Source organism: Zingiber officinale, chromosome 6B (genome assembly GCF_018446385.1).
Source record: "Zingiber officinale cultivar Zhangliang chromosome 6B, Zo_v1.1, whole genome shotgun sequence".
NCBI classification, from domain to species: Eukaryota; Viridiplantae; Streptophyta; class Magnoliopsida; order Zingiberales; family Zingiberaceae; genus Zingiber; species Zingiber officinale.
Genome location: NC_055996.1, coordinates 134432215 through 134573088, shown reverse-complemented (window position 1 = coordinate 134573088; position 140874 = coordinate 134432215). Strand labels below are relative to the sequence as shown.

The window sequence follows — 140874 nt, the reverse complement described above, 5'->3', positions numbered from 1 at the left end:
TTCAGACGTCTTCCCCGCCTCCGCCGCTGGTCGGTAAGGAGAGAGATGCATCCGCCGCCGCCGCTACCGCTGCTTCGAGCCCCACCACGCCGCTCTCCTTCCAAGAAAGCGGCGGCAGCGAGGAGGTCGAAGCCCGCCCGGATCCGGGGGCGGAACGCAGAAAGCGGAGCCGAGAAGTGAGCTTGCCGCTTTCGTTCCAAAATAGCGGCGGCGAGGAGGGCCTCCCGCTCATCGAGCCAGGGCCAGAGCACGGCAAGCGGCGCTGGAAGGCAAGCTTACCGCTTATCCCTTACTTCCTTCTTCCCCTTTTCTCTCTCTCTCTTTTTTTCGCATCGTTTATTTTGTTCAAGAAAATAACACTGTAAATGCATTGATTCTTCTACGAAACTGATCCAGTTGATTGCGAGAGAGGATCGCAAATCCTTCTCCAACACCTCATCATCGATTTTTTCCTACCAATCGCACCAGGTATGCTTCAAAATCAACTCCATCTATATATTTTTTTCCCCCTTTTTGTTCTTTATTATTTCTTCATTATAAAATAGATTGATCAATTCTTCTTCCAGTTTTCTTTTTTAATAAATTAAAGCTGTGTTTCCCTCAGGCCACGAAGCAGCGAGAAGTGGTATCAATTGGCGGCGGAGTAGCGGACCCAATGGCAGTCAACCACCACCCATGGACGGCCGCCTTCTCGGCGTGGGTGCAGCCCACCGGCAGCGACGGCCACCGGCAGCGGCTGTCTTCGCGCGCCGCCGTCGGCCTCCCGGATCTAAACGTGAGCCCAACCGAGGAAGAAGAGCAACTGCAGCAGCAGCAGGAGCAGGATCGGGTGTTGGGGTGGGAACAGCGACAGCAGCAGCTGATGGCGTACAGAGTCGCCACGTCACTGGCGAGGAGACGGCGAGTCCAGATTCAAAGGGAGAAGAGGTCTTCTCCCCTTTACAATTCCAAGTAGAGACGCGACGGCCAAAATGCCATTTCCTCCCCTTATTTTTCCCTTTTTTTTTCCTCTCCTAAAAGAAAATTAATTAGATGGATTTCATGATTTCGAGTTAAGACGCTTTTAATTTTTCGAAGTTCATGTTAAATTATATCAAAATATTCCGGTCGAACCGGATTTGATGCACAGTGAAATTGTTTTAATTTCTGTTTTCTTTGCGGCAAAAATTAAAATAGTGTTTCAAATAATATAAATAGTTAAAATGATTCTTTTTTTTCCTATCATATGTTTATTGTAATGGATTATTTCACCTTAGTTAAAATTATTATACAGTGTTCTATTAACAATTATAGTATTATAACAACTATAAAATTGCTATTATATGTTATAATAACTAATTGTAACGGTTACAACAGTAATATTTGTCAAACAAATAATATAATATAATATCTTTTTAATTTTTTAATGAGTTTCTTAATTTGGAAGCTCTTTTAATTTTCGCTCTTTTTTTTTCTTTTAAACATTATTAACATTACATAGGAGGTTTAGCTGGTGCCCATGTATGTTTAAATTGAGTTGAACTATATAAAATTAAAAAAATAAAAAAAGAAGATAAAACTTCCTTTTAACTTAACAAATTAAAGTTAACCGTCCATAGCTGTTTTAAGGCCTATAGAAGAGGCAACATAACACAAACAAAGAATTCAACGTCATAACTCAAACTAAAATGTGCAAGAAATCAGACTACACCAGAAGGAAGCCTTAGCACCAGTTGCCCACCAACAAGACTGCAAGAGAAACAAGGCAAAATTAGAATTCTTTGGCATAAACCAACCCACAAACTTAAAAGAAAAACAAAGCTACTCACCTCTTCACGTAGTAATAACAGAAATCAGCAAGGATGAAAGTCTGAACAATTTCAGCAAGAAGCACCGTTGATGGCCACAGGCCGTACCCCAAAGCCGTCAACAATCTTCCGCGAGTATCGACAACCTAGAAAACAATGCGCTGGCCTTGAGAATATTTACTGTTAAAAAGAATAGAGTTGATAAAGTACAATAAATGAAAAGACACATTTAGCTGAAGCAAACATTATCTTTACTTAGGTGCAGGAACTTAACTGTTGAGATCATTTACTCAATTCAATCATTCACTTATTCTACGTTAAACTTACTGTTAAAAAGAATAGAGTTGATAAAGTACAATAAATGAAAAGAAACATTTAGCTGAAGCAAACATTATCTTTACTTAGGTGCAGGAATTCAACTGTTGAGATCATTTACTCGATCCAATCATTCACTTATTCTACGTTAAAATTACAAAAAGTGGAAACTAATCACCTTCAGCACACTAGAACAACAAACACTTGCAGAAAAAAATATTATGGGCAACCTAAGTAATACCAATCCAAGAACGAATCAATATAATGGATAAACAAAACTTCCAGGTTCTATTCTAAACCATGCTAATCATAAACATAAGAAAGTCAAGGCATACAAATGAATCTGAAGGCAATATGAACAGATTTCTATGAAACGACAAGTATCATACTAAACCAGACCTGAAGGACCCAATGAGCACAACTCAGAAATCTCGCAACCCCGAGAGCAAAAACGTAGTGAGCCGTGAATGGTTCCACAATCTGAAAAGCACATTTGAAGATATATATTTCAGATTTTATTTCTGAACATGCAAACATCAGTCAATTCAGGTTCTACCTTTGTGTTCTGCATCAGCCGTAGCTGGGGCAGCACTGAAACAGCTTCCAAGTAAACACAGAAGGCCCAACAAATCCGATTGAAAATATTATGTGATGTTGAGGGATGGACTGCAAGGGCCAACAAAGCACAAGGCACAACCTACAATTATAGAAATAAAGGCGATGTTTGTCAGATCTTGTAAAAAGAAATGCAAGCTACTTGTAACCAAAAGAGACAAGTTTCAAGATCTATGTTAAGTTTGCCGGTGATAGTGTGATATGTGCAGCTTTACCTTAGGCAATAATGCTCAGTCATTTCACGACCAACATTCTAATAGAAATTATTTAAATCAATATAGTAATTAGTAGATCTATACTAAACCCAAACTAATCCCCACAATTAAGTGAACTAACTCAAAATAAAGGATGCAGTTCAATAAATTTAATCTGGATGTTGACTAAGAATGCTAACAAAGAAATTTTGTAGATATAGCATGATCCATGAAGCAAACATATGACAGAGATAAGAGGGGCTAAATGGTTGACTAGAATTGCACATATGACAGAGATAAGAGGGGCTAAATAGTTGATAAAGAATTGCACATAACCCCAAAGATTGGGCTGCATTAATTGTTTTCAAAAACTTGAGGAGAGGCTCATCGAAAAATATAAAGTACAAGTTAGATCTCAGAATTAACCCTCCAAAAAACACTATTTTTCCTTTAACATTAAGGCATCTAATACACCTTTTTCAGTAATTTATTTGGACATTAGTTACTGTATAACTTATCAATCCCCCTTAGTATCACAGCCAAAGATATCATAAAACAATGAGATAGAGACCAAGAAAGTCATTCACAACATTTCCTCCTCTCCTAGCTTTATCCCGCTCTCCTTATATTTAGTATGATAAGCCATCAAACCAATTAACTGTAAAGATGAATCAGTCCAAGATAATATTTAAAGAAATCTTGAAAACTCAATCAAATTAAATTGTTGATTTGATGGTGTTTGCTGGATTTCTTCAAAAATTATATTGGACCGATTCATTCTTACATTAACATAAACATAGGACAAGAAGACAACACAGTTCTATCCTTTGGATGAGTAATAATTGAATTATAGTCTTTACCAATCTCCTTATGAGCGAAATGATATTTTCTCTAACTGAAGAGAAAAAGGGTATATGAAGTAGAATAAAGCTAACTTGTGTGTAGATAATGTTTCATTGCAGTAGGACTTTCATAATCTAGACGAGATGTCTCACCACATAAGATATAGCAAAGTTATCCTTATCCTCCATGTAACTTGTCCTCAATTTAAACCTGATCATGTAAATGACCCAAAGAGTAGTAACGAGCGTCGCAGTATCTAGCACTGTGTGTATATCATATTCCATCACGAAGCTGCAGTAAAGTCTCGCAGCTAAGAATAAGGCTGTTAAATCCTGAGATTTCACTGAAAGTCCTGCAAATTGAGAAAGTACGAAATGAATATAAAACCTGTAAATGTATATATATATAAGAAAAGGAAAACTGAATAAAAAACAAAAGACAGTTGCACGATTTTCGTTCCTTGAACAAACCTAAAAGAGGAATTTCTTCGAGGAAAAAAATAATAACAATAAAGTCACAATGAGAGCAAAATTTTTGTTCTAGTCAATCCGCAGCATGGGCAATAAATCAAGAAGACAGTTGCACAATTTTCGCAATCCACTTCAGTAGCATGAAGGCAAAATTTCTTGAATCCGGACTCCGGAGGAGATCAAAACAAAGAAAGTCAGAATAGAGAAAACGAAACAAAATAAAAGGAAAGAAAGGGCACCGGCGCAGGTCCTCTCTTTGATGAGCTTGTAAATAAGAACGGAGATTCCTAGAGCGTGAACGGCCTCGGCGGCGACGAACAGGTTGTCGTGGTCGTGGACGATGAAGCGAAGGAAGACGAGGGCCGCCATGCCCGCCACTACAGAGAGGAACGCCTTCACCTTCGGCGGCTGCCGCTTCACCCATGTCGTCACCGCGTGGATCGGCCGCCTCGCCCCCCTCATTGCGCCGCCCTCCCTTGCGCCGATCCGGTCTCCTCGGGCTCGAACCCAAAAAGAGGGCAATAAAAAGGAAAGAGAAGGGAAAATTTACTCGTTACCCATCTTTGTCGTGAGTGAAACCAATAAGCGGGTCCCGCAATCGGTCTCAGGTACAAAATCGGGTAACTCCCGAGGCCGTCCATTTAGGAGTCCACGTCTATGGACGAACTTTGGTGGAAGACGTTGACATCAACCCATCTTCGGATCGGATTTTCAATCGTTCCAACAGCGTTGACAAATTGTTGCTATAGAGTTGACTCCCCAGTTTCAGAGTAAATTTTAGTAAAAGTAGATTTGAAAAGTTTTCGGATATTTGCTAGTCCTACTAGTGAAATCTTGAATCGATCCAGACGAACTTCTTAGTCGAGCCGACAGACTACAACCCACCATAACAATTATAAAAAATCTTAAATTTTGCTCAAGTGAATGTATATGGACACAAGGAGCACCAATTGAAATATACGACTAAGTCACACTGATGGTAGCTCAGTTGTCGATCTCATGCACAGTTCGGTTTAGTATCGCAACAATACAGTATCTAAACACAAAGTCTATCGGCGAGGAGAAGTCGAAAAATATCGAAGAACCATCGAGCTTTAGGATCTATTTCAATGTGGTAACAACATCAATGGCTCCTTCGCTCGACTTGTTTCGGGAAGAACTCTTTTTTCCACAGGATTGTCTCTGAAGTATCTCTGCAAAACCAAACACTTATAGATCACTTTCGAATTGTGCAAAAGAAACTGCCTTTGTTATTGCAGAACGTTTTCCCTGGAATAATAGTTCTTATAAGTTTAACAAGGATCAACAAAACACCGGTAAAGATAGTATTACCGATAAGATCAGCATCCTCATTTTGGCCCTAGATTTAATGATAAGATGATCTAAAGAACCTCCAACTGTGATAAGAAAGTGATTACTCACTCATTGCTTAGTGTTTATTCATAAATGTTCTTATAACTCTCATCAAGCTGAAGTAGGATTTAAACAAGAGAAACCAAAATTCAGAGATTCCCTATCCAAGAATTTCATAAGATATATGTGGGTTCAAACCTAAAAGCAGGAAATGAGATACAAATCGAAGAAAGCACACCAGTGAAAAGGCGACTTAGGTTTCGATGCTGCGAGGATTTGATTGTCTAAATTCCAGGACTTCTTAGAGCCATGAACTTGCATTGTTCAGTCATGGCCAGCAACTGGGCCTCCTTCTTGTCTAACAGAGCTCTGAGTCTTGCATTCTCTTCGATGAGCTTTTGAACTTCAGCCTCTTTCTGAACCTTCTCGTTCTCTAAGCGAGCACTCTCTGCAATCAGCCTGTGCACCAAATAAAAGGAAAACATTTCCAAGTTTCAATTTTCAGACATTAATTTCTGGAGAACAACTAGCCCAAGTCTTATAAACAGAAGTTACTTAACATGAATGGTTGAGTTCTATGGGGAAACAGGAGAACATTTGTTCGGTAAGAAAATATTTTCAGCTGTGACAATCAGCAAGATGAAAGTATTACACAAATCTCAACTAGTCCAGAAATTATCATGAAAAGAGTAAGTATATTAAAAGAAGATCGTATCATAGAGAAAGCTAGTCATCAGTATCATGTAGTTGTCTTGCACCACAAATTAAATAGATATCATTTTAACAAAATCAAGGAAGGAATGTTTTACACATTGAGGCATACCGAACAAAGATATCCTTATTTTGAACTTTTGTGTTGCCATCATGAATTAAGTTTGAATAAAATACAGCTTATCTACTTATGCTCTGGGAGTAGATAGCCATATAGGAACAATAAAAGTTGTGAAGACTAGTTCGATAGTGATCGTGAATTTAAGAAGTAATTGCTATTTCCAGACAGTCTTATGGCAAGGCATAAGAAAAATTTGTTAAGAAAGCAAGAGAAGTGAGTAAAATTCTAAATTTGCTTTATCTAAAATACTAAACAAAAAGTATTTCCTATCTAAATTTAGTTGCACAACTTAAAAAAAATTGAATCATGCAGTAGGGTAAAAATATATATATATATAATGTTGTGCCTGTCAAAAAGCTCATCGAAAGATAGAAATGGCTGCTCTGTTGAAAGGAGGAATTCTCTGACACTAATGAGACTTCTAACAAATGATCTCAATGTCTCAAAATTCTGCTTCACGCGGTGAAGCTCCTGCTTATTATCTTCAGCTTGCTGACGCTGTCGTGATGTTTCTTCAACCATATCCTCAACCTTCTGCCGCATTTCACTCAGAATACCATTTGCACCGAGTGCAAACTTTTCCATCTCTTCAACCCTTGCTGACATGATCTCGATTTGGAGGGTTTTCTTTATGTTCTCCTCTAAACCCAACTTCACTTGTTCTTTCTGATTAGCAGCATCGGTTTCTGCCACGATAACTCTCTTAACAAGGAATTCCATAACATCAGTTATAGTACGTACTGAATTCAGCAATTCATTATTGTTTGATCCATCAGTGGCATCAAAAGATGATAACTTGGGAGTATCTACCAGTTGTATTTCCCCACCTGGATCCTTAGAAGAACAAATATCATCATCCTTAGACCAGTCAGATGAAGGCACACCGTGCTTGTCAACAAAACCTATCCCCTCCCGGTATATGATCCCACATGACGTATGAGCTAGTTGAGGAATTGCCATGATTCTAGCTTTAGATTTCAGGTAAGTAAACAAAGTTGCGGTAGTTTTAACTCGGCGTAGAAGGAGTTCTAACTCCTCCTTGGAGTTACTACGAGAGCATTCAGCAATAGCCGTCACCTCCACTAGTTTTGCTTCCTCCTTCAACATGGTTCTTGTTTGATCGACTTGACACTTCAGCACCAAAGGATCATCTTCATGCATTTCATTCTCCATGATCTCCTGTTATTTTCTGAAGGCAAGAAGAAAAACTTTTTTTAGCCCGATAGCAAAAAATAAGCAGGAAGGTTGATTTCAATTTTATGAATCTATTCCTGTGAATCAATTTTTTCCAGAACCTAAATAGCAAGTACAGGCAAAACAAGTTATCAGCCAAACAAATGGGTTTGTGAATTGTAGCTGAAATTAACAAAACCCTACCATCAATCTTGTAGATATGATATATTTTCAAACTTGTTCAGTGCAGATCTTTTAGTCCTTGTAGGAAAATCAAGCAATATATGCACCTTAGAAGAATAAGCTCCCTTGTTGTGAAGTAAACACCAAAGGTCTTTAAGGTAATGCAGCCCACAATCAGAAGGCTGAAGATTAAACAGGAAGAACAGGAATTTCGACTGCATTTCAATCTCACAACGTTATCATGCAACTAACCCTAATTTTGAATCACGAATAAAGCTGAAGATTTTCGAAATTTCCAGTAGTAAATTCCTATACATATGCCCCAGCCGCTACCGATCCTACGAAGGTAATTGAATCCGAACCCTAGTTATGCGAACGCTTCGACGAACATACGCAGCGATTTCGCAGGAAAGGGAACGAATTGTGGATCAAAAGCCTACCTTTCCGATAGAAGGGGGAGGCGATTCGAATGCTTCCTCTCTTTTTCCCCTCCGCTTCCGACTTCGCCTACGCTTCTGATTGTATTCTCCACTGTTCCTTCAAATCCGCAGGCTCAGCATATATAAACAGAAAAATGGACAACTTAATTTTGAGAAAAAAAAAACTTTTTCTCTTTAAATGGCAGGAAAATAAATTCTATTTTAAGAAATTAACGAGGACAAATTTCATCTACAGTGCAGTCAACTGTTCGGTCACTCAGATACCTAGTTCTATTTTTATAAACTGATCTATTCATATGAATATGAATTTATGTTCATCTGAATTTAATTCTCATTTTCTCCTCTAACTATTTTTTTCATTGAGTTCCTCGTATCTCGGACCATCGCATACATCCTTTTCGTCTTTGGTATATTTTTCCGTAGCACTTTGTCTTTTAGATTCATCGAGCTCGATAACTCCTTTCTCATGTCATCTTTCTCGCTAGGTCTTCCCCTCGACTTAAGGATCAAATATAAAATTTTACAATGCATGCGATTAATGATTTTCTAACATATTCAATATTATCAAGATAGAATATAACTGATAAGTTAGTATGTCCTCATTATACGAGTGAATCTGATGTATTTTTATTATCTTATAGTGAAAATATATCATGATTTAATAATCAACAAGAATTCTTACCCATTTATCACCCATTCAAAAAAATAAGAAAGATTTTAAAAGGAATAAAATTGTTAGAAAACTTCTTCCAGTATATAAAAAAAGTTAATGATAATATTTACAATTATGAATTTCTACCATTATTGTATGATTTTGATTAGAATATATTATATTGGATTACTCTATTTTATTTTTTATTTTTATTAGAATGACAAACTTGTATTAGGTTTGGACATGTGTTTGGATTTACTATTATATATTTATTATCCATTTTAGTTCATATAGATTATTGTCTTGTTTGTAATGTGTTATCCATTTATTATGAGTTGTGAATTTTATTATTATGTATTATGAATTTAGGCTATGTTTGGTAGGGTATAATCTGTCTTGTAATGTAATCAGGATTACATTACAAGGTTGATTATTTTGTTTGATTTAATTTTAAACTTGTAATGTAATGTAATTTGGATTACAAAAGGTAGTGAAATTTTGTAATCTGGATTACAAAGCAAATACTATGTAATTGGATTACATTACGAGGTTACCGTTTAACTAAAATTTAAATGCCGAATATACCTCTAGTCCACCGTTGCCGGCGAACGGTAGTGGATGGCGGTCACCATCGTCATCCACTGCCGGCAACCACCGCCGCCCGCCATCCACTGTCGTCCTCCGGTGACCACCGCCGGCCGTCGGCCGCCGACCGCCGACCACCACTGCCGGCGACCACCGTCGGGCGCCGGCGACCACCGTCGGGCGCCGGCGACCACCGTCGACGCCACCATCGCCACCGCCGACGACCACTGTCAGCTACCGCCACCGCACGCCACCGACGTTCGTCGCCGGCGACCACCGTCGGCCGCCGCCAGCGATCATCGCCGTCGACGATTGTCGGTGGCGGCTGCCGGCGGAGGAGGCGATGACCATTGGTTGCCGCAAGCTCCGGCACAGGTGCGGTGCCCATCGGTAGAGGTCGCACGATATTTTTGTCATTTTATAATAATACGAATTACATTTTTTATAAAAAATAATGAACACCAAACAAAAAGATATAATCATCCTTGTAATCAAATATTACATACATTACATTACCAAACGTAATAATATAATCAAGATTACATTACATTATATTACATTACAAATTTGATTACATTACAAGTAAGATTACATTACATCAAATCAAACGTAATTTTATTGTGAAAATAATCACTTGTGACGATTGGAATGAATTAGATTTATATATAAATAGGGAAAATAAGAAAAATATAAAGGCCATGAGTCACTATAGCAAAGTTTAGCGATGGAAAATAAATTTTTATAGCTAATAATGATGATAATTCAATAATCAATAGCTAATTGTTGAACATATACTCTTTTTGATACTATAGTATTAGCAATTAGCAACGAATATTTATATATCCATCGTTACTTTAGTGACAGAAATTAAAACTATCCATCTTTGATACATGAAGGAACCTTCACTCCTTTTGGTTAATAGCAATGCATATTTTAATTTCCGTTTGATAAAATGATGATGAATATATAAATATCCGTCTTAGCGATGTATTAATATTTATACAATGATATGAATTTCGTCGTCATATACCTCTAGCAATGGAATAAGGACGGAATATATATTTTGTTGTGTATACCCATCTGAACCTAGAAATATACATATCTAAATACTGGATTATTTAATGGGATCTAAATTTTTTTCCCGTATCCTTCTCCAGATCGGATATCAAATTCCCCGTGCGTCTTCTTCTACTTGTCAAAAACAATTACGCTCGCATTTCACATTTTTAGTAAAAAAATATATATTTTTTTCTTTTTTTTTGTTGGAGGAAAATTATCGGCGTCGTTGCCAGTCGCCAGCATTCAACGGCGTAACAATTGATACTGCCTCAATTTCCGGTGGTTGAATTTTCTCATTATTGTGCATTAATGGCAGTTAAAATGCAAATAGTGAAGATCAAGATAATTCATCGCGAACTGTCCGATTCGTACGCAATCTCGCGGAAAAAGGCATCTCGTCCGTCCATAGATTTAATCACTTCTACTGCATCAATCTCAACAACATTTCTTTGCGGCGAAGGCGACGACCGACGAGATTGCGACTGAGACGAAGGCGATCGCGAAACGAGATGATGTCGCTGGTTGATTCTACAGCACCAACCGTGGTGGATAAATATCGATCCATTCGACCCCAATCTGCTCGCGAGCCTTCAACCGGCGTCTGGTTCCCTCGTCGCCGGATCAAAGGTGCCATCTTTTCTGCCGCTCCATGCTTCATTTTGACTTGATCGATCACGCATTTCCCTTCGATTTAGCTTTCAAAATCCCTAATTTCCCTTCGATTTTATTGGGGGGCGGAGTTTCAAACCGTCTAGTTCTTTAAAAGTCTGAAATTTCTTCCTCGATTGACAAATTGCAATATCTTTAGGTCAACTTTTGCCTCTGTGATTATTAGGCCTTTTCTGGAGTGACCATGATAGGTTCATTCATCAGTAGAGTTTTGATGTAAGCTTCCCTGAACTCATTGCTCTAATCCGACGATGTTTAATCTGGAGAAACTGAAATATGATGATGATAAACAATATCTATACATTTTGCAGACTTGCTCTTGGCCATGTTTATCCAGCTTACAAGTGTTACAAGACTGTGGAGTTGAACAAGCCAGAGATCGAGCAGTTGCGTTTCTGGTGCCAGTATTGGTCAGTCAATCTCTTCTGTATCACCAGACTAAGATTCCTTTGATGTTTGATGAGTTGAATATGTTTGGCTGTTTTCCAGGATTTTAGTTGCATTTTTATCAGTATTGGGAGCCTTTGCGGATGTATTCTTCTCATGGTGGGCTAGTAATTTTGTTCTTGTTTAGGTACTTTCTTCTGCCATTTTCAATAATATTGTTCTGTGTTTTCTTCTGAAGGCTTCCACTCTACTATGAAGCAAAACTGGGAATCTACCTGTTTCTGTGGTATCCCCAAACAAACGTATAATGTTCTTTCCTGCAACTTAATCTAGTCGATTCTCAGATTAATCTTTTTTGTCACTCAAACAATAGAGTAACGATATTGATGCTTTTAAATTAGTATAATACATAACAAGATCTTATATTGCGGAGTTACCTTGCTTAACATGAGTGCTTAATTTAAGTTATGAATCTAAATTGTTCCAGGGTGCAACAATTGTCTATGAGAAGTATGTCGGGCCTTATATTGCGGAGCATGAACATGAAATTGATCTTACCTTGTTAGAGTTCAGAGCAAGGGCTTCAGATAGTGCACTGATAGCTCAGCAGTTGCTTGCGAGTTTCTTGAAGGCGAGCCTTTCTGGGATGGTGAAGTATGCTCTTTTAATGATGCCGGCACAAAAATTGGATGCTTTCCAGGTATGGTTCGTTGCAAAAGAGAGAAAAATAGTTTTCTTATTTCAATAAAGATAAATTTTATCTTTGATAATAGGATGCCTTTGTAAAACAATATGCATTAACCAATTTGGTTAATCAAATTATTTAATAGGGTTTCACCTTTGATACTTGTTGTTTATGATTGATCGATGCAATAGCATCTGAAGACAAGGATCTCATGCTAGTGTTTCATTCACCTTCTAGGCCTGTGACTCTACATTTCCATTCTTTATTGGCTAGTGTTGTTAAATTTCTTTATCTATCCCTGATATAGTGAATTCCATAAAGCTTGGAGTTTGGCTTTCACAATCCTAGTTTGCTAAATTGAGTAAAGCCACAACTTTTTTTCCACTTCTTATCCATTTGATTGGAATAGATGACTTTTTAGTTCTTAATGATGATTAATGTGCTGTACCCTTCAACTTTCATCCTGATTGCTTTAATCTTAGTGTCCACATATGCTCGGTCCACAATGTACTTTTGTTCTTCTTAAGTGAAGCGACTGGCTAACAAATCTCATTCGCATTCCTGAAATATTTGTCCTAGTAAAAGATCAAAGACTGAGTTTGCGTCTAATTTTACCAGTTACCATGTTCAGAACTGAAAAAAAGGCTGGAATTGTGAACATACACTGAGTTCTATGTTGCAGTTTTAAATCAATTATTGTAACAAATTGCTTTGTAGCACGAATTTTTTTTTTATGATTATTTTGAAGAACTAAATTGATCGATATGAACTACAGAGATACAGTCACTAACAGAACTTTCCAATATATATTGCAGTTTCAGCAACTACAGCAACCTGGGCAGCCACAGGAACCTTTGACACCTTCTGTAATGCTGCCTGCTCATCAACCTGCAGCATCGCAGCCACCTCAAAGTGAAGCGAGAGCTCTGTTTGATCCTATGGAGAACAGCGAGCCACAAGAACAACCAATAAAGGAAGGCATATCTCTCCATCCTTCTCCAGCTCAGTCGCAAGAAAGAGTTCCTGAAACACAGTTTGCAAACTGCTCGAGTACCCACACCAACTGAAGAACCAATTGAGGTTGAGACCTCCAGCTCCGAAGCAGTACAAAACTCAGACCAGCAGTTAGAGGTGGCGCTGACCGAAGAGGCAGCAACACATACAGCACGGGACAGCTTGAGAAAAAGAGTTGTCATTGCTACAATCAGCCCTGCCGATCCATAGCTTCTCGGTGAAAGGTTGCAAGATGATTGCTTCATAGACAATAAGATTACCAATTTAGATGGACGTTAATGGAAATTGTTTAAGACATACTAATAAAGACAATATAGACATAGTTATTCGACATTCATTTAAGATCTAACGATAGTAATAGTATAATTTTAATTATAGTAAAAGATGATTACGTTCATCCCATGTGTCCCTTGCAACTTGTCCCTAGGTTATGTGAAGAAAAATAAATTACGAGATCAATTTATAGTTGATCGTTAAGTGGCTAGAGGTTGAAGAATAGCACAATTTCAAGTACTTATGGGAGGAGTATTTACAATCTATGTTAACGATAATATGGATCTAGTTTGTTGAGATCCAGCCTCGGGGTTATGGTGCAGCGGCAGGGTATCCAGATTGTCACCCAGATACCCGCGGTTCGAGTTCCAGTTATGATGAATTTGTAAGAATTTTCCTCCAAATGGGGCACACAATTAAAGGATGCTGGGCTCTTGGGTTGTCTGCTGCGAGCACTTCTCGATTTACCCTGATGATCAATGAATTTTATGGGACTGGATCGATCACCCAAACTCGACGTACTTCTCAATTTACATTTTTTGATAACAATTCAAAAAAATTAATGAATCAGATAATACTGGGACAATCGGTCCTACTCTACAAAAGTTATTTGAGATCCATTTAGAGTTTAATAATTCACATCTTTCGCACTACACGTATGGACATTTCTCGTTGGTGAATAACATTCACTCAAATTAGAGTCGAGCCTGCATAAGTCAGGTCGATTGGGTTCAAATTCCGTCAATGCAACTTCATTGGTCATAAGATCAGTGTTCTATCCAAACAAACAAATCTAAGCTTGATCATTAAAATTTTATTCTTTGAAATATATATATATATATATATATATATATATATATATATATATATATATATCATAAGTCCATAAGAACTTTTAAAAAATAAAAATTTTGTAGTGTATTGATCCTATCTGAAAGCACGAAATTGGAAAGTCGAAGAGGTGATAGTTTTGTTGATGGGATGAAAACTTCGCTCCTTTTTGTAAAATAAAAACCAAAATCAAGGAAAGGGTCCCTGTCGTTGGCCATCTGACGCTTAAGTTAGAAACAGAGGAAGAAAAAAATGAAAAATGGTAAAAACCGAGACTTATTTTTCTTGCCCCCTTTATCATACCTGTCATTCCCTTTTATACCTTTTTTAGTGACCTTCCATCTTCCGCTGTTTAATGATATTGATTATATACAGAAGACATCTTTATCTTGACTTCTGTGTATTTAATGACAGATGAAGCGTTCTCCTTTGCTTTCTCTTCCACAAGACTTTTAGTCTTCTCTTTTGTTACTTTGCGTGACTGATGTCAGTGCCATATCCGACCGGACGGGTGGTCCACTCGGACTGATTTCATGCCGATTGGGCAACATCATTCTGATCGGCTGATGTAGTCACTCCTGCTTGGATCAACCTTGCTTGAACCCTGGTGTTGATCACTTTGACTTTGATCTACACCATGACTATTGACCTGTGCCACGTAAGCTCTTACCTCTGCATCACAAGTCTCCCCTTCAAGTCTAGTCGAAGAGGCTGTAAGTCCGACTGATTGGACAGTTGGTGCCTTAATGCCTGATTGGACTATGCGCGGTTCATTAACTGCTAAGAGACCCCTGAACCAACGCCACTCGACTTTACTTTGCCTTGGCCGATCGAGAAGATGGTGTGCGGATCAAGAAGATGGTCAGCAATACTTTTCAAAATTTTTGACCTTCATGGTATCCCTTCAGGCGGGCATGATTTTGGCGGACATCATTCAAATTTCTCGAAATCCATGTAAATCCTCGAAGATTATGGCTGAGCACGTGGCCATGCTTTTTTAATTAAAGACTTTAAATGCGACCTTTTGATTGAAGGGCATGTGCCCTATATTGCCACCGCATGCCTGATGTGACGGGCGGACATCCGCCAGACATGACATGTACCATTTTCAAATTCAGCGGCTAGATTTATTTCTAGGTTTGTGTACCCTGGATCGGACAGTTGTCGTCGATCGACCGCAAGCTTTATAAGCCTCGCGTGTGTCGTCGCCGTCTACTTCGCTCTTTTGTCTTCAGATTTTGCTACTGCGTGCTCTTCTCCTACGAATTTGTCGTTGTGCTCTCTTCTCTGGCGATCTTTCCCCTTTCTCGTAAGCCTTCCTTCTCATTTGGCTCATTTGGTTATTTCTTAGCATCCTCTTTCTCTTTTTTGATTGAACTTGTTGTGTTCTTGTCGATCTTTGATGTCTAATGTCAAGTTCCTCTCAACTTCCTGTCCCTGTTCCTGGCCTCTGGTACACCTCCGTCGAATCTAGATTCGATGGGGGTGACATAGAGAGCCTAAACTCTGCATATGAAATTCTTCCGACCTATGAAATTATCCTTCCTTCTTCGTCTGATCGGCCCCATGAGCTACCTCCGGGCTATGTATGTTTCTTTAGGGACCAATTTATCGCCGGTCTACGATTCTTGTCCACCCATTCTTCTCTGCAGTTTGCAAATACTTTTGTATTTCTCTCCATAAGCTAGTGCCCAACTCTTTTAGGCTGTTGTGCCGCATTGTATTCTTTATTCGTCTGCACGACATTCCTCTATCCGCCCGGCTCTTCCACTACTTCTATTATCCAAAACTATCCGAGCCGGGGACTATCCTATGCCAAGCCAGAGTGGACTTGGTCTTTTTCGATAAGATGTCGTCCTCCAATAAACATTGGAAGGAATACTAATTTTTTTTTTTGTCAAATTCCCTGATCGGTCCGATTTCCTACCGGCTGGAAGCTAGAGGTTGTAAATCCACTATCGCTCGGCAGGTACAAGGGTCGATCAAACTACCTTCAGGCGATTTCCAGTTTGGTTGGTCAGAAATATAATATCCATAAGCTACTGCTGGAGGGCATCCTCTATGTATTTGGCTTGAGTCCGATCGCACAAGGCTTCCGTTCAGCCTAGGTATGCTCCTTCTTAGTCTAACTTTTGAATCGAACTTATTTCTCTTTTTCTTTTGCAGCTTGCAGCTCAAGTCATGTTGCACACACGCCTGACTGGAAAATCCAAACTCGCGTACGTAGAGATCAATGTTGCGACCATGGCTGAGTTGGAGAGCCGCGGCTTGTAGTCGGTCGACTCTCATGAGGATCTGCTCAGAGAGAGCATAGGAGCCCCAACCCAAGGGAGCGACGGAGTAGCTAGCCATACAGTTGGTGGTGAAGCGAATGTCGCAGTGAATCCCCCGTCGAGCACCTTTCGGTAATTCCAGTCATCGAGGCCTCAGAATCGGCTTCTTCCGGGGAGTCGTTGATAAGCTGAAAGAGGCGTCGCGCGGAGATTGCCGCCCGATCTAGTACCTCTGCGACACAAACTCCAACCAACACCAGTCCACGTCTCTCATCCGAGTGGGGTGAGACCTCCACCCTTGCTTCCGAGCAAGTGAAGGTTGTCCCACATACTTCGCTTTCATCCGATCGGACGTCGTCTTTGTTCGGTCCACAAGGGACAATCTATGTGCCACCTACCACTTTCATACCACCTCCACCGTCGAAGACTCGGAAGTCCAGCGTCCGACCGACATCCACATCTAGGTCGGCTGGCTGAGAAACCTCAACCCCGTCTGCCCCGAGTGACCAGCGCCACATAATGGCGGTCATTCATCTACCCACGGATGAGTGGTGCGACTCTAACAGTGCTAAATCCCGAGCTCCGGAGCACCAAATAATCATCCAGGGACCGCTAGCACAGATATGGGCTGATGCCCGAGCCTGTACGATGGTCATGCCTCTAGAGACCGCTCGACCGTTGATGGCGACAAGAGTTTAAGGTCGCCGCTCAACAGTCAGTGAAGACAAGGGTTTAAGGTCGTCGCTCAACCGCAGATGAAGATTAGGGTTTAAGGTCATCGCTAGACCATTGATGACGACAAGGTTTTAAGGTCGTCGTTTGACCGCTGATGAAGACATGGGTTTAAGGTCTCCACTCGACCGTTGATGAAGACATGAGTTTAAGGTCGTCTCTCGACCACTGATGAAGACATGAGTTTAAGGTCGTCTCTCAACCACTGATGAAGACATGAGTTTAAGGTCGCTGCTCGACCGTCGGTGAAGACATTTTTTGCTAATCAAGGATCAAGACCCTAACATCAAGCAGTGTTATGAGCATGAGTGTAGTAGTGGTTGACAGGAGAGGGTGACTTGACAAAAGTGGGTGCACGCCAGATCCTGTACGATTAGGTGAAGTCAACCGTTGACCCCTCACCTATGTTGAAAAATAAACTTAATTATAGATAGAATAGAATAAATGAGGTGACAATGGATAGAGATATAATGGATGAAGTGGCAATTATGATTGGAACAAGAGTTTCATGGAGATAAAATAATAATAAAAAAAGTCATGATTATCTGATATTGATGCTTATCCAATAAGCCTATAAATATGTACTTTTTTCATGAATGAAGTAAGTTGAGTTTTTTGTTTTATTCTCCTCCTCTTCCACGTAGAGATTTTCCTCCTCTTCCACATTTTTCTTCTATAATCCTTTTATTTCTTCTCCCATAATTCCTTTTTCCAACAAAATGATATCAGAGCCATGTCGATGCTTCTTATCCCTCGTATTGCTGATTTGAAGTATGGTAATTGGAATATCCAAATGAGTGTCTTACTAGAGAGCGACAACTTGTGAGATATTATTGAAATAGGCTATAAAGCGCCTCAAAAAGGAGTCGACCAAATGGAAGTAATGGATGAACAAAAGAGAAAAGATAAGAAAACTCTTTTCTTTATCTATAAAACTCTTGATAAAGCTGTTTTTGAGAAAGTAGTCGAAGCTACAATTTCCAAAAAGTCATGGGAGATCCTACAAGTAGCATACAAAGGTGATGAAAGAGCAAAAGGTATTCACCTTCAAATCCTGAGAGGGGAATTTGAATTGTTGGAGATGAAAGAGTCCGAAAGTGTATCAGACTACTTTACAAGGATATTAGTTATTGTCAACCAATTGAAAAGAAATGACGATGACATTGAGGATAGTCGCGTTGTAGAGAAAATTCTAAACTCGTTGGAGCCAAGGTATGACTATGTAGTTGCGACCATAGAAGAATCAAAAGATATGAAAGAAATGAAGGTGCAAGAACTATTAACCTCTCTACAAGCTCATGAAGCAAGAATGCAAAGAAGACGGACAGAGCCTATAGAACAGTCTCTACTAATCAAGCTCATGATTATTGACCAGAAAGAATAGTCAAAAACCAAAGGTTTGCAAGAAAACGACGGTGGCCCTGGTGACTTCTGTGGACGTGGTTGAGGTAGAGGTCGTGGCAGGGGCTCTGCTCGAGACCGAGATAGAAGTAAAGACAACAATTAAGGTAGAGACCAAAGGTATGACAAAAGAAATGTAAGATGTTATACTTGCAACAAATTTGGACATTATGCAACGGAATGCCGCTCTAACAATGTGCAAGGGAATGCTAATTACACATCAAAAGAAGGCAATGACAATGATGTAGTTTTGCTAGCAAGAAAGGATGGAGATTCCACAACCAAGAATTTGTGGTATTTAGACTCCGGAAAAGCAATCATATGTGCAGGGGTAAAGATATGTTTGTCGAGTTGGATGAAACGGTGAATGGACATGTCTCATTTGGAGACGTGTCCAAAATCCAAGTAAGAGGCGTTGGTAAGATTCTCATCAAACTTAAAGATGGAGCTCACACATACATCACCAATGTTTATTATATACCCGACATGAAAACAAATATTATTAGTCTTGGACAATTGCTTGAGAAAGGTTTTAATATGCAACTAAAAGATGGTAGTCTTCGTTTGAGAAAGCAAAGCAAACTTATTGCTCATATTCCTATGTCTAAAAATAGGATGTTTTCTCTTGATATTAAGTATGTTACTACAAAATATTTAAGTGCATACATAAAGAATAGTACATGGCTGACATATGAGATACAGGCATGTGAACTTCAGAGATCTAAAGCTTCTCTCAAGCAAAGGAATGGTGAATGGTCTTCCTCATATTAATGCTCAAGATGATATTTGTGAAGGGTGTGTTCTTGGCAAACACCCTAGAACAAGTTTTCCGAATAAATCTCACAACTGAGCTAAGAAGCCTCTTGAACTCATTCATACAAACATATGTGGGTCAATCACTCCGAACTCCTTTGGAGGTCGTCAATATTTTCTAACCTTTATTGATGATTTCAACAGAAAAACTTTAATGAATAAAGGCGATGCTTTTGATAAGTTCAAGGAATTCAAAGGATTGGTAAAAAATCAATCAGGTTATACTATCAAGGCAATATGGTCAGATCGTGGTGGTGAATTCATCTCAAAAGAATTTTAAAAATTTTATAAAAATCATGGCATATGGAGGCCTTTAACCGCACCTTACTCTCCTCAACAAAATGGAGTTGCTGAAAGGAAGAATCGAACTATTCTTGACATGGGGTTTGAAGTATGCTAAAAACGAAAAAAGTGCCTAAAGAATTTTGGGTCGAAGACGTAAACTGTGCGGTGTATTTGCTAAATATATCTCCTATAAGGAATCTAGAAGGAATTACACCTCAAGAAGCATGGACCGGATACAAGCCATGCGTATCTCATTTGAAGATTTTCGAGTGTATGACCTATGCACACATTTGGATCAAAGAAGAACGAAGCTTGATGACAAAAGCTTACCTTACATTTTCATTGGCTACGATGCAAGATCGAAGGCTTACAGACTCTATAATCAGTGAACAGAGTTATTATCATAAGTAGAAATGTTGAATTTCAAGAAGATGATGCTTGGAATTGGAGTACTAATATGGTGATGATTCAAGAAGAAGAACAAGTGAAGGAGAACGAACCAACTCTACCACCGTCGCCTTTTTCTTCATCATCCTTGGAGAAGAAAATCCTCCACCACAAAAGACAAGGAGTCTTCAAGAATTATATGAGGTGACAACTCCACTTAATCTCATTTATCTTTATGTTAATGAAGAGATTGTATCTTTTGAAGAAGCTATTAAAGATAGCAAATGAAAGAAAGCCATGGATGAAGAGATGAAGGCAATTGAGAAGAATGAAACTTGACATCTTACTACTTTGCCCGATGGCCACAAACCCATTGGTGTGAAGTGGGTTTATAAAGTAAAGAAAAATGATCAAGGAGAAATAGAAAAGTACAAAACGCGACTTGTAGCAAAATGCTACAAACAAAAGGTCGGCATTGACTACGTAGAAGTGTTTGCTCCCATTGCCCGAATGGAGACTATAAGGTTGATAATCTCTTTAGCTGCTCAACTAAAGTGGCAAATATTTCAGCTTGATGTCAAATCGATATTTCTTAATGGCTACTTAAAAGAAGAAGTTTATGTTGAACAACCAGCTGGATACATCAAGAAGGGGCAAGAAAGAAAGATGTTGAAGTTGAAGAAAGCTCTCTATGGGTTGAAGCAAGCACCGAGAACATGGAATTCAAGAATTGATACACACTTCAAAGAAAATGACTTTATGCAATGTCATTATGAGCATGCTCTTTATGTAAGAGCAAATAATGATAACATCTTATTGGTATCATTATATGTAGATGATCTAATCTTGACAGGAAGTTCACCTCAAATGATAAAATCTTTTAAGGAAGCTATGACAAAAACATTTGATATGACTGATATGGGACTTATGCCATACTTTCTCGGCTTGGAGGTGAAATAAGGAGTTGATGGCATATTTATGACTCAAGAACAATATGCAAAGGAGGTCTTCAAGAGATTTAGAATGGATGATTGTAATCCAATTAACACACCGGTGAACTACGGAACAAAGCTATCCAAGAGTGACGAAGGAAAGACGATTAATCCCACACATTTCAAAAGCTTGGTGGGAAGCTTGCGGTACCTAACTTGCACTCAACTGGATATATTATATGAAGTCGGTCTTGTGAGCAAGTTCATGGTGGAGCCTAAAGAGACTCGTTATGTCCGAAGTACTCTAAATCACGGATTATTTTATTCTCACTCTAATAATTATTAACTTGTTGGATATTCAGATAGTAATTGGGGTAGAGACTGTGATGACCGGAGAAGCACTTCCGGCTTTGCATTGTTTGTTGGAGATACGTCATTTTCTTGGATGCCAAATAAATAACCTATTGTTACTCTTTTCACTTGTGAAGCAGAGTACATTGTGGCATCCTCATGTGTTAGTCATGTTATATGGCTAAGAAATTTGCTAAAGGAGATAGAATTTGAACAAAATGAAGCAACTCAAATTTGCATTGATAATAAATCGACAATTGTATTGGGGAAGAATCCTGTATATCATCAAAGAAGTAAGCATATTGATGTTCACTTTCATTCTATTCACAAATATGTGAAGACCAAAGATGTGGAGCTAGTCTATGTGAAGACTAAAGATCAAGTTGCTGACATCTTTACCAAGCCACTGAAGTTTGAAGATTTCATCAAAATGTGGAATCTACTTGGAGTCACAAAGTTAAGTTTAAGAGGGGATGTTGAAAAGTAAACTTAATTATAGATAGAATAGAATAAATGAGGTGGCAGTGGATAGAGATAGAATAAATGAGGTGACAATCATGATAGGAACAAAAGTTTCGTGGAGATAAAATAATAATAATAATAAAAGTCATGATTATATGAGATTGATGCTTATTTAATAAGCCTATAAATTTGTACTTTTTTCATGAATAAAGTAAATTGAGTTTTTTATTTTATTCTCCTCCTTTTCCACGTGGAGATTCTCCTCCTCTTCCACATTTTTCTTCTATAATCCTTTTATTCCTTCTCCCATAATTCCTTTTCCCAACAACCTATGCATGTCAAGGATGTCAGATGTTGTCTCGGACAAAACGTGACATCATCCTTACCTTTGCCTGCACATGAGGTTGACTTCTGCCCATGCTAGAGGCTGACAACCAAAGCATGAGGTTATCCATGTGGAGTTTGATTTCAGCACTATATAAGGAGGAGGAAGCTCGCCGAGAAGGAGGATGACCAATTCGACAACTGATCACTGTGAGTAGCTTAAAGTCAACGCAATGGTTGACTGAATGAACTAATGTGATGATTCTTTATTGTTTTGCTCTAGCTCAAACCCTTGTTCAACAAAAAAAATATGTTTTCTTCTAGCTCAAGTCCTTCTCCCGAAGAAGACACTCTTTCTGTCAATCCCGTGTTGACTTAACCATCAGAGGGGTCAGGTTGACATGTGTTGCTTCGTAGATCCGAGACATGCTCAAAATCTTTATCGGATTCTCACATGCAGGAGTGTGATGGATCAAAAACTTTGCCAGATTCTTACAAATAGAAGGCCTGCTCCGATGCACGGGATCTAACGCTCTGTCAGATTTAGATCAAAACAGAGAACTACGGTTGTGCAACCAGGGGGAGCAGTGGCGACCTATATCACTTTTGGCGCCACTCAGGTGAAGACCAGCTTGGGTGAAGACCAGTTCGAGTGAATACCTCCTCAGGTGAAAATCAGATTCGGTGAAGAACATGCTTGGATATAAAAGAACAGGAGTTATCGGCCTACATGTTTTGGAATAGATCGTCGGAGTGGATTTGAAGCTTTACCAGATTCAAACCCGAAACAATTGGTGCAGCCAAACCGGTAATGAGGTGGAGGATTCAATCCACATCAAATAGCTTGAGAAAAAGAGTTCTCATTGCTATAATTAGCCCTGCCGAGTTTAGTTTAAACTGTTCACTAGTCTTATCGATCCATATGCTCTTGGTGAAATGTTGCAAGATGATTGCTTTACGGATAATAATAAGATTACCAATTTAGATGGTTGCTAATGGAAATTGTTTAAGACTTGTACTAATAATGATAATATAGACATAGCTATTTGATGTCCATTTAAAGTCTACCGATAGCAATGGTACAATTTCAAGTACTTATGAGAGGACTATTTATGATCTATGCTAACAATGATAACATGGTTTCCCATTACTTCAGAATCAGATTTCCAGTATTACATGATATATATCCGAGCAGTCTTAAGGGTCGAATGCCCTACCATACTAAGTACTTTACTTTTATATATACATCCGGTCGGCTGAATATCTGGCCGGGATATCTTTGGAGGATCACATTATCAGAGAATCGCAACAACCTATCATAGAATAACAACTGCTTGTTAGAGAATATTCTTTTGTTGTTACATGAGTATTCAATGAAATCTTCCTCGAAGATGACTCTACACTTTCTATCAGCTGACCCATTGCGACTGCATATTCTTCAACTGCTGCATTAATGGCGTAAGTTGTAAAAAGGGTGCACACGGATAACAGAGGATTTCTCGGACTGTGACTATACACCTCCTACGCTATACATATTCCCTTACTCGGCTGCTTCTAACATCCGATATTCTCTGTCATCTCATGATTACGGAGGTTATAAAAGTGATGTATAAAGGGGAGTCCTCTTCGATAGTGAGATACGCTTGGAACCTATTTTTACTATGCTCACTCTCAGCTACCCAACTATTGCTCTACTTTTTGCTCGGACACTTAACTGACTTGAGTGTCGGAGAGTTTTCGCTAGGGACCCCTTCCTTGGTTTTTGGCACTGACGTTTGTTTGATCTCTTGAGTGTGTACAGGGAGGATTTCGCTCTAGTTCGTGGTCTTTTCACTGATTAAAAGTCTTCTCTCAGTGAACATTATAGTAACCTATCCAGCATGCTATCTCTCTAGTTTTTAGACAGGATCACTCTTGTGAAAGGTTGCAAGATGATTGCTTTATGAATAATAAGATTACCAATTTAGACGACGTTTAGATTATCAATTTAGACGGTTGTTAATGGAAATTATTTAAGACTTGTACTAATAATGATAATATAGACATAGTTATTTGACATCCATTTAAGATCTAATGATAGCAATGGTACAATTTCAAGTACTTATGGGAGAACTATTTACAATTTATGTTAACAATGACAATATGGATCTAATTTGTTAAGATTCATCCCAGTTGTTTTAGATTTATATATTAATAATAATAACAAATATGATGAAATCTTATCTTACACATCCATCCATGAGCATAATGTGAGCACCTAGTATTATTATTTTTTAATTATTTTTTTTAAAGTTTAGAATTTAGGTCAAAAGGAAGTGAAAGTAATAATAATAATAATATTATTATTATTATTATGTGCTCACGGGATGTTCACGGATAGATATGTAAAGTAATAAAACTTAATAAATATGAACATGATTATTCGGGATCCATCCTAGGCACTTCTTCGAGATGCATTTAAGATCTATTCTACTAACGACAATATCAACGATAGCAATAGTACAAATGTAAATACCACTTAATAGACAAGCATTTACACTTTTAGTTAACAATTCATAACAATATGGGCATAGTTATTCGAGATCCTCCGTTAATTTAGGGTTAGTAATTCGCATTTTCGCACTAAATGTATGGGCATTTCTCGTTGATGGATAAATTTAGGAGAATATCACTCAAATTAGACTCTACTAAACTCGAGCCTGCATAAGTCAGGTCGATTGGGCTCAAATTCCATCATTACAACTTCATTGTTCACAAGATGACTGTTCTATTCATTAAATTTTGTTTATTGATAAATTTTGTTTATTGAGACGTTATCTTTTATCACGAGTCTATATTTAGTGTATCTTAATAAACGAACTTAAAAAAAATGGAAAAATTTATACTGTATCTTGATCAAAAGGCAAGTATTAGCTTTTCTTTTTTTTAAAAAAAAAAATCTATTTACCATTTAACAAATTTGGCGCGTGGCTGAGTCTTTATAAGCGCGCGCCTTAATTCAATCAAAAACCATTACCATTTCTCCCAGCAATCCTTCTCTTTGTTGCAATTTCCATGGATTTCCGTTCGGATCAAACGGTTCCACCAAATCGCGATCAGCCTCCGCAGGATCTTCTGTATTATTTAGTTTGATCATTTATTTAGCTGTTTAATTCGTTGTTACGTTCTAAGATCAGCGTGCATCCGCGCAGGGTGGAGGATCAGGAAACTTTGACGGCGGAGGAGATGAACGGCGCCGGCGGAGGTGAGTCCAAAGATTCATGGTTGTTAATGCATAAAATCGATCCATTGACCGTGATGCGAGTGCGCGTGAACTTTGTGGTTGCAGAGAGCGTGACGCCGCCGCCGGAGATTATGGAGGTCCCTCTGGCGCCGCCTCCGGAGCAGCATGATACTGATCGATTTCCGGAGTTGCCGGACCCAGAAGAGTTCGAGAATATAATGCGGACCTCCAGTCATTGTCACCGCGAACTCAAGAAGCTTCGGCGAACTCAAGTGCGCTGTTAGTTTTAGTTGCAGTTCTCGAATGCTGTTTCATCATTGTTTTATTTGCAGGAGGAAGCGTTGTGGCGGCGGTTGGCGGCGGAGGGGCAGGGAGACACGACGAGCACTATCGATTGCGTGGCGGAGGTTGTGCTGCTGTGTAGGATCCGGGAGATGCAGCGCGATCTCGAGAACAGGATGCGGGAGATCGGGTGGATCCTGCAGGGCATCATGCTCGTCGAGGCCGAGATCGAGGCGTCGACGTACGAGGCCGCGGTGGCGCTGTGCCGGACCTTGGTGGAGCAGAAGCATCTGATTGATTTGGCCGTAGAGCAGGAGGCGGAGGGGGAAGGCGCCGCAGCCGCCGGCGAGGGACCCATGGCGTGCTTGAGATGCGGGAAGGCGGCGGCGACGGTGGCGGTGATGCCCTGCAACCACCTCTGTTTGTGCGTGGACTGCGGCGGCGACGGCAGCGTCCAGGTGTGCCCCGAGTGCAACGGAGTCAGCGCCGGAACCGTCCGCGTCGGTCTCTGAATTAATCTTCAAGATTTCCGGGGAAATTACTTAGATTTCCTTTTAAACGGACTGGAATTTCTGTATGAGTTAGATCGTGGGAATTGATGGTTATGGATCTTAATTAATTATATATGTTGTATTTTGAATTTGATCGTTCTGATTCTATAATAAACATGCTCTTCATAATTCCATAAGCATCAAATGTGTCAAATGGTTGATTTCTATTGCTCAAATCTTCGCGTCTCACTGTCTAACACAAGTCTATGCCTCAGAAATAGAGAAGGTAATAACAAATAAGTGAGATAGTGTATAGTCATATACCTCACTTACAAATCTTTTCTATACAAATTAAAGGTTATCACAATAAAATGTTTTTCATAATTTACCTATTTATATTTAGTTACGGACTATTTTTACTCCTATACCTCACATTTTTTCTCAAAAAATATGTCTTTCATCCGTGTCACACTTGCTCGATCACTCGATTTCTAGGGTGCTCCGATAATTGCGTCATGGTTCGACGTCGATCTGCAATCAGGCTCGGGAGTGGGCTACGCCTAGATGCCAACTCCGACCGTAACAATCAATAATTGGATGGAAAAACTTCACTGTATGTTATCCACTTCTCTTTTTGATTGAAATCTCAAAAGACTTTAGATTTTCTGTCTTTCTGAGTTTTTGGCTTCAAAGATGGCAAATATGATTCGAGACGTGGTCTTTGTAATTTAAATCTCATGCCATTTCCCTTATAAATGTCTTTAATTCGTTTTTATAGAACAGCTGTGTAAGGTATAATAATTTTTTTAGTAATAATTACTCAATATTTTTGTTGTCGCACGAATAATTTTTCCTAACATATGGATTGGATATTTTGATTTGGTCTTTGTGACTAATTAATGTTTTGTTTGAGTTTTTATTGCTTGATTATAATATAGTCTATGTGACTTACACGGTCTTTGTAACTAATTTAATCTTTATGGATTGACTAAGACGAATGGGAGATGTAGGAGTTACGAAGATGAAAGGGTGCCTCTTCCCTTTTATCTTCTAACCCTTTCGCCTTCCTCCATTACTGGAGGTAGTGGAAGAGTACTCATCTTCCGCGTCCAAGACAATTGATGCATAAGGGGGATGCAAGCATCAGGAAAAGGTTGATGCGTTGTGTACGTGGAGGAGATTAAAGCACAACAAAAGTGCTGTCGGAATTCTACTGAGACTGTATGTCTTACTAAGAAGAAGAACATCGAGGCGTAAGAGGGTTTTGGTTCGTGGAATCTTGAAGAACTTTCTGATTCGTTTGTGATCATTCTTCCGACGACAAGTTATTCTTCAATATCTTCCCCGATCTTCTTCTCCGAGCATCATTGTGAGTTTTTCATTTTGTATAAAAAGTGAAGATCAAGATCTACTATGAAAGATCACTGTGAGTTTTACAAATTTCATATTTTTGTATTTCATGTCTTTAGAATCAACAAATTTTTTTTTTCCCAAAAGCATGTGTTCCCCAAGATTTGATTCCTACTTGTAGCAAATATGTTACCTACGAGCCAATTGGGCACCTCGTGAGAACCAAAGTAGGTGCGTTAACTTTTGTAGTAAAAGATGATTAAGTTGATTCTAGTCGTCCCTCATAGTTCGTCCTAAAATTATGTGAAGAGATATAAATTACAGGTTAGCTTATAATCGACCATTAAATAGTTAGGGGTGGAAAAACAACAACAAAAAAGTGATGTATCAGGTAACATTGAATCTGGGGCGACTGGCCCAAAAATAGGTGTGTTAATAAGAAAATAATGAACTAGGTAACACTGGACCTAGGGCGACTTGTCCGATCCTACGGAAGTTTTCTAGCGGACGCTAGGGTAAATCAGGAAATCCTCATGGTGGACAGCCCAAAAGCCTAACATACTATGGTTACGCGTTCCATCCAGAGAAAAAATCTTTATAAATTATAGTTGAGAATCGAATCATAAATATCTAGATGTCAACTTGACGTCCTCCCCTATATCTTAGTCTAGAGGAACATGTGAGTTAATTCTGCAAAAGGTGAAATCCATCATCTTATCGCCTCCTCACGACTATCCTACACTATTAGGAGGGAGTAAATTAGAAAATCAAAGATAGTCATCACATGAAAGGATAATTTCTTAATTTTTGCCGAGATTTAGCCTTTTTTCAATTCTACAAATCTAATATGTGATAATCAACTCGGCTATACCAAGGGTAGGACAGGTGTGTTAACTTTTTTAAACTCAGTTAGCCTAATTGATTAGTCCTGGGGTGATCGGCCCGGCCCCACGGAATTTTTCCACTGGCCACTAGGATAAATCGGGGAAGCGCTCGTGGTAGACGCCCAAGAAACCTAGCATCCTTTGATTGCGCACCCCATTTGGAGGAAAGTTTCTTGCCAATTCGCTATAGCTAGTGATTGAACCGCGAGTACCTAGGTGACAACCTGGATGCCCTGCCATTGACTAGCCCTGGGTGACCAGTTCGACCCTACGCAATTTTTCCACCAGCTACCATGGTAAATCAGAAAGAGTGCGCGACGGGCAACCCAAGAGCCCATTATCATTTGGTTGCGCACCCCATTTAAAGGAAAAAATTTCTACAAAATAGGCGACAATCTAGATGTCCTACCACACTACTATAACCTCGGGAACGGGACAAGTGCATTAATAAAAAAAATGATAAATTCAGTTAGTCTCATTGATTAATCCTAAAATGATCAACTCAACCTCATAAAATATTTTTACTAATCATTAGATAAATAAAAAAATGCTCACGATGGACTACCAAGAAGTCAAGCATATTTTGGTTATACATCCCGTTTAAAAGAATTTTTTTTTATAAATTTATTATAACTTAGGGATGAACGTGTGAATAATTGAATGATAATCTGAATACTCTTCGGTTGTGGTAGCTGGGCCGGGCGCCAGGATACGTGCGTTAACGTCACTAGATGAAGGAGTCCTCGTATATCTAATTGCGTGGACGACAAAATCAGCATCTCGCCAACTTCAGAGGAATCAACTTCTTCCTTATTCCTGTCTTATTCCTGAGTACGTAATTAAATGTAAATTTAATTAAATACAATTATCAGTAACATGTCTTACGCAATTAAATAATGCTGCTCGCCGATCAATCGGAGGCAATGGCCTTCCTCTTCTACGCCTTCGCCGCCCTCGCCTTCCTCCTCGCCGCCCTCGTCCACGCTGCCTTTGCCCGCCGACGCAATGGTGGTCCTCCTCTGCCTCCCGGCCCACGCGGCCTCCCACTCCTTGGCAGCCTCCCCCTCCTCCAGTCAGACCTCCACGCGCACTTCAGCCGTCTCGCCCGCACCCATGGCCCCATCTTCAGCCTCCGCCTCGGCGCCAAGCTCGGCGTCGTAATCTCCTCGCCCGCCCTCGCCCGCGAAATCCTCCGCGACCACGACGCCGCCTTCGCTAACCGCGACGTCCCCGCCTCCTCCCGCGTCGCCTACGGCGGCGACGCCAACATCGTGTGGAACCCCAACGGCCCCAAGTGGCGGATGCTGCGCCGCGTGACCGTCCGCGAGATGCTCTGCCCCGCGGGGCTCGACGTCGTCTACGCGCTGCGGCGCCGGGAGATGCGCGCGGCGGCGGCAAACATCAGGGCGCAGGCGGGGACCCCGGTGGACGTCGGCGCGGAGATGTTCCTGGCGACGTGGAACACGGTGACGGGAACGCTGTGGGGCGCCACGCTGGAGGGTGCCGAAGTGAAGAGGAGGAGCACGGTGGGGAAGGAGTTCCGGGAGGTGGTGGCGGAGATCACCGAGCTACTCGGGCGGCCCGACGTGTCGGACTTCTTCCCGGCGGTGGCGTGGATGGATCTCCAGGGGATCCAGCGCCGTATGGGCGTGTTCCTGCGCCGATTCGACCGCATCTTCGAAGATATCATCGAGATGAGGAGAAAGAAGGAAGGCGGCGGCGTAGGCGAAGGAAAAGACTTCTTGGAGTTCATGCTGAGGCTGGAGAAGGAAGGCGGCGACGGGAAAACGCCCTTCACCATGACTAACGTCAAAGCTCTGCTCTTGGTAAGTGTCACTGTTCTGCTCCATTCATGAAGTGCTCCATGAATCAAGGGACCTCGCAGAATTTGATTTCGAGTTCTTTCGATTTTGTGAAATCGTGTAATTTGGCAGGACATGGTGGTAGGCGGAACAGAGACCACATCCAACACGGTAGAATGGGCAATGGCCGAGATGCTACATAAGCCCGAGATCCTCCGGCGAGCCCAAGCGGAGGTGGACATGGTGGTGGGTCCCGACGCAGTCGTCGAAGAGTCCCACATCGGTCGTCTCCCTTACCTCGCCGCCGTCATCAAAGAGACGCTCCGCCTGCACCCGGCCCTGCCTCTGATGGTCCCCCACTGCCCGAGCGCCACTTGCGTCGTCGGCGGCTACTCCGTCCCCGCCGGCGCGAGAGTGTTCGTCAACGTGTGGGCCATCCACCGGGACCCGGAGGTATGGGAGGACCCGCTGGAGTTCCGGCCGGAGAGGTTCGCAGACGGCGGCGACGCTGGGAAGCGGGGCTGGGATTTCAGCGGCAACGACTTCAGGTACCTCCCGTTCGGGTCGGGGCGGAGGATATGCGCGGGGGTGGCGATGGCGGAGCTTATGGTGTCGTACATGGTGGCGACGCTGGTGCACTCGTTCGAGTGGCGGGCGCCGGAGGGAATAGGAAAGGAGGCGGCGGACATGGAGGAGAAGTTTGGGATCGTGATGAAGAAGGCGCGGCCGCTGGTGCTGGTACCGACGCCCAGGCTTGCAAGAGATGATCTATACTTGTAAGCATTGTACTAATGAAAATTGGATCCAATAAATAAAAGAAAAGCATTAGGAGGATGTGTTTGATTCAAGTCATAGTGTATAAATTTGGTTATATGATTATTTAATAATCACATAATTAAGATTATAGGGAATAAAATATAATCTTAGTGTTTTGATTCAATCTAATTAATGATATAACCTAATTTTATATTTACTATATTACCATTAATAATATTAGCATTGAAAAAAAATATTTAAATTATTCTATTAAATTAGGAATTGATTAATCAATTAATTTAAATTTTTAAAAAATAAAAATCACATTATAATATGATTTGAGGCGTGATAAATGGAAACACCGCCACGATTGGTGTCACAAAGGCAGCGTCCTCCTCCTCCGTGACTAGCTCCGATAGGAACCTGACGCTAGATCTGAATCTATCGTTGCTGGTGATGTCGAGGGTTGTGGGTGGAAGGTGGAACATGCCGAAGAAAAAGGACAAAGGGGAACGAAGGAGGAAAGGGAGAGTTAATCTGCAGAAGGAGGAAAGAGAGAGTTAATCTGAAGAAGGTGCTCAGCTCGTTGGCGTTGACAACAAAAAACCAAGGTTGTTGACTCCATCGAAAGGTGGCGTGTTTAATCTGCAGAAGAAAGGAACGAAGGAGGAAAGGGAGAGTTAAGAGGAAGCGAAGGTCGTGAGTGCCAGGCGAGGAGAGGAAAGGACAAGTTGCTGGTCTGGGTGGGTAATTTTGGAAAAAATAATATGATAACCCCAGGATCGTAGAAAACCTTAGGCTTTCAAGGTTTTCTGATTCCTGGTTGTATTCCCAAATTGTTGACGTGGCGGAAATCACTCATTACCTAAACCAAACAAGATTTTTGTTGATAACCTACCAAGGTTATCAGTGATAACCTACCAAGGTTATCAGTGATAACCTTGAACCAAACACACCCTAATTGCAGGATACGTGAAGCAAACCTAAAATTGCAGGATTATGATAGCAAAAAGAATTCAGGATTATGAAGCCTGAACTTGTCCGAGAGCGCGAAGTTGGATAGCCGGAGAGGTGACATTTCCGTTGACGAGATGAAAACATTATTCTTTGTAAAATAAAATCAGAATAAGAGAAGGGGTCCTGACTTTGGTCCTCCAGCAACAAAAAGGAGAGGAAAATAGTAAATACTCAAGATAAGTTTTTTCATTCCTTTTATCATACCAGACATCCCTTTTTTATATCTTTTCGGACGAGCTTCCATATTATCCTATTTAATGTTATTTGATCCTGTCCGGAGTTATTGAGGGTGCCTTTTATATATCTAAGTATTCTTTTGACATATGTTAGATGTGATTATTTTGCACAAGACTGGTATCTTGCGCACATACCAACTGCAAATATTATATCTGGCCGACTTGCAGTTAGGTAGAGTAGGCTTCCTATTATACTTCTATAATACTTTGGGTCTACTGATTTTCCTTCTGGGTCAGAGTCAATGTTGATGTTAGTGGCCATTGGGGTATTTATAATTTTTGAGTTTTCCATGCCAAATTTTTTAATTAATTTTTTAGCATATTTAGTTTGGTAAATATAGATTCCATCTTTCGTTTGTTTAATTTGTAAACCTAAGAAGAAATTTTGTTCTCCAACCATACTCATTTCAAACTCATTTTCCATTAATTTAACAAATTCTTTTAGAAATTTAGAGTTAGTTGATCCGAAAATTATATCATCAACATAGATTTGGGCTATAAAGATGTCTTTTTCTATAGTTTTTACAAATATGGTTGGATCTATGTGACCTTGATTAAAGCCTTTGGATGTTAAGTAATTGGATAACCGTTCATACCATGCTCTAGGAGCTTGTTTAAGTCCATATAAGGCCTTTTTCAGTTTAAATACATAATTAGGGTAGTCTAGATCCTCAAATCCTGGGGGTTGGTTTACATAAACCTCTTCCTTAATGAACCCATTTAGGAACGCGAATTTTACATCCATTTGGTATAACTTAAACCCTTTATGTGCTGCATAGGCTAGCAACATCCTAATGGATTCGAGCCTAGCTACTGGTGCATAGGTTTCGTCATAGTCTAAACCCTCAACCTGACTGAATCCTTTGGCTACTAGTCTGGCCTTATTTCTAACTATTTCACCATGATCATCCAATTTGTTCCTAAATACCCATTTGGTGTCAATTATGGACTTATCTATGGGTTTAGGTACAAGTTCCCAGACTTGGTTTCTTTCGAATTGTGCTAGCTCTTCTTGCATAGCAATGATCCAGTCTGGGTCGGGTAGGGCCTCTTCTATAGTCTTAGGCTCAATCTTTGAAATAAGGGCAATCTGACTTAGGTTCCTATATGAGGATCTGGTTCTGACTCCTAGGTTTGGATCACCCAAAATTTGGTCAGGTGGGTGAGAGGTACTTACTCTAGTTGGTCTTATATTTGGGTCAGAAATCGGTTCCTCTGGTTTATTAGTGTTGGGATGAATTTCATCGTCTTCAATAATTCTTGGATTGATGTCAACATTTTCATTTAAGTTAGGTAGATTATTTTCTTCATCAAATATTATATTAGTTGCTTCTTCAACTTTTAGGGTATTTTGGTTATAGACTCTATAGGCCCTACTGGTTGTGGAGTACCCTAAAAAGATTCTTTGGTTTGATTTGGGTGTAAATTTTCCTAAGTAATCTTTAGTATTTAAAATATGAACTTTACACCCAAAAACTTTTAAATAGTTTAGATTTGGAATTTTATTATAATGCATTTCATAAGGAGTTTTATTGTGAAGTTTGTTAATAAGAATTCTATTTTAAATATAATTTGTTGTATTTATGGCTTCAGCCCAAAATTGATGATTTAAGTTATATTCATTTAGCATGGTTCTAGCAGCTTCTTGTAGGGTTCGATTTTTACGTTCCACTAGACCGTTTTGTTGGGGGGTTCTAGGACATGAAAATTCATGTTGGTATCCATTTATTTTACAGAATTGGTAAACCTATCATTTTCAAATCCCCCCCCCCCCATGATCACTTCTTATTCTTTTAATTTTAGTATCTTTTTCATTTTCTATTAACTTGCAAAAATTACTAAATTCTTCAAAGGTTTCATCTTTTGTTTTTAGAAATTTTACCCAGGAGAACCTAGAGTAGTCATCAATTATAACTAGACAATACTGATTCTTGCTTAGTGACTTAGCTCCATGTGAATCAAATAGGTCAAGGTGAAGGAGCTCAAGTAAGGAGTTAGTTCTTTCTAGATTAGTTGATTTGTGGGTTGACTTGGTTTGTTTTCCTTGTTGACAAGTATTACAGATTGAGTTTTCAATAAATTTTAATTTGGGCAAACCTTTAACTAGACCATTTTGACTCATTTTTGAAATGAGTCTAGTGTGAGTGTGACCCAATCTTCTGTGCCACAACTCAGTTTTCTCTTCTTGTGTTAGAAAACACTTTATTGAGGAAGTGGGTAGATTAATTGAGTACATGTTATTTTTCCTATGCCCTTTAAGTGTGATTTTCGGGTTTTCAATATTTTTAACTAAACAACTAGATTTGTCAAAGGTAACTAAATATCCACTATCACATCATTGGCTTATACTTGAAGATTAAAATTAAAGTTTTCAACTAATAGAACTTTTCGAATAATAAAATCGGAACTAAGTTCGATGTTACCTCTTCCGATTACCTTAAGTTTGTCGTCGTTACCGAATGCAACAGACCCTAAATTCTTTAATTTGAGCTTTGTGAACTTTAGTTTATCTCCAGTCATGTGTCTGGAGCATCCACTATCTAACATCCATTGATCCAATTCTTTATGTTCAGAGGGATCGGGCCCTTCGGAAATGGATACGGATCCATGGCTTCACTTGGACTCGGCCTCCGACTCGATCTCGCTCTCGGATTCGTCGATCTGGTCCCGGGCCATCAGCGCAAGTAAACTCATTTGATCGAGTTCGTCGTCGTCGTCTTCTGAGGAAGATTCGTCCCATGTCGCTTTTAAGGCCTTCTTCTTTCTTTGCTTCTTCGCATCCTTTTGATTAGGGAAATTGACCTTGATGTGCCCCTTCTGGTTGCACCCATAGCAGATCACTTCGAACTTTACCTTAGAACTTGGTTGGGTCTCCTTGGATTGGACTGCCTTTTTTAGGTCCTTCTTGTTGAAGCCTTTCTTCTTCTTGTAGAGTCTCTTCACAAGATTCATGAGCTCGGTTGTTAGTTCTTCATCTTCATCATCTGAGTCGGGTTCTTCTTCTGACTCTGGTTCAGTTCTTCATCGTGATCTCGGTTCGCGCATTCGACTGGTACCTGCAACCAAAGCAACCCCCTTCTCGGTTGGCTGTGCATTAGTCTGCTCATGTAATTCAAACTCACAGAATAATTCATCTAACTTTATTGAAGATAAATCCTTGGAGACTTTGTAGGCATCTACCATTGATGCCCACAATGTGCTCCTCGGAAATGAGTTTAGTGCGTACCTTATGACGTCTTGATTCTCTATCTTTTGCCCGATTCCGTGGAGAGAATTGAGGATGTCTTGAATTCTTGCATGCACTGAACTTGCCGTCTCACCTTCCTGTATTTTCAGATTATATAATTTATTAAGTAAAAGATCTCTTTTACTTACCTTGGTATCGGAGGTCCCTTCGTGAATCTCGATCAGCTTCTCCCATAGCTCCTTGGCACTTGAGAATGGACCTACGCGGTTTAGTTCCTCCTTTGTTAGTCCGTACTGGAGGGTACACGTTGCTCTGACATTTGCCTCCACCTTCTTGATTAATGCAGGTTCCCAATCCTCATAGGGTGTAGGATTTCCATCTTTATCCGTTGGCATATCCAAACCAGTCTTGACGATCATCCACGTCTCGAACTGGATCTTCAGGAAGTTCTCCATTCTGCCCTTCCAATAACCAAAGTCCTCTCCGGTGAAGAGCGGGGGACGAACAGTGCTATAACTCTCTTGTTGGGCCATTTTAGATCAACTAAGAAAAAAAAATAAACAACAAAAAATTCCAGGACTTGGTCCTGGATTAGTAGTGCGGGAAGTATTTAAAAGAAAACGGACTCGAGTGGTGTTGCACCATCTTCAAGCAAAAACCGATTCGAGAAAAGAATTAGAATATAACTATAAAGCTAAATTCTAATTGACTCCGAAAACTCTAAAAATACCACGAAAAAATTATTTTGAATGGTGGTTACACCGATTTAAAACGGCCCCGCTCTGATACCAATTGTTGGATCGAGAAGCGCTAGAGGAGGGGTGAATAGCGCTCGTGGCTATTTCGTTCGATTCGTAAAACTATCGGAGTTAAAACACGCAGCGGAATAGATAAGAAACAAACACAAAGACACAGGGGAATTTACTTCGTTCGGAGCCTAGATCGACTCCTACTCGAAGGCCCACGATCCTTGATCGCTTACCGTGGCCAACAACTAATAGCTCGAATAGAATTACAAGTGAAGTACAATAATCAATAAGAAATAATTAAATTATACCGACAACAATATGAATAACTGAAGATTCGGAGCTCCGGGTCGTCGGGGGGTCGTCGTAGCACTTCGGGATCGTGTCGTTAGCAGCTAGTTGCAGAAGGATTGCTTGGAGTGAGTTATCCTGAGCTGCTGGTCGAAACCCTCTTATAAAGGGTGTTCAAGGCGCCTCCATGCTGCCGAGTCGCACGCGTGGATCAGCACAGACCTGATCGAACTCTATCTGGTTCAAGGCGCCTTCAGCCTCTCCAAGGCACCTTCAGCCTTCGGTCCAAGGCGCCTTGAGCTTCATTCAAGGCGCCTCCAGTCTACTGCGCTTGCTTTTCCTGGCTCGCACCCGAGGCACCTCCAAGCTCCATGGAGGCGCCTCAGACACTGTTCATCCGATGTTAACTTGTGCTCCTTTGGTCCTGCATAAGTGTTAGTCCCAAACACATACCCTGCAAAACAAAGTTAGCACAAAACAACAGTAAATATGATAACAGAATATAATGACAGTCTCCGGACTATCCGGGTCTGACTTCGGATTTCCAACCGGAAACCCTAGGTCGACCCGACGCCTACTGTTCCCTCTACGGGGAACACGTCCTCACCTACTCCACTCAGGAGATTTACCTAATGTCATTGTGATCCTCCAGATTGACTGGACTTTTGCTCGATGCTCGATGCTTCCGGACTTTCTACTGGACTTCCGCTTCCCGGCTGGTCCAGTCTTTCACCTGGTTCGCGACACCAGGACTTTCCACCTAGGGTTACCCCCTAGGACTTTTGCCTGAAGCACTCAACCCACCAAGACTTTCCGCATAGGGTTACCACCCCCTATGACCTAGGGTTACCACCCCCTAGGGTTTTCACCTGTCTAACCACAGTTACGACTTTTCTGAAACACTTAGTCAAGCACGTTAGATCACAACACACCTAAACTTTGAATCCTTTGCCATTATCAAAACTCAGGTTCGATCGTCGGATGCTTCCCGCACCAACACAGGGGAACTAGAGTGATATTCTGAGTAGCGACCAACACAATATTGCCCTACAAGCCGAGATGGACGATATCAACTCAGAAGCGTCAATCAACGGAACTAAAGCGACGCTATTGGTAAGAAAGTTAAATAAATTTAGATCGCAGTCGAAAAAGCATCAACGCAACAAAAGGACGGACCGTTGCTACAATTGCAATGAAGAAGGGCACATCAAGGATGACTGCACGAAGATGAAGAAAAAGAACAACGAAAAGGAAAAGTACAAAAGACCGACGTCCTCTAAACGCAAGAGTCTGAAGGCTACATGGGATGAATCATCATCCTCGGAATTAAAAGTCGAAGACTTCTTAGTATTAGTACTGATGGTCAACCATCTTTTTGAAGAATCCAGCTCGGAGATGAGCATAGATGAAGCGGGAGGATCATCAGAAGAAGAAAGCTGCTATGAAGGGGAGCATCAGAAATAGAGGTAAGTAAGATACGTAATCTAACTCCCAAGCAGTCTTTTCAATTTATTAAAGTACTCACTAAAGATTTAGTTAAATTAGAAAAGGAAAATAGTGAGTTAAAGTTAAAATTAGCAAAAGCATGTCCTCTAGAAATGTACGATAATTTAAAATTAGAAAATGAAAAATTAAAAATTGAAATTGAAAAATTGAAAAATGATCATACATGCTTAAATAAATTTCCAAAATCAAAACTTAGAACCTATGGAAAATTGAATTGGTATATTAGAAAACATCAAGGACAACTTAGAAAAGTTCCTAAAAGTTATGTACCCCCTAAGTTTTTGATTAATCCGGTAGGAAGGAACCTATACTGGGTTCCAAAATCCTTTCTAGATTAATTTTTTTCTAAGTTAGCGCTTTCAGCAAGAAAAATTAAACAATTAATTTCTTTATAAGGTTTTGTCTAAGAAAATGGTTGTTGCTCCAATAACCAAGAAGGTCTAGTGCCTCGTCACTGCTTGAAAGTCGAAATATTGAAAGAAAATGTTTAATTAACTTACTGATAAAGCATTGAAAGTAAATTCTGCTTTAAAATATTTTTAAATTTTTTCCCCTCTAAATTTTGCCTAAGTTAGAATTTTTTTTCGTTTACTTAGAAAATTTTCTTGGTTAAATTATTTTTCTAATTCTCAAAAATATTTTGTCTAAAAATGGCCTAAGTTAGAAATTTTACTTAGAACATTTTTTGCAAAAACTTAATTCACTTCTCGAAAATACTTATGTTTGCAAAAATTTCAAAAAAAACTCTTGATTTTTTTCCTTAACTTAGAAATTATTTTGAAAATGGTTTCTTTTAAAACTTGAGTATTTACTTAAGAAAATTATTTTTAAACTTGAAAATTTTTGCTTGATAATTATTATCCCATTTTTTTGATGTGATTAAAGGGGGAGAGAGGTACAGTTTAGGTGGAGTTAATTTTTTTTAACACAACACAAATTTTTTTTACTTAGTGTTGCAAATTTGTTATTGCAATCTTTATGCTTAAAATGTTACTACTTGTCTGCTATGTTTACCCTAACTTGAACTTGGGTTGATGCACATCAAAAAGGGGAAGATTGCTAGACCCCGTGGGAGTTTTGATGTGATCAACCAAGTTAGGTTAGATCCTGCTTGTTATTTGATCCCTGTGTCTAAGTGTGCAGGAGCTTAGGAGTGCAGGAAGTCGAGCGGAAGACGCAGCTAGCGAGAAGGACGACACGGGAAGGGAGTCGACAGGCTCAGTACGTCCGAAGGACGAAAAAGCTGCGGAAGAGTACATCGGTGGATGAGAAGAACGTGCGCGACGTTCAAGGGATGAGAAGTCGGGACGGAAGCATGCTCGAGGAGAATGTTAGAAGTTGGGTTCGGGTGAGTCCTATTTCGGATGGCCGAAATCACCCAAGCGAGCGGAGCCGGAGCAGAAGACTCGGACAGAGGCGAGCTGAACCGAAGCAGAGGTCCCAGACGAAAAAGTCAATTGAAGTTGACTTTATGGGTCTGGGTGCCCGAACCCAAATTTAATCCAGATCATGGTCAAACCGCGATACGTGCGTAGGGGATAAATTTTTATCCCCCCAGGGCGCCCGGAACCCTTCGGGGCTCCCCGACCAAGGTTATAAATATAGCCTTAGTCCAGAAGCTTCAATCATCTCTTAAATCAAATCTGTATTCAACTTCTAAGCAACTGTCTGTGTAAAAGGCTTCTCCGCCTTCAGAGAAGGAGACTTTCTTAATGCACTTTTTCAACCGTCTTGGATTAACAACCTTCTTGGTTGTAACCAAGTCAACTCGCTGAGTCTTCTTGCTTTTCTTTATTTTATTTTCTTCTTATTGTTGTTGTTATTATTTAGAGTTGAAAAAATTGAGGAGGGTATCTTTAATTTTTATGTAATTCACCCCTCCCCTCTTGCCTGCCCCGCTGCGCCAACACCTTCAAGAACAAGTTCACCGGAAACGGCGAGCACGAGTCGTTCTTGCTTTAGATTTCATTTCATGCTTTAGGTTTCGTTCTATGTTTTACTTCATGTTGTCTTTCATGTTGAGTAATGTTTTATGTGAATGTTAAGTGCTTGTATTAATTTAACCTCCTATGTTTCAATTTGCACACATTATGACTTCATTGACTCATGCCCATCAAGTGTTTGATTAAATGTCTCTTCCATTATATAGGTTGTAGTTGATACAATTTCTTTAGTTTAATTCCATGTAATGTTGGCTAGTTTAGTGATTTATGTTCCCATGATGTTTGTTCTTTATTTGAATGCAATTAGTTTAAGTTTTGTTACATGCTCTAGTTTTTGTTTCACTAGATGTTTACTTGATGTGTTTTTACTTTCCATGCTCTAGGTTAGATTGGATCAAAAATCCAGACTACGAACAAGTGAGTTTCCTACTTTCCCTTGCAAATTGTCGACATGCATATATAGTTTGTCATTGGATGATTATCTCATTTGTAATAATTCTTTTAAGAATTCAGTCTGCTCAAATTCTTGTTATCTTGAATCTGTTAGTTCTTTTATTTTTCTATAAGTTGTGTAAGCATACTGAATTGGTTTATATTTTAAATCTTATTTTTTCTCCTATTTCATATTTCATTTTTGTTCATATATTCTTTTCTTTTCCCACGGAATGGATTTGCATCATTGCTGGAGTTAGTTTTGGGTGACAGAATTTTGACTTAGTCTATATCTCAACATTGTGAATCTATAAACAACTACATAGAATAGATACTAGTTATCCCAGTTAGACCTTGTCATGTGGACTACAGAAAAAATCTTACATGTCATCTGTAAGGTATTTACTTTCCCTATATTTACTTTTATGTTTAGTTGATAGTTTTATTCTAGTTAACTCTGTTCTGATGCATCAATTTCTTAACTTTTTTGAAAATTTACTAGTTATCCCAGTCAGTTTACTCTGTTGAGATTTTGGAAATTTTACATGCAGTGTTTTTTCAGATATTTTGAATGGTGAATGGAGGTATTCAGAAACTCCAGCTAAACAGCTCGGATATAGATGATTATAGGAGCAGCAACTACATGCTATGTGGCACTGCATCCAAACCTCAAGGGTGTGACTGGAAAGTACTTCGACGAAGAACTATTAAGAAGACTTTGGGATTTAAACGAGAAGATGATTAAAGTCAATGAGTAAAGAACATTCAAGTCAAGAGGATAAGTAGCATCTATCAAGATTCTTTATGTTCATGCAATAAGATGTAATCAATAGGAGTAGGTTGAGTGTCTACTAATTAAAATTCTTTGTATGCAAGTAATTATGTTTGTTATAAAAGTGTAAGGATGATAATTTCTATATTGATCTTAGTTGTTTATTTAATAATATGTTGTTGATTGAAATATATTTATTTTCATTTATCTTTTATTTGCCTTTGGTATTAAAAGACAATAGTTTAAACTTCTTATCTTTTACTAAAAAAACAATGCTTTTTTATGCATTATGAAACTGTTGTCTTTGCTAAAAAAGATAACGCTTTTTATGCGTTGTATTTAACAAAGACAACGCTTTTTATGTATTGTCTTTAACAAAGACAACATTTTTTATACGTTGTCTTTGTAAAAAATGATAACGCTTTTAAAGCGTTGAAAATGCGTTATCTTTGCTACAAATGACAACGCTTTTAAAGCGTTGTCTTTGAACAGACTTTTAACAACAGTGCTTTTAACAACATTTTTTTAGCCACATAGACAACGCTTTTAAAGCGTTGTCTATTAGCTTTTTTCTTATAGTGTGGTCGCAGAAGAGAGGGAGAGGGAAGGTTGTTGACGTCGTGTGCAGCGTCACGACAGCATGTCGGCGTCGCAAGGAGAAAGAAGAGGAAGGTTGTGGTCGACGTCGTGAGGAGGAGAAGGAAAAGGACGGTTGTGGCCGGCGTCGCGAGGAGGAGAAGGAAGGTTGTGGCTAGCGGCGAGGAGGAGAAGGAAGAGGAACGAGGTGGTTGTTGTCGGCGGCCATCGCTCGAGGGTGGCGACAAGAGAGGAAGCTGCCCTCCGCCTGTTCCTGTTGGCAGCAGCAGCCTCCCCGTTGTTCCTCTACAATGCTCCCCTCAAAAGCCCTAGTTAGCAATTGACCAAAATGCCCTCCCTCCTCCTCCTAATTTCTTCTTTGCCCTTAACCTATATCCACATCATTATTGATTACCGATAGAGAAGTGTTTTATTTGGTTTTCTCCTTTCTCCTATCATTAACGCCCTTCTCCGAGCCGGACGGGGTGCCCTGCTCGGTTCAGGCTCCCGACCCGCTTATCTTGTTTTCCTATCGACCAGGTTAACTGTACTCGCTTACTCAGATGACCAATTAAACAAGGGAACCTCCAATCGACCGATGAACCGCATCCCCTTTGGATGCAGCTGAGCCTCGCTTAAGCCCTGGTGTTGACCGCCTTGACTTTGACCTTGAGCGGCGTTGCTCCTATTTTCTTCCTCCCGAGTTGGGGATTGTCTTCGTTCGGCCTGCTCTCGAATAGGACTTGGATTGCTTTGTTGTTGAGACAGATTGCGACGTGGTTCAACCTCTTTCCTTTCACCTTCCCTTCGCCCAGCTGGTCGACACCTATATCTCCTATCAGGCGATGGTGTTTGACGATACTGCCTTCTCGGGGTCGGTCTACTAGCCATGTAACAGTCCCAAGTATTATGAGTCGCCAACTGATGGAAGGAGTAAAACATCGGTGCCTATATTTTGCCCCTAGAGGTTTTTGGGCGTCCGGACTCGATGTGCTGCACGACATGCGTTCGAGGCTCGTGTTGTGATCAAGTTCCTCTCGATCGGGGCCATTTAGGAGGCTGATGGATGCTCGGTTGACGCCACTCGGACGTCGCCACTGGTTCGGCGGGTACTTCTTTTGTCCTGGCCGCCTGGACTTCTTCTACATTGATGTATTCATTGACCCTTTTCTGTAGATGGCCAAAGTCCTTTGGCGACTTCCGAATGAGTGACCAAAAGAATTCTCCTTCAGCAAACCCCCGAGTGAAATCATTTACCAATACGTCCAAGGAGACTGCCAGGATGTCCATCACCACTTGATTGAAGCGTTAGATATATGCTCTTAAGGCCTCTCGCGGTCCTTGCTTCAGTGAGAATAGATTCACGCTAGTCTTCCGGTGGTGACGACTGCTAGCAAAATGATGTAGGAAGGTCGCTCGGAAGTCTTTGAAGTTATGTATCGAGCCGTTCGGCAAACGCTTGAACCAGCGTTGCACTGATCGAGACAACGTGGTAAGGAAAACTTGGCATTTTACCCCGCCCCTGTATTGGTGTAGCGTGGCCGCGTTGTCAAATTTAGCCAAGTGGTTATTGAGGTCTGTCGTCCCATTATACTCTCCGATCGTCAATGGAGTGTAGTGCTTCGACAGAGGGTCATTTAGAATCCCTTCTGAAAATTATTGATTGACCTGTTTGGGTGAGTCATCCTCCCTGGGCTTCCTTTTTCCTATGTTTCGAACGGGTGCCTCATCAGAGGATGATCCCCGATCTCTGTCATCGCGGGCCCTCTCTTCTGCCGGGGTCCAGAACGACGGTCGACGCAGGGGGACTGGTGCGTGGGGTTCTTCCCCATAGGTGTCGATCAACCTCTTTCCATTCGGGTCCCGATTTGAAAGATGTTCCGTTCGGTCTTCTCGTTCAGCCCAGCAACCTTCCGCGGAAGCTGTAGGCTCCTGTACTCTTCGTTCGGCCATAGCCTGTTGTTGTTGTTGTTCCAATTTCTTTGCCACTTGAGCCTGTATTAATGCATTGAGATCCTCTCGTGTCAACGTCACTGTGGTGAGTTATCCATTGTCTTCCATCTTCTTACTCGAATGTAGGCTACATTCCCACAGATGACACCAAAATGATCCTGTTCAAGAGCGCGAAGCTGGATAGCTGGAGAGCTGGCAGTTTCGCTGACTGGATGAAGACCTCGTTCTCTGCAAAACAAACCAAAACCAAGAAAGGGGTCTGGCGTTGGTCCTCCGATGCTCAAGTCAGAAATAGAAATAAAAGAGGAAAATAGTAAGTACTCAGGATAAAGTTTTTTCATTCCTTTCATCATACCTAGCATCCTCTTTTTATACCTTTTCAAGCGACCTTCTATATTCTCCTATTTAATGTTATTGATTACCGACAGAGGATATTTTTGTCTTGTCTTCTTCCCATCTAATGATAGATAGAGTGTTTTATTTGATTTTCTTCTTTCTTTATTAATTATCCGTTGTTTCCTCTCCTATTATTTTATAGATTCATTGTATATATAATGCTAACGCCCTTCTACGATCTGGAAGGGTACCCCGCTCGCTCGGGCTCTCGACCCTCTTATCTTGTTTTCCTACTAACGGGGTTAACTGTACTCACTTACTCAGATGGCTGATCGGACAAGGGAACCTTCGATCGGTCGATGAACCACTTCCCCTCCGAATGCAGTTAAACCTCGCATAAGCCCTAGTGTTGACCACCATAACTTTAACCTACACCGTAGCAATTGACCGTAGCAATTGACGCGTGCTAGATAGGCTCTTATCGCCACATCAAAGGCTATACCAAGATATGGACGATCTTTCTATTTCTAGAATAAGGTTTCAATTCACAACAATCATTACTGATACTTCATTCAACAATCATTTGCTACTCTTTCTCTGATGTATCGACGTTTTCTTTTTCAATCGATAACCTTCAACAAAAAGACAAAAAGAAATTGTATGCTCACAAATCATGAATGATACAGTGTGTTGATTGAAGTTGAGTATTAACTAGTTCGACTGAGTACTCTAGTTAATAGGACATATGATAAGAACTATTAACTAGCTCAACCGAGTACTTTAGTGGATTGGACATATGATCCGATGAGATATACTGGACGCTTGGTCCACCTGAGCGAAGGCCAAGTCGTCGATTGCATTTACCAAAGCCAACCTAGTGGCATTTGCGAGCGATGGTCGCTTGGACTATATTAAGCGCTCAGATTGGCTTGCTACGTGAGCCTATTAAGGGCCCCACGGCTCAACGATCTCATATTTCTTTTTATCATTTTATGCCATGAAGGACAGAGAATGTTTTATATGCAAACTGTACATTCGAAGCTTCCATCCTGTCAATCGCGGAGATTACGGGTCTATTTTGAAAAAGGTGTTAGAACCTTTTTATGGTATGTCCTTTTTAGAAATACTTTGATATCCGTATATAGAGACAACATAACACTATAACAAGAGGTCTCCATTTATAGATACAGAGATACAATGCTATATAATTTTACACACTCATCGCTGCTATTCTTTTTACTATTCATTTCCTAAAATTGATCACTGACTTAATTATGAAAGGACCAACACCAAATTTTTTTTTTCTAGTCTGATTACTAACGCTCTTCTTATACATAAACACTTAGTAATCACTTAGATATAATGATCAATCTTTATTTAGTCCATACCAAAATCATGATCAACCTTTTATTTAGAGCAATGATATGTAAAAAAAAAAAAAAAAATTAAATATATTTAAAGATAGACACATAAATTTATGCTACGTAATTTTATTTGTTTATGGATCCTATTATTTTATATATATTTTTTAAATATGTATTTGAGATTCTTAATAATTATCAACATATAGTATAATATTTTATGTATTCACAAATCTGATTGGGCAGCCTTAACGTCAGTAGATGAAGGAATTCTTGTGTGAACGACAAATTCAGCATCTTGAGTAACTCGCCAACTTCAAAGATACCAACTTCTTCCTTATTCCCGAGGACGCCGTTAAATAACGCTGCTCGCCAATCAATCCGAGGCAATGGCCTTCCTCTTCTACGCCTTCGCCTTCCTCCTCGCCGCCCTCACCCACGCTGCTTTTGCCCGGCGACGCCGATGCAATGGTCCTCCTCTGCCCCCCGGCCCACGCGGCCTCCCACTCCTTGGTAGCCTCCCCTTCCTCCAGTCTGACCTCCACGCGCACTTCGGCCGTCTCGCTCGCACCCACGGCCCCATCTTCAGCCTCCGCCTAGGCGCCAAGCTCGGCGTCGTAGTCTCCTCACCCGCCCTCGCCAGGGAGGTCCTCCGCGACCACGACGCCGCCTTCGCCAACCGCGACGTCCCCGCCTCCGCCCGCATCATCTCCTACGGCGGCGACGCCAACATCGTGTGGAACCCCAACGGTCCCAAGTGGCGGATGCTGCGCCGCGTGAGCGTCCGCGAGATGCTTTGCACCGCGGGGCTCGACGCCGTCTACGCGCTGCGGCGCCGGGAGATGCGCGCGGCGGCGGCAAACATCAGGGCGCAGGCGGGGACCGCGGTGGACGTCGGCGCGGAGATGTTCCTGGCGACGTTGAACACGGTGACGGGGACGCTGTGGGGCGCCACGCTGGAGGGCGCCGATGAGAAGATGAGGAGCGCGGTGGGGAAGGAGTTCCGGGAGGTGGTGGCGGAGATCACCGAGCTACTCGGGCAGCCCGACGTGTCGGACTTCTTCCCGGCGGTGGCGTGGATGGATCTGCAGGGGATCCAGCGCCGTATGGGCGTGTTCCTGCGCCGATTCGACCGCATCTTCGAAGATATCATCGAGATGAGAAGAAAGAAGGAAGGCGGCGGTGTAGGCGAAGGAAAAGACTTCTTGGAGTTCATGCTGAGGCTGGAGAAGGAAGGCTGCGACGGGAATACGCCCTTCACCATGACTAACGTCAAAGCTCTGCTCATGGTAACAAAAAAGATTACTTCTAGTTTACAGCGACCACTGAATTTGATTTCGAGTTTCTTTCGTTTCTGTGAAATCTTATAATTTGGCAGGACATGGTGGTAGGCGGAACAGAGACCACATCCAACACGGTAGAATGGGCCATGGCAGAGATGCTGCATAAGCCCGAGATCCTCCGGCGAGCCCAAGCGGAGGTGGACGCGGTGGTGGGCCGCGACGCCGTAGTCGAAGAGTCCCACATCGGTCATCTCCCCTACCTCGCCGCCGTCATCAAAGAGACGCTCCGCCTGCACCCGGCCCTGCCTCTGATGGTCCCCCACTGCCCGAGCGCCACTTGCGTCGTCGGCGGCTACTCCGTCCCCGCCGGCGCGAGAGTGTTCGTCAATGTGTGGGCCATCCACCGGGACCCGGAGGTATGGGAGGACCCGCTGGAGTTCCGGCCGGAGAGGTTCGAGAACGGAGGCGAGGCGGGGAAGCGGGGCTGGGACTTCAGCGGCAACGACTTCAGGTACCTCCCGTTCGGGTCGGGGCGGAGGATATGCGCGGGGGTGGCGATGGCGGAGAGGATGGCGTCGTACATGGTGGCGACGCTGGTGCACTCGTTCGAGTGGCAGACGCCGGAGGGAATAGGAAAGGAGGCGGCGGCGACGGACATGGAGGAGAAGTTTGGGATCGTGATGAAGAAGGCGCGGCCGCTGGTGCTGGTACCGACGCCGAGGCTTGCAAGAGATGATCTATACTCGTAAGCATTGTAGTAATGGAAATTGGATCCAATAGATAAAAGAAAAGAAATTGGATAGCAAAAAGAATTCAGGATTATGATGGCTATACCAAGATATGGAGAACAATCATTACTGATACTTCAACAAATTCATGATTGCAGAATTATATGTGCTATGTCACAATTGCAATTGCAGTTGCAATTTGCTACTCTTTCTCTAATGTATCGACGTTTTTTTCCTTCCAATTGATAGCATCAGCCAAAAAGACAAAGAAATTTGTACGCTCACAAATCATGAATGTGGAACAAGTTAACTATGGTAGATAAGCAAAAAAAACTCACCTTTAGGGTTCCGTCATCACTCCCAGGATTGCTGCATGCCGCCATCATCGGCGATCCACTTCCAGAAATGCTTCCTGACAAAAACCCCCTTCTCGGCTGCCTCGACACCCTCCCCATTCTCTTCCGTCGAGAACTCCCCCACCTCCGGCAGTCCTTCCACATCGGCATCGACGGTATGCAAGATGTAGCGCCCCGGGAGGCCCGGATACGAGGCGGAAGCCCTGTCTTCCATCCTCATCCGATACGAGCCGGGAATAATCCTCACTGCGTCTTTCCCCAATTCCTCGCGGACCGCACGGACGGCAGCCTCCTCGACTGCCTCCCCAGGCATCATCTTCTCGGAAAGGGGCCGGTATCGGTGGCGCACCGTGCCGTCGGAGAGGATTTGGTGCGATTCGACAAGGACTTCGCCGCGAGAATTACGGATCCTGACGATGGCCACGTTGACGACTCGGAGGATGGTAGAGGTTCCTTCTTTCTCGCCGCTCGGGTCACCCTCGGAATCGGGAAGGAGGAGGAGCGAAGTCTCTCCGCGGTTGACCTCGATCCATAGATTGACGAGGGATTTAGATCCAGGAACCGCGCCCCAGGAGCCGACAGGGTCGAAGGGGAGATGAGGGCGGATCCAATCGGAGAGAGATTCGGGAGAGGAGAAGGTAAGCGACGGCGGAGGCGAGACGGTGGATCTCATCGCCACCGTTAGAGACACTTCGCGTCGGGAGCAGAGGGGAGTAAGCGGGCGTGCGCGGGCTTTGGACAGGTGGAGAACCGAGAGCGCGGCGGCTGCGGCAGCGAAGAAGAGGAGGTTAGGAGGAGAAGGGAAGGGGCAGGCGGAGAGGAAGGCGGCGATGAGACCCGCGGTGACGCGAGAAGGAACGGAGCGCATCAGGCGTCGACGGCGATCGTCGGTACTCAGATTGTGATCCTCATCCCCATCGAGTCAAATCGACGAAACAAACTGGCGGAGCGAAGAAGTGATGACGTGGATTTCTACCGTACACCGGATTGAACAGAATTTCTAGGGCTAGAAATAAAAAAAAACCAAGACCGCCCAGTACCGGCCCAGATCGGCCCGCCCCGGCCTAAAATAAGTCACTATAGAAAAACATAAATACCAAGAAATATAATTAACTAATTCATCTCATAAAATAGAAAAATATATTTTAAAAAATGATAAATTATTGGGGTGCCAATCCACCTGTCGTAAGAATGCGACAAGAGATTAACAAACGCGATACGATAGATCTTGTGTCTGACAAAATTTTAAAAAATAATAATTAAAAGAATTTAGCAAAGTTTTCTTAATATTTTGGCTTTTTAAAATCAATTGGGAAAAAAGACAAAATAGTTTTATGTTCTCTCTAGCGCTTGATCGATGGAATGTCTCGATCCTTCGCATCTTCGATTGAAATGTTTCAGTTGTAAAGTTAGAGGATAATGTTAATATAAAATAATATTTTTTATTTAAAGTAATTTCAGTCCAAAATATAATTATAATAATAATAATAATAATAATAATAATAATAATTTTTAATTTGATTAAAATAATTATAATTAATATTTAAGTAGCGTTTAATAGATGGCAAATATCTGCTTAAAATTATTTGAATCATTTTTAATCAAACATATTTTATATTGTAATAGTTTTAACTAAAATTGGGCTCCTAAAATTGATATAATAATTTAGAAATAAAATTATTTTAGGATAAAAGAATTTTTAAATACATTTTTAATATAAAAAAAAAAAAAAAGGAGAGACTATTTTATAATAAAAATATTTTACACGAGGTAAAAGATGACTCGTTAACTTTGATCAACCATCGTGAATGGAAAAAAAAAATGTATTAGAGCACATGCAATGTAGTTGTTATGGGATATTATAACACTCTTTTACTATTCAAAGCATTATTTTTCAAATCACTCTTTTACTCATCAATGTATATATATTTTTTCATTTCAATTCACTATATTTTTCAATTATACTATCTAATATTCTCTCCATTTATTTTTTTAAGCTCCTAGAATCTTATTTTCTATCCAAAATAGATAAAAATAATAGGACATTTTTTATAAATTTTTTAAATTCTACAAACAACTCGTAAAAATATTCATCTTCTCAAAATCTACAAATTTTATCAAATTATTAATACTCATATTAAAATTATATGATAATTTTAAATAAATTTTATTTTTCTAACTTTATAATTTTAGCTGCTCAGTTATAATTTTGTTTTTATAACTTTATAATTTCGTTTTCTTATAAACATCTATTTTATTTACTAAATATATTTATTTAATATGATATAATTTTAAGATGCTTGAATGGAATATGAAATTCATAAATAATAAATATTAATATTAAAAGAAATATAAATGAAAAGGATATATTATTATAAAGTGATGTGAGTACTATGCTTTTTTTTACAAGGTGATGGGTGCTATAACTACAATGCATTGTGGATTGTAGATGCTCTATTGATAGCGTTCAGCGCTCAGATCATCTCCAACCATAAAACCTATTTTGGTACACTTTCAACATCAATTTGGTGTCATTTGAGCACCAAAAATTTTTCCAACTCCAATCAATGCACATAAATTTCTACACTAAAAGGAATATTCTTTAGAATATTCTATTTTCCTATCTTATAATTTATTATTCAACATACATATTAATTTGTTAAAGATCCTTTAAATGGTTCCGATAAATTTTATGATTATTTCGGTAGTTTATTAGGAGGTGATTTTCCATAATATTAAATATTGATTTGTTTAGTATTACAATGTTATTATAGTTATTTAAATGTATGTTTACTTTAGTGTTTGTGACATCTTTAAATTGTATGATGGACTATATGTTATGTATTTTAAAATTTTAAATGTTTAATTATGCGTTTGTTATGAAATTATCAATATTATAAATTTTAATATATTTATAATCTTAGTAATATAACAAATATTTTAAATATTAATTATTTAAGTTAATAACTAATATAAATTTATAATATATAAAATTTACATAATAAATTAAATAAAATAAAATAATATTAATTTATAATATTTAAGAATATTTTAAATATAAATTTAATATTATAATATATTATATTTTAAAAATCCGCACTTGTATCATTTTAGTGTAAGTGAAGAGTGCAGCATCAAGATGATATTGGACTGTATCATTTTGGTACAAATTTTAAGATCTTCATTGAGAAGATTTGATGTCCCTTTTACATCAAAACCACCAGTTGGAAATGGTCTCAGTGTTTCGTCCGCGTCAGTTGGTTTATGCGCTTCTTTTCCCCATCTCTTCTTCTTATACTTTCGTGGGTCGCCGAGTGGCCAACTTGGCATCGATCGGGATCCTCCTTCATGGCGGAACTCAACGGCGAACTCACTGCTCCCCTCATCGACTCCGAGGTCGCCATCGACGTCGACGGTGTGCTTGACCGGGGGACCGATGCGGCGCCGGATGAGAACCCCTACGCGTTCCTGGGCGCCCCGGACCTCGTGCTTCCGCCGAAGAGCCCCATCGACCCTTTCCGCAATCACACGCCGAGATCACTGGGGCGTACGAGTGGCGCAAGACGGTCCTATGCGTGCCGGTAGCCGCGGCGCGCTTCGTCCTCTTCGGCATCGCCATCGCGGTGGGCTACTTGGCGACTTTGGTGGCGTTGTACGGACGGAAGGATCAGCAGAGCCCCATGCCGCGGTGGCGTTGCCGCGCCATGTGGCTGACGAGGCTTTGTGCCCATTTAATCCTCTTCTCCTTCGGGTAAACTAGGGATCTGTATTCCTGTATTCAGCGAGTTATTTGAAAGTTTGTCTTAGGTGCGATCTGGAAGTTAACATTTTTAGTCTAGTTCAGTGCAAAAAGGCTTTTGGCGATTCTTGGTTAACATTAATCTTAATACTAGTCAATAAATGCTAATCGTAACAAAAATAATCATTGTGTATTTTCATTGAAATGAAAAATGCGATGAAAAAAATACAGGTTACTTTGATATATCTGATTGGACTATGGAAATGACTAGTCTTATAGTTCTTTGAGATAAATCCCGGCTCCTTGTTTAATCAAGGAGGAACACTCCCTATCTTGGTCTACTACAGGCAGGGTTGTGACTGAATGAAGTTTATATTTGGATATAAGTCTTGAATACATTTTTTTCTTCATATCTGGGCTTGCTTTTTGTTTTTAAATCCATTGGTTGGGTACATCTTTGGATCTTATCTGCTTCCTACAATACCTTGTGTTTTCTAACAAAGAAAAGAGAATATCTTGTGGCGAAAGGCAAGAGAAGTTTACTGGATTGAACTTCAAGAGGTGGCAGTAGAAGATGCTCTTCTACTTGACCACACTCAATGCACGAAGAGAACGACTAAAGAGCTGTGGGAGTCCTTGGACAAAAAGTATAAGAAAGAGGATGCGCGGGCCGATTCCTGTATTGCAAGATGGTTAGACTCCAAAATAATGATCAGCTAAGTCCAGGAGCTTCAGGTGATCTTGCATGAGATCCATTCAGAAGGTATGGTTCTGAGTGAAACATTCCAGGTGGCTCTTATAGAAGCTGTTTTCCGGCTGGACGACCTCTGTGTCGTGATCTTGAACTAAACCTGGTGGGTTCAAATCCGCAGCAATGGTGGATCGATACCGGTGCCCCAGACATGTGTGCTGCAACAGGGAGCTATTCCACAACTTCTAAAAAGTCAATGGAGACAATAATATTTTTGAGCAAGTATGACTTTTACATTGTTTTTGAGTTGAACATAGTCAAAAATGGAATGTTTTTAGGAAAGGGTTATGTAACTGATGGGTTATTTAAGTTCAGTGATGGCGGTTACGCCTAAGGTTAATAAAATTACAAACTCTTCCACTTATATGCTTGAGTCTTCATGTTTGTGGCATGGAAGACTAGAACATGTTAACTACGATGTGTTGTGTAGATTAATCAACATGCGAAGTATGCCTACATTCCTCCTTGACCCGAAACACAAGTGTGAAATTTGTGTTGAAGTGAAAATGACAAGGTCATCCTTTCAACATGTTGAAAAAAGAAACGAACCACTTGGTTTAATCCACACTGACGTGTGCGACCTAAAAGGTACGCCAACACATGGTGGTAATAAGTACTTCATCACTTTTGTTGATGATAACACAAAGTATTATTTTGTGTATCTTCTCAAAAGTAAAGATGGGGTTATAGAGAAATTCACTCTCTATAAGAATGAGGTTGAAAACCAACTTAACAAAAATATTAAGGTAGTTCGAAGTGACCGAAGCGGTGAATATATATCACCGTTCGCTGAGTTGTGTGTTAAACATAAGATCAGGCACGAAACAACAACTCCTTATACTCAGCAAAATGGTGTTGTTGAGCGGAAGAACCACACTTTAAAGAAAATGATGAATGCTCTTCTATTAAGTTCTGAACCCAGAGTTTATGTAGGGGGAAGCTATGTTAACAGCTAATTACCTTTTAAATAAGGTGCCCCAAAAGAACATAGATAAGAGCCCTTATGAGTTGTGAAATAGAAGACAACCGTCTTACAAATATTTATGAATGTGGGGTGTCTTGCCAAAGTTTTGGTGCCTGATCCGTAAAGGATTATGACAGGACCAAAAACTGTTGATTGCATTATTTATTGGATATGCATAGAGTAGTAGTGTGTATCAGTTATTAGTGTATGAGTTATAAATACTGGATATACACAAGAACTCGATAATAGAATCGAGAAATGTTTCATTCTTCGAGCAGACACTTCCATATAAGACCCAAAAGGAAAGTAGTGTTGGTTCCTTTTGGTGCGACCGATAAGAGGTGAATTGCCTTGAAAATAAAATAAAATCTTTCTCAATCTTTTGAAACTAAGTTAGAGAAATACTTATATGTAAAAGAATTAATAAACTAATTGATGAAAGAAATAGGCAAGTTTACTTGGTTTGCAATCAGAAGATTGTTAATCCAAGATTATGAAAAGCTCACTAGAATTCTCCTTCGAGCGGAGTAATCTCTTACAGCGTTGACAGATCACAGAGTAGTAGAACAGAAAAGCAAATGAATTCATGTACAAGTGATGATCTGAACTACTAAGATCAGGTCTCTATTTATAGCCTGTTTGTCGAATCTGACCGTTTACTGACGTGGCAACTCTAGGTGTCTGGAAGGGCTCTGGGCGCCTAGGCATGGATAAAACTTATCCACGTTGCAACGGTTCGCAACGGCTCGATCTGGATAAATCTTATCAGGCCCGGGCGCCCGGACGGGTTGACATGTCACCACTCAACAGAGTGTCGCTGGGCTGGCCCAGGGGTTCGGGCGCTTGGACTTGGCCCAAGCGCTTGAATAGTCAACATGGTGTTGACTGTCCGGTTTCTTTTCAGTTTCGACTCTGTTCTGACTCTTCGTTTGGGTGATTTCGACCATCTGGAATAGGGCTCACCCGAACTTATTTTCCGGCCTTCTCCTCGAGCAACCTTCCACTCCAGCTTCTCGTCTCTCGGAAATGCCGCGCATTTCCTTCTCGTCTACTAGTGTACTCTTTCGCAACATCTCGTCCCTTGGACGCACCGAGCCTGTCGACTCTCTCCCATGCTATCTTTCTTTGCGTCTTTCGCTCGACTTCTTGTGCTCTTAAGTTCTTGCACACTTAGATACAAGGCATCAAACACACATGACCTTGTTGGTTAGTTCTAGGAAAACGTACCGGTTCCACTGTACAAAATTTTTTTTATACACGTATCAAACCTTTCCTTAAATAATCTATAGTGTTCTTTAGAAGTTAAATTAGGAATCGCAAACGGAACTTAACATCATTGATTCCAAATTTAACTTATCTGTTCTTAATGGTTTAGATTTGAATCGCAAGCGGAACTTAACACTATTGATTCAAATCCACCTATGTTATTAATTTCCAAAATTGGCTTCCAGGACTGCATGGCGAGACACATGGCCTTCTTGGATATGGGAGCAACCACCACCGCCTAGACAAAGCCTTTTAAGGAAAGCTAATATTTAATTTCCTTAAATAACTCTAGGTTTAACCAAAAAGAACAATCGAATCACAAATTCGAAAAATAAAACAAAAGAAACACAAATTCGAAACAAATCCGAAAACTCTAGAATCATATGCCTCTTGTGTTTGGTATTTCCAAAAATAACTATACAAAGAAAACTAGTATGATGTGGAAAACAATTACTAGTTATACTATACCTTTCTTTGTAAGCAAATAACCTCTTGATCTTCTACCGTATTCCTCTTCTTATCGCGGACGTTGTGTGGGCAACGATCTACCGTGATGAGAATCCACCTAAGCCACCTTCTTCTCCAAGCAAGATTCGGCCACCACAATAGCTCCATGAAAGGATGAGGTTCGGCCACCACCAAGCTCCAAGGGATGCTTCCTTTCTCTCCTTCTTCTCCAAGCTAGAATCCGGCCACCTTCAAGCTCCATGAGATGATGAGGTTCGGCCAATGAAGAAGAAAGAAAAGGAAGAAGAGAAAACTTCTATGGCCGGCCACACCAAGGAAAAGAGGGAGAGAAAAAGAATAGAGTCGTTAGCTATGAAGGCACCTCTACCCCCTTTTTTATATTCCTTGGTCTTGACAAATAAGGAAATTTTAATAAAAACTTCCTTAATTCTATTGCCATGAAAAAGAAAATTTATTTTAATTAAAAATCAATTCCCTTTTCATTATTACAATGGCCGACCACAACCAAATCTCCAAGCAAATAAAATTTTAAACACAAATTAAAATTTCCTTATTTGCTTCCGGAAATTTTATAAAAAATTTCTCCAATAATTTTTCCCTTCATGGTGGTTTGTAAAAAGGAAATTTTATAAATTAAAATCTTTCTTTTAAACATGTGGATAAAAAGAAAGTTATCTCTAAAAATTAAAATCTCTTTTAATCTACAAATAAGGAAAGATATCAAATCTTTTCTTAATCTTTTGTAGAAGCTTTATAAAAGAAATATTTAATTTTTAAACTCTCTTTTAAATCATGAACATGGTTAAGAAAGAAAAGTTTTCTTAAAATTAAAATCTAACTTTTAATCTACAAAATAAGAAAGATTTCAAATCTTTTCTTAATCTTTTGTAGAAAACTATAAAAGGAAAGATTTAAATTTCAAGCTCTCTTTTAAAACCATGATATCCACATAAGAAATAATTTTAATAAAAATCTCTTTTTAATATGATGTGGCCGACCACCTAAGCTTGGGCTCCAGGCTATTGGCCGGCCACCTTAAGGCTCAACCTTTAGGCTTGGCCGGCCCTAAGCTTGAGCTTCAAGCTTGGCTTGGCCGACCCCTATAGGTTGGGTAAGAAGTAGGTATGTGGTGGGTATAAATCTCTATATACAAGAGGCTACGATAGGGACCGAGAGGAGGAATTGATTTTGGTCTCCTGATGAAATTAAGCTTCCCATGTTCGCCCCGAACACACAACTTAATTTCATCAATAATAATTCATTCTACTAAAGAACTATTATTGAACTACCGCACTAATCCCAAATTATATTTTGGGCTCCTTCTTATTATGAGTGTGTTAGTCTCCCTGTGTTTAAGATGTCAAATGACCACTAATTAAATGAGTTACTGACAACTCACTTAATTAATATTTTAGTCCAAGAGTAGTATCACTCAACCTTATCGTCATGTCGGACTAAGTCCACCTGCAGGGTTTAACATGACAATCCTTATGAGCTCCTCTTGGGGACATTATTTACCTAGATCACTAGGACACAGTTTCCTTCTATAATTAACAACACACACTATAAGTGATATCATTTCCCAACTTATCGGGCTTATTGATTTATCGAACTAAATCTCACCCATTGATAAATTAAAGAAATAAATATCAAATATATGTGATTGTTATTATATTGGGATTAAGAGCACACACTTCCATAATAACTGAGGTCTTTGTTCCTTTATAAAGTCAGTATAAAAAGAAACGACCTCTAATGGTCCTACTCAATACACTCTAAGTGTACTAGTGTAATTATATAGTTAAGATAAACTAATACCTAATTACACTACAACCTTCCAATGGTTTGTTCCTTTCCATCTTGGTCGTGAGCTACTACTGTTTATAATTTATAAAGAACCGATAACACGATCTTCTGTGTGTGACACCACACACTATGTTATCTACAATATAAATTAATTGAACATCTACATTTGGTATATATAAATGTAGACACTTGACCAATTTGATTCTTATAAATATTTATACAAAAGTTAGGTTTTTAGTATACACTCCAACAGACCTAACTTAATTCGGTTGATCACAACAAAACTATCTCGGGTACCTACAGGTTAGCTCCTCAAAATGGGCATATAAAACATAAGGTGAAGAAGATGATGATAAACCAGTTGAGGTTGAGCTCAGACGAAGTAAAAGAGCTCGGGTGGAAAAATCCTATGGAATGGATTTTATCACTTTCATGTTGGAAAGTGAGCCTCACAGTTACTCAAAATCTGTAAGCTCTTCTGATGGACCTCACTGGAAAGAGGTAATTGCGTCTAAGATAAACTCTATCTTGCAAAATACACCTAGGAACTTGTGGATCTTCCACAGGGAAGCAAACCACTAGGTTGCAAGTGAATTTTCAAGAAGAAAATGAAATCAGATGACATGATTGATAAGTATAAGGCCAGATTGGTAATCAAAGGATACCGACAATGAGAATGCCTTGATTACTTTGATATGTATTCTCCGGTGTCGAGAATAACTTCCATTAGAGTATTATTGGCTATAATCGCTCTATGGAATCTCGAAATACATCAGATGTAAAAACAACCTTTCTAAATGGGGATTTAGAAGAGGAAATCTATATGAATCAACTGAAGGATTTTTTGTACCACGACAGAAAAACAAGGTTTGTAGATTGGTGAAGTCATTGTACGACTTGAAACAAGCACCAAAGCAATGACATGGGAAATTTGATAATGTCATGAACGAATATGAATTCAAGATCAATGAATGTGATAAATGTGTCTACATAAAAGTCATAGAGAATAACTATGTCATCTTGTGTCTTTATGTAAATGACATACTTATCATAGGGAGTAGTGATAAGATAATTAAATCCATTAAAGACATGTTGAACTCAAGATTTAACATAAAAGACATAAGCCTAGCTAATGTGATTCTAGGAATCAAAATTTTTAGAACAAGGACTTGTTCTTAGTCATTCCCATTATGTGGACAAGATTCTTGAGAAATTCATTGAGGGTGATACTGAGTTGGCACAAACGCCGATATATATGAGTCAACATCTATCGAAAAATCGAGGAGCAAGTATCTTTTAGATCGAGTACTCTCGAGTGATTGGAAGTTTGAAGTACCTGATGAATTGTACGTGACCAGACTTAGCCTACACTGTAAGTAAATTGCGTAGATATACGAGTAATCCCGGTGTTGAGCACTAGGGTATACTCGTGAATATGGACTACATTATACGAGATATCCTGTTGTGATCGAAGGATACAGGGATGCGAGTTGGATATATGACATAAAAGATTTTAAGTCTACGAGTAGATATGTATTCACTCTTGAGGTGCAGCCATTTCTTGAAAATCTTCTAAGCAAACTGTAGTAACCAAATCTACGATGGAATATGATTTTGTAGCTTTTGACAAATGGGTGAAGAGGCTGAATAGCTCTACGATAATTCTTAGAAGATGTTCCAAGATAGCCAAAACCGGTGCTAGCAATTTGCATATATTATGATAATCAATCATAGAGGCATCTGTATAATGGTAAGTCTAGACATATACATGATAGATATAATACCGTTAGACAACTACTCTCGGAAGTTATCATCATTGACCATGTGAAGTCAAAGGATAACCTGACAGATTCCTTGGGTTAAACAGAGAATTAGTTGTAAGCTCATCGGAGGGATGGACTTGATGCCGATGGGAAATGTTGGTGCAAAGGAAATCCAACCTATGCAGACTGGAGATCCCAAAAACTAGGTTCAAAGGGACAACCTAATTGTAACGACAAAGTTGCTCATTGTGGGGGGAATGACCCAATGGACCAGTGAAGGATGGAGGTTGAGCACACGACTTTTAATGATCCAGTAGAATAATGTGGAGTACTCTTAAAAGATCACCTATGTGAGAAAAAAGTGGGGCCGCTTCGAAGAGAATTGGAGGCACAATGTGTTCATGGCCAAGAATGAACACACACATGACAACTGAGTTATATCAGAGAGAGTCTTAGGTGAGATTTGTTAATGCTTACACAATGACATAACAATTCAAGGACATCATGTCTACTGTCAGCAAACAGATCTTCACAAGGAATAGTTCAAAGGGTAAAACTTACTTGTCTTATACTGGACTCAACTATTGAATGATATCACATATCATGTCTCCATTCATGTGGAGGATTATTGGATATATGTGAATGAAAAACAGATGGAAAGGAAAGAAGCTCCATTGTGAATGAGACTTTAGCCTCACATTGAGAGTTTCAAGGTATATTGGTTGGTTTATATTAGTTTACATACATGTATGATGTGAACAAATGCACGGGGAGAAACTCTCTCTCATGCATGGGTACGCGAGGGGTGCAAATCCATAGTTCAGATTTCACTGTACCAAGTTGACTCGTGTGTGAGCATGACCTACGTATGTCGAATGTCGGACCGGTTGAGATAAAATTTGCCCAAGCGAATGAACCAACGCTTTGCCATCTGAATATCTTTTTGCTCAAGAGTATAACAGAAGTATTAATATAAAAGTAATGGTGGTTCTGTAACGTCTCAATATTACTGCAACATTAACCTTATTAATAGTGATTTCCTAACCTTTTAGTATTAATGGCGATATTAAACCCATTAATGATGATTTCGTAACATCTCAATATTATTGACGACATTAAACCCATTAATGAGGACATTAAACCCAACATTAAATGATTGGTCATTTATTGCCGGCAAGGTGAGAGCTCTTGTATAACGAGGCTGGATCTTGAGCAAAGGTAAGAGGAGCGGAAGATCAGCGAAAGTGAAAGCGAAAGCGAGTGCAATAGCAAAAGAATTCCTCCATCTTCGTTCCCCAATTCTTTCTTCTTAGTCATGCATCCGTTCAGCTGAACTACTTGTAATAGCATTCCAGTGCATTCTCAGTTCGCCACGAACATCAGTGCTTGGCTATGTGCGTAGTTCTACCTTTGTATCCGGGAAACAGACGACCCGAGAGAATCTCGAAGCACAGCCAGAGGTGGGGTGAATATGTTTCAAGGAAACTGTTGAGCGTAGGCCTCGACATCTTCCTCGGTGAATTCTTTTTCCGATTCGGCTGCGCACCGCATCGACTCTACGACTCGGACCACTGCAAGCTTGGCAGAACTAGCTCTGCTGACAGCCTGAGACTATCCGCTCAGGTCATCGCAACAGATAAGTTAGAATTGATTTTATGTAATTTCAATTAAGTAATCTTTCTCCAAAATCTCCAGCAGATTGTCTAACATAAGTGTTGGAGTATATGATGGAAAACAATTTTTAGCGAGAAGGTTTTGAATGCAGAGGAGCAGCAAAGATACATATTAGAACACATGATATTCCTAAGTAACTATAATAATCTATGATCATTCATTCCTATACTTGACTATTTTCAAAGTCAGATTTTTTTTCTTTTTGTGTCTCCTGATTTTCAGTTAAAAACATGTGATATTTTAATGGTAAATGTGGATTCTTTGATCTTCTAGGGCCAATTTGTTTTGCCTTAAAATGCATGAAGGTTATCAGGAACATGGTTAAGTGATTTTTGGATGTTTATTTATGTGAAATATTCTCAACTATCTACCTCAGGTATTTGCAAACAATAACTCAATTCTTCCCTTATAGGAGATCAACCAAACTGTTCACTAATGTAACGCCAAGCATACTTTATTTCATATAATATAACGGCCACACACAAACTAAGTGGAGTTTTAGTAAAAGTTTGAAAAAATAGCCATGAGCTCAATGACTCAAAGTTGGGCTGACATATGTACCAAACCTGGTTTTGATATGTGATTTATGAAAATCTTTATGCCATGAATACATCAATAGATCTTTATCCTTAAAAATGATTATATCTGTTAGATCTATTGTCAAGTGGTGACATGTTAAAGTCTCGTAGTTTTCTTACACATTGTTAAGTTCTGCATTGCTTGCAGTTCCACCTTAAATGAAAAATTCTGACATGCACCTTTGGTGTCTATACAAGGAAAACACTAGCTAAAATTTGATTTTATAATTTATACTGAAAACAAGAACTGGGAAACTTCAGTTGTCTTTAGAGTATTAATCCATATTATTGTTACAAAATTCTATGATTGATGTTTTTTTCTTGTGGTATATTTATTGTGTTTTCTGCTCAATTTTACTAAAGGCTCCAAGTATTTATTCTTTAGATTTGTCCTGTTTTGAAACTATTTCTCAAGTTACAGGAATGTAGATATTTTCAAACTTATGAAGCATGTTGTAGATGTTTGTTCAAACTTATGAATGGTTGCTTCTATGGCTGTTTTCTAACAGTTATCAGTGGATTAACCGAAAAGGAAGGCCTGCACCTCGGGAGATTGCACCTATAGTTGTTTGCAATCATATCTCATACATTGAGCCCATATTCTTTTTCTTTGAACTAATTCCAACTATGGTTGCTTCTGAGTCACACGATGCATTGCCTTTTGTTGGAACTATTATTAGAGCAATGCAAGTAATCGCTCTTGTCTAGGAATCTTTCATAAGCAGCTCTTCATTTTACTAATTGTTTTATTCTTATCCTCCGTGGTTTTTTTCCCCTTATCAAATGATTTTATAATGACATGTTAATTATATTTTGTAGGTTATATATGTTGATAGGTTCTCACCACAATCAAGAAAGCTTGCTATTCATGAAATAAAGGTATAAAGATGGTAACTTCTTGATCAATGCTACTATCTGTTTCATCAATTTTCTTTCCTGCAGTGAGCCAGCTACATTTATTTAAATTAATTTGTTGGGTTTTAATGTGTATTGGTCTTTAGCATTTGAATAAGGTCACATTGTTGGTAATACCACACTTACTACCATGTTGGCAATAGCTAATTTAACTATTAATCATATCAAACAATGATATGGCAGCATATCATTGTTTTAAGGGCAAATGCAGTTGGTGTTTGGTGATTTACAATTTCATTTCGCTCCCAAGGGATTTTTTTCTCATTTCCTTGCTTGAGTTTACCTCCGTTAGCATTTCATTTCTAGTTTTTTACATTACTCGCCTGTAAATATCTAATACAAAACAGTAAGACAATAATACGACAATGAAAGAATTCAAAAATTAAATTCTGAATTCTAGATTCAGATAATTTTCTTCTAGAAAACTACTAAACATGAGTCACATAAATTGATTGTGCCTAAAGTTACATTGGTCTTAGCCAACTTAAAAATTTAGTTAATCAAGGAAGAAATTAGCTTGGGATCTTTCATAGTTGTTAGTCTAGCTTTATCGGCTTGCTTTGTGTTCATTTCAAGGTCAAATAGTCAATTTAAGATGCTGCTATCAGTGATCCAAAGTCCTCAGACATCAGTTAGCTTATCTGAATATTGTTGCCTCAGTATTTACTATGGGAGTTTGATTGGTATTTTTAAAAACATAATTCACTTTACCTTTTTGCCTAAAGATTTTTCATAAGTAACTTATTGTGGTGTTACATTAGATTTGATGATGATGAATGCCCTCTAATTTATATTTAGGAGGATAACAACTAAATATTTTTAATAGTACTGATAAGGAAAAATAAAATGAAATATTTTTACTAGCTATTGATACAGAAATTTGCTTTCTAGGACATGAAAACAGAGAAAGGCTTCTTCCAATGAATTTCCACGTGTTATGTTATTTCCTGAGGGGACCACTACAAATGGGAGGTTCCTCCTTTCGTTACGACCTGGTGCATTCCTGCCTGGCTTGCCAGTACAACCTGTGGTTGTTTGGTATCCCTATATACATTTTGATCAATCTTGGTAAGGGTTTTACACAATATATTTTTTAGTCATTGTCCTTGTTGTAATGAATTACTTTTCACTTGATTTAGGGGAAATGTTAATTTGCTGAGGCTCATGTTTAGAAAGTTCACACAGTTTCACAACTTTATGGAGGTGTGTTATCTGATATTTCCTAATTTTTTTATCATATTAATTTCATGTCTCAGTTTCAAGATTCACATATTTTTCTGAAATTGGTAGTTCAATTGTTGAAGTATGATTGCTTATATTTTTCCTATTTTCTTGCCTTGCATCATTAATGATTTCCATTTCTACTTCTGCAAGGACAACTTCATTTTTAGGGGCTAACTATTATTTATATCCAGGATACATGTTCCATTCAGATTAAATAGATATAGGAGGGAAACAAAAATAATTGAATAAAGGGCAAATATGTATACAGATCTTGATTGTCATCTTTGAGATAACTTTGTTCTTCACAAGGCTTCAGGCATAGTTGTGCTTTCATCTATTAAATAGTTTGCTTGCTTTCTAAGTCTTGTTTGTAATCATGAACTTTGACTTCAGTCCTTGGTCTTATGAGTCTTGGGTCTCCTACTCCTACAAGGGCAACATTAGGTTAACACTTGAATAGTGTGAAACTTTCAGATGGTTCATTTGTTTTTGTGCAGCCTATGATTGTTTGAGTATCTTAAATATCAAGTATAAAAATGCATTCAACTAATTTCACTTGTCCATCATACTTCACCTTACCATAACATATTCAACTTTTTCAGAGCTATCCATAAGGAACTCTGCATTCTGAGCAATGCTGGATACAGCAATGAAATGCTGTTTGTTACACTGTTGGTCAGACTGCTGTAGTTAATTCAACTTGTTTGTATTTATCATTGAAATGCTATTGATTTGCTGATAGCTTGACACCCCTATGATAATGAAATGCAAATACAAAAGATTTATTTCTGAACTTAATCTTCAGGTTGTTCTGCTCATGGATTAGATATTATGATGCTATTGTTATACAGATGTTGTAGTTTAATTTTCTGAAAAGTAGAATTTGTCCATTGTCTATGCATGATTACATTAATACATTAGCTTATTATTAGCACACAACTATTCTTTAGAATATCAGAAAAATATTTTCATAGCCTTGGATCTCTGATTGACAGGTTGGGTTTACCTCATTTGTAGATTTGCTCCCTAAGAATGCCTTTGTTCACTTGACAGGTGGAATACCTTCCTGTTGTCTTTCCAGATGAGAGCAAACAACAAAACATAGTAAAATTTTCAGATAGGGTAAGCATGTCCAATGAATTTTAATGTGTGCTTCATGTTTTGCAATATATTATATATATATATATATATATATATATATATTAGATTAGATATGTGTTTATCTGTGAAGATTTGTATAGATTTGATTGATTTAGTTGTCATCTTTAGTTGATCTCATTCCTTGTAAATAGTTGTCTAAATTAGAAGTTTTATTAGTGCTTAACTAGGTTTGCTAGACATCAAAACAATTGTATATAATCTTATTATTGTGATCAATAATATTTAGGCTAAATAACTTTAAGCTCCCTGTGTTTTCTATGAAGTAGCAATTTGCCCCTATTTAAAAAAACAACACTTGACCCTTTTTGACCTAAAGTCAAAAAGAAAAAAAAAGAGTAAATGACCAAAAGAACCCAATACTTTATTGACCTAAACCTAATTCTGAACTTTGAAATTATTCTGCAACCCCCTTACTGAAAAGTAACCTCAGACTTCTAGATAAAAATAAAAAATAAAAAATTCCACATGATCATTGAAAGCTTAACCTTAACCAAACCTGATCTATATATAGGTAAAAAATTCTCATTTGTTCATAGAAAAAAAAACCCTTACAAAATTCATACATGCACCAACATAAACAGCAGAAAAGCAGTAACTCTGAAAGGGATAACCATCCAAAACCTCATTCCACCACCCTCACCAAACCATAAAAGAGCCAGAATTTTAAATTGATGAATAATTGATGAATCAAAATCAAATGAAGATAGAACAAAGTTCATCATTAAAAATCTCCTCCTCATCATCATCAAATGTGGCATACAATGAAGTAGGAGTGAAGTGTTGGTGTGGCAAAATTGCACCATTACGCACATCAAAGACATTATAAAATCCAGGAAGGAAGTTTATAGGCTGTTGTGACTACAAGGTTAGTGCTCAAACATCTTAATATACCATATAAACCCAAAATCATTAACATAAAATGGATGTCAACTACTATTTGCATCCAGAAAAATGGTGGATGCGGGTACTTTCGGTGGATGGATGAAATAGAAGAAGAAACACAAGACTTCAACAACTTCACCTTTCAAAAAGTTCAAGTTAAGGGTAAACTTTCAACGATCATGTGAGATTTTTTATTTTTGCTTTTTTTTTCCTAGAAGTATGAGTTTACCTTTCAATAAGGGTGTTTTAGTCAGAATAATTTCAATGTTTAGAATTAGAGTTATGTCAGCAAAGTGATGAGCTATTTTGGTTATTTACTATTTTTTTTCTTTTTGACTTCAGGTCAAAGGGGGTTAAGTGTTGTTTTTTAAATATAGGGGCAAACTGCTATTTGATAGAAAACACAGGAGGTTAAAGTTATATAGCCTAATATTTATTCTCAAAACCTTTCATGGTATCAGAGCACTTTGGCTCATGCCCCTAAATCCTTCAAAACCCACGCCAATGGGCTCCTTGACCTCCTTGACCGCCGCCACCATCTCCACCATGATAACCAGTGCACCGCCCTTTCACACAATCTCATCGACATTAACGTGGCAACCCAAGCACCTTTGAAACTCACCTCCACTAATTACCCAGCCCGGTCGCTCCAGTTTCAGTGTCTCCTTATTGGTTATGATCTCATGTGTTACGTTGAGGGCTCCAATCCATGCCCGCCTCCCACCATCTCTCAAAGTAATTCCATGGTCTCTAACCTTGACCATTCGCTTTGGATCTGTCAAGACCAATTACCTATCAATGCTATCATTGGTGCTCTCTCACCAACCCGGATTCCGTTCATTGCTTCCTCCAAAACATCTCTTGATGCTTGGACCACTCTTGCCAAGACCTATGCTGCTCCTAGTCTTGGTTGGATTTTGCAACTCAAAGTTTAGATCTCCAAGGATCGAAATCTATCACTGCAAGTGCACTGTGCTCTTGCCCTCATGAACATCCCATCGACAATGAAGACCTCATTCTCAAGGTCCTCAATGGTCTTGAGAATTACAAAGAACTCACTCACACTATTGAGGCTCGTGACACCTCCATCTCGTTTGATGAGTTGTATGAAAAACTACTCAACTTTGAAGCCCAACTCTCAACAAAGGCCGATGTTCCTCATACTCCTACCACCACCTTTGCTGCTTCCCACTCTAGTAAATCATCTCTTTCTGGTTCATTCATAGGTTAAACTCGATCCTTTGGTGCTTCACGTGGTCGCGACCCTTGTCCTTCGGGTCCTTAGCAACCATGGTCTTCGGCCGCCGCTAGCTCTATGGCGTCATTGGTCATTCTGCCAAGTGTTGTACTTCTTACCAATATCTACCATGAACTCCACAACAACAACTCCTCGCCCTCACATGGCTTCTCACCTGCTTGCTAACCCCATACCCACCGAATGTCTTATGGACTCCGGTGCCTCTCATCATGTGACCACTGATTTAGCCAATCTCTCTCTCCACTCTCTGTACACGGGCTCAGATTCCATTGTCGTGGGCAACGACACTAGTTTGTCTATCTCACACACTGGCTCCCTTACTTTACCTACATCTTCTTCGCCCTTATCTCTTATCAATACTCTGTGTTCCTTCCATGACAAAATTTTTAATTTCTATTGCTCAACTGCATGGCACTAACAATGTATCTGTTACCTTTTTACCTAAGGATTTGTGAACGGGGGATTTTTTGCTTACGGGTCCGTGTAATAATGGGATCTATGTTTGGCCACCCTTCAAGCCCCTCTCACCCATGCCCACTGCCCTCGGCTCCACCACTACACTGTTGTCCCTTTGGTACTCTCGCTTGGGTCATCCTTCTTTGGATATTGTTCGTCACTTAGTCTCTAATAATGTTGTTTCAATTCTGTCTAGTGTTTTTTTTTTAATTTTCATTGCAATTCCTGCAATTTTAATAAAAGTCACAAGCTTCCATTTTCTAATTCTACTCTTACTTTCTCGTCACCGTTGAATTAATTTTCTCCGATGTATGGACCTCTCCAGTCCTCCTATTGGATGGTTACAAATATTATCTAATTTTTGTTGACCACTTTTCCAAATATATTTGGTTTTATCCACTTAAATGCAAATCAGATGTCCTCCTTGATCTCACCAACTATAAAAATCTTGTTGAAAAATATTTCAATCAGAAAATCATCTCCTTTTATACTGATAATGGGGTGAATTTCTAGCCTTAAAATCACTCTTGCTACAATCTGGAATCTCCCACCGTACTCTCCCGCCTCATACCCCCCAACACAATGGTTACATTGAACGACACCATCAACACATTGTCGAAACGAGCCTCACTCTTTTACACCAAGCATCTATCCCATCCACCTTTTGGTCTTACGCCTTTGCCACTGCGATCTATCTAATAAACTGTATGCCCAAAGTCAATCTCTCCATGCTCTTGTCTTTTGAAAAACTCTTCCATCGTTCTCCCAATTTTCACAAGCTTTGGATATTTGGTTGTCTGTGTTATCCTTGGTTACGCCCCTACACCAAGCATATCCTCATTCCATTGCATGTGTCTTTCTTGGGTACTCTGTCACTCAAAGTGTGCATCTCTTCCTTGATATGTCCTCTTTGTCTCTCGTCATGTTCGTTTCATTGAAACTGTTTTTCCCTATGCTAGTTCTCCCTCTACCGTATCACTTGAATGCTTACCCAATCTTGACTCCTCTAGTATGAACTACCCTATTCCATCCCCGCCTGTGGTTGAACACCGGCATGCTAATCTTGGCTCGCGCTCCACCCCTAGCCGCTGCTCATCCTCTGTCCCTCACCCCATGACCACCTGATCCAAAAATCATGTCATCAAGCCCAATCTCAAATGCTCCCTCATAATCACTACTACCCATGCTAACCATGAATCTACATGTGCCACCACTACCCTTCGAGACCCATAATGGTGATCTGCCATGTCAGCTGAATTTGATGCTCTTCTTTGCAATGACACCTGACATCTTGTTCCTCCTCAGCCTACTCAGAATCTCATTGGTTGTAAGTGGGTGTTTCGCATCAAACATCATTCTGATGGGTCTGTTAAATGCTATAAAGCTCTTCTTGTTGTAAAAGGTTTTCATAACATTTTCAGCGCTGTGGTTAAGCCCATCACCATTCACACTATCTTGAGCCTTGATGTGCAGCATGGTTGGCCTTTACGACAACTTGATATAAATAATATTTTTCTTCATGGGTCCTTGGATGAAGAGGTTTTTATGGTTCAACCTCAGGATTCCTTGATCGCAACTATCCCACCTATGTTTGCAAGTTAAATAAGGCCATTTATGATCTTAAGCAGGCACCCCTTGGAAGATTTCTCCTTCACCTTGGGTTTTCAAATTCTCAAATGATGCTTCTCTCTTTATTCTACATTTCCAAGGGAATACCGTGTATTTTTCATATATATATTGATGATTTGATTCTTATAGGTAGTCATGCGCTTCTCATTGATGATATTGTTAAGCAACTTGCGTCACGATTTTCTATCAAAGACTTGGGATGCCAGCCATATTGTCTTGGTGTTGAAGTTCTTCGTTGTTTTCGTGGGCTAGTTTTATCTCAACGGCGTTATGCACTTGATGTTCTTACTCAGTTCAACATGCACAATTCAAAGCCTATCCAAACTCCCCTTGCCACCACTATTATGTTATCTCTTTATGATGATGGTGCGCCCATAGATGCCACTTGCTACAGGCAAGCCATGTGCAGTCTTCAATACTTGCTTGTCACTCGCCATGACCTCGCCTTTGCTGTTAATCACGTCTCCCAATTCATGCATGCCCCTTCCGAACACCATTGGGGTGCAATCAAATGTCTGTTTCGCTATGTCAATGGTACTCTTGCTTGTGGTCTTCATATTCGCCAGATACTATCCCTTCATGGCTTTACTGATGCTGATTGGGGTGGCAATCCTGATGATTGTTGTTCTACCAGAGCATATGTTATCTTTCTTGGCTCCAATTTGATCTCTTGTAGCTCTAAGAAACAAAAATTCATTGCTCGGTCCTCTATAGAAGCTAAATATCGAGCCATTGCATCGGGTGTTGTTGAAATTTCTTGGATTTGTTCTCTCCTTCGAGATTGTGTATTCCTATTTCATTTATACCTGTCATCTATAGTGATAATATTGGAGCCACCTATCTATGTGCTAATCCAATTTTTTGCTCTCGTATGAAGCATATTGCCTTGGACTACCATTTTGTCCACGAACTTGTCCAAGGTGTCAACCTGCGTGTTTCTCATGTCTCGTCAGGAGATCAACTTGGTGCTCTCACCGAGTCATTGTCTAGTGCTTGTCTTCGTCGTTTGATATTCAAGATTGACGTTTCTCCATAACCTCCATATTGAAGGGGGATATTAGATTATATATGTGTATATCTGTGAAGATTTGTATAGATTTGACTGATTTAGTTATCATCTTTAGTTGATCTCATTCCTTGGTAATAGTTGTCTAAATTAGAAGTTTTACTCGTGCTTATCTAGGTTTGCTAGACATCAAAACAATTGTATATAATCTTATTATTGTGATCAATAATATTTATTCTCAAAACCTTTCAATATATATTTATATTACTTGATGAGTAATCTTTTTTCTTTGTGGCATTTATTCTCAACATTAAATCATGGCATATAATTTCGTGCCATGCTGACCAACATTATCGAGAGTTATGTTTCCCTCCCACATCGAGACACAAAGGCTCTAGCATAACAAGGACAATAGCAAGTGTGAAATTTCTTCCTCTTCGATATGCAAACATAACACAATATTCTTCATAATCCTTCCTCGTGGGTTGTTGCAATCTGTCCTCCACTCAAGATACATGGTACTTGAAACCCTATTTTCGATGAGGATTGATGAGAGTAGGGTGATTTTGGGTGTTGGTTAACTGTGAGAGGCAAGGTGATTGGAGACAACTAGGCTTCATTCACATTGTGCACAGTTTTCTCCAGTGCCAATGATAGAAGATGTGTTTTTGCCTTCTCCATGTAAGCCACATCCTCTTCTTCTTCTTGTTCCTCCGCCTCCCCTTAATCTTTTTCTCCCTCATCAGTGCCACTGCCACCACTTGTTGACTCGAGCTAAACAACATGAACTGTTTCCTTTCAGCTGGGACCCAAACCTTAGATTGGAACAAGACTTAAAATTGCATGAAATATTCAATTTGTGATTTCAGGGATAGTTGGATATTCTGTTGTAGCAATTTCTAGGTTTAGTTAGAAATTTTGATTTACTATGTGTTTGCAAAATCATCATTGGAGAATATAAGAACTTTCTTCAGACAGATTATATTCTTTTCATCTCTTGAAAGTTAGTTTGGATATGCTTCACTACAAGAATATTCAGTCTCTTCTAGAACATGCCAAGCTAGCTATCCACACGAGGTAGTTTCATTGACATCATTCAGATCTACGAGGTAAGCGGTTGGACTGATCCAAACTTTTGAAGTGTTTTATGTCACTATTCACAAGATAAACACAAGAAGCAGGTTTCAATAACCTATCAAATCTTGAAAAAAATGAGTAAATTGGTAAACTAGATGTTGTAGGTTGTCGACTAGATTTCAATTGATTCAGAACTTGCTTTTGGAGTAGCACTGATTAATATCATTGTTATAACCTTCACGCAGCCTGTGTTTTTTCCTTTAGGGTTGGAAAAATTCAACATGGCATTTATATGTCACCAATTTGCATACACATTAGTAGATGTGTATTTGACATAATTATGGTCATACATGAATTTTGGACAGAATCTTGTTTACACAGTAGCTAACAGTTGGCACACAAATAGAAGTTTTGAGTTTGTATAACTGTGTCCATGGTCTTAAATAAGTTGATTCAAAAATAAATTTTTCATGTTTGTAGTTCGAGCTGCATAACCTGTTTGATATCCATATGTATGTTTTGATTTTTTTTTGGTGAATCATTCGTCTGTTGTTATTGGATATTACTGCAGTAGGTATTAGTAGGAACCTGTAGAATATTATACAGTAAGACAAGTTGATTTCAGCTTAAATCAGTGAGAGTGAAGGTGTAATGGACAGAGAGAAGTCAAAGAAAATTCTGATTAATATAATAAAATGTTTTACTTGATATGAATGTTATGTTGATATGTATAGTCTCACGTAGAACTTAATGGAGAGTAAGATCCATGTTTCTGAATTCTGACTCAAGTCATCGACACAAACATGACTTGATGATGATATTCTGAAATTATATGTTACTTGGGTTTAAATAGGTCAATCAGGTACTTGTGCTTCTTCTGCTTGTTTTCTTTTTGTGGAGTAAAACTGATTTCTCCAACACAAACAACTACAGTTTACAATTTGCATAATCTTAGAGAATACACACAGCTACTTTTGCACAATAGCCTCAATATCTTTTAAGAATCTTCGTACTGAATCCATAAGTATGATTATGTGCTATTTTATTCTCCATTGAATGCTGAGCTTCTAAATGTGTTATTAGTCCATAATATTTAGTGAAATTCTTTTTTGTATTTTTGTGTGATTGGTGTATATCTCAGTGGTAGACATTCATTTATTGGATTTCAAAATTACAGTAATCAATTAGAAGTGGCTACAGTTGATCTGTTTTTGTGCAAATCTTTCATAGACTAGCCTGCTCGGTTTCCTAATTTACCTCTCTACATATGGCTGTGGGGCCGGCCATGTGGGGGCACCCGGGGTCAGTATATGACCTTTTGCAGAAAGTGACACTTGTCTAGTCTTACTTTCTAAAACCATGTTATCATGATATAATCTGCATGCATCATTGTTCATTTCTCACTCAAGTTATTTTCTAGTGCTTAAATGGTGGCATAATACCCTATCAGTTGATTTATTGACTGGCACCTTGCCTATCAGTTGATATACTCCTTACTGAGGGAAATAAAATTGTTTTAACCTTTGTGATGCTGGGAGTCTGGGGACTTTTCTTAAGTTTTATAGGTTTTCCCCCTTCTTTCTCTTTTTCTCTATAAACTATCAACTTTTTATGTCTACGGAGCAGTCTTTAGCCTTTGGATAACATCAATGAAGAGCTCAAGACTCTTGGTGATGTTTCAATGTAATTTGAGTTATTTATTGTAATACTACATACTGAAAAGACATGCCTGAGCCATTTACAGTATCTTTTACAAGCAAAGCCAGTAGTTTGTTTCTTTTTGTTCCAATGGTTCAGATTTTATATTATATATTTTTGCCAGGAACTAGATTATGATATTTTATCTACTTGATTTCTTGAATGTATTAGTCACCAAAGGCATGAGACAATGCCTTTTATGCCTGGAAATTATAATTTTTTTATTATGATAGCAATATCAAATTCTTGCATACACAAGATACTCTCTTTGATAGGGCTATCATGTTTAAAGATATCTGATAATCATGAGGTTAAAAGCATTAGGACATATCAAACTGGCTAAGCCATGCTTGATGTACCATAAGTTTATGCACAAAAGCATAGTTTATAAATTAAGAGAAGAGGAACCTTGACAAAAAGGAATTAAGAATAGGTTATCACTTAATGATACTACCCTTTGATTTTGGTTAGTGATCTCTTTGTCCAAAATGTCACGTATTGGTTATTGGTAGAATTGTCCATTTATTTATTTTCTGTATATTGATTTCCTTGCATGTTTTGTCACCTAAAACAATGTATTAGTTAAGCTTGGCAATTCCATCTGTCTTAACAGATCTGTTCCGTATTTATTAACAGCCTCATTTGTGTCAGTCTTTCAGATAAATCTTTTATTGTATATGTTAATTCATGCTAACTTTTTTAATTACAAACTTCAGTTGTTCTTTCCCTTTTCATCTTGATACACCTTGCAATATTTCATATCCCTTTGATTTCCAAATATATTTTTGCACAATTAAAAATGCTTTATTTTTAAAATATTAAATAGCTCTTATATGCATGGTCTTTTGAACACATACTAGAGGCTTGCCATGGCATTGAGGTAGAAATCCAAGATCCATCAATAATTACAAAGGCCCTAGCAACTAGGCTACTTGCCAGATTGTTAGTTAGTTCTTGGCCATACAGCTATCTAATTAATTCTTGTAAGTGCAGAATCCGATAAGATAGCTTCTAAGTTCTGTATGCAGTTGATGTGTTAAATGTAAATAATGATTTCTTGTTTCCTTATTCAATTTCTCATTGACCTTTCTAAGTTGTCATTCTACCTTATTCCTCAATTTTCATTTACAGGAGAAATGCTCAAACTACATGGTAGAGATGGCATGGATAGAAATGTGAGTACTGAATGATCACATTCATCCCAATATAAGATTTTATTTAGTAGTGTTATAGATAAGTTCTAACATTGTTTGGAATAATTTCACTTATCACTTAAAGTGAAAATAAGTTGATTTGTATACTTTTTCATTCTTGTAATGCTTATTCATTATGAGTTCTTCGTTTGCAATTTTATTCAGCTTCATCTAGTTTGGAAATAGATATCAATTCTCTGGAATTAGTAAAGCTTTAGAATACAATTCACATTGGTCCACACCAACAACCATTAGTGTTGACATGACTGTTCTTCGTCCATCAAAATCATAAATAGTGGACAATTCACTGAAAACAAACTGAATGTACAATGCACACTATGATGATTTTCCCATGAATCTTAATGTGCTCACAGGCCATTTTATTCAATGAGACACATCCATTCTATTGCAGCATTCTAAGATGTAGCTCCTAGGTCACAATGTGACTGCTTTTGTATTTCAGCTTTCAGATATTCTACTACTAGCATTTAGTGACTAAAATCTACTCGATCATGTCTTCTTTTGATGCAGTTAGCCATATTAGAATATACCATTTTGTTAAAAGATGACTTGCCTTTTTAAAAATATGTTTTCATAATTGCAAGCCTTTCTAACTGTGCAGTCATTTAACATAAGCACATCGGAAGCAGTGGTACTCTTAGATAAATTTATTGCTATGAACCCAGATTCTAAGTAAGTCAGCATAAGTCTGAAATTACCTGTTAATTAATTATTTGGAGTACATAATTATTTTCTTTTGCTATTAATTTTGGAATGAGTTAGAACAAAAGGGTAGAAACCAGTCATGCAGCAATTTCTTAATGCTATAAAAAAACTGTTGTGGATGGCATATGGTCACTTTGTTGCGTAGTCCACATTTATTTATTAACTTATTTCGCCGCTTGCATGTTCAATTTTTAAGAAAATCTATTTCAACTTTTTCTATATGAATACTTAATCCAGTTCCCTGGAAAGAGGGAGAAAGAAATGGTTCTATGGCCTTCCCTCACCCTCTTTTACTTGGTGAGAAAGTGGAGCAATTGTCCTAAAATTTGTTTCACCTAGACTCAGGCAGAAGAGATACAATATCTGATTTGACCTCCATAGAAACTGGAGCAGGATGATGTTGGCTGTCAATGCACAGGGGTGCAGCATCGAGTATGAGCAAGAGCAAGGAGCTGATGTAGGCAGGTTTTGAGGAGGCTGGGCAGTGTGGGTAGGGCAGAGAGTGCAGGCAAGGTAGAGGGTGCTCCATATCGACATTGAAGATGAGGGTAACCTTGTTATTTTGATTCTCTCCTCTCCTCTTCTACTTACCAACCTCAAATCTTTTCCCTCCACAACTCCTCTCCTTCCTGTGGAGCAACCGAGCCTTTAATGTAATTGGATTTGTCAAGAACATAATTAATCTAATGACTAACAAAATCTCTCGCATAAATAACAAGCAAAACTTATTGTTTTTACAAAAAATTCAAATATCTATGTATACAATTATAACTGATCAAAAGTAGAATATAAAATTTCAAATATCTATGTGTACAAAAATTTCAAATATCTATGAATTCACTGGATTAGGTATTAGAGTATCAACTATGCACTAAACTTGCCCAAGTACCAATTATCGATATGGAAGTGCGTTAGTCAAATAATTGTATGTCTTTAAAACCTGATATATATATATAAGCAAAGGCAGTTGTAACACTGAGCTCCTATTGGATTAAATGGATGTTTTAATGCCTGCTCATATTTTGCCAAGAAACCTTCAATCCTATGACAAATATCTATTTTCTTGTTCCAAGTGTACAAAGGTTATTACAAATAGACGGAACTTATAATTTCTAGTTGTCATATATATGCCTTACCTAACTTTGGAAAAATGTCTGGTGCAAGTATCACATGATTGCTTTTGACCTCATAATTTGTGCTCAACTCTTATGGACCTTTATTTCTACATATTTGACGTTAGATGCCGAATTTGTAGATTTAATTAATATCTTATTCCATGAATTTGACAAATCAACCCATAGAGTGGAAGTAGACATGGACTTTATATTTTCCAAAAGAAACACCTGAACAGGGAATATTGCAATTAATGCGATGATGCCATACAAATTGATGAAATACATTCGATGGTGTTATAGTAAATCAAACTCAATAGTATAATAGAATGGATATAGATACTAGCATCAAGAAAGACATGAAATTGCCCCTAGGTAATGGTACAATGGTTAGGCCTGTCAACAAATAACCAAGAGATTTAAGATTTAAATCTCAACTGTGGCACACGGTAGGTATATTCCCTCCGGTGAAAAGTGGACCTAAGAATGTTGGCCGTTTTGATGGACCTCCATGAGCGCTTCTCGATTTATCCTAGTGGCTACTAGGAAATTTCCGTGGGATCGAACATATCACCCTAGGATTATTCGGTCTGACAAGTTAAATATCTTGCACTAACTACAAAAAAGGACATGAAATTAATTAGATTAATGCAAACCTATTAATTAGGGTTGCATTCTCTCTTTATAATTTTAGCGCATGGGGCTATGGCATGATATTAAGTGGTGGGATAGGCGTAACTAGGGTTCGATTCTCATCCCAGGCACATTACACTTGAGTTCGGATTACTTGTGACGCTAAGCCTTCCGCTAAGATTCATCTGTGCTTCTCGATTTATCTCAGTGACAGATAGGAAACTTCCGTGGGGTTGGACTAGTTATTTTCAGGATTAGTCGGACCATAAGAGTTGGATATTTGGATTGCAAAAATAAATTAAAAAAAAAATTTTAAAAAAAAGTAATTTTAATAGAGTTAGATATACTAATTTACACACCTAAAAAAGGAGAACAAGCCAAATCAAATTAGGGATCTTGCTATTACATCAAGTAACACGAGAACAATCCCTTCTCTAACTAACTGTGCAAAATTTTTTGCTTTCTCTGTCAAGTTGGGCTCCTGTTTTTTCTGGTTTCGTTGTCTATCCATTTTTTTTTTTTGGTCAAATCCTCTATTAAGTTTGACCCACTATATTTTTCCATTTATCTACATCACCTAATTTGTACTGCAATTGACTATAATATGCAGTTTTTGACTGGATCCGCACTAATCAGAAAACAACCATCATTTTGGAGGGCTTGTGAAATTGCTTTTACCAAGTGCTGTGACAAGCCAGGAGATCATATTTCAGGTAACAAACTGAAGTTCATCCATTTGTTAACAAATTGTTTATCTAAAATGCGACTGATGGCCTATTGGAAATAGCATAAAGTTGGAACAGTGATCATACTTTATGTGGTGCACATCTCTTCTATTATGATCACACTTGATGTCATGCATCAGTGGCAGCTACCCGACCCATTTTGTGTGTGTGTGTTTTGCCTCGCAACATGTTTACACCAGATCTTTGTATAGCATCAGAGGATTTGTATGCAAATTTGTGTTCGAATAATTATTCTATGTTTGATTCAAGGAATGAATTGAGAATGGAAATTTGATCCAATTAGCTTAAGTTAAAACAAAAGAATACTTTGCTTAATTTTCATTGTAAACTATATTCGATTAGTAGTCTTTCGTTAGACACTCCTATCTAAACATAGCTGGCAAAATCAAGTCCCGCAAGGTAGTCGGTTGTGGAAAAGACAGTCGATCGGCAAATGGACCTGATAGAAAGGTATCTAACAATGTGTTAGAAGATGTAAGAACATGAGCATGGCTAAAGATGTTCCAAACAAATTAAGAACTAGAACATTGCTAAAAGACACTCTTAGAAGGTAGTTCATCAGACAGAATCTAAGCATTGGTGCCCAAAGATGGTGATTCAAGGACGCAATTCCGTAGGTTCACATCTATCTTTCCAGGTCCCTTCATCAAGACATGAATGAGATATCTCCGGGGAGGAACCGGCGATGACTTGGCGCCGTGATAACGATAGCCTGGCGAGGCCGCTTGAGGTAAGAAATTGATGGTAAAATAGCGCGAAGTTGTGTAGATAGATACTAAAACATGAAAACATGTCCAGCGGCAACCATTCTGTTGGTGCTTTAAATGCTATTGCAAGAAGTAAAGGATTCAGTTGAGGCGTCTCGACTAGTTCGAATCAACCAACTAAATGCCTAGTTCAATAGCTCATCCACTAGATTGTAAGTAAGATTCTTATTGACCTTTTTTTCACATTTCTCAATCAATGTTCGTTATGGGTTGACCTTTAGCTTGTCATTAAAAAAACTGATCATCATGACTATTATCATCAATGTTCGGATGGGATAACAATTATCGGACCTATGAAAATGAGAATTGGGGAGAAAAAGAGAAATTGAAAAAAAAAAAAAAAAACAAGTTATTATCATTGAAGCTCGAGAGATGTTCTAGTCGATCCTGCGTAAGGTCTATCTTACAAGAAATTTTTTTACAAGCTTTTTTTCTTGTTTGATGGATTCAGATGCTGACCGATCACATCAGAAGTTCATCAGCCTTGAGATATCAATTCGTGAACTGGATAAGATCTTGGAAATCTGGAATTCCAGCCAACTAGAAACCTCTCGCTGCAAAAGATTACACTAAAATTATTCTGGAAAATTAAAGCTTTTCAGAGGTGCTGGGAACGGAGGCGCCGAGGAGGTGAGGCGAATGGGCGGCGGTTCAGCAGTGCCAGAGCGAGCGTCTCGCCCTCTTGTTGGGAGTAGGCGCAGGGGAAATCTGTGGCACCATGAATATGTCCTCGCTCCCCTGCTCTGACACGGTCTCCGCGGCCCGCTGGTAGGTGGCACCTGCCTCCTTGTTCGCGTGCCACGTCTGGCGGTGTCCGAGGCCGGCGGGGGAGAAGTACGGCGAAGGGAACTGGGGCACCTGCGCCGCCCACACTGGGAAGTCATCCGCCGTCGGTTCCTGCGCGCCGCCGTCCAGATCCGGCTCCAGGAACGGGAGCAACTCGTTACCCTGCGCGACGATCGGAAGAAAAAGATGCAATTTTTAGTGTCTCGGGAGACGGAGAGGAAAGAGAGAGGAAGGGAGTTCACGGACCTTCGCGAAATCCTCCACCGAAACGCCGCCTGCATCGTCGACGAGAAGGTCCTCGACGCACCATCCAGGGCACATCTTGGTTAGGTACTCCGAGATGCTGCTGGTAGTAGCGGCGGAGACGGTGGTGGATGCGGTCGCGGGCCTGGCGGCGCTACTTCTGGTGGTACTGCAGCTGGTGGTGGTGGCGGTGATGGGGGAGGAAGAGTTGGCCATCAAGATCTTGTTTTGGTCGCTCACCGGAACGGCGGTTTTAGCACTATTTTTATCCGGCGTCGCCTCCGACTCCGGCTCGGTAGAGGAAGAAGAGGATATCGGCGCCGGGGAAAGACGGACGCCGGTGAGGATGAACCTATTGTGCTTCATGGTGAGATGGTTGGCGCTGTGGATAGACTCGTCGCAATCCTTGCAAAGAATCGCGCGATCCTCTTGGCAAAACAAGAACGCTCGCTTCCCCTGCAATTCCCGAATCCAAAGAACTGAATAATAATAAATAAAAATCCAAACTTTTTCGTGGCAGATCCACCACGAAGCATCAAAATCGTAGCTTGGGCAGACCCGGCAGATATCGCAGAGGGGATGCGACTGGGCCGAGGGCGCGGAGAGGGAGAAGCGGCGGTGCTTGCCGGCGAATTTGTTCGCCCGGTGGACCCGGCGGTCGCAGGCATCGCAGAGGGCGGCCTCGTCGGCGCAACAGAACGCCGAGGCCGACTCTTGGCCGCACACGTCGCACAGTATCTTCATCGGGCGGCTCTTCGAGGCCGTGGCTGAGGAGTTGGCCAGAGCAGAGGGCCAACGTCGGCGATTTCAGCTGTGTTTTGGAAGCATCGGAACGAAGAAGAAGGCTTTTGTTAGAATTTATGCGGCGGAATTTGCCAGCTTCGCAAATCACAAGTTGCAACAATTCGAATTTCACCCCTGATATTTTAGAAATAACTTACTTTATGAAAAACTCCCAAAAGTATTCGAAACCCTTTTTGATATTTTAAAGGGGCGGAGTAAAAAACTAAAACAGCATTCAAAAGTTTAGCTTTATTAAATTATTAGTTTTACATATTTAAAACGAATTTATTAATTATTATTTTTAATATTTTAATATTTTTTATTCGTTCAATTAAGCGATTGGACATCACATAAGCGGTTCACACCTTGTCCTACGAATTGGTCTAAGTTTGGATTTGCAATTAAGTATGTCTTTATTATAATTAATGTTGTTTAATAACATAGATTAATAAATCTTTAATAAAGAAAAAATACTTAAAATTTGGTTAGAGTAATTTGCAATTCAACCATCACAAATTAATTAGTTTAAGTGAATAAAAAAATAATATCTAAATTATTTAAGCCCTCAACGTTACGGTGCAAGTGGGCCTAACAACCTTTTAAGGCCTTTATTGGGCCTTTCCACTTGACCCAATTTAAATTCACCATTAGCACCGAAGGGATGACATTAAACCCTAAACCCGATGTTACAAGATAAGTAAGAGCATCTACATCAGCTACTCTATCCAAAGATTTTATCTTAAATTTTATATAGGATAACTAAAAACCTTCTGCATCAGTTACCCTATCCATTCCCTAAATTTATATTTGATGAATAGTGATTCTCTAAATTTAGGGAATGAAACCTCTATCGTAAAAATAAAATAAAATTTCTTTTTAATCTCTCTCCTTCCACTCAATTTCTCTTCTTCCACTCATTCTATAAATATAATAATAAAAAATAGAAGAAGGAGAAGAAAATAATAAAAAAATTAAGGATATTGGAAATTTTAGGGTATTTGATGTAGTGTGTAATGAAGAATGATTATTTAAATTTAATAAAATGAGTTATTTATCCTAAATTTTAGATATAATAATAGAGAACCTGATGTGAATGCTATAAAGGAATGTTTGGTTCATCGATTTGGGAATGAGGGAATAAATGATAATAAAAAAAGTGTTTGAATTGTGGATTTGAAAATGACAATTTAAGAATAATTTTACTATTTATGAGAATCAATTAAACCCATAAAAATAATAATTTAGGAATAATTTCTAAATTTATGAGAATCAACCAAACTCATATAATTAGGTAGATTTTCATTTTTATTCCCATACAACAGATTGCATTGGGTATTTTTAAACATTCAAAAAATTTAAATCACCATAAGATGTAACTCATCCATGCTTTTCAAATTTATTCTATGGTTGATCTGTGAAGTCAGATTCGTTCACTTCGTGACTAATTGAATCCAAGATACATAAATTAACAAAAAAGAAAAATCACAAATTAATATATGATATAATCATATTTTTCCCACGATTACTAATTTTTTTTTTTATATTGAGTTAAGTCGAATTGAATTATGATGTTGTTGTGTGTAATATTGTTAGACTACTTTGACTGCATTTAATAAGCATGGGCATCTGCATTTGTTGTCCCACAGCATGGGCACATCCAAATATCCAACACAAAAAAATCAAGAGTCAAAAGCGTAAGATATCAGTCAATCCTTTTCAATTGTTTATTATTATTAAGAAATGAAATTTATTTATTTAATTGGTCAACGTTAGATTAGGACTGCAAACCGATTATTTCGAAATCGCAAGAATTAATTGTTTTTTAAATCTTGGATTGCAAAATTGAATAAATCTAATCGAATCATTGATAATCAAATTATTTTTTAAAAAAAATTAAAACTTTTCAATAAAAACTTACTATATTTAATAAAAAAATCTTAAATTTTAAATTAATTTGATTTGGTCAATTATTTTGATTTAGTCCAAGTTTTGGTTAATGCACCGATCAAGACTTAATTTTAAAAAATAAAAAATGATGGACTACATAACACTAAATCCAAAATGACTAGTCTGATTCTATAAAACTTTTTTATCGATTATTAGGATAAGTCAAAATATGCACATAGTAGATAGCCTAAAAGCCAAGTACACCTTAGTTACGTAATATATTTGGAAAAAAAAATCCTTCCTGACTTAATTCTAAGAACTTGTGCATGTTCTTTCTTATGTTTCCTGTCCTTCCAAATGAACAATAATTCATGGATATTTTGAGAAGGATGCCACCTCTAAGGTGTAGTCCAGACAATAGGTGTATAGTATTTTTAGTATAATGGTCAGGAAAATGATTATACAAATGTTTTTCATAATTTATTTTCAGATTATATGAAAAAAAAACATAAATCATAAAGATAATTTATAATCCACCGACTATCAAATAACTAAGAGCATCAGATAACTTTTGTTAATGAGCCGTGGAGACCCTTTTCATGATAAATAGGGCGCAATCTCGAAAAAGTCTCAAAACTTTTCTTGGGATTTACCCAATTCAATAATCTACAGGGGTGTTTTCAATAAAAACTAATGAAAATGGGGTGCATGTCGCCGCCGACAGAGGCCGGATGTTGCCAGGGCCCATAACACTAAACTAACCATCTTGTCACTTAAGCAGTTAAATAAAATGCAAGATTAGTTAATTTTTTTAGAAAAGAAAATTAATTACATTCCACATTTTTGTATGAACAAAAGGTGGGAAAGGAAGAACATATGTATTGATAGAAGTAAGATACACAAAGGAATAAAAAAAAATCATGAGTTTTGACAGGCATTAAAATGAGATAGGGATACATTTTTAAAGCGAGGATCGCATCAAAACACCGTGCGAGACGGAAGGGATTATGAAACATGTGCTTCCTTTATGGGTTGAGGGAGCGATGGGGGGACATGTTGATAGTTACAAGTACTCATGGATGGGCATTCATGGACGAATGCCCGAAATTCTCACCTCGTGTTCAATTTTTATTTCTTTGGAACTCCAAAAGAAATCAATATCGAAAGCGAGGATGAGTTATGAAAACAATAACAAGTGCAACTTTTGGGGAGGCATGCCTTGGCTTGGAAAGAAGTTTTGTAATTTTTTAACAGGAGTCGCAATTTGGTGTCAAGATTTATTGGTTAACTAACACCACTACATCGAGCTAATGGTCTTGCTCGAACAAGCTCAATGCTATTCAGTGTGACGGATCAAACACTTGTTTGATCTCGCGGCAGTGGAAGAGCAAACATAAGTAAGAAATATCAAGTTGTATCTCTCAAACACTTCTTATGTCAAATAACAGATGAGAAATTCATTAGTGTTATAGAGACCACTTTCAGGATGAGAGGATCCACCAACCTCATGATTCGATAGGAAAAGTGTCGATGAACCTCAGTGAAATTGGAGAGGGAATGCTCCTTACTGTCATAGCTTCAATTGCCATAGGTACTCGCTGTAGTCGCCTAGTGAAGAAATATATCACCTGACAATTCTTGGACCTCGTGCTGATTGCTATCCAATCACTTGTGTATTAGCCATGGAAGCTCATTTGTATACACATAAACAACCTAGATCATCCAATTTGTGAGCTATGTTAGTGAGAAAGCTGGTCCATTGTTCCTCCTAAAAATGTTTTACTAATAATATTCTCAGGCGGTCGGATATAAACTTACCTCGTGATTTACCTCCTTTCATATAACCTGGAGACGGACTAGGAGAGGCATATGAGATAAGCATAATCACCTTTTACTATAACTAATAACATTCTCATGCATTAAATGATGGAAATTAAGGATTATCGAAACACATATAATGCAGTTGAACTAGTAAGACCTATAGAACACAATTGAATTTGAGTAATTAACAAGGGTAGAGTAAATACAGAAAAGGATTACAACAGAACATAGCTTTAGTGTCTAAGATCTGCATCACAGGTTTCGTTGCCTAAGGTCTCCATAATTCATCATGAAGCATTTTCATCTCTCCTCTATCATGTATCTACTTGATGGATTGGATTATGTAAAACAGGAAAAAGATTGGAACTTAAAGATGGTATGTAACATATTCTAGGTGAACATTTTGAGAGTGCCAATCAAAAGGAAATAATTTCAGAGTCAATTCTTGATAAATATACAATGCCAAATATTCCATTTAATCAAGAAATTGCAGTGTAGGACTTCTTTAAGAATTGTATTAGTGGTCATGGAATTAAAGAAAGCTCACTATTTAAGTTCTGTGCAATTGATTGGCCGACACATGAGGCATAATAAAATAGTTCATATGAAGCATGATGGAGCTGGAAGAATCAAAATCAAACCTTTTGAACAAGGGTTTGGGCTGATGCCATCATTGTGTTTGGGTGTGTTTCCCATGTCCTCAACAAGATAAAAGACACACACAAAAGTTCATTTAGATTATTGTGGTACTGAAGAATGACAAGGCACCATGCATCTTTTCCAGTTTTCCGGAAAAAAATGATGGTTTCAAAGAAGATAAATTAGCAAAACTAAGTATAACTTGCACACCAAGTTTCTTCCAATGAAAAACAAATTTTCTGCTGCGTGCAAAGCCTACAAATACAAATATCAATATCATTATGTAGAATTTGCAAGCTTAAATGATAAGATAATAGAAGAAACCACCTCGAAGAAAGCCCTAATGTGATCCTTAGTTTCATGTCATAGCAACTATCATTAAACTAAAAGAAAGGATCATGAGTGCCACTTTTAATGTTATCTACTATGAAAGCTGGTTCAACAATAGCTCGCCGCGAGCGTTTCCCGATTTATCCTAGCGGCCGGTAGAAAACTTCCGTGGGGCTAGGCTAGTCGCCCCAGGTTCGATGTTACTTGGTTCAACAATACTATGAAAGCTCAACTCAGGTGCTAAAATATAATCGAAAGACCTTTACTTTAAATGTTTAGTAATTTCAAAATTTGAATTGTCAACAGCATAGTGTGATACCACCACAGTGAAAAAACCAAAACATGTTGAGATATTGGCACTCAAGTAGCACAATATTACAACTCTTCTTATCAGACTCAGTCAAACACAAAGCCTCTTCCAGATATGTACTATTGAATGAATATAATCATTAAACCTTGGGCACTGTCAGTTTGTTATAGCCCTTTTACTAATGTCCAGTAAAAATGGAGCCCTTTTCTTCTCTTCTGCAATTATGGAAGAGTAGCTTCTTACTCTCAACTGAGAATCCTACCTCTTCAAGGGGAAATAAACTCAGTCTGACCTATTGCACAGGGTGATGGAAATTTTCATGGATGCCTCCACATGCGAACAATTAATCAAGATGTATCCTCCCTCAATGCAAATATTCATGCGTACCAGTAAGTAATAGAAATTCCTTTTTCTTCCTCCTTTAGTAACAAATAGAAACCATGAAGAAGGTTAATTTATATTTTTAAGAGAAACCAATTAGTTTTTGTTAATTCCTGTTCAGCCCATCAATTTATATGAAAGAAAGAAAGGGACAGTGGCAAAAAGGTGAGTTGCAAAGTTGACAGCAGCATGCTTATGTAGTAGCTAATTTCTAGTGTACCCTAGAAATTGCATAGTTTCATGAATGTATCTCTAGGAAGGAAGTATTGAGACAAGGCACATTGGGCCATAAAATTAGCGATCCATATGATTATCAGTGGAAAAGCCTATAGGATAATTGGTGAGAATGATTTCGTATTATTTGATCTTAAAAGGTGATGTAAGAGAAACACTCAAGAAATAATTCAATAGCACAGTAAATATGTAATATTTAAGCCGACACCCTTTACCTATCAGTTTAAACCTTAAACGAGTCTAGGTATCTTCAAATCATTGCCAGGAACATTCATCATATCAACTAGTTCAATGGTTTGTTTTACAATTTCCATTTCTTAAAAAGAAGGCAGTCGGAATACGAGACTTTGATATCATAGAGTTGGTGCAGATGCAAAAGAATCAGGCTTCCCCACACACTAACAGACTAGTTTTCAATGACCAAGCAGGGATAACCTAGCAATTGAACAATTTTACTTCTGCACTAAGCCACCAAAGAACCCTAAAAAATATATATTCCTTAAGTTATAAAGAAAGTAGGCAAGTAGAACTTGAATACAGAAGAAACTTGAACACCGTGACAAAACTTGATTTTAGCTGAGTTCATAAGTTGATCGCTGATAAAAAAATTATTTGGTAGATATTTATGCAGGGTTGTATGTCCCTTTATCTTATTCATAAGAATACCAAACCATATCCAGGAAAGTAAGATAGTTTTAGAAACCACTGAAAAGACAAATCATAACTAGATTCTCAAAATAAAAGTATCTGGAATTATCTAGACAAATGATTTCCCAGATCATTATCCAGATAAATGGAACATCAAAAGCATACATTAAGTGTCTACAGGCTTGGCTTATCTGGGAGCATTGAGACTGCTGCATTATCAGCGAACCATGTCAACTCTCCATCTTCAAGGGAAATCATCTCAACAGGCAGCAAGTCAGCGGTTTTCTCATTGCCCAGAGCTTTACCAACAACACCAGCTTTCCCAGCTCCAGCAACCACCATTGCAACATAAGAAGATGAATTGATTACAGGTAAAGTGAATGTAATCCTTTCTGGTGGTGGCTTTGGAGAGTCCTTTATGAAGGTAACCCACTTATCTGTCACATTAAGGAGAGGGTGGTTGGGAAAGAGAGAAGCAATATGACCATCTGGTCCCATTCCTAATAACATGAGATCGAATCTTGGATAACCAGATGCTGATTTGACAACCACACCAATGTTGACTAGATGCTTCAAAGCAGTCTCATAGTCTTCAGCTGCACCTGGGGCTGATAAGGCATCATTGATAGCACAGACTTGATCAGGTGGAATTGGGACCTGTCATTTGTAAGATAAACTGATTCCAGTGCAATACTTACAGGTAAAACAATAGGTTCAGTTGTTATACAGTCATGATGCTCCAAGAACAATAACAAGATATAATCACAAATGAGCTACATTAGAAGAAAAAAGAGAAAGAGCAATACTTAAGTTCTTCACATCAATAAAGACTTCTTGTACATTGAAGATGAAGAAAATAGTCATAGAAAGTATATCATTAATCCATGTTTAAGAAAGTGAGCAAAGAAAACAGATAAATTTTATTATTTGTATCTTTATGCCAAGGACTAACCAACGTAAATGTACAAATTATTATTACTTGATTTAATTCCCACATCTGTAGGAAACATAAAACTACCAAACGCGGATAATCTTCAAGCTTCAATCAAAGAATTCAAGCAATAACCATGAAGAAGAAGACGCGAACCTTATAGGTTAAACATTTTCTCCCTGAGAGTAATTGCTCAATAAGAATGGCTAACGTCGAAGTTATGTTTTGCATAAATCAATAACGATACTTTTGTTAGAATTCTGGTACCTTAGACAAAAATCCATCAAATGCAAGTTTATAGTTGCTATCTTCGTGATCCTTTGGGACCACTCTCTCATCCACCCAGAAAGTGTGCCATTTTGCCCAGTCGATCGTTTCCAAATAAGGAGATTCCGTCAATTTCCTATGAAAGAGGCTTTTTTTTCAACAAATCCGACAAACCAAGATCTTAGAAGTCGAATCAATCAAAATTTGAACTTCATACCTGAGGGATTTGATGAGTGATCCACCGGATACGACAACAGTGAAGGCACCCCTCTCGCGGATGAACTTCTCCGACAGCTCCGCCGTATACTTCGCAAGCGATGCGGAGAGCTCCTCCTCGGTGTCGAAGACCAACAAGCCTTGATCCCCCTTCGAAGCGAGAGCCTTTTCGGAAGCCATGGCAAGAAGCGAGGGCAACGACCTGCGACGAGATCGGAGTTGACTCGGCCAGACGGAGGAGAGAGAAACCCTCCTCGACTGATCTAGCGTTGCCGATGATAAAGGAAGAAAGAAAGTCGCCGAAAAACTACAGATCGGCGACGGCTGCCGGCGGAGGATGCCGTAGCTAAGTGCGGCAGACGAGACGGGGGCAGCCATTAATAGTGCGGAGCTCTTGAGATTGCCTGATTTAGGTTGCCGATTCATTTAACTCCGTTGAGATGAAGATGGACGGTAGGAAAAAAGGAGATCAAACTACGTTTTCTATGAGAAATAATAAATAAAATTGGGCACGTGATGAATTTAAAATAAATTAGAACTTTCTAAAAATTTAAGACGTCATAAACAACGTAGCCAAAAATTAAGACTTTTTTTAATGATAATAAAAATAAAAATACACCTTTTTTTTTTTGCAATCTTCTCTTATTTAATTTTTATTTATTATTTATTATTTTATATTTATCTACTCATTTATCCGTCGCATCACCGACGCCGATTTAGGAGCCGATCTCACATCGCTTCCGCTCCCACTCCACTTCCCCTTCGCTCATTCTCCTCCTTCTTCTTCTTTTTCTTCTTCTTCTTCGGCGTAGGCGCTCGAGAATGGAGGTCTTCTACTGGCTTCTCTTTGGCGGACTCGCCGCGGTGGTGGCCTCCCTGGAGCTCAGCAAGACCACCCGCGATCGCGCCGCCACCTCCTCCGCCTTCAACTCCTTCAAGAACAACTATCTCCTCGTCTACTCCCTCATGATGGGTGAGCCTTCCTTCCCCTTCCTCTACATCTTTTCGCACCTGCAGCAATGTGCAGATCTGATCTGTTCCCATCGGGTTAAGACCAGATCTCACTCTTCATTCCACGCGCTAGATTGTTTCACAATGATTTCTGTTTTTTGTTGGGGGCAGCTGGAGATTGGCTGCAGGGACCCTACGTCTACTACCTTTACACTACGTATGGCTACGGGAAGGGTGACATCGGCCGCCTCTTCATCGCCGGATTCGGATCTTCCATGCTGTTCGGTACCATTGTGGGTTCCCTGGCTGACAAACAGTGAGCGCTCTCCCAAATTGGGGCCGATCTAGTGTTTCTTTCCCGTTTGCGATGCGAATTAATCTCTAAGCGTTTTGTGTTTAAAATTACAGGGGTCGGAAGAGGGCTTCTGTGACCTACTGTATCACCTACATCCTTAGCTGCATCACCAAGCATTCGCCGCAATACAAGGTCTTAATGCTGGGACGAGTTTTAGGAGGGATCGCCACATCGCTCTTGTTTTCTGCATTTGAGTCATGGCTTGTCGCAGAACACAACAAGGTTATTCAAGTCACTATTTTTTTTTTAGATAAAAATGTTTGCCTTTTTGTCAATTTTTTCCCCTGTGTAAGCTGATGCGATTTGCATTTACTAGTTGGAATTCATCTATGAACCCTTTGCGACTGTTCTTTGATTGGATCTCCTGTTACAGTCAGAATGTTTTCTCTTAACAACAGAATCATCCAGTCTATGCTCTACTAGTCAGTCAATTTATTTGTTGATTCTATAAGGCAAAAACGAAGTAAAGTGACTACCAAAAAAAAGAAAGGAAGTAACGCGACGTGAATGACTTTGCTTAGCGCACACACAAAAAGACATCCAAGAATAATTTTATGAATGATTGCGTTTCAGAGGTGTAGACCGTGTCAGAGTTAATTGAAAACTTAAATCAAATGTGAATAATTCAAACAGAGACGGATCTGCTTAGGGCTTAGTCCGTCCAAAAAAAAAAAATAGGATTGTAAATTATGAACTTCTTTAGGAAATTTAGGATCAACCTCAACTAGGACAATATATAATGAGGAACATTATCTTGATCCGGGCATTTAGACTTTTAAATATATGCAATATTTTAAAATAGTGTTTATCATTTAATATGTGCACAAAAAATTCTGACCCTGACATGTACCTCCAGCATATCAAAATAAGAGGGAAAATTGGCATGATATGAATATGTTAAACTACAACCACTAAGTTTTATAGTTAAAAGAGTTAAATCAATTTTTAAAATGAAAAATTCAGGGTTACAAACAAATTCCAATAAAAAAATAATCAATTGAATAAAATTTAATTCAAATATTACTAATGATATAATCTGCATAGAACTTAACATAGAAATAAAATCCATGTAGCTAACTCCAAATAGTTGGGATAAACACAACTTGATAATAGTGATGGCTTATGCAACATGTATCAGTATCACATCCATAAGTAAGAAACTGAGCAGTGAATCTAAGAACCTGAACCTCCTTTTGTAAATTTCAATTGGTTGTGTTCTTCCGAACAAACTCCACTCTGTTTATCTAAGATAACTTCTGCTTGGTGCTTGATCAACGGGTAAGTAGAATTTATACAAGTTAGAAGTATTATATTTGGTTAGCATGTGTCTTTCATAATTTGTTTAGTTTCTCATATGTTTTTATTACGATGATGCAGAGGGGTTTTGAGCCACAATGGTTGTCCATCACATTCTCGAAGGCCATATTTCTTGGCAATGGCCTAGTTGCCATTATATCTGGTCTCTTTGCTAATTTACTGACAGATAACTTGGGTTTGGGACCTGTTGCTCCCTTTGATGCTGCTGCTTGCTTCCTCGCAATGGGCATGGCGATTATATTATCAACATGGACCGAGAACTATGGGGATGCTTCTGAAAGCAAAGATTTATTGACCCAGTTTAAGGTTGCTGCATCAGCTATTTCTTCTGGTTAGTATTGTAGTTCAATTCAGTATTTAAAGGAAATATCAATATGACCACCTCAAAAGTATATGATGTTGAGGTCTTCTGTGTTCTTGCAGATGAGAAAATTGCTTTACTGGGTGCAATACAGTCCCTGTTTGAGGGTTCCATGTATACGTTTGTCTTCCTTTGGACTCCTGCTTTGAGTCCAAATGATGAGGACATTCCTCATGGTTTCATTTTTGCCACTTTCATGCTCTCATCGATGTTAGGTAGCTCCATAGCATCTCGTCTATTAGCCCGTGCAGTACCAAAAGTTGAATCTTACATGCAGCTTGTATTTGCTATATCTGCCGTCACTCTCCTCCTACCAGTTATTACAAATGTATGTCCTTGTTATTAGCCTACTTCTGTTTTTTGCTTCCACTCTCTTTCCAACTTGCATTCGGATGTTTTGATTTGATCTTTGCTTTCCTACAGTCCTTAATAACACCGTCAACAGTCAAAGGCGGAAGCATTTCTCTTGGGGGTTGTATTCAGCTCTTTGGATTCTGTACATTTGAAGCGTGTGTTGGAATATTTTGGCCGTCCATTATGAAAATGAGATCCCAGTACATTCCTGAGGAGGCTAGGAGTACAATCATGAACTTTTTCCGCATTCCACTGAACATATTTGTGTGCATTATTCTTTACAATGTAAGCTTCCAATTAACCTTTTTCCTCCCAATTTCAGCATATTCTCCACAAAAATTTAGTATTTGCACTCAAATTATAATTCAGGGTTTATGATCCTTTTATTTTCTGGTATCATTACTGGGAAAGTCTTGATTGATTACTAAGTTCATTGACTCAAAAGTCAACTAAAGCGTCTATGCTTATATTACTTGTAGTAATAGTCTTCATCTGTAAAATTGAGGAATCACATCATAATGTTTGTTAAGTGCCAATTTTCAGGTTAGTGCATTCCCTATGACTGTCATGTTCGGCATGTGCACTGCTTTCCTTTTCCTCGCCGCAATTCTACAAAGGAGGTTGATGAAGGTTGCTGAAGCCCACAGATCAAGTAAGATGAAACATCTCCAAGTTGTCCTCTTAATGAATTGGATTTATAAACATTTGAATTTTCAGCATAATCTCCAAATATAACTAATGTTCTTGACATTGAAGTTTACATTGCTAGTATTTACTAGGATTTGAAGTTTTCAGCAAAACAGTGGAATCATATATACAACAAATCAGGATTATCAGCTCACTTCTTGTCTGTATATATTTTGAGATGGACCAGAAAAGCAACATGGCTATAATCATAAAAAATAAACAACCTCAATCTTATTCCTAGTGTGGATTCACCTAAATGGTTGATAAACATTGCTAACTGGTGACACAAGCAAATTGGCACAATTTTTTAACACACTTGTGACCTCCACCTTAGAAGAACTAATTAACTTCTTGTTAATTACCTTTCTATTGTGTTCTTATCTTATGAAGTTCATCCCCTCAGCCCATATCAGAGAATAATATTTGAGATGTTATTTTAGCAATATGTTTGTTTCCCTCATTCAAATCATCACTAGTATTCTGTGCAGAATTTCCAGATTGGACTTCCGTAAAGGAAAGAGACGGTGAGGCTGAGCCACTAAACACTTGATGAAGACAAGGTGGGGTTTGAAAGACAAACGCAACAATGTATTTGCAGTGATCAGAACAACAGATACGCAAAGACTTCATATTGAGGTTCACCCTAGATTCTTATTAAAACTGCAAAGTTTTACTAGTATCTCTGTACTGCCTAATTAGTCGATTCGTGATTAGTGTTTTTTAATTACCAATCAATTTGCTACTTCCTTCTGTATCTTCTTTACTCAAACTTCGGTTTCTAGTTTGTAGAGTTCATCAACATCCGAAATTAATCAATATTGTAAGTCTTCAGATTCAGTAATTCATATTGATACTCCTATATTTGATTTTCTACTTGATGAGATACTAAAGATGATTGCAATATTTTCTACAAGCTAAACATTTTTTTAAAAAGGCTTTATATTGCCATCCAAGATTCTCAATCTCAGAAAGTTGCATGTTTACATCCAGTAATTATTTCATAAACAAGACGCCATAATATTTTAATGAAGATCAATATTCATTCATGATTCAAGAAATTATAATTGAAGATAGGATTTGAAGAGTGAAGTGCACGAGTTCAGTGATAAAGAAAAGAGTAAATAGGGTTCAGGCAACAACCAAACGAACATGTCTCGGCATGACCTCGGTGGTTCCCCTTTGGCTTCCTACACCTCTTCGGTGATCTTCTGCAGCCGTCATTGCTCCATCTTCGCTTTCGTCCGCATCACCACCGCGTGGGTGCCCCTCATCTCGTCGCAGATTCTCTCAATCTCCTCCATCACCTCTTCCACCAGCCAAGTCTTCCCCTTTTGCCACCAGCATCCTCACCAGCACCACTAGATTCCGGTAGAAACCCCCGCCCTCTGACACCCTCCTCACCACCTTCCCCTTCGCCTCTCCCCCAAAGCCTGGATCGCCCGGAGGCCCCGGAGGAGCCGCCTCGCATCCCTCTCGACGAAGTCGAGTACTCCGTCGCAGCAGGCAACGTCTAAGAGGGCGGCAGCGTAGCCAGTGGACGCGGCCGCGCAGCGAGGAGGCAAGTAGAGGTGGCTGAGCGAGGAGGAGGAGGGGCGGAGGGGGAGTTTGGCGGGGTAAGTGGATTGGGGTTTGACAGCGGCTGTGGAGAGGACGAGGCCAGATCCTCTAGTCCAGAAAATTCTGTCCATGCAACCAATGAATAAATAGGGGACCAGGGGTGGTCTAGGGATCCTGGACCAGAGGATCTCTGCCCGGAGAGGACAGGGAGGAAAGCGGGATGGGGTGGAGGGTGGAGGAGTTGAGTGGGGTACAAGGCAGCGAGAAGGGCGGTGAGGCAGGATCTTCTGGACCACTTTTTGTGGTTCAGGGATGTGACATTCGTATTTACGGTCGGATCGTGGTCGTGATCCGGTCACAAATGGTTGCGATCCCTTCTTAGGTTCACCGTCCCCATCAGATTATAGTTTTTGTTCGGAGCGAACGGCCGGAGGCCGTCCGGAGGACATCCTCGCTCGGTGCCCAGTAACCTGACCACTTATCCACCACCGGAGGCCTCCGGCCGCCCGCTCTGAACAAAAACTATAACCTGGTGGAGACGATGAACCCAAAAAAAGATTGTAACAATTTACAGCCGGATCGCGATCACGATCCAACCACAAATATGAGTGACACATCCCCTGGACCACAAAAAAGTGGTCCAGGAGATTTGTGCTCAGTTTTCTAGGTGTCAGTCAAGTCCCATACAATTTAATCGAAAAATACGTCTGACGGACGACTAAAAAGTTCAATAATTTTTAGTTGCATGTCTCATTTAAAAAAATATATACAAATTTGTTACGTCATAGTTCAGGAGATAAAATGAGAAACTTACTAATTCAGGGATAATCGATCTGATCTAAATTTTTTTTAGGGAAAATTTGCATGCAATCCCCATTGGCAAACATAACTTTGCATGCAGTCCCTACTTCCCAAATTCTTCATTTTCACTCCCTAGTCAAACATATTTACCTAATTACCAATGATATTTTTAGGTATAAAAAGTTCAAAAATCAGTATAATTCATCTTAAATTCAGTATATTAAATTTAGAATCTAGTATATTTTTTATCAAATTGAGTACGATTCTTTTTTCATCTTAATTTGATGGAAAATATATTAGATTTTCTTTAAATGGTACTTAATTGGTGAAAAATATACTAGATTTTCTTTAAATGATAAATAGTGCTGAATTTATGAGGAATTATATTAAGAAAAAAGTTGTGCTCAATTTAATAGAAAATATACTCGATTCTAGTTTAAAGTGCTGAATTTAATAGGAATTATACTCGTTTTTAGACTATTTGTACCTAAAAAAATATGAGAGTTAATTTTGATAGAAAATATACACGATTTTCTTTAAATGATACTCAATTAGATGAAAATATACTAAATTTTGTTTAAATGACACTGAATTTAGGAGAAATTATATTAAGCAGAGACAAAATCATGCTCAATTTAATAGAAAATATACTTGATTCTAATGTAAAATACTGAATTTAACAGAAATTATACTCGTTTTTAGATTTTTTATACCTAAAAAATATAAGAGATAATTTTGATAGAAAATATACACGATTTTCTTTAAATGATACTTAATTAGATGAAAATATACTAAATTTTGTTTAAATGGTACTGAATTTAGGAGAAATTATATTAAGTAGGGAAAAAATCATGCTCAATTTAATAGAAAATATACTTGATTCTAATATAAAATACTGAATTTAACAGGAATTATACTCGTTTTTAGATATTTTATATCTAAAAAATATGAGAGATAATTTTGATAGAAAATATACTAGTATAAAATGCTGACTTTAAGAATAATTATACTCATTCTTGGACTTTTTATACCTAAAAAATCTGAGGGCAATTAGGTCATGATATTTACATGAGGGGAGTTGAAGCAAAGGAAACTTTGCATGTAGAGAGTGGAAACAAAATTTTTTAGATAGAGAGACTGCATGCAAAATTAAGAATGAGATTGGAGATTTTTCTCCACTTTACCGTTTTTTGTATATATATACTATTAGAATAAATCAGGAAAAGTTGGCAATAATATGTTTAGAAGTTAGACATTCTCTTGAATTGACATGAGATATGAAATTAGGATGAAATGATCTAAAATATCCACATATATATATATATATTATAGTAATTTACATAAAAATTTGTATATTATAGTAATTTACATAAAAATTTGGCACCGACATATTCTTTTATTTATTCTATAAATAAAATTATATATAAAGAATAATTTATTAATTTTAAAGCACTTAATTATCTGATATTTTATATTTTATGTAATATTTTATAAATAAATGTATAAAAATTTTATCAATAAATTTTTTATTTAGTTTTGTTTAATTATTATTTTTATATAAATAAATGTATAATTTTTAAAATATTAATATAATTATAAATATTAATTAATGTAATATATAATAAATGAAATTATAAATAAAGATAAGGGAGAAATATGTTATAAAGCGAGCGGCCTAGAAGCCTGCTCCCTTGGTTGTCATTTTCATTTGGATTAAATTCATACAAATGTATTATAACTTAAGACATAAAAAAAATTATTAGAAAGATTTATCATCGTTGAGAGGGATTTTTAAAAAGAGTGAGATTTTAACTTTTAATATGACAGTGATACCACGGAGTATAAATTTATGTAATTAATTTAAAAAGAGTGAGATTTTTAAATACTACGAAAATTATTAAATGGATGGATCAATCGTCAAATCACATCAGGTAATTTTAAAATGACTTAATCACGTTTCTACTTTTCGTTTTACCTCTAGTCGATTGATAAAAAACTAATTGAATCGATTTCTATTTTAATTTTTAAAATCAGTAGAATCGATTTCTATCTGTGTCGAAATTTTGAGCAAATTAATCAATTGATAATAAAAATCAGTCGATTGATTATATTTATACCTTCAAACACTAAATATATTGAGAACAATAATTTTTTAAACACGAATATATTCAAAAAATCTAATTCATGTTCAACAAATCATTACTCTCAATATATTAAGTTAAATTGATATTTGAGATCATATATATATATAATCAAGAGAATTAGACAGACACATAAGAACTAATTTCATGTCAATCCAAAATCGTTTAGTCCATCAACCGATTTTAGATAAAATACAAATGTTCTAGTTTTGACATGAAACTAGTTTCTATAAGTTTGTCTAGTTCTTCTAAATATATACATGTTCTCAAACATCAATTTGATCAAATATATTTAGAGCGATAATTTTTTGAATGTTCAAAAAATAACTGTTCTCAGTAGATTGAGTCAATTGATGTTTACAAACATAGATATAATTAGGAGAATTATTTTGTCCCAAATCGATTAATAGATCAAACAACTTTGAATTTTTATGAAACTAGTTCATATATGTTTGTTTATATTCATGCTCTCAAACGTTAATTTGACACAATATATTGAGAGCAATGATTTTTTAAAAAAATAAATATATTCGAAAAATCTAATTCATGTTAAAAATAATTATTCTCAATATATTGAATTAAATTTAGATTTGAGATGATATATATATAATCAGAAAAATTAGATAAATAGATATGAACTAATTTTCATATCAATTCGAGATTACTAATTTTTATTATTAGTCGACTGATTTATTTCAAATCTCGGCATAAATAATTTTTTTTAAAAAAAAAAATCGATTCTATTAATTTATTTATCAATCAATTAAGGATAAAATGAAAAATAGATATCACTTTAAAATCACCCTACATAATTTAATAATTTTAAACCTTTACCTACGAGCTGTTATTTATTAATATCATTCAAGTTGAACTGCATACGTGGCCTATATTCGACTTTATTTATGTTGGACTCAAGACAGCGAGTTGGGCTGACCTCACTTATATTTAAGTATATTCATTAATTATATAAATTATAAATATGTAAACTACAAATATTATATATAAACCATAAGTTAAGATAATATAAATTATTATTTCACTGTGTATTATAAATTATTACCATATAGTTTACACATTAAATTTAAAATAGATACTCATTTAATTAAATGGATCAATCAATTAATATAAATGGATTGTGTACGAGTTATAATTTATCTATAAGATTTGGATTTGAATTAAATGTACCACGGGTTAATAAACACGAGTTGTCAGTACAATATATTTAAATTAAAATATAGTATATAATCGAGTATATATTAATTAATCATGCGAAAAAAGAATGTGCTCAATTTACTATAAAATATATTATATTTTAATTTAAATATATTAAATTTAAGAAGAATTATACAAAATAAGATTTTTTTTAAACCCAAAAAAAATAAAAATAATTAGGAGTTGGAGCAGAGAAAAATTTACATGTAAGAGAGTGAGAATAAATTTTTTCTGACGAGAAAGAAGTTGCATTTGTATGCAGGGAGTTTAGGACAATTTACCCTTAGTTTGGTGTTACAATTAGAAAAAGTTTATCTATTATATCTAGTGAAGTGCTTATCTTCAAGTTAATAAAAATAGGGGTGTACACGAGTTAAGCTCGAAAAAAAATTCGTTCGAGTTTGTTCGATTAAGTTAACAAGCCGAACTCGAGCCTGATTTCGAGCTTGAAAATATTATTGAGTTGAGCTCAAGCTTAATAGTATTTGATTCATGAGCTTGCGAACATGTTCATTTAGAGGATCGTGAACGTGTTCGTTAAGAAGCACGCAAATATGTTTGTTAAGACGCTCGTTTATCTTTAAAATATATATATCTCAAACGAATTTGAACTAAGCTCGTTTAATTTTTAAATGAGTTTTTTTCGAGCCGATCTTTGGCTATTTAATTTTATTATGAGTCAAACTCGAGCTTAAGAACTAAAATTCGAATCAAACTCGAGCTGAGCTCGACCTTAGGGATAACGAACCGAGTCCAAGCTCGAGCTTCTTACTGTTCGGCTCAGCTAAACTCGTTTACAACCCTATTAATAAGACAACCATTATCATTCTACCCTTTTCCATGCAACAGAAACACACTTTAAGACAACAACACACATTCCTATTATACTCCTGCAATTAGATATATGAAGTGATACGCCCTTCCCTTCCAGTTTCTTGTTTTTGTTGAATCAAAAATTGAATGCAGTGGAACCTTCAATTTGGGAATGGTAATAGGAATAAGTTGGAACTTCGAAATCATATGTTGCTGCTGTTCTAATGAGTCGAGCATAATTCGAGGACTTGGATAGCCACTCCGATATGCTTCTTAAACTACTTATAATTTTAGGGGTAATTGAAAACCAGTGCAAGAAACCAACTCCATACATAGTCTAGGAGCTAGCAATGTTTGTATGTGTATTTGGGTAGGAAATCTAGATGCATATGTAGTTCTGCCATTCAACAACTTAGCGAAAGCAATTAAGCATCTATACCTTTTCTCATCATCTACAAGTGTTTTCAATAGCCCTTAATACTTCACTAATAGTAACACAAGAAAGAGTTAAAGTTTGATGTTTTAGATTAGGAGACTGAAGAAAGTCCAAGCACTGAAACTTTGATTAGTAGATAACCTAAACACTGAAACTTAATCACTAAGATCTATCTATATATGCAAGAATAAGTATCGATATCCATACTACTACAAATGAGAGACATAACCATTAAAGATATAGTAGTACAAGTAAATTCTGATGCAGAAGGAAAAATCAAGAAATAATTAGATCATAAGTAGAACAGCAAAATTCTAATTAGACTGTAGAAAGGGCACAAGAATTACCAGAGTATCAACATTAAGCACTTGATTGGGATAGAAATAACACAGGGAAAAGAGCATATGACTGGATTCAGGATCACTCAAAGCTCAAACTCTTCTTCACGGAGCACCATCTCTGCAGCCTCTTCTTGATCATCGTCAAGCATGAAGTACTGGTTCTTCTCTGCCGGCCTAAACATATAAAACATGAACACATAGAAGGCAAGGCTTGCTGTCTCCTCAGTTGCCACGCTGACCCACTGATACTTGTAAGATGCTATTGTCCTGAGCGCATAAACCACAATCCTGGTGAAGTACAGATACCCAATCACCACGATGTAGAACTGCCGGAAAAGAGTGAGCTTGGCAAGGTTTTTCGCAGCTTTCCCATCGGTCTTTGAAGTCTCACGCAGAGATCTGATTGACCAGATGATTGGGAAGAGGATGGCGCAGCAGCAAACAACGTCGATGAGGAGGAAGACCTGATTCCAGGTGACCCAATTCTGGATGAAAGGACCAGTCTCGCCGATCACAATGGAGGCGATATTGGCTATCACCTGGAGAGGAATCACAATGATGAGCACCTTCTTCTCTCGCTCCTGCAGGAAGGGCTTCAGGAAGGACCATCCGGTGCCAATGAGGACAATGACCGTGAACAAGAGCACGCCTTTCAGGAACTGGAAGATGTAGAAGAGGACGTCCCACCCATGGGGCGTTCCGGTTTGGCGGATGTAGTGCTGGTCCTCAGCAGCGAAAACAAGATTGAGTGCCTTGGTGAGGAGGAGACCGGCCATGAGATGGTGGATCGTTTGGGCAGCAAGGCGGTTTTGGAAGAGGGTGACGTAGATCCAGAAGGCGAAGAAAGCGACATAGACTATGGCGAAGAAGGCGTACAAGGAGGGGACGGGGGACTGACCGACTGATAGGTAGTCGCGAGAGCCGTCGGAGCGGCCATTGTACATCTCGGTGCGAACGGACATAGAGACCGAGGTCTCAGGGGCGCAATTGGCGAAGAAGAGGCTGTACTCATCCGGGCGTGTGATAGGGAACGAGCGGTTCAAGGAGGCGGACTGTCGGGAGATCTCGGCTAAGGTGAACAGGCGGATGACGTAGGTGCTGTCGAGGATGCATCTGCCGTTAGGGTTAGGGTTGGAGTTAGCGCTGCGCTTGTGCTGCGAGTCGTAGGCGGCCTGGATGAGACTCTCGTCGGCGAGGAGTAAGAAGCCGAGGAGGGCAGGATCGGGGGTGGCGAGGGTGGAAGAGACAAAGACGTCGGAGACGGTGATGTTCACCTCGCCGCGGGGGGTGAAGCCGAACTTCTCGAAGAGGATGATCGGCCGGGAGTCCGAGGAGATCTTAAGGTTCTTGATCTCCGCCGAGGACGATAAGATCGAAGCGAGGGCGGCGACGACGAAGAGTAGCGGATCAAAGCGGGATCTGGGAGGAGACCGCGCCATGGCGGTGAGATCGGATCTCTCACAGCGTCGGCGAGAGAGAGAGGAGATTTTTTGATTGTTTGGCTCAAAAAAGGGACTTTACGGAGCGGGGAGAGACGGTGACTGAGGCGCCGAGGGGCGGTGGGTAGAGTCGCCATCGGCACCCATCGACTTCGCTATTAAGCGAACACAAATGGCGAGCCGTCCAAACTGTTTTCGACCGTTCGTTGGGCGTCAAAATTCGCGACCGTTGATGTGGTTGAGCCCGAAAACGCTGTGTCGGATTATAAGAAGTAATCAGTGAAAGTGAAATAAAGTCTCACTTGATACAGTTTGTTGATGAAGTTCTCCTGGGCTCCTAGTCACTTGAATACTCCCCATGATTTATCTCGCTTGAGGTTTCTACAACAATATAATTGGACCTGCCTAGATTGACATGATACGTCAAACAGATGAGATATTTCTTTCATATGTAAGGAACAGTCATTTTCTTTTAATGGATGCAACTATTATATAATAACCGCAACTACTGCATAATCATGAAGGTTAAGACTTCACGTATCTCTCGGTTTCTTAGTGTTTGGGCGTTCGGAAGTGCAATCCACTCAGTGCTCGAGCACTTGGGCCCTCAATGACTCGGGCGCTTGGCTACATGAGGCCTCGGTATGACCTATCTCAAGATGAGACCATATAAGTATAAATTGTTGATCTGATATGGATTGGATACCTATGGTACATGTTCCAGTCAAATATCATAGATTATCAAGTCACCATTCATCAAACGGGTTGACATACATGTTCTACAAAGATCGTCCATGAAAAATATAAAGAGGACTTGAAAGACATTTCAATAGAGAGTTAGAATAGCATTGAGGACGGATCTTGACAGATCACTCCAACACTAAAGTTGGAATTTACTTGGTATGAAACTAGCAAAGGAAGAAAAGAAAATACGAATGTTTGTTGTAGTCGAAGAGAGTGAGAAATAGTCCTTTTGCACTTACTTACCTCCTCTAGGATTTAAGTAGTTGTCAAAACAACATCTACATGTTAGACACTGCATTCTCCTTCACCATCCTTGTATGAGCCAGTGAGGGGACCAAATTCGATAGTCGTTAGTTGTCTCTTCATTCGTCAAACATCATATATTTGAAGTAGGGCAACCAATAGACCAGATCTAATAACCATAAAATCGTTTCTCCATTCACTTGGTAGTTAGTCCTGTCTGAAATCGAGAAAGATGACGCACTGGCTTGGTGGCTTCGATGTTAACTGTGAAAAAACTTTGAGCTAAAAGAATATGACATTGAGCAATCTTGCGTGCCAAAAAGGAATGTAAAGGAAAAAAAGGTCAGCAACCTGGTCAGGGAGGGATTCCCAGCTAGCACAAGCACTTCAACGTTCAAGTTAGGCAAGTGGTAAGGAGAAAATGAAATGTGATGAACACTAGAAATGAATAGTAAACTCCGAGTACACGGACTTCAATGCATTTCCAAAAAAAGAGTTGGTTATTTTGATATTTTCACAACTTTTCTAAAATTGACCCGTCATATCTGTTCTTAGCAAGGTAGAAGCTTCCGTCGTATATATTGCATAGAGAATATTCTCTTGATTCTCTAACAAAGGTTATAAAAAACGTCAAAAAGGAATATCAGGTCGTTGGGTTGATGGACCATTAATACACTTTGATGGATGGGATTGCGTCGGCTAAGGAATGTTGACCATCTTGAGACCTCAACCTCCCTGAGGACTCGACATCCACTTGGACAAGGAGTTCGGTCAAGTCATACGTCTAGTATATTCAATCAGATCGAGAGAACTCGGATTTTAATTGAATTGAAACGGTTCATGATTCCATCAAGCCAGGGGGAACTCAGTATCCCATCGGACAAATCTGATCGACTGAACTATTCGACTAAGCCATGCAACCATGGTAGGCCCTAAGTATTGACCTTTCCTTGACTTTGACCGTCATATCAACCAGCTTTCTTGAGTTCAACCCAACTTTGGGGACCCTATCTTATTTGCGGTATCAATAGTTATTGTCAGTGAACCAACATAGGGTGTGAGCCTGATCCGAGGATGAGGAAATTGTGGGATCATTATGTACGTGAAAGAGGGGTGAATCATATGATTTTTAGAAAAATTGTCCTTTTTGGTTTTTAAAAACGAGTACGTAGTAAAATATGATAAAGTAGAAACTGAAAAAATATAAGTACACGAGGAGTTACTTGGTTTGGAGCCTTCGGGGACTCCTATGCCTCAGACACTGTTCATCTGAGACTATTTTTCCTTCTTTCGTTCTGCAAAATGTGTTAGTTCAAAAATAAATTGTACCCTACAAAACGAGGTTAGGACAATAACAAAATAAGAGTTTATTAATTAGATCTTGTCTATCCAAGAACAGAATCTAGTCTAGGTTTCCAAAATAGACATAAATTAGACCTACGCCTAAAGTCCTAATTGGGACTCATCCTCACTAGAACACTCTCCTCCAATGAGTTACCTTATATACCACGTAAAATCGCTTGACTTCCTTATGGTCAAGTAGGTTTTCCCACCAGTTGTCAGGTCCGTAGACCCAACCGGACTTCGGTCAGCTATCAGATCCCGCGGATCCAGCTGAACTTTCCATCAAATATCAGATTACTTTTTGACCTATCCGAACTTCTACACTAGCTATCAAGTCCTACAGAGCTAGCTAGATTTCAGCCTAGTGTCAGACTCATCAAGTTCTACACACTTGGTAGAAATATTAGATCACAATAGGCCTAACTTTAATCCATTTGTCATTTATCAAAATTTAGGTTTGATCATTGGCGCCAACTGCATCAACAATCTCCTTATTTTTGATGCAATAATAACCTGTATTAAAGTTAGAAAAAAATATACAAACATATATAGAAAAAAATAATTTAAGAGAAATCTCTTGTTTTATTCTCTTGATCATTTTAGGGTTAAGTTTTTTAGATTTTTTTAGTTTTTCTTATATAAACCCTAACCCTCCCCTTTTGACATTAATAAAAAAAAATATGCAATTAAGCAAGAGAAAGCAAATGGAAGGGAGGATGTAGAAAAAAAAATTGGAAGTAAATCAATCAAGTAACCAAATCAAGCAATAAATGTTGTAAAGTTAAATAATTTTTTTTGCATAAAATTTCAGGTATATATCAGGAAGGATTTAGAAATTCAAAGATAACACTTGTTGAAAAGAAATTGAGAGAAAGATTTTTGCAAATTTTGAAAAGAGTTTCAAACTATTTTTTCAAAACATATAATTGAAAATTATAAAAGTATTTTCAAACTATGTTTCAAAGATAATTTGCGAAGTATTTTCAAGTATTTTTCAAGAACATTTTAAAAAGTAATAATGTTCAAAAATGCTTTTCAAAAAATTTATAAGTATTTTGTAAAGCATTTGTTAAAAAATTAAGCAAATTAGTTTTGGAAATATTTTTAAAATATTTTTTAAAATAAAGTTTAACAAAGTTAAAAATTGTAAAAAAAAAACATTTTACAAGGGCTTTTCAAAGCAGTAAGTTTTTGAATAAACTTGTCAAATATGTTCAAGGACTTTTTGCAAGTTATTTTTAAAACATAAAACTTTACACGAATTTTACAAAATATTTTTCAAAGTGTTTTCAAAGAAATTTTTCAAAGCAAATTTCATATCTGTCCCCTTAACATGATATTAAAAAATAATAATCATCTAAAAATTATTTTTAAATGTCTAATCTTTAGTTATTAATTAACTACCAGAAGATAGTAGTGTTCACTTAGTTAATCAAGTTAAATACATGTATCCAGCTAATTATCTACTAAGAAGGACTATTTAACTTGATCATTGTATTTTTATATTTTTCACCTAGACTTATATTGATGCACTGATATAAGCATTTGAAGTCCAACCAAAGTTCTATGCATCTCACGTCATTCTATGTTTTTAAATACATAAGGTAATCCAAGTGTGTTTGTGAGATGTTGGCTGTCTAAAAACTATAGAATCATAATTTCTAAGGGAAGTCCTAGGCTAAGTCCATAATAGTTTTGAAATACAAGAAAACTGAGATTTTGAGAAAACATAATTCATGAGTTTTCCTAAAACTTAAAATTTATTTAAGGAAAAACACATCCTATCCTTTAATTAGATTTTCAAAAAGAATTTACTAGATTATTAAACTAAGGTAAATAATAAGTAACTACCAGATATATAAATTGAACAAGTCAAGTAGATAAGCCATGTTAAGTAAATAATATAAACAAGTGCACTGAATAAAGTCTAATCATCATCAGTAGGTGGAGGTGGGGACTGATCAGTCACACGTAAGGCCTGAAGTATGGCCTGCATTTGCTGGTCTAACTGTCTAAATCCAGTGGTCATCTCGTCACGAAGAGAGGTGAATTCCTCTGAGATTGACTATTGGATCCAGACAAATGACTCCTCTAATCTAGTGAGACACTCATCTATAGAGAGTGAGGTGGAAGGTTGGGACAGATGTGGAGACGATACAAATTAGGAATGACAACGGGTCAAGTTTGAGTCAAGTTTGGCTAATCCCAAACTTGGTCCGCCAGAAAAAAAATGAACCTAAACTGGAACCCGCCCCGCCCCGACCCCACTCAAAAACTCGACGGGTTTGAGGCAGATTGGACCCTCCAACTCGCTATATATATATAAGATTATTATTATTATTATTATTATTATTATTATTATTATTATTATTATTATTATTATTATTATTATTATTATTATTATACGGGGCGGGTTCATTGAAACTCATAGCCCACTCCGAACCCACTTCTAAACCCGGTCAACGAGCTTAAACCCATCCCATGACCCATTGGGGCGGGTTTAATATGGGATCGGATTTAAACCCGGTCCATTGCCATCCCTAGATGCAAATATGCCATCAAATGTAAACTTTGGCATCTCTTCCGCTAGTCCTCGACTAGCTCAACTGCCTCAACGACCCCCGCGAGTGCCACTAGTTGGGGATGGATACCTCCTCTCTAGACTAAACCTCTTGAGCAGTGACCTCTATATGTGCTAGAGCTAACTGACGCTATCCAAAACTATCGTACTCACCCAGAGGAGGGAGTACAGCCTGGGTAACATCAATCCTTATAGCTGAAAAGATAACGGTCAATACATGGCAATAGGGCATGTGGATGTGTCCCCTAGTGATCATACTAGATGTGTGGATGACATTATGAAAGATGTGTAATGTAATACTAATGTCTAATCACTGGCACAGTGTGTAAAGAAAAAAAATGAATGAGATGGTTCCATCCATAGTTTGTAGAATCGCGATCCTACGCAGGATCGATTTAGGGTCAGGATCGGATCGGTCAGGATCGGATCGTAGAATCGTACGATCCTACCAAAAACCCTTAAAATTTTATCATACATGATTAATAATTAGAAAAAATACCTTAAAAACTCATTTACATATAAATAAATAACTAATTTTGTATATATATGCAATTATTTACACTCAACACATCAAATTACATTACTACATGTACAAATTTAAATTAACTTGTAATTCAACTACCATTCTCGCATAGTAATAATATTTATATTTTCATATCATAAAATGAAAGAATATAAAATATCTATTAACACAATAATAATAACACATACAATGTCAAAAATATTTCCTTGATTTATAAGATAATTCAATTTAAATGTCAACAAAGCATCTAACGTATATAACAGAAGCTATTGAATCCTTTGATTCAAATATGAATGCCGGAAATAATCTTCTAAAGACTGGTTGATGTCACACAATACTAGACAATAGGCATCCAAAAACTTATTATTTTGAGAAAAATAAATGACAGAATATTATTGATAAAAAACTAACTCAAAAATAATTAAACATATATTTAAATAATTTAAAACTCTAATAAGATGAAAAAAAGATAATGGTTAAGGATAAACTTTGAAATTTATTAAAGATCTCTGAACGAGCTTTAATTTGATATATTATAAGTCCCGTGGTTCAATCCGAGTCAAAAGTTATGACCTCTCAAAGTTTCCATCGATCCTGCTCCGATTCTGCTCCGATCCTGCTCCGATTCTACCGATTCTGCTGCGATCCTACCGATCCTGCTGCGATCCTACTGAAAAATGATTCTGCACGATCCTGGATCGATTTTGGGTTTCCGATCCTACGATCCGGATCGCGATTTTACAAACTATGGTCCCATCATCTCGGGATGAGAATAGCAAAATGTAAGTGGTGAGGACTCGATATAATGTATAGTCTTGTACCCTAATAGAGAGACATCTAAAGTTGGTCACTGTGGGTACTCTATCCTCTCCAAAAAAAAATGCATATGGATAATATCCAATGTAATATAGGAGTAGAACTCGCCAAATGGTAAGTCCCTACTAGGGTAGTACAAAAATGAGCAGACTGACTGACGTATACCTAAGCAGTTGAATATAACAGCAGGGAAAAAATTAATATCCCTACTAGCTACTTTGGAGGAGTAGTTTAGGTTATCTACCTTAACTATATTATTGTAAAATTGGGCACATAAATCTAGATTCATTGCCTGGTTACAATAAACTAGATGGCCTAAGTTATAATAATCTATTACCTTTGTTATGTTTGAACAATAATGGGTAAAAAAGACCCTATTCAGATATCTGGTCTTAAGGGGTACATATGTATGCTCTAAAAAAATGCAACCTAAGTTGCTTAGTGGGAAACCTAACATCTATAGATGGAGTAGTAATGGGCGGTTTAACGACCTATATTTTCCTAAATAATTAACGGATTTACACAAATCTAAGCACATACAATAAATAAATAGAAACTACATTGTAAGGTTAGGTTTAGAGGGTACCTAGGAGGCATTTTTGTAGTTTAGGAGGTGAAAAGAGAAGAAATGAGGCGAAGAAGTTAGCTGAGGCACCTTCCCAAAGTTATTTTGCGAACAGAGAACGTCTTTGTTCACTGTTAGAATAGAGATTGGAGGCATCTTCAATGCGTTATGGAGGGCTCCTTCAATGTCGATGAAGACACATTCAAGAGTTTTAGCGGGAGATTTGCCGCCTTAATACGGGGTGCCTCCGACTCAATTGGAAGCATCTTTGGTTTATTTTTGGGAGTTAAGTATGATTCATTTTAATTAAGTTGTATTAATTTTGATTTGTTAAATGAACATAGAGTTAAATTAATTTTAATTTCAATTTTAAGTTTAAGTTTATTTTTAATTTTAATTCTTGATCAAGTTAGGTTTAGGTTAGATTTGAATTCTATTGATCTAATCATCACGCCCAGTCTAAGTTTTCAGATAAAAGTATCCTATTATTTTGTGAGATGAGTTAAGTTAATTTTTAGGAGTTGGTTTAACTTGTATTAGATTCAAGTTTAGCTTTGGATCCATCAAGCGAGCATTCTTTGAATAAATTTTTAGGTTGTGGTGGGTCACATGGATATCATTAGAGTAACCACGTGCTTTGAGATTTTTCAAATAATTCTGTCCAAAGAACTTAATATAAAACTCTAGTTTAACCAATTTAGATTGGTAAAGGGTAGTTTTAGTTAGTTTCACTAAGTCAAATGCACCAAGTCGAACACATATGATTTTTCCCAGACATGCAAAGACAAAACTTCTCTAATCTACTATCATCCTAAACTTCTCTAGTACTATTTGCCAAGTTAAATTAGTCTCTAATCTATCTAGTCCTAATTACCCTTACTGGGTAAAATTCATATTCTTGAGGTGCCAACTAATTTGGAGTCTCCCCCTAAATTATAAAATTTTGAGTTGGATTTGTGTCGATTTGATTTACAGTTATAGTATACTTGATTATAGTTTTATTTGTGAGTTTTACCTTTTTGTATTAACTTGAACTGGTAACCCAAGTTTGGTTTAGCTAATTTGAATTTGTATTTTGGATTTAGTTTATGAGATTTATTTAAGACATTTTCTCATTTTGTTCTTATATAATGTATTTCATTTTTAGGTACCTAGTATTGATTTTGTCCTACTTGCTTGGTTAGACAAGATTTTGGAATCTAAACTTTTATTTGGTGTTTGTTCGGATTAAAGAATGAGGTAAATATTCAAGTCTGGATTTGTTATAGATAGCTCTTTGTGATCCAAGTATAAGATCTTGGTTTTTGAATCTTGTTGTAAATTTTTCAAGTAAGCTTTTAAGGTTTACAACTTCAGATTTTAAGGTTGACTTTTCTTCCTCAAGTTCAAGTTTAGCAACTTGAGTTCAATTTTCAGATTGACTTGGTTCAGTTGTTAGGTTTAATTTAAGTTTTTCCTTGAGTTCTATATTTTCTTTACTAAGTTCATTTATTTGGTTTTCAGAAGCAGATAACATTTTATGCAAGCATGAAATAATTTTAAAGAATTTTTTACTTCAAAGAGATTGTACCTCATTGGAACCTTCGGAAATGAGTACAGACTCGTGTCTTGACTTGTATTATGACTCGTTGTCTTGTTCCGACTCACTTTCTAATTCTGTTCCGGTTGCCATCAGTGCACAATAGTTGTGTTGCTTCGATTCGTTGTTGTCTGATTCTTCAAATGATAACTCGTCCCAAGTAGCTCTGAGTCCCTTCTTTTTCTTGAAGTCCTTGAGTTTATCTTCCTTAATGTTTAGACACTCGTGTTTGTAGTGGCCCTTTTTGTTTCATCCAAAGCAGGTGATGCTTGACTTGCTGATATTAGACTTGATCATCTTTTAAAGGTCCTTTGTGTTGAAGTCCTTCTTCTTCTTGGTGACCATTCTCCTTACCATGTTCACCAATTGCTTTTTTGCATCTGATTCTGAGTCAAATTTAGATTCTACCTTTTGCTTGGTCATGTTCTTTGTCTTCTTTGTAGAATCTACAAGGAAAGCTACATCTTTTTCAGTCTTTTGGGAGTTAGTCTATTCATGCAGCTCTAGCTCATAGAATAATTCATCAAATTTAATTTATTTAAATTTCTCAAAATTTTATAGGCATCTACTACAGATGCCCATTATGCGTTTCGAGGAAAAGAGTTCAAGGCATACCTTATCACATTCCTATTCTCCAATTGGTTGCCGATTAGGTGGAGCCCAATTAGAATGTCCTTGATTCTTGTATTAGAGTGTATACTGAAAGCCTAAGCTTTTGTAAACATTTATTTTGAATAAAGAATCACATTTGGACAAATTATCTACATTTGTTTGTAGTTGTTCAATTAATTTATATTGTAGATAACATAGTATGTGGTGTCACATACAGAAGATAATGTTATCAGTACCTTATAAATTATAAACAGTAGCTCACGACCAAAATGGAAAGGAACAAACCATTGGAAGGTCGTAGTGTAATTAGGTATTAGTTTATCTTAACTATATAATTACACTAGTACACTTAGAATGTATTGAGTAGAACCATCAGAGGTCGTTTCTTTTATATACTGACTTTATAAAGGAATAAGACCTCAATTATTATGGAAGTGTGTGCTCTTAATCCTAATATAATAACAAGCACGTATATTTGATATTTATTTATTTAATTTATCAATGAGTGAGATTTAGTTCGATAAATCAATAAGCTCGATAAGTTGGGAAATGATATCACTTATAGTGTGTGTTGTTGATTATAGAAGGAAACTGTGTCCTAGTGATCTAGGTTGATAATGTTCCTAAGAGGAGCTCATAAGGATTGTCATGTTAAACCATGTGGACTTAGTCCGACATGACAATAATGTTGAGTGGTACTACTCTTGGATTAAGATATTAATTAAATGAGTTGTCAGTAACTCACTTAATTAGTGGACATTCGACATCTTAAACATAGGGAGATTAACACACTCATAATAAGAAGGAGCCCAAAATGTAATTTGGGATTGGTGCGGTAGTTCAATAATAGTTCTCTAGTGGAATAAATTATTATTGATAAAATTAAGTTGTGTGTTCGGGGCGAACGCGGGATGCTTAATTTTATCGGGAGACCAAAACCAATTCCTCCTCTCGGTCCCTATCGTAGCTTCTTATTTATAGAGTACTATACCCACCTATACCCACCTTCATACCCATGTTATAGGGGTCGGCCAAGCTAGCTTGGGGACCAAGCTAGGGCCGGCCAAGCCTTGGTTTAATTTTAATGGTCGGCCACCTAGACTTTAATTAAAATTAAAATTAAAATAATCCTAGCTTGAACCCAAGTCTAGGTGGCCGGCCATTAAAAATACAAAAGAAATTTTAATTTTAAATTTTTTTTTATGTGGAATACATGATTTAAAAGAGAGTTTAAAAATTAAAATATTTCCTTTTATAAGATTCTACAAAAGATTAAGAGAATAGTTAAATCTCTTTCCTTATTTGTAGATTAAAAGGTTGATTTTAATTTTGGTAAAAACTTTATTTATTTATCATCCACATGTTGAAAAGTTAAATTTTTAAATTATAGAAATTTCCTTTTATAGCATCAATCATGAAGGGATTATTAAAGAGAAATTTTATTTTAAAATTTCTCCGGAAGCAAATTAGGAAGCTTTAATTTTTCTAGCGAAAAATTTCCTTATTTGCTTATTTGATGTGGCCGGCCATATACACTAAGAAAAGGATTTTAATTTTAATTAATTAAAATTTTCCTTTTCAATGGCAATAGAGTTAAGGAAGTTTTTATTAAATTTTCTTTATTTACCAAGGCTAAAGGATTATAAAAGAGGGGGTTTTAGGTGCCTTCAAGGTGAACAACCTCTATTATTTTTCTCCCTCTTTTCTTCCTTGGTGTGGCCGGCCCCTTCAAGTTCTCTCCTCTCCTTGGTGTGGCCGGACCTCTCATCCTCCTTGGAGATCAAGTGGTGGCCGGATTTTAGCTTGGAGAAGAAGGAGAGAAAGCTTACATCCCTTGGAGCTTGGTTGGTGGAAAAGATCTTCATCCTTTGGAAGTTTTGTGCTTGGCCGAAACTTGAAGGAAGGAGAAGAAGGTGCTAGGTGGTCCTCGTCTCGGAAGATCGTTGCCCACACAAGTCCGAGATTAGAAGAGGAATACGGTAGAAGATCAAGAGGTCATTATCTACTAAGTAAGGTATAACTAATATTGTTTTCCGCATCATGTTAGTTTTATGTCCATGTAAAAATACCAAATACAAGAGGCATACGATTCTAGTTTTTCGAATTAGTTTTCGAAATTGTGTTCTTTTATTTTTTTCTTTTCCTTGTGATTTGATTGTTCTTAGAGGTTAACCTAGGGTTACTATGGGAAGGTTAAATATTTAATTTCCTTAAAAGGCTTTGTCTAGTCGGTGGTGGTTGCTCCCATATCCAAGAAGGTCATGTGCCTCGCCATGTAGTACTGGAAGCCGATTTTGGAAATAGATATTTAATTGTCTTCGTGACCTAGGTGATTTGGATCGAACGTGTTAAGTTCCGCAGGAGGTCCAAGTCTAAACCTAAAAGAACAAATAAATTAAAATTAGGATCAAACGTGTTAAGTTCCGGAGGCGATCCAAGTTTAATTTAAAAGAACACATGGTAGCTAGGAAAAGGTTCAGACATTTGTACAAAATTTTTGTACAGTGGAACCGTTAGATTTTCCGAGTAGCAACCAACATCTTGTATATAGTTGAGTTGTTGTTTCTTCGTCCTGTATTTTAATATTAAACAAAATATTAAAAAGTAGATCTCTTTTGGTTACCTTTGCATCATTTGTGCCTTTGTGCAGCTCGATCAGCTTGTCCCAAAGTTTATATGCATTCTTGAATGGTCCAACTTGGTTGAGTTCTTTCCTCGTCAGTCCACATTGAAGAGTGTTTACTACCTTGTTGTCAATTTAAGTTTTTTTCTTCATTTCTGTGTTCCAATTCTCCGAGTTGAAAGGTATTTTAATTTCTTCATCGATTGACTCCTTGTACCCTTATAGAATAGAGAACTATTGGTCGATGTCGATTTTTAGATAGAGCTCCATCCTCTTCTTCCAGTAGGAGAAGTCGTCTCTGTTGTATAGCGGTGGATGAGAAGTGTTGTAGCCCTCGTTTTGTGCCATTAAAAAAGATTCTTGCATAAACAAAAAAATAGAAAGAAGTATCAAGACTTGGTCTTGATTAATAGTATGGGAGAAATAAAGAAAATAAAGCTCAAGTGATGTTACATCAATTTCAAGCAAAAACCTAAGTAAAAGAAAATTTATCTAGAAAGGGAATCGTACCAATTCAGATATAATAAAAAATCTCAAAATGGAGAATGAATAAGAAAAAGCATCTGCTTGATTGGTGGTTTCACCAATTCAAAGCGATCTGGCTTTGATACCACTTATAGGATCGTTATGCAAGTGAGAGGAGGGTGAATCACGCGGTTTTAAAATACTTATCCTTTTTGGTTTTTTAAAAATGAGTACACAGCGTAATATGATAAAGCAGAAATAAAAAAAGCATAAGTATACGAGGAGTTACTTGGTTCGGAGCCTTCGGCGACTCTTACTCCAAGGCCCATAATCCCTCTGGTCGTATCGACGGACAATCCACTAAAAATCTTCTTCCGGAACTACTAGAAGAGGGAATCGAGTACAATAGTAAAACAAGGACAAGTGTAACAATCTATACTTTCCTTTGTGCAGTAATTAAGCACTTTAATTAAAACTTTCGTTACCCAACATTTTGAAGGAAATTGGATCGAGCTCGGTGTTAGACAGCTTCTCAGCAGTAATCGAGCGTAGCAATGTTGCAACACAGCAAGGGGTGAAGTCAAAGCAGACGGAAGCTCGAAAGTTCACTTGTAGGAGTTGTGTATGAGTTATTGCCGAAACTGCTCTTTTATTGACCAGTGAGGACACCTCCAATAGCAATTCTGATCTTGAAGACTTCAGTGATGATAAACTCCACTAACTGTGGCTTCTATTTGCGCGAGCGCGCTTCCAAGCATTCGAAGGCGTCTCCAGGGCACCTCCATGCCACGAAGCCTTATCCGCAGACTTATCTTCTTGAGGGCACCTCCGGCTAGTCCAAGGTGCCTTCAAGCTACGATCTGAGGTGCTTCAGAGCACCTTAGAGACGCCTTGGACACTGTTCATCCAAGGATATTTTTTCTCCTTTCATCCTATAAAATGTGTTAGTCTAAAAATAATGTATACCATGCAAAACGAGGTTAGGACAATAATAAAATAAGTGTTTATTTGTTAGATCATGTCTCTCCAAGACCACAATCTAGTCAAAGTCTCGGTCTAGGTTTCTAAAATGGATCTAAATTGGACTTACATGTAAAGTCCCTAATTAGGACTCGTCCTCATTGGAACATTCTCTTTTAGTGACTTCCTTACTTATCACGCAGAATCGCTTGACTTCCTTATAGTCCACCAGATCTTCCTGCCAGTTATCAGGTCCGCAGACCCAACTAGACTTCGGCTAGCTATTAGGTCCCGCGGACCCAGTCGGACTTTCCGTCAGATATCGGGTCACTCCTTGGCCTATCTGGACTTCTACCGGCTATCAAGTCCTTCATATCTAGATGAATTTCAGTTTAGTGTCAGATCCGTCATGTCCTACACATTTGGTGGAAATGTTATATCACAATAGACCTAACTTTAATCCATTTGTCATTCATCAAAACTTAGGTTTGATCATTCGCCCCAACTGCACCAACAAAAATGAGGTTGATGTTGAGTGGCCTTGAAAATAGATGAAGTCATCAACTGAGGTTGAGACAAGGAGGATGTCGGGATTGAGGCTGAGTTCTAGACGGAGTCGGTGGCTAGGACCAAGTTCGGGATGGTGTCAGCATTCGAGGCCAAATTCAAGATAGTGTTGACGGCTAAGGCTGCGAGAAGATGTCGGTGATGGGGACCGAGCTAGATGTGATGTCGATATCTAATATTGAGGTGTGGAGGATGTCGATGACTGAGACCAAGAGATATGTCAGGATCTGAGGCATAATGTTGCAATTGAGATTGAGACATGAAGGATGCTAGTGACTGAGACTGAGGAATGATGTTGGGATTTGAGGTCGAGCTATGAGGGATGTCGACGATCGAAGCCGAGGGAGGATGTTTGGATCTGAGATAATATGCTGGCGATTAAGACTGAGACATAAAGGATATTAGGATCCGAGACCGAGACAAAGAGAATGTTAGTATATTCTTTGGAATGAATATGTTGAGTAGATTTGATCTCATCTAAGTTGAGTCTCATCTGAGTTGAGTCTGATTCTTTTAAGTGAAGTTTGATCCACCTTAATTTTAATTAACAGCTATACAAAACGCATAGGACTTCAGTGTTCTGCCACATCAGTATCAAACATATTTGTTGTTTGCCCCAAACAAAAATGAGATACTCGAACCAATGAATGTCAATTCAACTCTATTTGCCTAGTCTTTTTTAGGTGAATTTTCTTTTTAAAAAAAAGTGTGAAAATGATATGCCTGCGCTCCATAAAGCTGGAGGAGAAACCTGCTCCATGAGTTGGAAGAAAAAAAATGACGGTAAGTATGAGACAATGACGGCAGATCCGGAAGGACATTTGCCCTGCACCTACTCTCAACGTCAAAATTAATAATTAACCTTCCTAAACTGTTTACAGATTTAACCTTATTCTCAATCAACGGTTACAAATTATTATTTTAAAAAAAAATAATTAAAATTTCGCGATTTTATCTTTAATCATTATTTAATTCTAATTTTTTTTAATGCAATTGCGTTTTTGCCCAGTGAAAAAGCCTCGAGGACTCCGCTACGTGACGAAGCGCTTTGTGACGTCTGATCGATCTTCAACGGCTCGTGATCCGATGCTTTGGGTCGGGTATTAAAAAATGAAGAGTTGAAGACCGGGGAAGACCTGAGAGAGAGTGGGTAGAAGAAGAAGGCGAAGCGAAGATGGGTCTGCTGTCGAACAAGGTGGAGAGGGCGGAGATTAAGGCAGGCGATCACATTTACACCTGGAGAGCGGTCTACGCTTACGCCCATCACGGTACTCCTCCAATCTCCTTCCCGTTCTTCGCAATTGTTTTGGGTTGTGCTCTCCGTTAATCTCCGTCGACGATTCTTTCGTTTCCGTTTGTCTGCGGCTCAATTTGGGTTTTTTTTTTCATCTGGAATTTTGATCCGTCATGGTTTGCTTGGGATCTCCCAATCCATGCTTGATTTTCAGCGATCTTTTTGGATTAGAGATTCAATGCCGACCCATATTTTATCAGCATTTTCTGGGGAAAACTAGAGAATTGTTATGGAATCCCACAAATTAGCCCCAATTGTACTGTGGTCTCTTCATCGTCTTTGTTTTATTAAATTTAATTTATCAGGCCATGCATTGGAATCGTTGACTTGGAATAAGCAAAATTCCTGTTCCAGTAATCAATCTTTTAATTTTCTGACAATATATGTGAAGTAGATTACCTGCTTCCAACTGTCTTGCTGATGCTTCGACTTTTAAATTGATTAGATAGTTGTGTCTTAGAAGATTTTAATTGGAACATCATGATGTTTCTTTGTTCTTACAGCCTTGCTATTTGGTTAACTACCCAAGTACCGTATGCAAGTTTGGACTCTTCCACATTTAGTTCAGATTCTATATGCAAATCAGTGCGTAGATAAAAAGTACCTTCTCTGGTTGCGTCATATACAGTCTACCTTAAAGTTGTACTTGTGCATTATTTGTCAGAACATCTACCTTTTGTTATTGGTTACTGTCTTTGGTTATACATGATTTCCTCTATGGTATTTACTAAGATTCTTTTTCTGTCAATCCATTTTCCTTTGGAAAACTAGTTTTCTGTAACTCTTCTTCCAGATCCTGTCTTTTTTAATTTGCATTAGCATAATCTTTTACTTTTTATTCCTTCAGTCTTACACTTCAAGCATGTTCGTGTGCATACACTTCATAGATTAGTCGATATCGAGCAATGTATAGAGCTGTTAATGGAAGTAATCAAGGAGGCTAGTCTAGTCATAATCACAGGACAAATGGTTTTCTTTTGGGGCCATCTTTGTTGGGGGAAGCATTTTTTGCTTTTCCCATGTGATGTTCTTTTCGAGCTGTCCTGGTTTCTGCTTCTATGATTACTCCTTTTACTAAGATTCCTTCATGGTAAACAGCTTCTTTTGCTGCTTATGATAGTGTTTTTTTTTCACCATATCGATGGAAACAGATCTAATTGAATTACATGTTTAATTCCTGATTGTTCATCTATCAGTGGCACCAGTATAAATCTTGGTTTGTATGTAAACACATTACACATGTTTGCTGATTGTTTGAATTTTTCATGTAGAACATTCATCAGGACACCTACTACTAATCATAGATGGGTCGATAAACTAGTTGAGTGCAATATCTGCAGGTATTTATGTTGGAGGAAACAAAGTGGTTCATTTTACCCGCAAAAAGGACACTTCGAAAGCTGTTGATTCATCCGGCCCCTCAATCATTTCTTCTAGTTCAAGTTCAAGAGTTCCTGAGGTATGCCCGACTTTTCCGGATTGTGGATTCCACCAACCCAATAGCGAGGTCATCCTCTCTTGCTTGGATTGCTTCCTTGGCAATGGCTCCCTCTATTCCTTCGAATATGGAGTCCCGGCCTCGGTTTTTCTTGCCAAAGTCCGGGGTGGCACATGCACCACCGCAGCATCTGATTCCCCGGACACCGTGATCAACCGAGCCATGTACCTGCTTCAGAATGGTTTCGGTAATTATGATGTCTTCGATCACAACTGCGAAGATTTTGCTCTCTACTGCAAGACTGGCCTTCTATCCGTTGAAGAGCTTGGCATTGGGGCAAGTGGACAAGCATCATCCTTATTTGGTGTTCCTTTGGCAGCCTTGCTCTCTACCCCGTTCAAGCTGTTGGCAGCCGGGCCTGTGGGGATGGCCACCGTCACTGCCGGCATGTATTGTGCAAACAGATACATCACTGACATTGGGGTCAGAAAGGATGTCGTGAAGGTTTCGGTTGAAGACTTGGCTTCAATCATCGGTTTCTGGCGTTCGGAGGGAACAATTACAGATCAGTCTTCTAATGCCACCATGAATGTAGCATCTATCCAAGAAGAAGCAAGGTGAGGATCGACTACAGTTAGCATCCCTCCTGGCATAGTTCAAGTTCTATTGTTTGCTTATTAGAGATTTGAAATTATCGGATAAATTCGAACCAACTTATGTAGATTGGAGTCATGGATTAGGAAAATGCGATGTCAATAAATTCAAGTCTTTAAATTTCTAGTGCGATTAATGATTCTGTATAATTTTTATGATGAGTTAGAAATTACATCTGCAAAGTGCACGATGCTCCACCTATTTGAAATTATCAGATAAATTCGGACCAACTTTAGCTACGACGTATTTACAGGAATTTTTCCTCCAAATAAGAAGCGTAATCAAAGGATACTAGGCTTCAGGGCTGGTCGCAGCATGCGCTTCCCGATTTACTCTGGTGGTCGGTGGGAAACTTCTGTGGAGCCGGGCCGATCACTCCAGGGATAATCAATAAGGCTAACAGAGATTATCATTTTTTATTTCTTTATTTTATTTTTGTAAAAAGTTATTTTCGAAACTCAAATTCATGACTTTTAAATTATATAGTACTGATTTTATTATTACAACAAGGCTCCCTCCAAGGCCAAGCTTGAGGCATGTCATCGGGCGCGACGCCCTAGAGCTCTAGATTTTTAGGGATCCCTAAATTTGACATGCATATACAATATATATTATATATAATTAAATTATTTTAATAAAAATTTAAAAAATATATTTTATTAGATTATTTTAATAAAGATCTAAAATATATATATATATATATATTGTTGGATTGTTTTATAAAAGACTATTTTATTAAAGATTCAGAAAAATATATATATTATTAGATTGTTTTAATAAAGGTTAAAAAATTATTTTTCATTCAAAAATCTAAAAAAAAGGAATGTAAACGATTTAGAGTAAAGTTTGAATCATAAAAGTTAATTTCCTCCCTTTTTTCTTTTAAATTTTTTCTAATTAAATAAAAAAGTCTATTCTCCAATTGAAATTTTAGTTTGATCAATATATAAACGTACAACGTAAGTTATGTATTATTGTTAATATTCAATATTAATTTTTATATTGTATTAGAGTATAATATTTTATGATTTTTCTTGCATATTTGAAAGAGTTAAAATAAAGCATCCCAATTTCAATCATTATAAAATAGATTATATTGATTGCTTCAAGAACATACCAAGCTTTATTGCTCTTTCATTATTATTTTCACTGTTTGTATTTGTTTCATTGTTAGCTTTGTTGCTAGTTTTGTGTATTTTATTTTTACATTTGAAATTTATTGTACAAATATGTTTCCAAAGAAATATCAATCTGGGAGTTAGAAAAAAAAGAGTGGAACAAATTATTAAAACTCGCAAAGGTGTTCATTAAGTTTTTTAAAGGTGACTCTTTAATTGAAGATTTAGTTGATGAATTACAAGAAGAAAATCAAGAAGAACTAAATGATCATACAACAAATGAGCAACAATTAAGTAATCAAGAAGAACTAAATAATCATACAATTAATGAGTCAAAAGAATTGAGAAAAAACGATGATCATAATTATGCAACGAATGAGCACGAAGAATTGAGATAAAATAATGATAATAATTTGAATGCAAATGACTTGACAATTTTATACATCGAAAATTATGTATTAAAAAAGTTTGATTTCTCAAAATGCTAATGATCTAGATTTTTTCAATGATTATTTTATACTTGTTCTTTTTTTTATTTCGTAGGTATTTTACTTTTTGGAGAAACTTGGGAAACGTATTTTACATTGTGTTAGAATCTTGAGAAATATATTTTATACGGAGTTTATCACATTTTAAATAAAATATATTAATTTTTAAATTTTCTATTAAACTCTATTCAAATTGTACGTTAGTAAAAATATATTTATATAGAAATTCCTTTTCTCTTTTCGCCAAGACTCCTAAAAGTCAGATTCGGCCCTAACTCACTCAAAAATTACACCAGCAAATGAATGAAATTTTTGCTTAATTAATAACCTTTATTAAATCATGATCAGTTTTTAATTAAATATTTTAATTCCATGTTTAAGTTTTCATTAAAATAATTTAATTCCACTAACTACTCTAAACTGATTTATGATTTTTAAATAAATATAAAATATGAATGAAAAAATAATGATCTTACGATTTCTCCTCGTTGATTATTAATATAAATTTTACGTTTCAAAATTAATTTATGAATGATAAATTTTGTTCAGCTTTCTGAAGATATTAGATAATATTTATTTAATTGCATTCTACTTTTGGATTGTCGTTAACGGGCCGACGTATACAATTTAAGGCCCAAAGTTCCACGAGAAATTGTTTCTTTTGAATCTTCTTAAGTTGGGAGACAGAAGCTGAGTTGAATGGTATCTTTGTAATTTACTGAGAAGCGGAGGTCCTAAAAGTTGATCCCCCATTCTAGTGTTCATATTCTCTTCGCTAGGGTTTCCGCCTCAGGAGTGCGGGCGCAGCGGCTGCAACCATGGTTCTCAAGTACGTTTTCTTTCAAGTAATTTTGATTCTCCGTTTTCCAATCCTTCGCATTTGATGACATAAAAAAGGTTTTTTTTCCTTCACTTTTTCTTCGGTGATTTCTTAGGGGTTTTTCTCAGACATCGAAATAGGGCACTTTTTTCGGTTTCTTTGTGGCATTGGTAGTTGGTTTTGATTAGATGATCAAGGGAAGCATTAAACCGCGCAGCTTTTCTATAGAGTAGCGTCGTGTTTCGTGTGCTTGCTGAGATTCTGGGATTGAGTTTCATGATAATTCAGTTTTGTAGGGAAGTTTGGGAACCAATTGAAATCGTCAGTCTCAAGAAAAGTAAGCGTCCTTTGGCTGAGAGAGCAAGGAGCTCGTCTACTGATTTTTTTTTTTTTATGTTACCCTTTGATCTTATTCGTATTTATTTATTTATGAGTTTTTGTTTTAGGAACCATTTTTTTTTAGCATTGAAGGATTTACTATTGTCGCTTTCATCTACCTACATTATGAGTTATGACACGTATAATAGTTGTTGAAAGATCAACTTTGTATTCACGAATTGCAAAACCTTACTCTTTTTTATGGGAAATCTTTGGATTTGCAAGTGTACAAGAAAATATGGCACACGCTGTTTCTAGTGGTCTAGCTATACCTTATAATATATATGATTGAGTACTTTGTTTTACTGGGTTACTTGTATGTTCCTTGGAAAGATGTAGCACCTTTGTCGACCTATTAAGTGAAATTTGCTGGTTTCCTCAGATTTTTCTGTCTGATTTATCCACAGGACTGAACTCTGCCGTTTCAGCGGTACCAAGATATATCCTGGAAGGGGTATTCGATTTGTGCGTTCAGATTCTCAGGTACTGAAATTTTAGTGCTATTCTTCCACAGTTGAGCCATCTATCATCATCCACGTTCTCAGTATTCTCTTGTTCAGATATTAAATTTGGCATGTTCAGTATTCTAGGTGGATAAATTCCCATAGGAACAAAATCTTTCTTCCTCTTTGGATATTCTTAGTTTAAGTACTACCTCATTTATTTTGTTTGAAGTTTACTTTGTGATAATTATGGTTTCCAAATAGTTATGTGAAAGTTGAATTGCTAGTTACTAATTAACACCTACAAATTATTTTTAGGTCTTCCTATTTTTCAATTCGAAATGCAAGAGGTACTTTCACAACCGGCTGAAGCCTGCAAAGCTTACCTGGACAGCAATGTACCGAAAACAACATAAGAAGGTGACTTATTTTTCTTGATACCGCACTCTATCGGTGATGATCGTTTGTTGACTGCTTTTTTTGTCCCCTACATATAAGGATATTCATGCTGAAGCTGTAAAGAAGAAGCGTCGGGCTACTAAAAAGCCGTATTCTCGGTCAATTGTTGGTGCTACATTAGAAGTGATCCAGAAGAAGAGAAATGAAAAGCCAGAAGTCCGTGATGCTGCTAGGGAAGCTGCTCTTCGGTATGTCAACCTTATCACTTTTCTATTTTTCATTGTTATACATCCTAATTAAACTGTTTGAATTCATGTCCATGTTTCTTGCTTTTTGACATCCTGCTCAAACTGTTTGTGTTCATGTCAATGTTCCACTAGTTATGTATTCAACTGTCTTTTGATCCACCGAAGCCGTGGCCGGACTGTAATTTTAAAATTTTCTTGCTTCACTTGCAGTAGCTATCATATAGTTCTGGAATGTTGACATGTTTGTCCTTTGACTATTCCACTATTGATTTGGCTGATCTTGATATGGCTGTCATCGGAAGTTCTTGTTAAGAAATTGATGTGATCACTCTTGGACAACTTAAGGGGAAATGTGATAGCCTCACTAGAATCATTCCCAAGCAAGTTTAATTGTTGGCAATTTGGCATATCATTTGTGCAACCATGGTCTAAATTATCAGCACTTTTACCTTCAGAATGAACAATGAAATTGATATCTAGCAACTCGATTGATAACTAAAGTTTATATTTGTGCAAGAATTTTCAATAAAAGCTATACCTCTGTGAGGTAGCAAGGCTCCTTTACCATTCTTGTGAATATTGCACACGCACACACACAATAGTATCAGTGCGATCAGTAGGCAGTTTTGTTATAATATATTGCCGTTTTGTTGGCTAATGATTAATGAACAACTGTTTTCTTCAATCTTTTTCAGTGAAATCAAAGAGAGAATCAAGAAAACAAAAGATGAGAAGAAGGCAAAAAAGGCTGAAGTGGTTGCAAAGTCTCAGAAAACTCAGACAAAAGGTGCTCCAAAGGGTGCTGGACCCAAAGGCCCTAAGCTGGGTGGTGGCGGAGGAAAGCGCTAAAATCGCAGCAACTACTTATTTTGTCCATCCTTTGAATGCAAAGCTAATAGATCATGTGTTGCTTTGAAGACATTCTAGCATGATAGTTAACTTTTAATATGGGTTTGGATTCAGCTTCTGTTTTGGATTGATGTTATAACAAAGGCTTTGAATTTTCAATTTGAATGTGTGTTTGCTTCCAAGGCTCAGCAAATTAATTGAGATTGAATCCCTGAGATTTAACTGCTATTGGGTTTGGTTTCTTATATTGCACTTGAATCAAATTATGGTATCCATAGCAAACAATCACACATACCATCTTTAGAATAATTAAGATGAGACATCGACAACAAGCATTTAGTACTAGAACACTTCAATCAAATTATGAGATTCATATTTAAGAATGACAAATACTACAGTAAAACAATTCTGATGAAAATCTGTAGGTAATTCACTCAAAGGATCAGGATCAAATAACAATCAGGTTCTTAAGCTGTACAAACTCTTATCTGGTACACAATAAACCAAGAAAGAAAAATGTGTTCTTGCGGTGTTGCAGCAACTTGTTATCTTCCTCAGTTATTGCAGCTCCAACTCGATGTCGGCACACAATTTAGGTAGTGGCACCAATGACAGTGGTCGTTCCCGTTCACTCCCCTAAAAAGCATAACTAAGCCAACGACAAATCTGCGACGGGAACAAAAGATCATTGAAGGCTATTACATTGGAGAATGGAAATTTGTGATCAAGAATGCCTACCCAGCTACAAATAAAATGAGTCCAAATACCAACAAGACATATTGGTAGGCTTTATACTTGGATGTAACTTGAGCCGAAGGGGGAAGATCATCGCGCTCGAACCATCCAAACTGAGGCCGGATTAGCAGAACAAAACCGAGAAGGAAACCCGATAAGAATCCTCCAACATGGGCAAAGCTATCCACACTAGGAAATAAACCAATGGCCAAGTTGATTATGATAACAATCATGAGAGTTAACAGAGCTGCAATCTGTAAAAGAGGATATACACATTTTATCAGAACAAAACATGCTGAGCTAAAATTTTTCGCGATCGAAGATGAAAAACAATAAGTTCACCCTATTCGAGTAGATAGTCCAATTTGTAATGAGCTCTGAAAGCATTGATCCAAGAAGCCCAAACAAAGCTCCTGAAGCACCCACAGAAATGCTATTCCTTAATAGAAGAGCTGAAAGAACAGCACCGCCAAAGCCTGACAGTATGTATATTGCTCCAATGCGGACTGCAAGGTAAAGGATTTGTCAAGCAAGCTGGAAAGAATTGCACATGTTTTGATTGGATGAATGTAGAGTAGATAGGAAGAAATCTCACCGAATCCGAATTGCTGTTCGAGACGAATGCCGATGAAGATTAAACTCAGCATGTTTACGATCAAATGGACGAGGCCGGCGTGCAACCAGATACAAGATAGTAGCCTCCAACCTTGATTCCGGCGGACTACTCTGTTCCATTCGAGAGCTCCCATCTTCTCCAAGCTGAGAGAACCAGTGCACACAGAAATGTTTAATCTTCTCGAGCAGATTGCGAGAACGGGGGTGGGAGAAATTACGTGGAGGAGGAGGGGCCGAGGAGAGGGTTCTGCCGGACGGGCTGGAAGGAGAAGCGATGGAGGAAGCCGGCGACGCAGGAGCCGAGGGGATGAGAATGGGCGGGGCAGTTGTTGACGTACATCTCCGCCACGAAGACGCCCACGCACGCGAGCACGAAGACCGGGACCAGCCACGGCGCCCACGTCCGCTCCTCCTCCTCCTCCTCCATTGCCGCCGCCGCCGTCTGGTAGTAATACGCTTCGCCGGCGGCTTGCCGCTTCGCAGCGGTGCCAGGCTCCACGTCCTCCATCTCGCTTGTGCTACCTACTACCAATCTCAAGGAGCGAGCTTTATCAAGGAGGTCGCTTGCTTGCTTGCTTGCTTGGCTTGGAAGAGACGGCGAGTGGAAGGAGGGTTTGGTGGAGGTGGTGGAGGAGTGGGGCCGTGGGGCAAGGAAGGATGATGGCGGCGGTTGGGTCGTGTCGAGAGGTGGTGGAGTGTGGAGGAGGTGGTGGGGAAGAAGAGAAATGGATTAAAAAAATGGTTAAACTTGAGGCCGTAAATGAATCAAGCAGCATTCGTGAATAAATTTAATGTTCGATTTAATAAGAATTTATTTATGTTCATTCAATATACATAAAATTAATTAAACAAATAAATTTGAACAGCTCGTGAATACATATGTGTTCAACTCATTAACGTGAACACTTTTCATGAATAATATTTATGAAAATGTTCAAAAATTATATTTATTAATAAAACTCTTTTCAATATGTTAAATAAATAATAAAATAAAATAAAATAAATTATTAATCTTAATAATCAATCAAATAATTAAAAGTTTCAAATAATCAAACAAACTTGAATTGAGGACTTGATAATATCTAAACGAACCAAGCTCAAGTCAAGCTCGAACCAAGCTCAAGCCAAGCTTGAATTGAGAGTTTGATAATATCTAAACGAACTAAGCTCAAGCCAAATTTCAAACAAGCTCAAGCAAAAAAAAAAAAAAAACCAAGCTTGATTCATTTTAATATTATCTTGATTATCTTATCAAATAATTTTAAATATCTTAAAATTCAACTCGACTTATTTACAGCCCTAATTAAACTGCTCGTCGCCATCCCCCTCACTCTCGTTACTCTCCGTCCTCACATTTTCGCCCTGAAATTTTAATCAGAAAAAGACTTCCACGATTTGACCTCCCAAATCCTCAATCAGAGATCAAGAATTTACCGCCGCCGACAAATGTTCCTGCGGCTCTTGACGGTGAACAGAGAAATTCTGGAGTTTACTTTCCGAACCAGTCTGACGGCGCTCCGACACGACGCTGGGGTTATTTTGGAAAACTCCAGAGCCACGTGGCTTAATTACATTATTTATGACACTGAGAAAGGAGCGTATTCATTTTTATCATCATTTAGTAACGAGTGACATAATTTAGAATCAAATCTATTGATTGTGCTACAATAGAAATCGAAGTAGATAAAAATAAGCAACAATTAGTGAGTGGATCTTGAAGAACAACTCGAAATAAATTGCTCTATGCTAGTTGATATTCATAATCTCCAACGATAGCAATTTTGGCTGGTTAGTACAAATGCATCTAGAACACATTCCATACTTGCATGTAGAGCTTCTCTCAATTATCCACAAGCATTAAGTTCATCATCATCTTAGCGAATCGAGTGGGTAAGCACGATATCGAGTATAGATTCAACGAGTATAGATTCAACCATGTTCCTTGAATACGCAAGAGGATGTCAACAAACCATAGAAGACCTAAGTGATGGGGCATTTGAGAGGTGTGCACATGATGCCCAACGTATGACTGACTCCGAGACCACAAGGTTGAGCTGATCGAGCTCTCCGAGACCGATCGTGTGGTTCCTTCTGCTGTGGATGCTAGATTTGGAGTTGCTTGAAATGCCTCTTCGGGCTTCGACCCCTTTGTGCTCCAGTTCTCTGAAGTCTCGACCGGCACATGCAACTGAGTCAGGTAAACCAGAGTGCTTCCTGGATTTTGAATCTGAGCACACCAGAAAGATGCAAATCAAGCTACAAAGCTTATAAAAAGAACAGACCGACATTGAACTGAGTGCAGAAACCTACTGATATGAAATGTGTTATTTTCCGGCTCGTCATTAGTAAAACTGAATGGTTTTTGTTGCTCCGTCGTGAAGAATGCAAAGCTTGGCATCACTTCTATCGGTGTGGAGAATCTCAGACTCTCAGACTCAAAGCTGTTCTGAAAAGAAAAATTGATTGTACAAGACAAAGGTGTTTCAACAGCAACAGAAGAAAATGATGATCTGCATGAGAATACGGGGGAGGAATGATCGTCGACTTCATGGTAGGCAATAAGGGAACTAGTGCTAAAGCTGACATCCCGACTTGCAGAGACGAGCGGTGTAGAAAATGAACAGCTTCCCACATCATCTTGCCTGAAACCAATTTCATGGCCCTGCCCGCTCAACACTTGCGGTTGCTGCGTATGCTCTTTTATCCAGGAATGATCTACAAAGGAGGCAGCTTGAGAGTTGGTAACAGAAAACAAATGTTGGATGCCATTCAGATAATCCACTTTCACAACTAGCGTGAATAATAATAAACAAGTTTCAAACAGCTCTAATGGCATCCATATCTTTCTTAGAATTGTAATTACAGATTAAAAACACTTGATGTTCCATGAATTAGTCTCACCTGTTAGTCTTTTTGTTCACATTTCACCAAATACTTGCATATTCATATGCGATTGAAAAAGGCACTGCTCTAAATATGAACTTTTCAAATTACTTATTGCATATTGACAATTCTTAGTAAATTACTGAAATGCTTAAACCATACCTAAAACTTGTTTAGATGTGAGTCTCTGAGAAGGATCTCTGCATAACATTCTTCTAATTAAGTCCTTTGCAGTGTTGGAGACACTTTGCCATGAATCAGAAGGAAATCGTAGCTCAGCAGACCTTACTGATTCAAATATCCTTGATTTAGTCTTTCCCCAAAATGGTGGCATCCCGCTAAGAAGAATATAAAGAATCACTCCGGCACTCCATACATCAGCTGCCTCATTGTATCCCCCTGCCAATACCTCGGGTGCTATGTAAAACGGACTTCCAACAGTCCCAGACAATGTCTGCCCTGTTAAGCAAGATCCAACTTGATAAGCAAAGAAAGAGATAGAATGATCTGGCAAAACTTTGATGGGCATGGATAGCAACAAAAACTACCTGGTTGTATGTAAGTCGCTAGGCCAAAGTCAGCCAATTTAATTGGCGAAGATAAAGATTTGGTAGCCAACAGAATGTTCTCTGGTTTGAGATCCCTGTGGACAACTCCCTTGTCATGGCAGTACATAACAACTTCCATGAGAGGCCGGAAGAGAACAGCAGCTTCATTTTCAGAGAAGTAGCCATGCTTCTCGAGACGGTGAAAAAGTTCCCCGCCAGCACAAAGCTCCATCACAAGGTGCACATAGTCATCATCCTCGTAGACAGCTTTGAGGTCAACAATGTTGGGATGACCTGAGAGTCGAGCCATGACCTCAATCTCAAGCTTGATGCTCTTAATATCCTCCGTGGTAACAAGGCGATCCTTGGCGATTGACTTACAGGCGACTGACTCTCCAGTAAGCATGTCAGCGCATGCCCTGATAACTCCAAATTGACCCCAGCCCAACTCTTCTTGTAGCACATATCTATCTTCTAGGTAAGATATGTGGGGGGTTTCCAGGATGGGATTCCTAAGGCCAGGGACCTTGTAGCAACAATACAGTAGATCTTTGCTGTTGCCTTGGGCAACAGCCATAACAAGGAGCACAAAGCTCCCTTGATTGATTTATTACAGCTCAATTTCTCTTACAACTAACGACAACATCTTAATTGTTTACCATAGCTGATCTAGCATCAGAATCCTATTATCCCCACCACCAACACTGTGTGAGAGATCTGAAGATTCAAGGAGCAAAAGGGTCAGCTTCATAAAGCTATCAACATACCAATTGATATACAAGACACAATTATGCTCGTAAACTCACTAGTAGCGGAGTAGAAGACTTTAGTGTTTTAAAACTGAAAGAACAAGTGCAAAACAAACTGCCAACTTTTGTGAAAGGAGAAAAAAAAAAATACAACTTTCTCAAGAGTATCGCCAAAACCACCTAGATCGTAAAGCTCAAGGTCAACTCCAGCAACTACGAATATAAAATTTTGAGGTTCATAATCCAACAGGGAACCGGAGAAATATACAGTCTTACCGATTTAAACAACAAAAACACAGTTTTTCTCTCAAATTTCAGATTTATGAACCAAAGGGAACTAACTAATTGCACCAAAATTTCCAAATCGTACAAAACGTGGAAACCCTAGAAGACCAAGAACTTTGCAAAAAGTCCAAATCGATATGGAAAAACTAAATCAACCAGACCAACAAGCACTGCAGCGAAACCACCGACGCCTACCACAAAGGAAAAGAAAGGGACAGGTGCAGATTCACAGCACCGGCACGAGAAAGTTTCGGATGACATCGAATAAGCCAACGAGAGAGACGCCGGACAAAAAAAAAAGCCAAAGGAGGGAAAAACAAGAGAGGAGAATCAGTCACCTCACGCGGGGAGCAGGAAGAAAGCAGAGAGAAGAAGCGATCAGAAAGAGCCCAAACGGAGCGCGCCCCGTCGCCTCCAGGAACGGGAGGCTGCAGACGCCACTTCTTTTCCGGGGGCAAAAGTCTTTTGAACTCCCTTGTTCGGTTCTTCCACTTCACCTTAATATTAATTAATTAATTAATTAATTAATTAAATTATAATTTCTTCATAAAATTTACAAATATTGTTCGTCAAAAACAACAATAATAATAATAATTTAAAATTATACATGCGAACGTTGGATGTTTCTTTGAAATTTATGGATAACATTTATCCATAATATGACATTAAGTTAAATACTTAATTTTTTTATTATTAATTACCTAAATTAATAAGTAATTTTTTTAAATGATTGATAGTGAATAAGTATATAAAAGGGAGGATAACGAGTCGAATTTAGATCCGATTTTATATTCTTGATCTCTATCTCTATTTATTATATTCATTTAAAATTTCATATTGAGTCGAATTTAGATCAAATTTTATATTCTTCGTCTCTATCCATATTTATTATATTCATTTAGAATTTCATATCTATCCAATTTTTAACTTTTATCAATATCCTCGTACTTATACCTATCAAAGAATTAGCTATACTCATAAAAAAAAAATAAAAAAAATTAAAAAAAAATATCCTCTATATCAATACTTTTATTCGTTGCATTCAACTATTACGATTCAAAATATTAGAATTAGGTGAAAAAATAAATTAAACTTCTAATTTAATCATATTCAATAAAATAGATTAAACACATGAAAAATAGTTAATAATTTTTTAAAAAATATTATATATATATATATAATTTAATTAAATATTCCAATAAAATATGTATAAGATTCTACTAAACCCGTCTTTATACTTGATTAATTATCCAAATACACATATCTGACTATTTAATTAATTAATCAGATTTAAAAAAAAAATATCCAAATTGTCATCCTTATATATAAGTATGATCATTTACGGTCCAGATAAAAAAGAAAGAGGATGCACAAAGAAGAGAATTGGAATTTATCTTCTTTCTTGCTGTCTCAATATACTGATGGAATTTTTCAGGAGCAAGGGGTGCTCAAGCACACCCCCACTCCCCCCTAGATCCGCCACTGAGTATGATTATATATTAATTTAATTCTAAAGTATATCAATCTAACTGTCAAAATTTGACATTATAGATTTGAAAACTCAGAAAAAATGTTTAAAAAAGAGAATAGCAATTAGATTATTTTTATTAAGGTTTGTTGGCTGGGCGATTGAATCACAAGGAAAAGGATGTTCTTAAATATTTCTCCAAAACTACACTCTTCTTGTTTGTTTCCTAGTGGTCTCTTTCGGGATTAGTAAAATATAAACTATGCACTTGAAATGTAATTATGGATCAAGTTTGATTTGCATCCATTCAAAATATTGTTTCTCAATATTATTAATTTTTTTTAAAAAAAACAATGAGATGAATCAATAGTTATAAAATAAAATAAATGGGATAAAGATTTAGATTTGAAAATGAAAGGAAGTTGACTTTAACATATAATCAAGTGATCAAGTAAAAAACAACAACCAACTAAAGGACGTACTTAAAATTCTCAAAAAAAAACACTTGTTTTTATTTTACCCTTACCATCCATGACTGTGATGTTGTATGGCTTCATAAAAAAAATTTCAGTAGTCATCCGAATAAATCAAAAAATACTCAAAACAAATGAACATCAACTTTATATTCTTAAATCAGCCGTTCATTATAAAATATTCATATGTTAATTCATCAAAATTGATGATACGATACAATAATAATATGATATGGTCAAGAGGATGTGTAGGACATGACGATCAGAAGTCAAGGAGACGTGGCGGTCAGAAGTCAAGGGGGTATGACGGTCAGGAGTCAAGGGACGCATGGCGGTCAGAGGTTGAGAAGACGTATCACCCCACAGAGTGGTTATAATTTTAAAAGTTGTTACCCAGCTAACACTCGGTCGGGAGCCCAGGTCTAGAATTAAGATAGGTTACTCGGGCGAGAGGCCCAGATCGGGAATTCAATCAGGTTATTCGGGCGAGGGGCCCAAATCGAAAGTTCAAAAAGGATGTTCGGTCAGGATGCCCAGGTTTAGAATTCAGACAAGTTACTCATGCCAGAGGACCAGGTTTGGACTTCAGACAGGTTACTCGGGCGAAAGGCCCAGGTCGAGAATTCAGACAGGTTACTCGAGCGAGAGGCCCAGATCGGAAATTCAGACAGGTTACTTGAGCGAGAAGCCCAGGTCGAGAATTTAGACAGGTTGACTGGTCGGGATGCCCAGGTCGAGAAGTCAGACTAGTAGCACAAGGAACAAGGAAGAAGGAACCATCTCTACCGACCGGGTTTTCTCATAGCAGACTTATATATAAGAACTTGATGCGCCTGGTCGGGATATAACGAACTACTCAGATGCACCTCGATCGGGCTCGTCGAGTGTTGTCTGTCAGGAGTTCTCTTGTTTATGCTCGATCAACGAAAACGATAACAGAGTCAAAGAATCGTAACCGCCTGTCAGAAAATATCTGTTGTGTGTCAGAATATATTCCAACGGTCTATGACCAGCTGATAACAGAACCTTCCTCCAACCTATAAGAGGATTCCAAGTGTCACCCACCGCCAGACATGATCTGACACCCGACATTCCCTGACACTTGCTAGAAGCCCTAAATACACATGGTCATATATAAAGGGGTGCCCTCTCCCTGATGTAAGTACGCTCACTCACCTTTTCGCATCTGTCTTCTACTTTCTGCAATTTTACTGCTCTTCTGGAAAAAAAAAAAATACCTGACTTGAGCGTCAGAGGGCTTGCTCCGAAGACTTTTTCCTGATTCTTGGACCCTAATGTGGAGGAAGTTCGTCTGAGTGTGCGCAGGAAACTCTCGCTTCGTCATCCTAGTCACCACCCCTCGTCAGCAGGCCAAGGAATCTACTCGTGGAGTACGTACTCGTAGGAAGTCTCCATTGCCTTCCGTCAACGCTAGTGACAGCGCAACCGAGCTCCTTGACCTCTATTTAACGACTCATCACAACACTACCAAAATGTTTCTGCTCAGCCAATCATACGGCGACCCCAGCGCTGCTTGGGCGACCGGAAGAACCTCGATGACCATGGTTCCCGCTCGGCCGAGATGAAAACCGCTTAGCCCTCGTCCCCTGCTGTTAAGCTGTGCTAGTCACCCGCCGGGCGTCGAGAGCTCAGACCCTTGCCGAGCCAGGCTGAGGTGATGACCGTTGACTTTCACCTTGACTGTTGACTTTGACGTCACACGTGGCCTAAGACCCTCTGCCGGGCGGGGGCCCTATCTTACCGCCAGATCACCATCCCATCAATTACTGTGATGTTGTATCAAGTATCCAACTTCATTAAAAAAATTTCATTAGTCATCAAAATAAATCAAAAAACACTCACAACGAAAGTGCTCTATATGTTAATTCATTATAAAAAATTCATATGTTAATTCATCAAAGTTAGAGATTATTGTTAAATACCTAAAAATTAAGAAAGTACTCTACTATTACACCATTACTCCGAGATGCATTGAAAATATTTATGTAGTATCAAGTGGTAATGATTTTTAAAACGCAACACTACTGTAATATCGAATTTTGAAAATCATTATCATAGTGATACTAATTTTTAAAATACAACATTATAAATGATGATGTTCTTTAAATACAATATTATAATGATTAACTGGAGGAGTAAGATAAAAAACAAACACATCCTTTTAAATCTAAAAATTAAATACATCTTTGAAAAAATTTCACAATGGTAAGTACACTCTTTTTGGTTAATCCCTAGAAGAAAACAAATTTTGGTTATCATCAGACTCGGGTTGATCCATTGACGTTAGTCAAACTTAAACTTCCCATTGACTTTTTTTAATGTTTGGCACCTGTGCGTGTACTTTGAAAGAATAAAGAAAAGATTATGATGAGTCGTAAAATTTGGAATTTCTTAAAAGATAAAGCATTAATTTTTCTAAATTCTTAAATATTTTGCTAAACATTTTTAATTCGCGTTTCATTCTTTTGTTTTTAAATAAAAATTGTAGGAAATGTTTTTTCCTAAAATCATCCATTATTTATTTGGTGACGGTGACCATGCCACATGGGTCGGCCATGATCTGCGTCCCTCAAGTCTCATTATAATTTTTTAAAAAATTGCCTTTCTTTTTATTAAAAAAATTAACTAGATCAAACCTAAAACAATCATCCCAACTAATCCGACTCCATCAAAATTTTCCAAACACCATTAAAATAAATTAAAAAATACTAATGACGAACGATCCAATAGTCCAACATCCTTTATTGTATGCCCTATTTATTAAAAAGAATGAATTAGTGTGATAAGTTGATAAATCTTTATGATAACTAGTAATTAATGCCATTAAATGCTAAAATAATTGTATTATAAACCCGATCAAATGGTAGCTTATATAAAATAATTGTTAAGCTAATTGAAGAGGCATTTTGTATGAAAAATTATTATTATTTTTCAATGATTCAATAGATGCCTCAACAAGTGTCCCACGATGAAAAAAAAATATCTTTGGAATATTTGGAAAAATGAATCTTAATTGATAAATAAAAACTAGGATTGATTTCTAGTGGGGAAAATGGCACATTAATTTGGATTATAACTAATCCAATGATGAAAGCCCATTTCTTAATTTCTAGTGGACCAAGCGTGTTATATATTTTAACATTTTAATGGGCTTCTAAATAATTTTGAGAAAAATTAACAAATGGAATCCATATCTATCAATACAATTTGTTATATTAACATATATAATTAACAGCCAACATTACATGTTATATAAACTAATAAATTAAGTATATTTTACTCACCTTTCTACTGTGTTATAAATAATATTCCAAAATCGAATTTCAGAACCGCCAACTATTCTTCAGTGCTCTCCGCCTCTCCCTGTCCACCTCTCGACTCTCTCTTTCCTTTGTCACCACCAATCTGCTGCCCAAGAGCCTCCAACAACCGTCGCTCAGTGCTCAGCCCAGATCTAGTCGATAATAAAAAAAAACATTCAAGGTTAATGTTTTTTTTACTATTATCATTTTGATATTGTTAATTAAATAATTGTGTTGTGTATTTAAATTTAAAAGTGCGTAAAATCAATTTAGTTAGTTGAATATTTAAGATACATGGTCATTAGAAATACAGTATTATTTTTTTTATTTCGATTTAAATTAGGGGTTTTAGGATTTTGAATTCTAAAATTTGGGAATTAAAATTTTAAATTCTAAATTTTTAGTTCATCCTGTCTAAAACCATGAAACTGGAAAGTTGGAGATGTGATGACTCTGCTGACTGAATGAAGATCTCGCTCTTCTATGTAAAATAAACCAAACTAGGTGTTAAAGTGTATACTAAAAGCCTAACTTTTTGTAAACATTTATTTTGAAATAAAAAATTACATTGGTCAAATGTCTATATGTATATGCTAAGTGTAGTTGCACAATTAATTTATATTATAGATAACATGGTGTGTGTTGTCACACACAGAAGATCATGTTATCAGTTCCTTATAAATTATAAATAATAGCTCACGACTAAAATGGATATGAACGAACCATTAGAATAGTCGTAGTGTAATTTAGTATTAGTTTATCTTGACTATAAAATTACACTAGTACACTCTGAGTGTATTAAGCATGACCATTTGAGGTAGTTTCTTTTTATACTGACTATATAAAAGAACAATATCTCTGTTATTATGGAAGTGTGTACTCTTAATCATGATATAATAAAAACACATATACTTAATACTTATTTCTTTAATTTATCAAAGGGTGTGATTTAGCTTGTTAAATCAATAAACCCGATAAGTTGAAAAATGATATTATTTATATGGTGTATTGTTGATTATAGAATGAAACTGTGTCCTAATAATCTAGGTTGATGATGTCCCCTTGAAGAGCTCATAAGGATTGTTATGTAAACCCTGCAGGTGGACTTAGTCCGACATGACGATAAGGTTGAGTGGTACTACTCATGAAGCTAAATATTAATTAAGTGAGTTGTCAGCAACTCATTTAATTAGTGGACATTCAATATCTTAAACACAGGGAGACTAACACTCTTTATAAGAAGGAGCCCATATAGTAATATGAGATTTGTGCGGTAGTGCAATAATAACTCTTTAGTGGAATGAGATATTATTGATGAACTCGAGTTGGGTGTTCGGGGCGAACACGGGAAACTCAAGTTCATCGGGAGACCAAAACTAATCCTCCTCTCGGTCTTTGTCGTAGCCTCTTATTTATAAAGTCTTATATACACCCAAACTCAACTTCTTATCCACCTTAAGGTGGTCGGCTAAGCCAAGCTTGGAGCCCAAGCTAGGGCCGACCAAACCAAGGTTAGATGGGTTCAAGTGGTGACTGGCTCTAGTTTGGAGTCCAAGCTTAGGTGGCCGCCCACAATGAATTAAAAGGAATTTAATTCATTAATCTTTCCTTATGTGGAAGCGATGGTTTTAAAAGAAAGTTTAAAATTTGAATCTTTCTTTTTATAACTTTCTACAAAAGATTAAGAGAAATATTTGATATTTTTTCTTATTTGCAGTTGAAAAGAAAGATTTTAATTTTGGAGAAAACTTTCTTTTTTTGTAACCATCCACATGTTTTAAAAAAGAGATTTTAATTTATAAAAGTTTCCTTTCATAACCAACCATGAAGGAATTTTTAAAAGAGAAATTTTTATTTTAAAAATTTTAGGAAACAGATAAGGAAGTTTTAATTTTGTGTTTAAAATTTTCCTTATTTGAAACTCAATGAGATGACCAGCCATAGAAAGAATAAAAGAAAATTATTAATTAAAATTTTCTTTTGTTCATTGGTAAGGAATATAAGGAAGTTTTAATTATATTTAAAACTTTACTTAATTGTCAAGACCAAAGAATATAAAAAAGGAGAAGGGGGTGAAGTTTTAATTATATTTAAAACTTTACTTAATTGTCAAGACCAAAGAATATAAAAAAGGAGAAGGGGGTGCCTCACCCAATAACACATCTATTATTCCTCTCCTCTCTTCCTTGATGGTGGTCGGCCCTCTCCTCTCTACTTTCTCTCTTCTCTTTTTGTTGAGGCCGACGATACTTGGAGGTTTGTTTTATCTTGGTGGCCGATTGCTTGTGGAGAAGAAGAAGAGAAAGAAAGCTTCCCTTGAAGAATAGTTGGTGGACGAAACTTGCAAGGAGAAGGAGGCTTGGGTGGATTTTCATCTTGGTAGATCATCGTCCACATAACGTCCGAGATAAGAAGAGAAATACGACAGAAGATCAAGAGATCTATAGTTACAACGAAAGATATAACTAGTTGTCTTATTCTGCATCATACTAGTTTTCTTTGTATAGATTTTGAAATATCAAACACAAGAGGTTAACGATTCTAGGTTTCGAATTTATGATTCGATTTTGTGTTTCTTTTGTTTTTCGATCTTGTGATTCGATTGTTCTTGATGGTTAAACCTAGGGTTATTATAAGGAGATTAAATATTGAATTTCATTGAAAAGCTTTGTCTAGAAAGTGGTGGATAATCCCATACCCAAGAAGACCTAGTGTCTCGCCATGTTTAACCTGGAAGTCGATCTCTAAAATAAATATTTAATCAAATTTGTAATATGGATGAATTTGGATTAATAATGTTAAGCATCATTTGCGATCCAAGTCTAAACCTCTAATAACAGATAAGTTGAATTTGGAATCAATAATGTTAAGTTTTGTTTGCGATGTTAGTGCAGCGGAGGGGGTGAATTGCCTGCACAAATTAAAACTACCCTCCTCGAATTTTTCAACTCAAAATAAAAGCAATAGCAATAATAATAAAAGAACTAAAATAATAAAACTAGCGATTCGGGAGTTAACCTGGTTACAACCAAGAAGGTTGTTAATCCAAGGCGATGAAAAGCGCGCAGTAGAAAAATCTCCTTCTCTGAAGGCGGAAAAGCCTTTTACGCTCTTACAGCTCAGAACTATTGCTAGGAATTAATTACAGAGTTGATGGAACAGTTGATTTCTAATTCTTAGTTCCAGAGACCTTTATATAGCCTCTGGAAATCCTATCTCGGATGTCCGAGGCGCCTCCAATAGGGGTCCAAGGCGCCTCCATCGAGAGAGTGGATAAAACTTTATCCAAAAGTCCAACGTTCACTTCTGCCAGGTCCGAGGCGCCTCCAAGCTGGCTGGCAGTTTTTTCCAGCTTGCTTGCTTCTTTGCTTCGTCTTCCGAAGTCCCGTTCTTTTGGGTGATTCCGGCCAACCGAAATAGGGCTCACCCGAACCCAATTTCCGACCTTCTCCTCGAGCAGTCTTCCTCCCGGCTTAACGTCCCTCGAACGCCGCGCATGTTCTTCTCGCCCACCGATGTACTCTTCCGCAGCTCTCTCGTCCTTTGGACGCATCGGAGCCCGTCGGCTCCCTTCCCGTGCCGTCCTTCTCGCTAGCTGCGTCTTCCGCTCGACTTCCTGCGCTCCTAAGCTCCTGCACACTCAGACACAGGGTTCAAACACAAAGCAGGACCTAACCAACTTGGTCGATCACATCAAAACACCCACGGGGTCCAACATACGATTCCAAATTTAATTTCTAAAGAACACAATAGGTTATAAGAAAGGTTCAGGAATTGTACAAAAAAATTTGTACAAGGGAACCAGTACGATATTCTGGGTAGCAACCAACACTAGGAAAGGGGTCCCTAACGTTGGCTCTGCTGACCTTAGTAATCAAGTCCATTAAATGCTATCCGGTGACCGAAGGACACATGTCCCGCACTGCCGCCGCACGCTTGATGTGATAGGCGGATATCCGTTTGCGACACAACGTGCGCTTTTTCAAATTCAACGGTTGGATCTGCTTCTAGGTTTCCATAACTCTAGATCGGACGACTGAGGTCGATAGGCCGCGAGGTTTATAAACCTCACGTGTGTCGCCATCTTCCTCACTTCGCGTCTTCGACTTCAAGCTTCCCGGCGACGTTGCGTTCTTCTTCCTGTAAGCTCCTTCCTCCTTTCAATCGAATCCTTTCGTTACTCTTCGATTTCTTAGTTTTCGATGGCAAGTACATCGCAATCCCTTGCGACCTTGCCCCTGTCCTTGAACTTTGGTACAATTCCATTGAGTTCAGGTTCGACGGGGACGATGCTGAGAGTTTACAAGTTGCTTATGAGCTTCCCCCGACTATGAAATTGTTCCCCCTTCTTCTTTTGATCAGCCGAGTGAACCACCACCGGTTGTTTATGCTTCTTTAGAGATCAATTCACCGTCGGTCTGCGGTTCCCGGTCCACCCATTTTTTTCCCTAGTTTGTAAATGCTTTCGTCTCTCTCTCCACCAATTAGTCCCGACTCCCGAACTCTTTTAGGCTGTTGTGCGGGGTCATCGTCCTTTTCCGCTTGCACGGCATTCCTTTGACCCCTTAACTCTTTCACTACTTCTATTATCCTAAACTATCTGAGCCGAGAACATTCCTATTCCAAGCCCGAGTGGGCTTGGTCTTCTTCGATAAGATGTCATCCTCCAATAAGCATTGGAAGGACTACTTTTTCTTCGTTTGTTTTCTCGAGCGGTCAGACTTCTCGACCGGCTGGTAGCTAGAGGTTGCGAATCCGCCATCGCTCGGTAAGTACAAAGGCCTAGCGGACTATCTCTAAGCAACCTCAGACTTGGCTGGACAGAAGTATCACATTCACAAGTTGCTGCTTGAGAGCGTTCTCTACGTGTTTGGCCTGAGCTTAATTCGCATGAAGCTTTCGTCCAGCCTAAGTATACTTTTTCTAAATCTAACCTTTGAATCTAACTGATTTCTCTCTTTCTTTTGCAGCTCGAGTTATGTTGCGCGCACATCGGGGGCAAATCCAAACTCGCGAATGCAGAAATCAATGCGGTGGTCGTAGCCGAGTTGGAGGGTCGCAGCTTGCAGCCGGTCGGCACGCAAGACGATCCGCTCGAAGAGAGCTAAAGAGCGCCAACGGAGGGGAGTGAAGGGGGAGCAAGCCGAACAGCTGGCAATGGAGCAAAAGGGCACCCACCGATCGGACTTCCGAGCGATCTCCAACACTGACGGTCGACTCAGCCTCCAAGTCAGCTTCTTCTGGGGGGCCTCAAATAATCCGGAAGAGGCGCCACGCGAAGATTATTGCTCGATCCGCCACCTCCGCTACGCAAACTCTAACCAGGACCAGTCCACGTCTTCCATCCGAGCGAGGAGAAACCTCCACACCTGCGCCCGAACAAGCAACGGTCGTCCCGCATATTTCGCTTTCATCCGATCAGACGCCGTCTTTGTCCAGGCTGCCACAAGGAACAATCTGCGCGCCGCTAGTCGCTTTCATACCGCCTCCACCTCTGCCGAAGGCTTAGAAGTCTCGAATTCAACCGACGTCGGCGCCTAGTTGACTGACAGAGCAACCTCAGCGTCGTCCACTCCGAGTGGCCGGCGCCATATAACGACAGTCATTCATCTGCCTACGGATGAGTGGCACAACCCCAACAGCACTGAATTCCGAGCCCCGAAGCACCAAATAATTATCCAGGGGCCGCTCGCACAAATATGGGCCGACGCCCGAGCTCGCGCAGTGGTCATGCCTCTAGGAGTGCTTGCCGACAGTCATACCTAGATGTCCATTGGAGTAAGTATTTTACTTGTATGTTTCTATTTATCGCCGCTCAACCCTAATAAATTCTTGCTTCCTCGCAGTATTGGATAGAGTCTAGTCATATGCCAAAAGTTCACTTTTTCGAAGCAAGAAGTTAAACAATTGCGCGCCCCGATTGGCCCTAGCGACATATCAAGGGGCTGAGTCTAGTAGGTTCGAGCTCATGAAACGGGCCTATATCCGCTCGGACCCCTTTAATTACAAGGTTGTCGATCGAGCACTCCGTCTATTCAACTTTGCTATCGACGGAACGCTCAACCAACTGAAGGAAGGCGACTACATCCGGAATGTTCTGACAAAGTCATCAGCCGAGACAAGCTAACTGAGTCACTGCCTGACAATGCTTTGGATTATCTAGAGTGAGCTTGCTTGAGTGAATGCTGAGTTATTTTATATTGCCCTTCATGCGCTTGTAAATTTTATGCGAGTATCAATGAATGTTCGCCCGTTCGGCATGCCTTTTTTCTTTTAATATTGATCCTTCGTTCTACGTCATTCTGCTTTTCCTTTTCATATTTTTCGCTTGGTTTCACTGCGTTATCGCTCAAGAGCAAGTTTGCGAAGAGAAGCCTTTTTTCGTCGATCTCGGATTTATAGCCGTCGCTTGGTTGTTGATGTAAACGAGGATTTAAAGTCGTCGTTCGACCGTTGATAGGCGGAAGACATGGATTTAAAGTCGTCACTCGACCGTTGAATGGTAGAGACAGAGGTTTAAGGTCGCCGCTCTGCCGCTCTGCCGCTCAACCGTTGATAGGCGTAGACAGGGGTTTAAGGTCGTCGCTCAACCGTTGATAGGCGCAGACAGGGTTTTAAGGTCGCCGCTCGACCGTTGATTGGTGAAGACACAGGTTTAAGGTCACCGCTACACCGCTGATGACGACTGAGGTTTAAGGTCGTCGCTCGACCATTGATAGGCGTAGACATAGGTTTAAAGTCATCGTTCGACGATGGATGAAGACAAGGGTTTAAGATCGCCGTTCGACCGTTGATGAAGACTGGGTCTAAGGTCGCCGCTCGACCATTGATGACGACAAGGGTTTAAGGTCACCACTCGACTGTTGATGAATATTGGGGTTTAAAATCGTCGCTCGACAGTTGATGACGACAAGGGTTTAAGATTGTCACTCGATTATTGATGACGACAATATTTTATAGTCGCCGCTCAACTTTTAACTTGGTTGGTCGGCTCAAGAGTCTGAAAAACTTTGGTTTTTATTCATATATGTCCTACATCCAGAAGGCATATACACAAGTACATCTATATTTGCTCACGGACCTCTCAGTCGGGCCAATAGGATTGGAGATGAATCACGCTCCATGATCGCTCGAGCCATCTTCCGTCTTCGTCCTCCAAGTAATAAGTCCTTGAGCGAAGTTTCTGTATGACCTTGTAAGTGTTGTGCTAAAGGATGTCCACATATCTCCACAATGACATGATATTGTCCACTTTGGACCTAGGCCCTCATGGCTTTGCTCTTGGGCTCTCCCCAAAAGGCCTCATACTAATGGAGATATATTGGATCCTTTTAACCCCATGATCTTTACCAAATCTTTCCAATGTGAGACTTTGATTTAAACCCAACAATCCTCCCCTCAAACAAAGGACCACAATTACTCTCATAGTCCGGGCCTCCTCGCGAGCATCCGGTCATCTTGACCTGCTATGGGCCTCCCCGCAAGCATCCGCGTCCGGTCACCTTGACCTACTTCGGGCCTACCTGCAAGCATCCGGCCACCCTACCTACTCACCTCACCACAAGTACCCGGTCACCCTGACCTGCTCCAGGCCCCCCACCTCCCGCCGCCGTAAGTACTCGGTCATCCTGACCTGCTTCGGGCCTCCCTGTGAGCATCCGGTCACCCTGACCTACTTGCCCCCTGCAAGTATTCGGTCACCTTGACCTGCTCTGGGCCTCCCCGCCAACATCCGCGCTCAATCACCTTGACCTACTCCGCGCCTACCTGCGAGCATCCGGCCACCCTGACCTACTCGCCTCACTGCAAGTATCCGATCACCCTGACCTGCTCCAGGCCTCCCCGCGAGTATCTGGTCACCCTGACCTGCTTCGGGCCTCCCTACGAGCATCTGGTTACCCTGACCTACTTGCTTCCGCATAAGTATCCGATCACCCCGACCTGCTCTAGGCCTCCCACGAACATCCGGTCACCCTAACCTACTCCGGGCCTACCCTCAACTTCGTTCAAGGCTGTCTCACTTGGCATATGGTCCAGACCATGACTCTGATACCATTTGTTGTGCCAAAGGATGTCCACATATCTCCACAATGACATGATATTGTCCACTTTGGGCCTAGGCCCTCATGACTTTGCTCTTGGGCTCTCCCCAAAAGGCCTCATACCAATGGAGATATCTTGCACCCTTTTAACCCCATGATCTTTACCAAATCTTTCCAATGTGGGACTTTGATTGAAACCCAACAGTAAGGTCCCACCCTTGGCGCCTCGAGCTTGGTGACATCCCCGACTGACTTGATTCCCTTCCAGACCAAATTGCCGACCTGGAAAGACCTCGGGATCACCCTTCGGTTGTAGTTCTGTCTCATCTGATGTCGGTATGTCATTAGCCGAATGACAGCTTTATCCTGTACTTCATCCACCAAGTCAAGCTCCATTAACCTCCGCTCGACGTTTCCCTCGTTGTAGAGTTGCACCCG

General features: G+C 38.4%; 15 protein-coding genes, 1 long non-coding RNA gene and 2 pseudogenes across 18 annotated transcripts in view; 9 read left to right on the top strand and 9 right to left on the bottom strand.

The window, feature by feature from the left end:
• Nucleotides 1-1122, top strand: part of LOC121990697 — a 1373-nt gene extending 251 nt beyond the window's left edge. The window contains exons 1-3 of the mRNA XM_042544785.1: nucleotides 1-269; nucleotides 397-468; nucleotides 605-1122. The exon at nucleotides 1-269 is cut by the window's left edge and continues 251 nt beyond it. Of these exons, the coding sequence (XP_042400719.1) occupies nucleotides 1-269; nucleotides 397-468; nucleotides 605-955 (692 nt within the window). The 3' untranslated portion in view covers nucleotides 956-1122. The remainder of the gene's footprint in view (nucleotides 270-396; nucleotides 469-604) is intronic.
• Nucleotides 1123-1540: 418 nt separating this feature from the next.
• On the bottom strand, nucleotides 1541-4750 carry LOC121989671 (ER lumen protein-retaining receptor erd-2.2-like). The gene is made up of 6 exons (XM_042543853.1): nucleotides 4464-4750; nucleotides 3907-4106; nucleotides 2659-2799; nucleotides 2502-2582; nucleotides 1809-1933; nucleotides 1541-1728 (listed from the first exon to the last, which is right to left on the bottom strand). The coding sequence occupies exons 1-6, from the start codon at nucleotides 4684-4686 to the stop codon at nucleotides 1680-1682; spliced, it is 819 nt and encodes a 272-aa protein (XP_042399787.1). The 5' UTR covers nucleotides 4687-4750; the 3' UTR covers nucleotides 1541-1679.
• A 366-nt stretch (nucleotides 4751-5116) lies between these two features.
• Nucleotides 5117-8352, bottom strand: LOC121989670. Its single transcript, XM_042543851.1, has 4 exons — nucleotides 8206-8352; nucleotides 6756-7598; nucleotides 5816-6036; nucleotides 5117-5417 (listed from the first exon to the last, which is right to left on the bottom strand). Exons 2-3 carry the CDS (start codon nucleotides 7580-7582, stop codon nucleotides 5862-5864), a joined length of 1002 nt encoding a protein of 333 aa, XP_042399785.1. The 5' UTR covers nucleotides 7583-7598; nucleotides 8206-8352; the 3' UTR covers nucleotides 5117-5417; nucleotides 5816-5861.
• A 2606-nt stretch (nucleotides 8353-10958) lies between these two features.
• LOC121989669 (putative HVA22-like protein g) lies at nucleotides 10959-13589 on the top strand. 2 transcript variants are annotated; one of them, XM_042543850.1, is made up of 7 exons: nucleotides 10959-11128; nucleotides 11337-11386; nucleotides 11482-11580; nucleotides 11660-11716; nucleotides 11796-11859; nucleotides 12045-12257; nucleotides 13058-13589. In XM_042543850.1, exons 2-7 carry the CDS (start codon nucleotides 11355-11357, stop codon nucleotides 13307-13309), a joined length of 717 nt encoding a protein of 238 aa, XP_042399784.1. In that variant the 5' UTR covers nucleotides 10959-11128; nucleotides 11337-11354; the 3' UTR covers nucleotides 13310-13589. The 2 variants fall into 2 exon arrangements, with proteins under 2 accessions (XP_042399784.1, XP_042399783.1); XM_042543849.1 differs by having other exon boundaries at nucleotides 11310-11386.
• A 15871-nt stretch (nucleotides 13590-29460) lies between these two features.
• LOC121991576 (flavonoid 3'-monooxygenase CYP75B137-like) lies at nucleotides 29461-31132 on the top strand. The gene is made up of 2 exons (XM_042545564.1): nucleotides 29461-30376; nucleotides 30485-31132. The coding sequence occupies exons 1-2, from the start codon at nucleotides 29474-29476 to the stop codon at nucleotides 31130-31132; spliced, it is 1551 nt and encodes a 516-aa protein (XP_042401498.1). The 5' UTR covers nucleotides 29461-29473.
• A 9148-nt stretch (nucleotides 31133-40280) lies between these two features.
• Nucleotides 40281-41099, top strand: LOC121989667. Its single transcript, XR_006114294.1, has 2 exons — nucleotides 40281-40451; nucleotides 41029-41099. It is a non-coding gene; the product is annotated as an uncharacterized LOC121989667 (long non-coding RNA).
• Nucleotides 41100-45853: 4754 nt separating this feature from the next.
• Nucleotides 45854-47583, top strand: LOC121991575 (flavonoid 3'-monooxygenase CYP75B137-like). Its single transcript, XM_042545563.1, has 2 exons — nucleotides 45854-46753; nucleotides 46843-47583. Exons 1-2 carry the CDS (start codon nucleotides 45854-45856, stop codon nucleotides 47494-47496), a joined length of 1554 nt encoding a protein of 517 aa, XP_042401497.1. The 3' UTR covers nucleotides 47497-47583.
• Nucleotides 47584-47829: 246 nt separating this feature from the next.
• LOC121991573 lies at nucleotides 47830-48699 on the bottom strand. Its single transcript, XM_042545562.1, has one exon. It carries the CDS (start codon nucleotides 48697-48699, stop codon nucleotides 47830-47832), a length of 870 nt encoding a protein of 289 aa, XP_042401496.1.
• A 2326-nt stretch (nucleotides 48700-51025) lies between these two features.
• LOC121989666 lies at nucleotides 51026-76804 on the top strand (annotated as a pseudogene).
• Nucleotides 76805-77667: 863 nt separating this feature from the next.
• Nucleotides 77668-79205, bottom strand: LOC121990696 (B-box zinc finger protein 20-like). Its single transcript, XM_042544784.1, has 3 exons — nucleotides 78911-79205; nucleotides 78356-78808; nucleotides 77668-78271 (listed from the first exon to the last, which is right to left on the bottom strand). Exons 1-3 carry the CDS (start codon nucleotides 79094-79096, stop codon nucleotides 77975-77977), a joined length of 936 nt encoding a protein of 311 aa, XP_042400718.1. The 5' UTR covers nucleotides 79097-79205; the 3' UTR covers nucleotides 77668-77974.
• Nucleotides 79206-85443: 6238 nt separating this feature from the next.
• LOC121989665 (probable 6-phosphogluconolactonase 4, chloroplastic) lies at nucleotides 85444-87192 on the bottom strand. The gene is made up of 3 exons (XM_042543848.1): nucleotides 86801-87192; nucleotides 86584-86719; nucleotides 85444-86042 (listed from the first exon to the last, which is right to left on the bottom strand). The coding sequence occupies exons 1-3, from the start codon at nucleotides 87175-87177 to the stop codon at nucleotides 85560-85562; spliced, it is 996 nt and encodes a 331-aa protein (XP_042399782.1). The 5' UTR covers nucleotides 87178-87192; the 3' UTR covers nucleotides 85444-85559.
• Nucleotides 87193-87492: 300 nt separating this feature from the next.
• LOC121989664 (molybdate-anion transporter-like) lies at nucleotides 87493-91697 on the top strand. The gene is made up of 8 exons (XM_042543847.1): nucleotides 87493-87772; nucleotides 87922-88066; nucleotides 88159-88327; nucleotides 89483-89753; nucleotides 89846-90111; nucleotides 90207-90422; nucleotides 90681-90789; nucleotides 91313-91697. The coding sequence occupies exons 1-8, from the start codon at nucleotides 87622-87624 to the stop codon at nucleotides 91372-91374; spliced, it is 1389 nt and encodes a 462-aa protein (XP_042399781.1). The 5' UTR covers nucleotides 87493-87621; the 3' UTR covers nucleotides 91375-91697.
• Nucleotides 91698-92041: 344 nt separating this feature from the next.
• LOC121991572 lies at nucleotides 92042-92512 on the bottom strand (annotated as a pseudogene).
• Nucleotides 92513-97991: 5479 nt separating this feature from the next.
• Nucleotides 97992-99724, bottom strand: LOC121989663 (protein CANDIDATE G-PROTEIN COUPLED RECEPTOR 7-like). The gene has a single exon (XM_042543846.1). The coding sequence runs from the start codon at nucleotides 99562-99564 to the stop codon at nucleotides 98209-98211; it is 1356 nt and encodes a 451-aa protein (XP_042399780.1). The 5' UTR covers nucleotides 99565-99724; the 3' UTR covers nucleotides 97992-98208.
• A 14578-nt stretch (nucleotides 99725-114302) lies between these two features.
• LOC121989661 (protein LEAD-SENSITIVE 1-like) lies at nucleotides 114303-116696 on the top strand. The gene is made up of 2 exons (XM_042543844.1): nucleotides 114303-114454; nucleotides 115821-116696. The coding sequence occupies exons 1-2, from the start codon at nucleotides 114361-114363 to the stop codon at nucleotides 116537-116539; spliced, it is 813 nt and encodes a 270-aa protein (XP_042399778.1). The 5' UTR covers nucleotides 114303-114360; the 3' UTR covers nucleotides 116540-116696.
• Nucleotides 116697-118871: 2175 nt separating this feature from the next.
• Nucleotides 118872-121497, top strand: LOC121989662 (60S ribosomal protein L24). Its single transcript, XM_042543845.1, has 5 exons — nucleotides 118872-119007; nucleotides 119784-119859; nucleotides 120138-120239; nucleotides 120318-120466; nucleotides 121162-121497. The coding sequence occupies exons 1-5, from the start codon at nucleotides 118997-118999 to the stop codon at nucleotides 121313-121315; spliced, it is 492 nt and encodes a 163-aa protein (XP_042399779.1). The 5' UTR covers nucleotides 118872-118996; the 3' UTR covers nucleotides 121316-121497.
• A 280-nt stretch (nucleotides 121498-121777) lies between these two features.
• LOC121989660 (RHOMBOID-like protein 3) lies at nucleotides 121778-123358 on the bottom strand. Of its 2 annotated transcripts, none has more exons than XM_042543842.1 (5): nucleotides 122884-123358; nucleotides 122646-122809; nucleotides 122393-122556; nucleotides 122111-122304; nucleotides 121778-121981 (listed from the first exon to the last, which is right to left on the bottom strand). In XM_042543842.1, exons 1-5 carry the CDS (start codon nucleotides 123171-123173, stop codon nucleotides 121870-121872), a joined length of 924 nt encoding a protein of 307 aa, XP_042399776.1. In that variant the 5' UTR covers nucleotides 123174-123358; the 3' UTR covers nucleotides 121778-121869. The 2 variants fall into 2 exon arrangements, with proteins under 2 accessions (XP_042399776.1, XP_042399775.1); XM_042543841.1 differs by having other exon boundaries at nucleotides 122054-122304; nucleotides 122884-123357.
• Nucleotides 123359-124391: 1033 nt separating this feature from the next.
• On the bottom strand, nucleotides 124392-127614 carry LOC121989659 (calcium-dependent protein kinase 26-like). Its single transcript, XM_042543840.1, has 5 exons — nucleotides 127469-127614; nucleotides 126097-126813; nucleotides 125711-126007; nucleotides 124976-125380; nucleotides 124392-124892 (listed from the first exon to the last, which is right to left on the bottom strand). The coding sequence occupies exons 2-5, from the start codon at nucleotides 126671-126673 to the stop codon at nucleotides 124627-124629; spliced, it is 1545 nt and encodes a 514-aa protein (XP_042399774.1). The 5' UTR covers nucleotides 126674-126813; nucleotides 127469-127614; the 3' UTR covers nucleotides 124392-124626.
• Between the last annotated feature and the right edge of the window lie 13260 nt (nucleotides 127615-140874).

Excerpts from the sequence above, each read along its gene's own strand:
- LOC121989671 (XM_042543853.1), bottom strand. The coding sequence starts at position 4,686 with ATGAGGGGGGCGAGGCGGCCGATCCACGCGGTGACGACATGGGTGAAG. Across the intron at positions 2,800-3,906 it reads ACTTTGCTATATCTTATGTG|GTTGTGCCTTGTGCTTTGTT; the intron begins GTGAGACATCTC and ends CTATAATTGTAG. Across the intron at positions 2,583-2,658 it reads GGCTGATGCAGAACACAAAG|ATTGTGGAACCATTCACGGC; the intron begins GTAGAACCTGAA and ends TGTGCTTTTCAG.
- LOC121989660 (XM_042543841.1), bottom strand. The coding sequence starts at position 123,173 with ATGGAGGACGTGGAGCCTGGCACCGCTGCGAAGCGGCAAGCCGCCGGC. Across the intron at positions 122,557-122,645 it reads CGAACAGCAATTCGGATTCG|TCCGCATTGGAGCAATATAC; the intron begins GTGAGATTTCTT and ends TTTACCTTGCAG. Across the intron at positions 121,982-122,053 it reads CTCATTTTATTTGTAGCTGG|ATTTGTCGTTGGCTTAGTTA; the intron begins GTAGGCATTCTT and ends TTCCCGTCGCAG.
- LOC121989663 (XM_042543846.1), bottom strand. The coding sequence starts at position 99,564 with ATGGCGCGGTCTCCTCCCAGATCCCGCTTTGATCCGCTACTCTTCGTC.
- LOC121991573 (XM_042545562.1), bottom strand. The coding sequence starts at position 48,699 with ATGCGCTCCGTTCCTTCTCGCGTCACCGCGGGTCTCATCGCCGCCTTC.
- LOC121989665 (XM_042543848.1), bottom strand. The coding sequence starts at position 87,177 with ATGGCTGCCCCCGTCTCGTCTGCCGCACTTAGCTACGGCATCCTCCGC. Across the intron at positions 86,720-86,800 it reads TCACTCATCAAATCCCTCAG|GAAATTGACGGAATCTCCTT; the intron begins GTATGAAGTTCA and ends CCTCTTTCATAG. Across the intron at positions 86,043-86,583 it reads TTGATGGATTTTTGTCTAAG|GTCCCAATTCCACCTGATCA; the intron begins GTACCAGAATTC and ends TACAAATGACAG.
- LOC121991576 (XM_042545564.1), top strand. The coding sequence starts at position 29,474 with ATGGCCTTCCTCTTCTACGCCTTCGCCGCCCTCGCCTTCCTCCTCGCC. Across the intron at positions 30,377-30,484 it reads ACGTCAAAGCTCTGCTCTTG|GACATGGTGGTAGGCGGAAC; the intron begins GTAAGTGTCACT and ends GTAATTTGGCAG.
- LOC121989669 (XM_042543850.1), top strand. The coding sequence starts at position 11,355 with ATGATAGGTTCATTCATCAGTAGAGTTTTGAT. Across the intron at positions 11,581-11,659 it reads CGTTTCTGGTGCCAGTATTG|GATTTTAGTTGCATTTTTAT; the intron begins GTCAGTCAATCT and ends GCTGTTTTCCAG. Across the intron at positions 11,717-11,795 it reads GCGGATGTATTCTTCTCATG|GCTTCCACTCTACTATGAAG; the intron begins GTGGGCTAGTAA and ends TTTCTTCTGAAG.
- LOC121989664 (XM_042543847.1), top strand. The coding sequence starts at position 87,622 with ATGGAGGTCTTCTACTGGCTTCTCTTTGGCGGACTCGCCGCGGTGGTG. Across the intron at positions 87,773-87,921 it reads CGTCTACTCCCTCATGATGG|CTGGAGATTGGCTGCAGGGA; the intron begins GTGAGCCTTCCT and ends TGTTGGGGGCAG. Across the intron at positions 90,112-90,206 it reads TCCTACCAGTTATTACAAAT|TCCTTAATAACACCGTCAAC; the intron begins GTATGTCCTTGT and ends GCTTTCCTACAG.
- LOC121989662 (XM_042543845.1), top strand. Across the intron at positions 119,860-120,137 it reads TTGTGCGTTCAGATTCTCAG|GTCTTCCTATTTTTCAATTC; the intron begins GTACTGAAATTT and ends AATTATTTTTAG. Across the intron at positions 120,467-121,161 it reads GCTAGGGAAGCTGCTCTTCG|TGAAATCAAAGAGAGAATCA; the intron begins GTATGTCAACCT and ends AATCTTTTTCAG.
- LOC121989670 (XM_042543851.1), bottom strand. The coding sequence starts at position 7,582 with ATGGAGAATGAAATGCATGAAGATGATCCTTTGGTGCTGAAGTGTCAA. Across the intron at positions 6,037-6,755 it reads TTCGATGAGCTTTTTGACAG|GCTGATTGCAGAGAGTGCTC; the intron begins GCACAACATTAT and ends TTTGGTGCACAG.
- LOC121990696 (XM_042544784.1), bottom strand. The coding sequence starts at position 79,096 with ATGAAGATACTGTGCGACGTGTGCGGCCAAGAGTCGGCCTCGGCGTTC. Across the intron at positions 78,809-78,910 it reads CCCTCTGCGATATCTGCCGG|GGGAAGCGAGCGTTCTTGTT; the intron begins GTCTGCCCAAGC and ends CGGGAATTGCAG. Across the intron at positions 78,272-78,355 it reads CGGTGGAGGATTTCGCGAAG|GGTAACGAGTTGCTCCCGTT; the intron begins GTCCGTGAACTC and ends ATCGTCGCGCAG.
- LOC121989659 (XM_042543840.1), bottom strand. The coding sequence starts at position 126,673 with ATGGCTGTTGCCCAAGGCAACAGCAAAGATCTACTGTATTGTTGCTAC. Across the intron at positions 126,008-126,096 it reads AGCGACTTACATACAACCAG|GGCAGACATTGTCTGGGACT; the intron begins GTAGTTTTTGTT and ends CTTGCTTAACAG. Across the intron at positions 125,381-125,710 it reads CACATCTAAACAAGTTTTAG|ATCATTCCTGGATAAAAGAG; the intron begins GTATGGTTTAAG and ends CCTCCTTTGTAG.
- LOC121991575 (XM_042545563.1), top strand. The coding sequence starts at position 45,854 with ATGGCCTTCCTCTTCTACGCCTTCGCCTTCCTCCTCGCCGCCCTCACC. Across the intron at positions 46,754-46,842 it reads ACGTCAAAGCTCTGCTCATG|GACATGGTGGTAGGCGGAAC; the intron begins GTAACAAAAAAG and ends ATAATTTGGCAG.
- LOC121989661 (XM_042543844.1), top strand. The coding sequence starts at position 114,361 with ATGGGTCTGCTGTCGAACAAGGTGGAGAGGGCGGAGATTAAGGCAGGC. Across the intron at positions 114,455-115,820 it reads CTACGCTTACGCCCATCACG|GTATTTATGTTGGAGGAAAC; the intron begins GTACTCCTCCAA and ends CAATATCTGCAG.